The sequence below is a fragment of the Diadema antillarum genome, unplaced genomic scaffold, assembly GCF_040938485.1.
Source record: "Diadema antillarum isolate AM-2024a unplaced genomic scaffold, OU_Dant_1.0 scf00000038, whole genome shotgun sequence".
Lineage (NCBI taxonomy): Eukaryota > Metazoa > Echinodermata > Echinoidea > Diadematoida > Diadematidae > Diadema > Diadema antillarum.
In genome coordinates, this window is record NW_027270927.1 from 2025545 (window position 1) to 2158868 (window position 133324).

A 133324-nucleotide genomic window follows, 5' to 3' on the forward strand; every position below is an offset into this window, starting at 1 on the left:
ATACATGTAGTTTGTCGGAAGAAAGCTAGGGTTCTTCATGTCACTAAGCAACAAAGTCATCATCATCATCATCACCATCATCATCATCAGCATCATCATCACCATCACCATCACTGTCATAATTGTCATCATCGTCATCATCATCATCTTTGTTGTCATCATCGTCATCATCATCATCTTTGTTGTCATCATCATCGTTGTGTCTTCAGGAAGGCTGCTTCATAGGGAAGGCCCAAAATGTGCAAAAGGCGCTTTGTTTCCATGTTTTTATACATGTAGTCTTTAGAATGACAAGGGTACAAAAATATGATGACTATACAATGTAATTCTCTGGCAGGTACAGGAGTATAATAAGCTGCAATTGAAATTTCGTGCATCTACTACAGATAACAACCTCGTCTTTTCCAAAGGCGGCTTGCAATGGACTCGCATACTAATGCACGGCGGGCGGTGGACTTGCGCGCACACAACGACCGGATGAGAGAGAGTTACTCTCGCAGGCTCGCCGGTCGCGTGCTGTGTGTGTATGTGCTGAAATTAAAGGGAGCTGCCTTTGCAAAAGGCTAATAACAACCAAGTGTGGGTAACACTGCAACTCCATTGGTAGACCTTGACATATTGTAATGCTAATGCAGTCACCTCTGCATATCTAAAGACTATTAAATACATACTATGCTGTTTTATAATCAATTGGCCTAGTCTGAATTTCCAGTAAAAGTCTCAACAATTGGATTCTCAGAATTAGTTATCAAGACTGACAAGATTTCATTATCATGGACAAAGACCATGAAGGAAACAGAGATAGTTTTACCCCCAAAAAAGGTCATCCCATACTTGCTAAACTTTGTTGTATCAACATTTGTTGTACAATGTGTATAATGTATTGGAGTTGCAACTGATTGACAAATTGCCCTACATCGACGTAAATAAGCACTGAATTAATCAGTGTTTTAGTAGTAGCCATGATAAAAAATCATGGGCGTACATACTCGAGCAGGATTCGAACCCACGACCTCCTGATCACCGTATTGGAGTTTTGGAGTATTGTATTGGAGTTCTTCTGTACAGCTGTACATAATTATTTTATCAGCCACAACATTTTGGTGGCAGACTTGGGGCCAGTTAAATCGGCATGTGACACAGATCGCGATATAAACTGATGTCTGTATGAATGTGTGTGTGTGTGTAGGTATGTACATAATATGTATACAAGTGTAGATATGTGTTTGAATTGCATATATGCAGTTGTTTTGTGTACTGAAAGACTGCACATATCTGCTCAGAATTGATGGTGGTACTTATTCTTGTAAAGAGACTGTTTCGAAGGGGATAAAACAAGCACATCATAGTATCTTGCTCACACAAGCCACATCAAAAGCAGCTCTGATATCATACACGAGATTAAAGACAAGGCAGAACAAGCACACAGCTAAAAACGTTCATCTTCATTTCATGTAAAATACTTTATTACACCAAATGTGCTATTGCCAATGACATCAACACTACCACTTCTAAAACATCATTTAAATAGGCTAACAAAAAGCATTTTTAAAGCAAAAGGTTGTTCATCTTAATTTCATCTTCATAACAATAGTCATTCAACAGTGTAATACTTCTTTTTTTCTCCTTTTACAGTAAAACCATCAAAACATCCAAGAATGTGGTGCCATCAGTATTTGTCATGATCAGGGTGTACCTTCATAATAACATCAAAAAATGGTGAAGCATTGACAAGAGACTAGTGATACTATTTACACAATGAAAAAAAAAAAAAAAAAAAAAAAAAAAGAATTTCAAAAAAGTTCTGACATTTTGCAGGCTGGCAAATTCAAGGATCTCCAGCATGTGTATCAAAGTTTTATGTACATGGAAAAAGCTTGATGTATCTAGAAGAGAAAAGATGAGTCTACAAGTATGGCCTGCTGTCGAAGTGGTGTAAAAATTATGACTTCTAAAGTTTGCTTTAATTTGCTCTCGACACTTTTGACCAAGAATGATTTCACCACACAAGCTGGCATTAGAGGTAACACAAGCTTATTACAATATTCATTGAAAACAAACAAACAACTTGGTTGGCAGAGAATGCAAAAAGGGTCCGGCTGGACAGTGTTTGATCAATGCACAGATTTACAAGAGAAAAACCAAATAAAACCACTGAGAATGTCTGTGTAAGTTTTCACATTTGGGACCACATCTGACTTTTGAGTTCCAAGAAAATGCATTTTATCACACATAAATTTTCATCAAATGCTTTAATAGGAATTAAAAAAAAAAAGATTGGGCAGGATTATGGTGGTGAAATTCTGAGAAGCATGAATGATGTGGGGGTAAAAGATTACTCGAACATGCGCTTTTCTAGATGAGCACAAGTGACAGTACCTATTACGTTTCTGGTCCACCACAATGCACAGAACAACATTTGATTTTGAAAATACAGCAGTGAACTATGTGTATGCAATGGGAGATTTATGCCACATACTTTTGAGGACAAACCTGGAAAGTCTGTACCCCTATCCCATGAACAAACAAATATAAACATAAAATCTATTGAAACCAGAAAACTTCTGTAGGTCACACCTAATCCCACCAACAGCTTGTGCTGTATAAAAGTAGTGCAGAACATGGAAGTCCTGATCCATCTCTGCGATGAAGAAAGGCTTCCAGTTTCTTGGCTGAATTCCCTTTTACATAAAATACGAAAAACCCAGAGTCTACCTGTACACTGTTCCAGTCGTAGCTGGCTGGTGGATATGACGACCTTCCATTCGTGCTTGGAGTGACCAGACCCTTTAATACCTAGATATGTATCGTGCTAGTCAGATGACAAAAAAATCTATGCACACACCTTCATACCCGATGTGTGAAAATGTTTATGTATCATCTGACATGGATAATTCTTGTTTTGCACTTAGGATTGGAAACAGCACAAAACATGAGGAATGGAAATTAAGAAGAAAAAAAAAATGACAGGATTTTATTTTCCTATGAAATCTTTATCAATTACCAACACATTTCATGGAGAGTGATCATAATCACATATATAAAACTGAGATGAATACATGCCCTTATTAGGTTTGCAAAACCACCAGTTACACAAATATTCAAATAAGAAAATGATTAATGAAATTCTCAATTCTAATAACACTTCGAATCTTCTTTACAAGCCAGCGCAGCAAAAAAGTGGGTGGGCTTTTCCCAGTTTGTAATCACCACACCTTACTTCTACAAAATAAGCCTAGATTTCTACCTGGCTTTTTTTCATGCGAGTCTCTCACAACGGGAAAGAAATGTTGAGCTTTTGAGGATAGATTAGATGGTTGCTTTGGACACATTCACTCAGAACAGAAAGCAGGAATGGCTCGATTGGTGCCAAAGAAATCAGATGTCTCCGAGAAGAGACAAAGGGCTACCAACATTCACAGATCAAAGTTTAGGAGGCTCCCAAGGAGCCAGCAGGAGAAAACAACAACAACAACTTATGTGTCACATGCATCTCAAGAGGCCAAATCTCAAATCAGGGACGTTCTATCTCTAGTCGGGTCAGTAAGATAGACCAAATTATTCAAGGAGTTTCCTACAGAATCAGGAACACTTTGAGGTTTGGGGGATGGGGGAGGGTGATTTAAAACAGATGAGGCACATTTTCTCTCAAAGCCAATGGTGCTGCCTGAATGTACAAAGTATACTAAACTATATATACATACTGTATACGCTGCTATTTTTGCATACATTATTATTTTTTTTTCAGATGAGGTCATAGACATTTTCGCAAGATGTTTTTTTCACGAATTGACGCCGACCTTTACGTTCATGTTCTATTAACAAAGTGTATGAGGACATTTCCGTGTGCTGTTAAATTCGCGATCCAACTACGATTCACAAAAAATGAAACCCTCGCTACAATAACAGCTTTATATACAGTACTTTATTCTTGCTTCTAGGGTTGGGAAATAGTGATGAAGTACCATGACTCAATATGCCTTGCTCTGCACAAGGATGGACAAAAGTAAAAAGAAGGAAAGTTTGCCTCGTCATGTCTCACCAAAACCACGTTCATTATATCCACACATCTTCAACAAGAAAAAAGTCAGCTTTAGTCTGGGATGATCACGGAAACATAGAAGGAATCAAAATTACTTGAAGCAATGCCTACATGTAATATTCTAAAAATGTTGCACGATTATAAAACCATGGAAATTGTGAGTCTTGCCTAATTCATCGCACACATGCTGCTGCCTTGCTGTTTGCAAATAAATCATTGTCAGAAATTTCATATTTTCAAATGGTTATCCTGCTAATGAATGGGCCACCAATAGGACAGCCAATTGGTAATATTTTTAAACAAATAAAAAGCTGTAAAGTTAAAAAAATCACACCCTTGCCACTCACAAACGAAGTCCAGCTACATTTGCTGGACTCACAAGGTAAAATATATACAACTGGACTTTTTCTTTTATGGTAACAATGCATTACCGTATGTAGGCACAAGGTCCCAACAAAGAAAGCCACCCTCAAACCATATCTCAACGATAACAATTGCTGCCAAAAAAAAGAACAATTTCACAAATATTGAAACTTTACCATATCATCATTTTGTGCGTGTGTGTGCGTGCGCAAAGTCTTGAGCGACTCTGTCGCAATGTTTGTGCCTAAATTTTTGAAGTATGCACAATCCGCAATTTTGTCAAAATGGGACAGTTAGGAGTATGAACGCACGCAACAAATGCTATCAAAATAGATTCGCATTTATATCACTTTACCGGAGCTTTAATTAAATTTTCCTTTCACCTCTGCATGCTTCACTTAGGCTCAGCTATGATTGGTTTTGACCACACGGCACATTTTGGGGACTACTCAGGAAAGTCTCATCCCGGCTTATTTTGCCTCATTGAAGCATAAAAGCCACCATAGGGAAACACTCTAATTGCATGCTGCAGGGAGAGTCTGTAAGAGGGGTAATTGACCACGGACTTAAAAAAAAATTGCTTACTTCAGATCCTTACAGTAAGTTCATAAATGAACATTCAACTGGAGCCAGCATTCCTTATATCAACAGCTGTGGATGCATTACCTGACTACGATGAAGCTTCTGTGATACAACACAATAAATTTGGCAGGTGCTTGGAGTTGACTTGTCTATTTAAACGTTGAGGACAAGCTACAACATACCAACCTAACCTTTAAATATTCCAAGATGCATTTCTATTTGGATGTGTTGTCAAAAACAAAGAGAGAGGAAAAGAAAAAGGGGGGAAAAATCCAAAATGTGTTAGACGACTGTGCAAACTATCCACACCAACAGTATAGTGTTAAGAGACACAACAAAGAAGCAATGTCTGGCAAATTTTTACACTTCATTTGAAGCCAGTACAAGCTTTCTCTTGCCAGATGTTTTAGTTCCACAACAGAAACACACACAGTATACCTGTACACCAAAGATCATACAGCAGCATGTGCCACGCACCTGCCGAAAAAACAAATTCTCCCTTAAGCTGTTACAAGTGAAGATGTTCTTCATAATTTCTACAAAAACTGTAGGCATCCAAACTGCGCAAGTCATCAGATAAACTGAAATTATGATCCAAAAATATGTTTATTATACAGACATATATCATACGTGTGATGAATTTACTGAATAAAGTCTTCGTTCTCGACTCATGATAAATCTGGTTCAATTCAATACATTTGTGATAAGATTCGCTACCCTCAAAGAAAACATTCTCAAGTAGTAGAGCTGATTCTCGCGGCAGATTTTAGATAAGACCTTTTGAAGCAGCCATTCTTAATGTGATAGAGTGAACATAGATATATCACGCGGACATAGAATGATCTCTTTTGGTAAAACGAGCGGTGTTTGAAGAACCCTACTCCTCCCTAGAGACGACCTTAATCTGCCGTCTGCTCAATGCCGTTGTGATCGTGGTCTCCCTTGTCTCCGGGGGAGCGGGAGCGGGAGCGGGAACGGTTGTAGCGGGGGCTCCTCGAGCGGGAACGGTCCCGGGAATGGTCCCGGTCCCGGGAGTGGGAGCGGGAGTGGGAACGTGAGCGGCTCCTGTGAATCAAACAGATTTGGAGGACCATGTCAATCATCTTGTTCTAATCTCTGCTACGAACCACGGATTATAATAAAACTGTGGTAGGCGTTAAACATTGGCTTGTTTTATCCGAAAATATCACACGAGCCTATATTAATGCAACTGCGACGGCAACATCAGACCTTCCCAACCTTACTGACTGACAAATATGCACGATTTGGCTAAAAATAAAGAAAGAAAGAGCAGTTCCCATTGCAGTGTACTGTAAAATTATCAAGACAATTAGGGAACTCCTATTGAAACAAGAGCAGGGAATGGTCGAAATTCGAAACGGTTGGGAGGTCTGGAAACTAGAACTTGAAGAACTTGGATTTTGAAATAACTATTGGTTGCTTTTCAGGAAGTAATGTACCTTTCAGCACCTGAAACTGAGTATCACTGCAACATTTATTAAAGGGACATTCCAGACAATTTTCATAATTTCACATCATGTAGTATATAAATTGACAACCCCATGTATAGATTTGTGGAATTTATTGTGGTCCTTGAGCAGAGAAACAATACTTTGAAAAACCTTAAACAAATTACACTGAACAAGGATGATGACATATGAGGTTCACATATTTCAGAAATGTAGCAGTGTAATTTCATTACAATACCGCTTGCTTGCCAGTTCACCTGTGCATAATCTACGCATGCCTTCTTCTTTTGTTCTGCTTCCTTGAGCCCCAACTCATGCATTCTTATGGTGACTCTGCCCTGTCATCATCCTAGTTCATTGCAATTTGTTCTAAATTGTGAAAATATTCTTATTCTTCATCCCAATTATCACAAATTCTGAAACTCTGTCCTCAGTATAACTAATTTATAGTTGTTCAAATGTAAAAATCTGAAAATCATCCGGAGGTCTCCTTTAAAACCCTTCTTCAGGATGTGTGTGTGTGTGTGTGCATGTCAGATTTGGTTAGAAACTGAAATTAGTGGCATGTTGATGTGAAGGTAATAATCCTTGAAGTATATAAATAAAAATCACACATTAACGTTCTTGTTCACAAAGATTTGACGTTTATGACGTGTGAATTATTTCATTCTTGTTGTCAAAGTGACCATTGGTATGTTGACAAGAATATATGTGACCCGCTACAACAAAAGGATCCTGAAGTTGCTGACGGGCGAGCCAAGTATGGCCCAGAAAAATGCTATTTTCAGGCCTTTCCTTTGATCATTTAGCTTCGAAATTTCGGCAGATGATAGAAGATACATTAGACTACAAAATTATGTTAAAAACAGAAATCCGAACGTTTTGACAGATTCTGGTGATCTGACTTCAAACTTGATTTTCTCGGCTCACCCGTCAGCGACTTTAGGACCCTTTTGTTGTAATGGGTCAAATATATTATCAAAACTGTGTTTGATGCAGCGTGTGAAAATGTGTGTCTTGGCTTGGTTCATATCATCTCTGTATCACTTTTCTCTGCCATTTAAATCTAACAAATGGATGATCACATTTGTCTAACCACATGCAAAATTGTTTGATAACGACTGCTTCCTTTTATTGCCTAAAAATGAATATAGTACTGCTGGAGACACCAAGGCCCATAATTTTAACTACACTGTAGAAACTTCAGAAATTTGGCAGAGTACATTTGTTTTGACCAAAAATAAAAGAAAAAGAAGAGGAGAAATGAGGCTAGTAGTCATGTGGTGGATTTGATGCTGTGGAAGGATCCTAAAGTGACCATACAAAGCAGAGTGTCATGATGTCACAATTGAGTCATTGTTGGCATTTTGAGCATTATTTCTTTTCTTGACTGACGATGGACTTTGAAGTGATGATACACACCTGTACCGTCGGGGAGCTGGTGATCGACGACGAGGCGACCTGCTACGGGATCGATAGCGCTTCGGTGACCTGGGAAGGGTGGAAACAAGTACAGAGGGCAAAATAAGAACAGAGGGCAACAAACTATTCACGGCAAAGAGAGCGGACCTTTCAACACCTTTCATATCGATTGAAATTTCCAGTTAATACAACAGTGAATGAATAACTACCAGTAATGCATAAATTGAGGAGTAAAATAAAAGTGCAATGGCAAATGCTATACTCATGATGACATGAAGAAATGCCACTAGAAAGACTTCAGTATTAAAATGCATGTCAGCTAAAAATATTGTTTTGTCCATGAGGAAAGAATGGGTATGGGCAACCCTGCAAAAAGAAGACTACAGGTTCATAAAGTGAGACCACTTCAGTTCCAAGTTGCTGATTGATACGGCAACGAAGAAATCAACCACGTTCATGTGAACACTCCCTCCTCAAATACTAGTATACCCTGTTTTAAAATTGCCATGTGTGAAGCGGGTTGTGAAAATGCCTTTGTAGACATACCTGCTTCTACTTCGGCTATAGCTGTACCTACAGAAGTGAAATGAGAACAGAGGGAAAAATGTTAATGTTGCGGATCTCAACATTCTACCAAAAGTTCTCTACATGCCCATGAATGTGTGTATGCAGCGACAAAACACAGAACGTCTGTTGAGCACGCACACAGTCAAATTGAGTGGGCATTATAATCAGGTGTAACTCAAGTTGGACAAAGTCCTAGACTCATGCATGCCACAAGTACTGTACGGACAACCGTGGGGTTTCCTATACTGTATACGCCGTTATTTTCGCGAGGGTTTTATTTTCGCGAATTTCGCGAGCTTCAAGCTGATCGCGAAATTAAAGACACGCGAAAATATTACCCCGTCATACCTTATGTGCAAATTGATGACAAAATGCATCCAACGCTGGCTGGACCAGAACGCGACTGTTACATCGGCCAGTACGTACACATACTATATAGAAGTACGTACGCTACGGTGCGACCGATTGTGGAAGTGCAGTACGATGCTACATGTGCATTAAAATCTCCGTGCTGCGTTACCCTACGCGAACGAACACCGGCTCGACGTGGTTGGGTACATGGGTGAGGCCTAGGGATGCATGTAGCCCAACCAGAAAATATCGGCTAGCGCGATACTTGTGTACAGCGACAGGGCCGTGTATATAGGATGCATGTAAAACTTTCGCTAGCGCTTGCGCAGCTCTGAAACTTTGTCGTCTATTTCTGCATTGCAACATTTGGTAGGTACTAGCTGAGTACTTGTGAATGCCGTAATTGTTTCATTTTATAAATCTTCTACTGTGTCTTTCCTATTTTCATGTTTGGGAGTCACAATGCAAATGGGAAAACATTACGAGTACGTTGGCAAGTGTTTGAACGTGTTTCTCGGGCTTGGCAGTAGAGCCTACTATCAATCGCGAATTTAACAACACGCGAAAATGCCACTGATACATGTGCCATGATTCGCGAGAATATCTGTACGCGAAAATATTGGCGTATACAGTATTTTGGAGGCTGACTACAGGTGAATACTTTGATGATTAAATCATCAATATTTAGATTACAGACATGCACAATAGCCTCTATTTAAAGTATGATGTATCAAATGTGTAGGCGCACGACAGAGTATACAAAATGTACGTTGTAGTAAACTGTGTAAAATCAGACACGAAAATACAGTGGTAGCACGATCTTTCCTTATTGCACATGAAAGATGATTTGCACAAATAATCTTTTTGCCAATCAAGCAGTTATCCTGAGCAATTAATTCCAATTATTATTAAAGTTAAAGACATTTACAAGCCAAGTCCCCATTGTGGTTATATTGAAGTGAACATTAACATTATCACCACTGTCTTTATTAAATAACAAGGATTATAATAATTACTCAACACATTGTCAAATATTTCATAAATCAGTCACCTTTTTGTGACTTTAAAGAAACATTTTCGACATAATAATCAACTGACTATTAAAAGTAAGTTTGCAGTTTTTTGTTACAAAGTTTACTAGCAAGCAAGCAACTTGGCTATACTTTCTGTCCAGAAAAAGAGAAAAGAAACAACATCAAACAACCAACATTCATTGCATGAACTGCAAAAAACTGCAAAACTGTATCATCGTTTTTATTAAAAAAACTGTGTACTAGACATTATTGAACAAGCACTGTCTGCTATTAAAAAGCAACCTTTCTGCCTTTGGAAGCTGGGAGAAGAAAGGAGCCAACAGGTGTTGGGCTGGGATGAGAGAGTTGCTTAAAGCCGATTGGTTGGGGCTTGTTGATTCTGAGAGCTGATTGGCTGGGGACTGGCTGATAGTGAATGCTGATTGGCTGAGACAGATGGTGGTGTAGATTCCCCCAAGGGGATGGTTGGGGCGCTGGAGAAGCCTGAAGGCTGAGTCAAGCTGTTGAGACTTTGAGCTCGACTAGATTGGGGGGAGGGTGAGTTGACTTTTGGGGATGGATTTTTGTCTGTTGTAGAAGTTGTTGTTGGTGGTGGAGGTGTTGGTGTAGGGAGCAAGAGCCTCCATCAAAGACTTTAGAAGGCAGAGAGGCTAGGTTGTGTTGGTTGTGAGCCAGAGGACCCAGAGCTCTGATTGGGCGGATGGGATCATGTGATCGGTGGTGAAGAATCGTGGTGATGGTGTAGGTTGATGATGGTGGTGAGTAGGCTTTTGCAAAGTCTCCTGAAACAATGGCAGCAGAAACACTGTGATCAAGACGGTAAACTTTACGACACACTCCTCCCTCCTCCGTGCTTTCACATCACTTTCCACATATAAAAACAAATTATGATCATACACTGTTTTCACTCTCACATATACACACTGAAAAACAAAGACCTCTTTCCTCATTGTTCTCACAAATATTGTCATCTATAGAATCAATGCGAGAACATCTAAAAGTTGCATCAAAAGCCCCAAAACGCAGATGACCAACTTAAAACAATTCAGACCTTTCTCAGTGTAAAGAGTGTCTTAATTGGTTTGAGGTTAATTGTGAAAACATTTGCACATTGAACTGCATGGCTTTACATCAGAGTGCTGTCAATCTTATTCATGGGACAATTTAATTGCATTTTAGAGTAAAAAGCTCATCAGTATTGGAAATTCAACTGAATTTGGTGTTAAACTTTTTATCTCAATACAAGAATATTTTACCTCCGCTACGAAGACTGTACAACGTGTAGCATTGAAAGCTGAAAATTCCGGAGGTAAATATCTTGTATTGAGATTTAAAAAAAAACACCAATTAACACCAATTAACACCATTTTCAGTTGAATAATTGCATTTGGTAATAATAAATTAGAAAAAATGACATCTAATGAGAATGAAATCCAATGTAATATCCTGCTTTCCACAAGCTTGGGACAGGGAGAAAAAATGAAATATTGATTTATAACAACACAGAGCAAACAAAAGGTGTTATAATAAAGTTAATCATTTTCCCACTGGCTTGTTAAACAAATAAAACCAATCACATAAAAAAAAACCAATCATACCATGTCTGTAACAATCTAGCCCTACATCACCTTCACTCACAGTCATCATGGCTAGTCTACTACTACAACTTTACGTGATACTGTACGTGATATCTTTTGTCTTATTTTCATGAAACTTCTTGGAACCATTCTACTTGTCTGATTTCAATCTATTCAATGAAAGTTGACTTTAATGCCCCATCATATCACTTCAAATCTGGGCAATATTTAGCAAGCCGTGCTGCCATACGGGTATCAAATCCTTACAGCATTCTGTACTGAGAGCGGGGAACATGTATATTACATCCTGGCGGAAAGATATTACATCTAATAACTTGTATGTATTCAACAGCTGTTCGCAGCTTAATTTTTCACTTATTAACAGGCTTATGGATATTTGAGTAGGTGCTGTAGGGTACAGTACAAGCAGTGTACGTGTAGGTGTTATGATAGGGTAGATTTCAGGAAATTAATATCTGTTACGGAAATATAAGCTCTGTTATGTAGCTCTATGGGCACCATACAGGATAACAGCCAGGTTTGTTTTCACAGGAAAACATTGAGGTACAATGTACATCCTATGTACATCATTTTAAAACTGTCATGCTGCATAGACATGAAACATGGGACAAAAGTCCAGGGCATATTGAGGCCTTCTTGAAAAAAGAAACATCCAAACCTGGTGACAAACCTTTGTATCTCAAATGTTGGTACAAATCACTTTTTTTTCTTTTTTCTTTTTTTTTTTTGGGGGGGGGGGGGGGGAGGGATTTAATTATCAGATAATCAGTCAAGTGATGTCCTGTCTAAATCCTAGCTAAATTTGTATCTTTCATGTACTCCCAAATGAAGCCATCAGGGCATGTCGGAGGAAATGTGATCCCATTTGTTATAATGCCAGGGCTGCCATGTCTTTTTGGCTCTCCTGAACAAGTCATTTTTTAGATATGACGTTTTGCCGCTTCAACAGCAGTTTATCAATGCACACTTGTGAATACAAAGGCAAGGTACAATTTTACTAGTACAAAGTACAAAGTTCTACGTGTACATGTCTATATATGCTGTGTATAATGACATTGTCCCACCGATGCATCGCGGTGGGCCTCACCATACGCGCATAATAAGCGAGGTCATGATATTTTGATTGATTGTCAGACATATTGGATTCTTGGCGCTCTACCACGGCTGAGTCAGATCAATTTAGGGAACTAATAATCACGCAGGAAGAGGTTCATCAATATGACAAAGGAGAGAACCTCCAATATTTTATCATACAGCATCTACATTGTACACTGCATGCACAAAGAAATCACTGTGATAGTCACTAAAGGGATTGTATAGTTTTGGTTCAGACCTACATTGTAAATTCTATGTTTCTAGGATTGTTTTGGTAAGATACATGTAATACAATTGTATGAAACCTCTTCGAATATGAAATATGAAAAACAATTCATTTCAAGAGGGATTTGACATTACATTGATTTGATGAAAATTGGTTTTGTAATGGCTGAGATATCCAAAACAGAGCAATCCTTATAAAAAAGGGGGGACCCACCGCTTATTACGATTGCTTTGTTTTACTGTTTTTGGATGTCTCAGCCATTCCAAAACCGATTTTCATCTAATAAACTTTAAATTTGTCTCAGAATGGTATGTTCTGTATAATTTCATAAGTGGTTTCTTGGTATCTCACAAAAAGTTAACTTTATGCATAATTCTCATCTCCACCAACACTACATTGTATACCATCCCTTTAAAGTACATGAATGAAGTGTACATTCATGTGCCTAATCAAATTGTTGGCACAGAGTGACATGCCAGAATGTATTGCATGTATGCCCTAATAAAGTGACAATTCAAATTTATTTTTGCCACAAATAATGATGGCAATAGATGATATCAATCCCTATTTTCATTCTGTAAAATACCCCAGGACAGACAATATAAAGTATTAAAAAAAGAAATAATTTCTACTGCAAAACATGCACATACACAATAGCCCCAACCCAAAAACATAAAAACAAAACTTGTAAGACTGGATTTCCCCTTTAATAGATTTTAATCCAAATATCTCCTTCCTATTGTGGCAGGATCTCCCTTTCTGAACACCAAATGCACTCATATTTCCTTTCACTGCTGAGCCAGGGCTGTAAAAAACACTGCGTTGTTCAAATAATAGATTTCGTCACAGACTCAACCTGGCTCCACTAAAATTCAATTTCTATAATCACTTGTGTGATCAAGATTCCAGTTCAGCTCTGCAGTGAGTAACTTGCATGACACTATAAAAAGAAGAACAAGCCGTGGAATATGTTCCTTCTGCAAGTTACAATGCCATTTCTTTCCCTTTAAAAAAAAAAAAATTGTTGACCTTTACATTGTACATGTGAGAGTGTCAGGATGTTTTTTGTTGTTTGCTTTTTTTTTTTTTTTTTTTTGGGGGGGGGGGGGGGGGGGGGGCAACAGCAATTAAAAAACAAAGAATCTTTTTTCAAGGACAATCTTCTACATGACTAGGCCTGCATGTTGTATACAGCACACTCAATCCAGCACAGGCTTACAACCACACTAAAGATGCAGTCTACATGTACATGTAGCATGACATTCAAAGATTATTTTGACCTTCAAAGTTCATGGCATTGACAAGCTTATTTCAATTTTTTCCACTGTACAAGCTTCTTTTGATTGATTTCCAATGTGAGCATTTGTATTCAACTGCATACAACATTTGTACCCCACAGTGGGCATGCCTACATGTACCTACAGTGCAGTTCTGTAGGTCCACCAGGTTTTACACAAGTTTTGATAAAGAAAAATTTGATTTGCTACAATGTATCATGATTCTGCATCGTTGTGGGTGGTGAGAGAGTCTGGTAACAGCTGACAATGGGCAGCATGCCACTGCCCAATGCACTGCATGTACAAACAAAAACCAAATTGGCCAGACTCTTTCGGATATAGGCCTACACCACTGGTTTTGGTCAAAAACCCTAATTGGGAAGTTTGCAGAAAATTTGATAATATTCTAAGGTCACATTTTTCTTTTATGAGGTCACAACTATTTGATCAAGCTTCACTATAGATCATATTTAGGAGTAGCGATCCCAGACCAATTTCACATTTTAACATGACAAACTCTCATCTTCTTAATTTCTCTCCTTTAGGCACTTAATAGGAACTGAAGTATCGGTTTCCTATACATGATGGTCTGACACTTGAAACACAGCCAGCATTTTCAATCTGAAAAATGGAGTGCAATACTGTACAGGTACATCTACTACAGTACAACACAGCTTTACTGTACAGCCTCAGTAAAGACATAAGTTCCAGTCGGGTAAAATGTACTGCATCTGCTAGATACACTGTATGAGGAGTTCTTCGTGAAAAAAAAAAAAAAAAAAAAAAAAAAAACAAGTACAGTTAGATACACATACAATGTACAGTGTACACAGAAGTACATACATGTAAACACACCAGAGTATTTTCGCACGACTAATTTTTTGCGCTTGGCCGGGCAAGAAGAGTTTCGCATGTTTTTGATTCCGCGCAATCAAGACATCACGCACAGGAACATATGGCAAGCAAAAATATTCGCGTGCTTTTATTTTCGCACTAGTTTCTGATTGCGCGAAATCCGCGAAAATTTCAACACCGTGAAAATTTCCACTTTTACAGTACATGATAAATGTAAATGGATGCAAATTTGTGTACTGTAATCTAAATCATGGATCAGCATATCAAGTTGTTCACAGCCCCCACACAAACCCAGGCCCATCATCAGTTGGTAGCCAAAGCATTCTATCCATGTAAATTTACACATGCACACATGAGTGTCAGCTACATTGTTTGTATGACTGTAACACACGAAACTGGGGGGTAGGGGGATCCGGTATAACCAAAGAAAGGAATACGAAGGTGTCATCACTTTGGGCCCCCTACTTGTTTTAACCCGAAAGGTACATTGTGAGCTGAAGAAACACGGAAGTGGAAGGAGAGAGATATTAAAAAGCTGGAAACCTTTTTTTTTTCTACCTTGTTTAAAATAGCTCATGAAACCCGGATGTGCTACCCCCCCCCCCCCCCCACTTTTGAAAACACTCCGCCAGCCCCGTAACATACACATGATGGTACAGTATGTAACACACACACATTATACACACACATTGTACAACTGTCCAGTACAGCTTGTATATGTGCAGAGACTCCAACTCTCCTGCTTTCGACGGGAGATCTCCCGCCGGAAGCCCATTTTTGTAAAATCTCCCGTTCTCCCGTTTGAGATTTAATTTGTCCCGCTCTGGCTGTGTGTCTCCTGTTGGAAAGGATTTGCTCCTTTAATATTGCCATCATGTGTATGTTGAAAAATAAGCCTCAGATAGCATGAGAGAGCATCTAAAATCCCTAGAGCTGAACCCCGGCCGCGAGGAACTTCGCGCTTCGGGCACATCAACTTGGAGTCTCCCGTTTGCTAGGGGTTTCAGGCGGGAGAATCTCCAGATCAGAAGGTGCTTGAGGGTGGAGTCTCTGTATGTGTATAAACTCATCATTCTCTTTTTAGCTCTCTCTCCTCTCTTTTTTCTTTCACTTCTGTCAAGGATCTTTCTTTGCTCAATTCATGGCACACTGCAAAATTGCAAATGCAATAAGAATAGAACAAGAAGATGCCCTGGTATCCATGTGTTGACAGTATGTACATGTACATCACCTCACGTCACATCTTTTTCTAGACATTACTGCAGGGTCCTGACCCATCTCCTCCCCCTCCCCCCCCCCCCTTAAAAAACAGACAGGAATAATACTAGAAAAATAGATTGAAGACACACTTAATGGTGCATAGTCCCGGTGGGTGAGAGGGCACTGTTGGATGATACTGCCAATCACCGCTAGCATTGATGCAAAGATTGCCGAAGTTGAGTTGCTCACCAAGAGTTAAGCGCGCAGGTGTTTGCTAGGTAACATCGCCTTTGTTGTCTTCTCTGCGCGCCACGCAGTCTTTAGTAATGCCAGGAAGCGTGCGTATGTGCTTCTTAGTACTTTGACATCACAAAAGAAGTTTGCTAAAGCTGCCATCCCCCTCAGCCGAATCATGAGCAGAACTGTGATCGGACCACTGACTACAGTGAATCGGACTTCTTCGGACTCGGGGAAATAGGCCAAAGCGTATTATTAGCGCTAAAGAGGAGTCGATAGCGTAGGTCTCTATACAACAGGAAACTTGCGCCATGTGCCCGCGTACGCATTTGACTAAACCACCGGGACCATGTGCCTTTAACATACACGACACTGTAGTAACATCCTTCAAATCTTGTCTTACAGTGCAGAATTTCAGGATTTTTACAACAACAGTTTATGATATCAAACACAGATCATGTAAAAAAGCATACTGTGTGCCTCAAACATTCCAACGCATAGTACAGCACGTTCAACCATGTATTAGAGCATTTTATGTCTTTCTAAAAAATGCATAATCTATACATTTTTAATGTTCTCTTTAATCATCATTAGTCATTTGTATTGAAAGTTGGGCTGGGGATAATCAAAATTAAGTACAAGACTGAAAATGAAAAGGGATACTAACACCTTCTCTTGTCTGGCTCGAATATTACAAATATCAGGCAATTTCACAACATTATTTCAATATCATAAATTCTTTAGATTATTATTTTTTTTTGGGGGGGGAGGGGGTCCTACATGTAGCTGATTTTTCAAACATAAAATTACTCAAATAAAATTTAAAAAATAATCTAAATTTATATGTAGGTCCTATAAAACTCAAAACAATTTGATCCTTGCAAAACAAACTCGCTTTTCATTGATACACTGTAGCTCTAATTGAATACAGTATATCCGTATTTACCCAGACATACGGTAGGTATGCTGCAAATGATCCCTTCCAAGCAAGATTTTTATTATAATGATGGTGACTCTCTTATAAATAAAGACACGTTTTGAATCATTATTTAGGAGTATCAATGTGATAAAGCTGAAAGCCTGTCAATGGCTGCATATGGTAGTCAAGTTTGCTAGACAAAACAGTCACTGTGTTTCATAACTCCCTGGCCCCATTTCACAAAAGATGTTAGGATAGCAACTCTTGCTAGAATGGCAACTTCCCGTTATTGGCGTAGTAACAGCCATTCAGGAAGCTGGATTATTGTCTTTTTTTTTAATCATTATCATTATTATCGTTGTTACCATAGCTCAGCACAAGTTTCCATCATAGCAACTCTGCATGAAATGGGGCCCTGGTGTGTCATAACTACTTCTTGAGAGTCTGGCACAGCATATTTTTAGCATCAATCTCCTTTCATGATCCTACTTTATGTTTAAACACTGAATTGCAATAATTCTGATTGCTACAGTGGCAGCAAAAAGAGTGTTTATAGTGCTCATATCAACGGCTTTTTGCCACGGAGAGGCAATATATTCTTGGATGGCTCAGTGTTGATCTTTTTTTTTAATATATTACACAAATGACCAAAGGAGTAATCAAGAGGTAGCAACGTTATCAGTCTAGTGTGGAAGACTGTGGGGAAACAATGTTTGATTCGTTCCATACCTCGATCGTCCGTATCTTCCACCGCTGTATCGCGGCGCGACGATCGCGATCTCGTTCACAGTCCACGGCTCGGCCGTCTGGACTTTCCCGCTGGACATCTCTACTCGGACACGCCGGCCGCAAAGATACCTGAAGGAAAGCATTTGACTCTCAAAGTTTACTTTGGCACATACAATGTACAATCATATATAACCTTATACTGACATAACAAAAATGGGGTGAATGCTTTGTCCTGCGGTACAAATACAATGAGGTGGGTCTCAGGACCTTCAAACTTTATTGTATGCCATACTTTAAAACATGCACAAGATCCTATACCTCATCTCTTGAGTACAATGTACAACCATGTAGTGTAACTTGGAAATGCTTTATAAAGGATTCTTGGTGGGGTATACTTGTATACAATGGAGTTGAGGCCAAGTTACAGATGTATTAAACATTGTTCTTCTTTTTAATGCTACATGTACAAGTTGTACATGTACAGTACTAGCATAAAATTATAAAACGAAGACAGTTACTTTGTATTTGTGTAATGGCACATGGATTATGACTTTATCCACCTTCAGGAATATCATCAGTCTGAATGTCGTGTTCTCTAGAGTCAGTACTTATCTATGAACAGAACAGATACTGTATGTCCCACTATGAAGCAAGCACAAGTAATATGCTGCCACACTGCAAGATGATCCATAATGGCCCTTTGAGAGGGCTAGAACAGCACCTAAAATTGCTCAATTTCCGAGTACATGTGTAGGTCAAATGGCATATCAAAGAGCAATGCACTATAAAAGAACGCTGCAGACCACAATTTGGAATGCGATCCAAAAGCATTCACTGGCCTGTTGCCAATTTAACGATTACTAAGATGCATAATTGCCCCTTCCGCTAAGCCAGGCCGACTCTTGTACATGATAAAACATAATTTGGTATTTCCTAATTGCCGTCATACATTGTACATTGTATGTCTGTAGTTCTGCGGTATAACAAGTCATTGTACACATGCAGTAGCCATGGCAAATGATGACAAACACAACATAAACTTGTTACTGTTTTGAGGTCTCACAGGGAGAAATCTGCTTAAATCTAATGTTTTTCTGTTTCGGTAATTTCTTGAAAGATCAGATTACTTCACATGCTTCTAAAAATGGATTACGACTGAACAATGCCTCTGGCGGCACCTCGTGGCTGAGGTATAAAAATGCCCAAGCAGCTAAATGTCGATCCAGTGAAATTGCCAAGGCATCTTTTTGAATATCTACAAGATGAATATAATTATGTTCCATAACAAACCATATCCTAAATGCAGAGACTCCAACTCTCCCGTTTTCGACGGGAGATCTCCTGCCAAAAAACCCATTTTTGCAAGATCTCCCGTTCTCCCGTTTGAGATTTAATTTCTCCCGCCCTGGCTCTTTGTCTCCCGTTGGAAAGGATTTCTTATATATTTCTATCAAATGTTGAAAAAATAAGCCTTAGATAGCACCAGAGAGCATCTAGGACCCTGGGAATTTCCCGCTTCGCACACATCAACTTTGAGTCTCCCGTTTGCTAGGGGTTTCAGGCGGGAGAATCTCCAGATCAGAAGGTACAGTCTGTACTTTGGGTTGGAGTCTCTGTAAATGGAATTTCTATGCTTGACTTTACTTTTTAAACTTCTTAAAGTTTACAGGGCTCGACACTAACTTTTTTTTTCCTCTGGTGGCCATTAAAATCTTTGAATTTTAAATTTTGAAGGCCTGAAATGAAGGAAAATTATCTTTTTTAAAAAATAATTTTGAATATTAGCTGCCCAATCAGGCCACCAAATGATAGCCTTTTTTTTTTCAGTTTGGAGGCCTGACATCAGATTTTAGTTGCCCTGTGGTCAATAAAGGAGAAGAAAGGCTGGGTGCAAATATTTTTAGGAAATATCAAAACATGTACAGAAGGACATGTACACCTCATTTGCATATAAAAGATGTATCAAAAGCTGTCGAAATTGGTCAAACACAAAAAAAATAATCACATCAATGGGTCCACATTGATAAAAATACAATTTTGCATTATTTGTACGCGCCAGATCTCAATTTCTGTACAGTAAAGGCAAAAAACAAAAACAAAAACAAACACACACACACACACACACACAAACAAACAAACACAAAAATGTTTCACTGTGAACCTCTGCAGACAGAATTCAAGATGAACGCCCACTGTGAAATTGTATACAGTGGACTCAGAAGTCCTGGGGACCTTTATTTCGTTATATCAAAATTTTGTGTAATCAAACAAATCAACAATTAAAAAAAAAATACAGCTGGTAATGCTACGGCCTAAATTTTGATTTCGTTGTAACTGGAATTTCGTTATAACCGGGTTTGTTACAACGGGAGTGCACTGTACTGACACCGATTGTACCAAAAAAGAAGAAAGAGAGAGAGAGAGAGAGACAGAGACGAGAATTAGTCTCCTCCATATAAATTCTTTGTTACTCACTTTCCATCGAGTCCTCTGACCGAATCATGTGCATCGCGGCTATCGACAAACTCCACAAAGGCGAAGCCCGGCGGGTTCCGCGCTATCCAGACGTTGCTGATCTGGCCGTAGTAGCTGAACGCCCTCTCAATCTCGTGTTTGGCAGCGCCGCTTCCCAGGTCGCCGACGTAGACCTTGCAGTCGAGGGGGCCATGATCTCGATAGTGGGAGGACATCTTGCCCTTTTCGCCCCGGGTACCAAAGTTGTATCCGTCCAGTTTTCGGATGAAATGAGACACACGCCTCCTTACGATTCTGTGAAGCTGTTGGCGACACAACAAGAACTAGTGACATGAATGGCTGTCTCAGAATCTTTTATCGATAATGAGGGAAAAGTCTCCTGTGTATTTTGCTGTAACATGAAGAAGTGCCTGTGGGGCCAACTAATAATTTTGGCAGTAGTCCAGGAATAGAGGACCTTTTTTTTTTTTTTTTTTTGTCTAGACTTCCTGTACACCCCCTTCAACAAACTATTTGTACATGTACTACAATTTGTACAACATCTCTGGCACATGTAGTGGCAATTCAAAAAAAAAAAAAAGTACACACACACACACACACACACAAACATGCTGGTAATACAACTCTAACTTGGCACGTATGTAGTTTCAATCATAACTGTATCAAACCAATACAATTTACAATATGAAGTCATACACTAGGACAATGCCAAAAATGACATGACATTGACATTTCTAATTAAACATCATTTATTAGCAAATACCTACTGTAATCTACAACACATTCAAAACACCGACAAAGTTATTCATATCAAATACTTAATTGAAATCTAGTAGTCAATCACATATCAAAAGGGAAAAAAATGTTTTTTTCTATTTTTTTTTAACCTGATTTTGTATGAAGATCTTTTTTAAAGAAGGAGGGAGTTGTTTTTAATGTGTGTGTTCATATCGGATACGGGTAAACAATTTTAGACAACATTAGATTAGAGTAACTGTAGAATTGTATCCCAAAATCCAACTGTGCACTACATATTGTGTAGTCACATTTTCTTCTGGATCTGGATCAGAACGCTGCCGGACCAGGGCCAGGGCCCTGTTTTATGAAGAGATAAAATTGATTATGTAGTTGACTTCAACTATAAGTCTACATACATGGCAGCCTGCGTGGTAACGAAATGTAAAATTGATGTTATCTTTTGATAAAACGGGGCCCAGGAGGTACATGTATAGTGCAGCGGGGAGAGAGCGCACGAGACTAATAAGTTGTAGGGAAGGTGTTTTTTGTGTGTGTTTTGTTTTGTTTTGTTTTTTACTGCTGGAGATGGGCTGTCAATTACTCATGCTGGGAGGTTCTTGTCATTTTTTGTGCTTGGCTGGGTATTGAAGATAAAGTTCACATGTTTTATTGATTCCATGGAATCAAAACATGAACTTCTGTTCTGAACGTACGTGTAGCAAGCAAAAGTATTCCCATGCTCTTACTTTAAAATGGGTTCAAGAATGTAGCCAATATTTACACTAGCAGTGTGCACTCAATCAGTTGTTACAAGTGCGTCGCCCGCTACTACATACGCGCTGTCAATCCTGTAAACAACTTCTTGTTCGGGCTGCCAGCCGGCCTTTCTTGTGCATAACATGTGGCGTACGTACAGACTGTATACTCTACGTACTTACTAGTATACACTGTATGTGCGGGATTTCCGAGTGCGACATGCGTACATGTTTGGGACGAACATCTCCCGACATCTTGACTTTTGAGCGAGTGCTACAATTTGTACATGTAGCTGACTGGTATTGACCCACGAAGGTACATGAAAAATGCTGTTAGTTTTCGACCCATTTTACAAATCAAATAAAACACCTTAAGCTCGTGACGTTTAATAGTGGAGATGCAGCTCACTCTCGGGTATTTACAATGTAGTGCAACATGCACGAGGCGAAGCTGAGTGCATGTTTCACAATTGTAAATACCCTCGAGTGCGCTACATCTCCACTAACGCACTCTCACCTGTGTATTATTTGTATATTATCGCACTGGTTTCTGGTTCCGCAAAATGCGCAAAAATTTCAACACCATGAAAATTGTCACTTGCACTTGCAGCACACCAAAGCCATCACTTCAAATTGCAAAAGAATCTACAATTTGTACACTGCACTTTGCTTTGCGCGAAGTTTGTGGTCACTAAATCTACTCACCTTGCAATTGCGAAAAGAAACAAAAAAAGTAAATTTATGATAAAGATGCTGAATGGTTAATTTCATCAGGGGGTGTTTCATCAATTTCCAACAGTCAGTCTCTGACAATTTCAGTAAAATCCTTGGTTTTGATTGGATGAGATGCTCTTGTCACCGACTGTTTCTATGCTTTAAATTTCATCACAAGTGTGCCAATAGTATGGTACAACTTTATTTTCGCACTGGTTTCTGGTTCCGCTAAATGTGAATAAAATTTCAACTGCATGAAAATTTTCACTTTTATACAAAATCTGTAACGGTAGTATTCAATGGTAAACCCAGGCCATAGATCCATACACTTGTACCTTCAATTGCAAAAGAAGCTACATGTACATGTACTACATTGTACATGTGTACACTGCACTTGGGCATCATCGCGAAATAGGTCCACACTCCATTCATTGCCGTTCATATCATCATAGCTGGGGACTTCTTTCATTCAACCTCCATACCATGGACTTTGCACTAGTGCTAGTGGAGACGCACATGCAGAACGAGAGGAGACCGATATCACGATTTGGCCGCACTTCACTTGGCTTTGCTGTCACTAATGTAAATTTTTATATCTACTCACCTCGCAATTGCAAAAAGAGCAAAAAAGTAAATTTATGATTAAGATGCTGAACAGCTAATTTCATCAGAAGTGTGCCAAAGCAATGGTACAACTTTACAGTAGGTCAAGGATGACCCCCCTCCCCCCCCCCCCCAGAAAGATTTCTGAGTCTCTTTCTGAAGTGAAAGCAACGAACGAGAACCTAAAAATTCAAACAAATGAAGCAGATCAGTGACTAAAGTCTGGAGTGCAAGCTGTTGAAAGCAAGGTGAATATCCAAGCTTTTTTTTTATCTTTTTTTACAGAGAAATCAATTTTATTCTTTTAATCTAGAACCTATTCTACCTGGACAGACAAGAAGATGGCAGTAGCACTGCAGCAGCAGCAGCAGCGCCGCGTTCGACGTGCATGCAGACTGTGTATGTACAGTGTATGAAGCACGTCACACATTCTCACACACACAGCGACCTTCACGACTGGCTATCTCGTACCACGCAGACACACACGCCATATATCAACGACTGAATGCTGCCTCGATCACTCAACACAAATGCGCAAGTTATTTCAAATTACGTGCATCTAAACAGATATCAGATACACAAAGTGATGTAAATAGCTCTAGATATTGATATCGCTATATCAATCACTCGAAGGCTTGGAGGAATATTGATAAAAACGTCTGAACTTACATTGTTTCTGGGACTTCGTGCCAATCTTTAGGCAACGGACGCTCGATTGATCGATCGATCGGCGGATAAAGAAAAATGCCCCGCAAGGACGCCCTCTCCGACTATACGGTCGTGTGTTATGGCATGCATGCTGCAGCTGCCAGTGGTAGGGTGTTCAAAAAAGGGTTCCCTCAAAAAAGTAGTAGAAGAAGAAGGAAAAAAAAAAAGGAACCGAACTTTATGTTTCAGTTGAATGGTTATGAAGAGTAGACTTATTAGTGTAAATCCAGAAAAAAAAAAAGAATCAGATACTGTAGTAGAAAATTCAACAAAATAGGACATGCGTCATAAACATCTTCACGGAACAGTGAAAATGATTTCAAAATCAGAAATCAGTGAGCATGGTGAGGTGCTATACTGAAGATTTCCTTGCAAAAACCGATAAGTCCAGTTTTGAAGATTTTGAAGTACGGTCTCTGTCATAAAGTACAATATAATACCTTTTAAATGATATTTTGGTCACTACATGTAAAGGTACATTTTTGAATTTATGGTCAAAAGAAGCAAAACATGTTTTATTATTCTCTTTATTTTTCTTGACCTTTAATCGCAAATATCTCCATTTTGCAAATATTATGGACTTATCGGTTTTTGCCAACAAACTCTTCATTTGTAAGATTCCATTCTGGTAAACCATGAAATCAGACGGTTATGTTCAGTAGGGTTAATAAATCTTTATCTGCATCAATGAAAAAATCAGAATGTAGTCATATGACGCGATGATAGTGATAATCGCCTCATTTAGTTTCCACAGATATAAGGGCTTTTTACACTTGTAAATTTTTGCTTAGCCCCGGACCAACGGTGGGGCTAAGGGGGGGGGGGGGGGGGGCCCTTAGCCCCACCGTTGGTACGGGACTATCCTTAGCCCACTTTCTGTTTACACTCGTTTTTGCCAAAGTGGGCTAGCCCCACCGATAGTACGGTACGATCTGGCCCTGCAAAATAGCAGGGGTTAGCACCGCAATTGCGGTGCCAAGCAAGTGAGTGTAAACAGAACGAAAAAATAATCCTGGGCTAAGCGACGGAGACGAAGTCCGACCCTCACTGACCAATCAGAAACGAGGTAATCAAGTGCTGCCGGTGCGTGCGTGTACGTGTACAGTACACAGCGTAATTATGAATATTCATGTGGTTTGGAAAGTCTGGGGCTAAGAAATACGAGAGTAAAAAGGTCAGTTTTCTCCTTAGCCCCGGACAAGAGATAGTACGGGACTAATTGGCGAGTGTAAAAAGCTGAAAAAAAATTGGTACGGGACTAACGATAGCAGGCCCGTAGCCAGGATTTTTCAAGGGGGGGGGGGGGTGCGGTCACTAAAAAAACGGACCTTCGGTACCAATACCAATGATGACACACACACACACACACACACACACACACACACACACACAATTTTATATACTATATATATTCTTTGGACGACCGAACTACAAAAGTTGTATAAGAATTTGCGCGCGAAGCGCGCCGCAAATTGTGAATTTTGACTGTTTTAATGACGTTTTAAAGTCTCGAGGAAATTTGGTCTGTTGCATGCAATCGCGTTACGGTATTTCATCTAGGAAATAGTAAAAACTCATTTTGCCAGGAAGTTGCAAAGTTTAATTGTGTTCGAGACTCTGCGCGCGTAGCGCGCCGCAAAATTGAGAATAGTGATTTTCCTGGTGTTGTTTTAACTTTTATTCTTTCTACTGTATACCCGCGTTAGCAGACCTGAAGCCAGGATTTTTAAAGGAAGGGGGGATTGCGTTAATTAAAAACGGTCCTTTGATACTGTCCCGGGAGGGGTAGCGACAATTAAAAGGTGGACACCATGCTCATATATGGACTTTCAAAATGGCCCCTAAACGAGTAATGATCATATGATTTTTCGGGCCTTAAAAACAAGTATTCCTTAAATGTTTCCTGCACCCTAAAGAAGTACTTCATCATGATTGAACAATATACCATTTTCCCAAATTTCGGCCTTTTTGATACCCTTTGATTAAATACGCTCGTACATCACACTTTCCATCTAATCCGTGAGAAAAAACGACCCCTATTACGCGTTTTCTTTAGCGAGTATAGTCACGGTGTCCACCTTTCAGTTGGAGTTTTCCATCCCATTGGATGCTGTTTGGAAGATGAAACATTCACTTTACTATACAGTATATCAGCCGTTGGTATGCGAGTTTGTCAAAAACGAAAATAAATAAGAAAATTGTTAAAACAAAATGAATTGTAAATGTGAACCATTCATATTTTGCCTCCTTGTGGTAGGATATTTCCAGCATTTCCGAACTTTCAAATAATCATTTTAGATTTAATAATATTAAAGGTAGTAGATCCGATTCGCAAACATCTCCAATATCAGTCAAATGTCATATTAACCATCATGCTAAGAAGGTTTTCTTTGTGAAATTTGGAGGTCAGTGAAATTCAAAATTAAACATCCGTTAGCCATTGGAAGAAGTTGAGTGCAAATTCAGACCTCAGGCTTAGTGCTCAGATGTTTTCCTATTTGATTTGATCTGTCTTACTGTGCACACTAAGATACATACTGGAATGGTTATTTCTTATTTATTAAATTATAGTAGCATATTTGGTTACTAGCTGTCTCTAGGCATTTTCGAATTTGGGCTGCAAAGAGATCCACTACCTTTAAGTTAGAAGAGAGATAAGTAAATAATGATAAAATAAACAAACAAAAAAGAATGAGTTTCTTTTGTAATACTATCTGACAAACTTTTTACTTTACCATTTTACTTCATAGCTCAGCACTTTCCATTCTCTCTCATACCCTCTTAGCCATTACATTTAAATGAAATACAACTAAAATGAGTTTGCGTGCCTGCATAATACTCTTTGGCAATTATAAGTGAGAATGTTCTTAGGTTTTGGCTCACTTTAAAATGAGAACCAATAGAACTGTCACAACATGAGAAAATGTATAAGTAATAATCAACAGTACATTTCCGAATTTGGCCTGCAAAGAAATCCGCTACCTGTAAGTTAGAAAAGAGATTAGTAAATAATGATAAAATAAACAACAAAAAAGAATGAGTTTCTACCGCCGTATCCAGAACAGAGCCTGAAACGGTGCAGGCTCAAGAAATCGTTTGTACTAATTAAATATGCTCAAATTCGTCAAATTTGGACTGTTCGCCATAGACAATTCTACTCATAAGGTACTTTTCTGATCTAATTTGCGTCACTGCTACAAATGTTACAATAAAGATATATACACATAAATAATCCCTAAAGTGTCCACTTTCAGAATCCGGGCGCCCCAAGTTTGCTTCTTAAACAGTTTAAAAGTTATGGCAGATTTTGTGGAAAAATGCGTCAATTTTTGACCCGTTTTACGTGTTGTAGCGTTCGCGCGGAAGCGCGGCTTCGCAGATGACCGAAAGTTTTCAATATGTAATAGCTCGCACAAATTGTATAACGTTTGTGTTTGTGTGCATGGGGACGATCCGATGGTTCATACAACAAAAGCGTTTCGTACAATTATTTTTAACATTGTTAAACGTACTCTTCCACATTTACGTAGCATATAATGTGTCTTTATATTTATTTGGATTGTTATCTTGAGAATTGCTAAAAACTGTTATTATGAAAAAGTGGAATTATTATGAAAAAGTGGAAAAGTGGAATTTGGGGGGGGGTGCGTACGCACCCGACGCACCCCCCCCCCCCCCCCCCCCCCCCCCCCCTGGCTACGGGCCTGGATAGTCCTGGGTCAGAGAAAGTCCGGGGGTTAAGAAACACAAGTGTAAAAAGCCCTATAGTCGGGACTGCACGCATATTACTGAAAACATGTAAAATGATTGATCAATTGACTTTATTCATTTTATCGTCTCGAAGTCAGCATGGGAGTCCTCCATTCGCTCTATGTTCTCCGCCGGAGTTCTGGCATGTTCCTTTCGTTGAGCACCGTTCTTAATCCGTATAGCTTATGATTGAACCGCGCGCGTGAAATATTCTGTATAAAACTCGTGGATTATCAAGAGCGCACAACGCACACGTCCTCACAGATCGATTTCCATTTGTAATGAAATTCAAACCCCTTATCCCAGGCCTGTATGCATCTCTGATTATTTGACGGGTTTGTTCGCAAAAACCGATAAGTCCCTATTTGCCAAATGGAGATATTTGCGATTGAAGGTCAAGAAAAATAAAGAGAATAACAAAAGAATTTTTGCTTCTTTTGACCATAACTTTAAAAATGTACCTTTTATTATAGTGACTAATATATAATTTAAAAGGTATTATTTTGTACTTTACGACAGAGACCGTACTTCAAAATCTTCAAAAATGGACTTATCGGTTTTTGCAAACAAACTCTTCATTTTTTTCTACCCCTTTATTACTGCCAACTTGAACACAGAGCAAACTTTTATTTCATTTTCACTGCAAATGCCCCACCGCCAATATGTTGGATGTTCTTATACTCTTTTCAAGTTTTGGTAACCGTGCTGAGAAGCCGGTAGACATTTGAGTAGGTTTTATAACTAAGTATGGGGAAGGAAAAACGAGGTGATTCCCATATGTCAGGCCTATACAGAGCATGAAATTTATGTCGGGTACAATGACATTGTCGTCATGATGCATCTCTGCATGCAGCTTAAGGGATAGTACAGTATATATTGGTGGAGATGAAAATTTGGCTTTGCTTATTTTCATTTGAGTTTTTGAAGAGATTGTTAAGTTTTCTACTCAGGACTGGTAGGCCTATACCTCCTCGTATTGGACCCTTTTTACAGAGAAACGATGAATTATCATAAATCAGCGGTGAATCCGGCCAGCGGAATTTCCATGCTTTTTTTTTTCTTTCATTTCACTAGCCACTCCTGGGTTTCATCAGCTGACAAGAAAAAAAAAAATAAGGTTTCAGCACAGTTTTCTGGTGCCATCTTTACTTTATTTTCTTGGCCTGATTTGATCTCATTTCAGTTGCTATTAGTTCCTTTGATTTTAGTGTTTTACATCTGTTTGTAGCTTCATCAATATTCATTATCCGTTCTCTTATGTAATTTCTGAGGGCCCCATAATGTACAAGCTTTACTTTTCAGTCGGACCCTCCATTTCCATTCCCATCATCTTATTTACTTCGTATACTATGCATTGAAATCTATGATGTTATACTTAAAAAAAACCGCAAACAGAAAGAAACTGAACAGAAATGAGGAGCATTGAGAATTACCGTAAGGGTTCAACGAATTTCTTGGACAAACACTGTACTAAGTTTTTCTGTAGCTCAGTCGGCAGAGCACCAGGCTAGCAATCAGGAGATCTTGGGTTCGAATCCCGGTGGAATCCCACTTTCTTTGCTCATTTTTCCACTAATGTGAAAAATACAGTTATGTTTTTCTTCATTAATTTTGTTACTCACAATCATATGTATTTTGTTAAATTTACGTTTTTGCAATGATTAGGAATAGTGATAGCTAGTTCTACTTATACATTGTACTGCATTGTAGGGTATATAACTTTTCTCTGTTTAATTCAATATTTCTATATAAATACAACGACTTGAGAGTAGGGAAAATGTGCCGAAATGCCTCACTATTGGTGCCGAGTTTGCTATGGTGGAGTCTGAATGTCTGGGGGTTGACTTGTTTGGTCCCTACAATTCAATCGAAAGAAACGCGCGCAATGCTAGCTGCATATGTATATGCGCGCGAATTTTCGTTTCAGAAAATGGTCGCCGTTGTAGTAGAAGTGGCAAAGATAAAATACAGACTGGCAGCGGAACTGTGACTAAAAAGGTACTTTCTCAACACAAATTTATCTTGAATCTTGCTGTATCAGATGTGAGTGTTATTCTTAAGTATTTTAGGGCATACTCGTGAAATAGGCCCCACCACTGCGTATCCGTACAAATACTACGGCGGCTCGCCTGTTTATACTCGTGAATTCAGCCCCACCGTGTGGCGTTCATCGGTAGATAAGCACGGCGGTGGGGCTTTCTTCCACAGTATGATACTCGTGAATACGGCCCCACCAAACGGGGTTTACGCGAGATGCATACGGCGGTGGGGCCGATTTCCACAGCATAGCATCGCACGGGTGCACGCGCACTGCGGTGGGGCCTATTTCACGATTTTGCCTATTTTAGAATAAATTCAGTATCTTTTAAGGCGTTTTAGTAGTGGCAAATGTCTTCGAATTTGATATTGCGAATTAACGTCGTTGGTCGTTGCACAGCACACAACACACAGTTCGAGTTCGTTGGTAGATGAAGTGTACGATACCCACCCGGAACTTTCGGCGTGCGGGTGCGGGTACGGTAGCCATACTACTGGGTGCACTGCCCGCGATCTAACACGCTAGAACAGGTAACGTTAGACCTGCTGTAACCGCAGCAGCGACCCCATACGGACAAATACGTACCGTAAAGGGGTCGCACAGCAAGGCCTATCCTGTCACGGAAGCACCTGATATGGCTTAGCATTTACGTGACCAGAGACCAAAATACAGGGTTTTATACTGAAATTAGTAGCCTTACTCTTAGATAAGATACTTACAATCACAGCAGGCGAAGTCGATTTACAATATGATCTGTTTTGAGAGCCCTGTGAAAGAGTTTATCCGAGGGTTTTAAAGTCCTACCGCATTTCGTATTGTGGTACGACTTACACAGCGCATGCGCGAATATGGATAAAACGTAGCACATACTATAATACGCAATGTATGCGTGTGGAAAATAACCCGGACGGCTCGCTGAGATCTGAAATGAATATTCATGAGATGTAACAAAAAAGAACGCATGCTGGGCGCTGATTTACTATCGGGCCTACCGGCACTTATTAATTTCGTTTTTAAAGCACATTTTGAATGTGTGGTTCATTATTTATTTGCAATAAAGGAAGTGCACACATAATGAACATCTGGAGATATGACGGATTAAGAAAATAACAGGTGATTTTCATGATAGAGGGTATGTTTGTTTCTTTGTTTGTTTCTTTATTTGTTTGTTTTTTAACAGTCTGCAGGGGCAATGTCCCAGATGTCTCATCTATAAATCAAGTTTCCTTTCACACTGTAAACTGTTGTACATTCACAATGGGCTCCACTCACAAGCTCTGCTTCTTGGGGACTCATATTCATTTTTGCTTCATGTTTATTATCTGCTGTGATTTGATTTGAATACACTTCTGTTACATACATGTCTTGTCTATTTTCAATGTTTCAGGATTGTTTGATTATTTATTAAAGAGACCTTTCTTTTTTCAAAGAATTCCACCGTATGGGAATCCTTTCCTGTCTTTTTCTTTCGGGCATGTCACTTGCTGTTTGATTGTGTGTGTGTGTCTGCACGCATGTGTGTTTAATGATTATTTGTGTGTAACAAGTTGGATGAACTGGAAGCTAAATTTCTATGTACTGTGATATACAGATCAATAAAGTTGACTCTGAGTAGTCCTTCATTTTCTTCATTCATTCATTCATTCATTCATAGCAATGGGACAAGAAGTGTCTTCCGAAATTTTTATATCAGAATGTCATTATTTCCTTTTTTTTAAAATCTGATTTTATCATTTTTGCAGTGTTCTCCTGGATTTTTTTTTTCATTCTCATGAAATATAGATAAAGTTTTAGACTGGCTTTCATCTTAAAGGTATGATGGATTGGTTAATGAAAAACTAGAAAGTAACCCTTTCAGATCCATCCATATGGTCATGGGGATTGTATTCCACTGCTCCCTACGTCATTTTCAAAACATTTAGTGTCTTTTTTTTTGCACTATTATCGACACTATATCTAATAACACTATACACTCAATTATAGCTTCATATTGATATTGTTATTTATACATACGAGTGTGTGATACACCTTTTATGTATTGGTGATGGTAATGTACAAGCATATTCATACACTTATTCTCTTCCTTCTCATTCGCATTAGGAATAAAATAAGCACTAAATTATTATGTCATGTCCCTAGTACTCATTCTCATGATCGTGATACTATATACCTGGGGAGGGAAGGTGACAATAATGCAAGCCTTTCTATTCGTGTTCAATCAATAATCATTTTTCCTTATCTCATAACCATGCTTGCTTTAATTGATCGATATTTTAATATTATTAATATGTCATCAGAACCTGCCTTGCTTGATAAATTATATAAGATTATGATAGTGATATAATGATTATCATTATCATGATTTGAAATATCTAATCATAACTAGTACCCTGTATGGCTTCAGTTTGCTACTTTCACTGTACTTATTGATGCCATTGCATACTCACTTTATCCAAGATTTGGTGATGGAAACCAAAACAAACGCTCTTGCCAAACCCAGTTGGCAATATCATTAAGGTGTCCTTCTGTTTCACTGTGCTTTCCATTATTTCTACCTGCTCCTCTTTAAACTTAATTCCAGCCTCCTCCTCTAATTCCTTGATAGCATCTTTGAACTCCATGATGATGATACTGATAGCTATGAATGGTCCGAGAACTACGAGCAACATTGTACATATGTACATATATGGCAGATGACGTAAACATGAATATTCATTTGCGCATGCCCAGATCAATTTACTTACGTGATATTTTCAAAATGGCGAGCGGCAGTGTCGATAGTGTCGAGTGGGGTTCCAGCAAAGATGATGGCGATTTCTCTTGTTTTCGGAGGTAATGGTGAGTAATACATAGTCGGCTAAAATATTCAACATTATGGTATTACAACATGTGGCTTTTTGTTGCGAATCCATGTGTCGTTTTGAACGGTGAGTTTGTGACAGAATTGTACGCGTCGCAGTACTTCCTAAAAATCGCATGGGATGCTTCGGGGCGCTGTTACTGTGTTACAGCGCCCCGCGACGGGGTTAGACCTGCTGTACCTGTCTACGTGCAGATTCAAGTAGATTCAAATTCAAATAGATCTAGACCACACATTTAAGACGTCTATTCCATTCAGATCAGATCAGTGGCTCAAACGGGTTTGTATGACTATGATGTGCACAATTTTGTAATTTTGATAAATGTCCTTTTTTCTTTCTTTCTTTGATATCCAGACCAGCCAAGAACGCGCAAGATGGAAGCGGAGAGGTTCTCCAGCTTGCTCCAACCCATTCGGGATCTAACCAAGAACTGGGAGGTTGATATTGCCTCACATCTTGTGGATTATATGTCTGAGGTGAGGCATTCTACCCCTCCCCCCCCCCCCATTTCTCTTCCTATTTGCATTAATTAGAAATGAAGATTGATCACATTTTCACTCAATATATTAATGCATTATCATCATTGACATCAATATAAACTGAAACAATTGATTTGGATCATGGGCCAAGTCCCCATCATTTTGCAAACTGTTGAATACTGAAGAAAACTTCACAACTCTTGATGTCTTCTTTCCATATAGAGTTTGCTATAAAAATCCCCTGACGTAGGATTCAGATGCATGTAACGTAAAATTACACATTCAGGTATCCCTGATCACACTTTGGGATTGATCTCCCAAATTTTGACAGATGAATGATCCTGCCAGCCCTGCCTTGCAGCATATCACTTTCTCTGTCAAAATATACAGGAACATACAGCTGTATATCTAAACTAGAGAAGCACTCTGAGAGCGCAGACCTCTGCCAAGCATGCAGCTCATTTCAATCACTGATTTTGTTCTTCCTCAAGCGTATTACGCACGTCACCTGAGACACGCTGAAGTCGCTGTCTTTGAAGTTGTTGTTGTTGTTTATCAAGTGTCTTGATTGTTTTTAGATCATGTTGTTGCCAAATGTTTACCTCCACGCAATAATCCTTATTACTTTAAAATCTTGTTCTTCAAAATAATCCCCTTAGTCGAACAAAAAAGCTGCAACTATAATTTTTAGATCTCTTTAAGATAATGAAAATACCACTATGGAAATGAATGATGTTTCTAGGTGTACCAAGTATGCTTAGCTCTCTTTTGTATCGTCATGTAGGGTAGCCATTTTGTTTTGTTTCCATTTTCATAATGCGTCTTCCTATCTTGTTAACTCTACTATCTTTGGTTAAAAGCATTGTAAGTCTTGACCTTTGGCTTCTTTTATGTTCCTTCCCCGTCAGATGGAGAGTATCGTCATCAGCTTTGATGGTGGCAACACCACGATGAACTTTGCGGAAGCCGCCCTCCTCATTCAGGGCTCGGCCTGTGTCTACAGTAAGAAGGTGGAGTACCTCTATGCCCTGGTTTACCAGACCTTAGATCTTCTTGCCAGCAACAAGTAAGTAGAGTCTCCTACTCTTGCTCTCATCTGAAGATACGACAGTCAAACCTGTCTGTGGCAGCCACCCGAGGGAGACGAAAAAAGCGGCCCTGTCTGTAGCGGCCAGCTGTCTACAGCGGCTGGAGACAGCTCTAGGCATTACATGGCTTTTGGGGAGAATTGTGTGTAGTGCTTGCATTTTTGTAGGTGGTCACTATAGACTGTGGTCGCTAAAGACAGGTTTGACTGTACGTCTTCATCTGTTTTCATAACTGTAAATACAGACATTTTTGCGGTGCTTTAATGTTTGCATATTTCGCGCTACTATTGTCTAACATGACTTCTAATTAAACCCAAGAAAATATCTTGACAATCTTCTCTGCATATTGTGAATGGATTGACAATTGCGCAGCGCGAATCCAACAACCTGCGAATACGTTTTTTGAACCGCTCAGCACGAAAATTTAATCACACGAAAATATAGATGTTTACAGTATTTTAGCCATTTCCAACCCCCCTCCTACTCCTGCTTTCCATCCCCTCTGTGCTCTCATCATATTTTACTTCTTGTTTCTCTCTTTCTCCTTCATGTCCTCCTCCATTTCCTTCATCTTCTCCATTTCCTGTCTCGTCTTGTTATACCCCCGCCAAACGAAGTTTGAAGGGGGTACTGTAAAATGAGAAATTTTCGCGTGCATTTTAATTTCGCGAATTTCGCGAGCGCCAAAATTCGCGAAACTAAAATGTACGCGAAAGTTTTTGTCTGCACTACATGCATTGAACGCCAGTGGCAATTCGCGAAAATTTCATGCCGCGAAAAAGGCTGTCAGCTCCAATTGGCGAAAATTTCATGCCACGAATATATCATGTTTTACAGTATATAGGAATCAGCGGACGGTTGGGCGGTCGGGCGGTCGGTCGGGCGGTTGGTCGGGCGGTCGGTCGGTCGGGCGGTCGGTCCGTTGCAAATCTTGCGTCGCGAACTTCTTCCTCAGTTTTCAACCGATTCCCATAAAACTTGGCACAGATGTGTGCCTTGGGTTGTAGATGTGCAAGACGTATTTTTTGACAGTACCCAAAAGTACGTTGCCATGGTAACAGCATATTATGGGCAAAAATGGATACAAATCTTGCATCGCGAACTCTTCCCACAGTTTTTGATCAATTTTTATGAAATTAGGTACAGATGTTCATCTGAATATGTTAATGTGCAAGACACATATTTCCGCAGTGGCAAAAAGTGCGTTGCCATGGTAACGGCATGTTATTGGTAAAATATAGGGCAAAATGCTTCATGGCAAAACTGCTTCATCAGTGTTCTTCCAATTCTCATGGAATTCATATTGAATGTTTGTCTTAGGATATAGGTCAGCATGACACATTTCTTGACAGTGACAAAAAGTATGTTGCCATGGTAACAGCTCACATATTATGAGCCAAAATGATGGAAAATTTTGTGTTGCAAACTACTTCCTCAGTTTTTGCCCAATTTCCATGAAACTTGGTACAGATGTGTGCCTTTGGTTGTAGATGTGCAAGACGCATTTTTTGACAGTACCCGAAAGTACGTTGCCATGGTAACGGCATATTAATGGCAGAAGATCAAGGAAAGATCTTGCGGATTTAACTACTTCCTCAGTTTTTTGACCAAAGCTTATGAAATGTGGCACACACCTTGATCTTGGTGGGAAGATGTGGAAGACATATTTTTCGGACGTGTCGGAAGCTGCATTGCCATGGTAACGGCATATAAATGGCAGAAGATCAAGGAAAGATCTTGCGGATTGAACTACTTCCTCTGTATTCGACTGAAGCTCATGAAATGTGGCGCACACATTGGTCTTGGTAGGAAGATGTGCAAGACATATTTTTTGGACGTGTCGGAAGCTGCGTTGCCATGGTAACGGCATATTAATGGCGGAAGATCAAGGAAAGATCTTGTGGATTGAACTACTTCCTCAGTTTTTGACAAAAGCTTATGAAATGTGGCACACACAATAGTCTTGGTGGGAAGATGTGCAAGACATATTTTTCGGACGTGTCGGAAGCTGCATTGCCATGGTAACGGCATTTAAATGGCAGAAGATCAAGGAAAGATCATTCCTTGGGTAAGACTGTCGTCACGGGGCGGGGGTATTAATCACCTTCAGTGATATTTCTAGTTTCATTTCATTTCTACTTTCACCTCTTCATCTCATCTTCTCTCCTCTTCTGTATGTCGCCTTTCCCCCTCCTCCTCCTTCACCTCTTACTCCCTTATCATCATCATCTTTTACTCTTTTTCACCTCAGTTCAATCCATTTTATACTTCTGGGTCAATCCATGTCAAATCATCCAGTGCTTGTCACCCGACCCCCTCCGATTTTCTTTAAAATCGCACCAAATGTTCCCCAAAGTGTCTGACGGAAAATCCCAAAATATTTTGCCCGAAGGTCAATTGGTTGCTAAGATACAGCCTCACATAGCAACCAATGCACGTTCCAAAATACTAGTTAAAAGAAAATTATGCTTTTTTGATTGATTGTGGTAGCATAGATATTTATGTAAAAGTGTTCATTATCTGGAAATTGAGAGAACTTTATAGTCTTTGCAAGAAAAAGTGACTGTGACGCGAAATTGACTTTTCGTTAACGTGCACGAGGTCACCGAAAATGGTGTTAAATGTTAATTTTGAAAATTTCAATGCATATTTAGAGGCTAATATCTTCCACATTTCATCACCTCAGGTTCTAAGATATTATGCTGTTGAAGGCTTTGACTTGCTCAGTAATTTTGAAAAAAATCTGCGGATTTGTGCTCTCCGTCTTTACGGAGAGTGCCCTCAAAGTTGACAAAAATGTAAAATGAGTCAAATTCAAGGTCACGGATCACCCTTCGTCCCACCTAGGAATGGCATCAATTTTTGTGTATTGATAGACATTTACCTATATTATCTTGGGTTACCAAAGAAATTTTGCTACCGAAATGTTAAATGGTAAATTTACCCCACTGAAAATGGTCGTAAACGGCCAAATTTCCATGTAATATCACATATTGGGTTTAGAGGACATTTCAAATGTCCATGCTTTCAAGATGAAAAGTCGTAGCCCTGTGATATTTGCTGTAGGGGTAGTCTGTAATACATATTTTAGTAATATATACCACAAAACACTTTTATTACATAATAATGACCTTGAAATTTAATCCAAAATTTGATAAAAACAATAAGTCGCTCTATTTTCCTCATTGCACTGCATGTAATATGTGTTTTGAATGACTTTTCACAAAGCAATATTTCAAGAATTATGAAAGATGACAGCCTACCATATTAAGGTTCTAAACTATTTGTGCTCTTCTTTCAGATTTAGTGTCAATTTGATCATGAATGTTATATCCTTGACCTTGAAGTGCTTCTAAAAATAGCTGTAAATTTGTTAACTACAAATTACACGCACAACAGGTGTTTTATGGCATAACATACTAGTAATTCTTTCACAAACACAAAAGCTTTTTATAGTGTAAATGTTATATACTGGAATTAATCTATACGTGCTTGCAAAATATGTTACAATTAATTACTTTGTTGTGACAATGACCCTCAATTTCAATCACAAAATGGGACAGTAATATTCAGAGATTTCGTGTGCATTTAGTATGGAAAACAGTGCTTTGTGGTAAAAGTCATAAAAACTTTGCCATTTTTACTATCTATCACTTTGATTGATTAATTCTATTCAAATTAAGGTAGAAAAAGTGGGCTGTGACAATTTCAAATTTAAAAAAAAAATGCTGTAGAAAAGTAAAAAAAAACAAAGAAATACATAACAAATTTACCAAAAACAAGAAAATATATAGGAATGGAAATGATGTTTGAATTGTCATAAGTTACAGAACAAATTCCCCCAAAAAGACGACTCTCAGTGCTTTTAATTTGCTTTTCACAGGCTAGAATAAGAATCTTATGTGTTGGGCGCAATGTCCATAATATCAACTATTATTATGTACCGGTACTTACAGTGTAATACAGGTCTTTATGGGCAGGAATAGACATTTCTCCTGATTTTGAAGGTCATAAATTCAGGGTCATTGTTAGAACAAAGTAATTAATCGAACATATCTTGCAAGAACCTATAGATTTATTCCAGTATATAACATTTACACCATAAAAACTTTTGTGTTTGTGAAAGAATCACTAGTATGTTATACCATAAAACACCTGTTGTGCGTGTAATTTGTAGTTAACAAATTTACAGCTTTTTTTTAGAAGCACTTCAAGGTCAAGGGTATAACATTCATGATCAAATTGACACTAAATCTAAAAGAAGAGGACAAATAGTTTAGAACCTTAATATGGTAGGCTGTCATCTTTCATAATTCTTGAAATATTGCTCTGTGAAAAGTCATTCAAAAAACATATTACATGCAGTGCAATGAGGAAAATAGAGCGACTTATTGTTTTTATCAAATTTTGGATTAAATTTCAAGGTCATAATTATGTAATAAAAGTGTTTTGTGGTATATATTACTAAAATATGTATTACAGACTACCCCTACAGCAAATATCACAGGGCTACGGCTTTCCATCTTGAAACCATTGACATTTGAAATGTCCTCTAAACCCAATATGTGATCTTACATGGAAATTTGGCTGTTTACGACCATTTTCAGTGGGGTAAATTTACCATTTAACATTTCGGTAGCAAAATTTCTTTGTTACCCAAGATAATATAGGTAAATGTCTATCAATACACAAAAATTGATGCTTTTCCTAGGTGGGACGAAGGGTGATCCGTGACCTTGAATTTGACACATTTTTCATTTTTGTCAACTTTGAGAGCACTCTCCGTAAAAATGGAGAGCACGAATCCGCTGATTTTTTTCAAAATTACTGAGCAAGTCAAAGCCTTCAACAGCATAATATCTTAGAACCTGAGGTGATGAAATGTGGAAGATATTAGCCGCTAAATATGCATTGAAATTTTCAAAATTAACATTTAACACCATTTTCGGTGACCTCGTGCACGTTAACAAAAAGTCATTTTCGCATCACAGTCACTTTTTTCTTGCAAAGACTAAAAAGTTCTCTCAATTTCCAGATAATGAACACTTTTGCATAAATATCTATGCTACCACAATCAATCAAAAATGCATAATTTTCTTTTAACTAATATTTTGGAATGCGCATTGGTTGCTACAATATATGTGAGGCTGTATCTTAGCAACCAATTGACCTTGGGGCAAAATATTTTGGGATTTTCCGTCAGACACTTTGGGGAACATTTGGTGCGATTTTAAAGAAAATCGAAGGGGGTCAGGTGACAACTTTTCTGAAAATTGGATGATTTGACGTGGATTGACCCTTCTCCCTTTAATCAGAATTGTTCTCTCCATTTCTGTTTATATACTTTTAATGATACGATTTGTAAGGTGTTTGTTGACTGCTTTGTCAAATCTAAAGTTTTCTATTAAGATGTTCCCCTATTTCAATGAGTGCACATATGCAGTAGAGCCAGTGATGTATCTTGAAAGATGTACGATACTGTAAAACGAGGAATTTTCGCGTGCATTTTAATTTCGCGAATTTCGCGAGCGCCAAAATTCGCGAAATCAAAATGCACGCGAAAGCTTTTGTCTACACTACATGCATTGAATGCCAGTAGCAATTCGTGAAAATTTCATGCCACGAAAAAGGCTGTCGGCTCCAATTCGCGAAAATTTCATGCTGCGAATATATGCATGTTTTACAGTAGTCATAGTGTATCGTTTGATGATATTATCTGAATTCTTCTCTGCATTTCTGTTCTTATATTTCCTTTTTACGATAGAGTTTGTTTGGTGTTTCTCCACTGCTTCGTTCAAATCTAAAGTTTACTGCAGGTGTCTGTTAAGATGTTCCCCTATTTCAATGAGTGGGACTGTGCAGTAGACCTGTCATATCTTTCATATCTTACAAGATGTATCATTGGATTAAAAAACCTCACTCAGATTTTTTCCTTCTGCTTTTCACTGTCAAACAGGAAGATGCAGCAGGCCTGCTCGGTTGACGCCGAAGGAAGAGACCATGATGCATCACAAGCTTACAAGAAAAATGAGATTGAGGTAAGGGGAAAGAAAGATGTGTGGACTGTCATGTCTACCGTATGCCGAACCTAGCATTTTTTTTTTTTTTTTTCATATTGGGACTTGTACAACAATTTTGAATGTGGTTGAATTTTTGATTGAGAATCACAAAGTTTCACTTCTCGAGAGTAAAAATTAGTAATTTTCCACCTTAGATTATGCAACTTACTGTACTTGTTTTAAAAGGGAAGCAATATGTTCGTGAGTGGTTAACTTTGGAATATCCCAGGGAAATGTATCTGTCCAGACGCCCAAGCCGACCAGACAGATGCCGGGCGGGCCATGCGATCCGCTTCGACTTCCGTACAGCTGCGACAGGGTCTACTGTTTTTGAGTGTTAACTGTGTGTTAATGTAATTCTTGAATCTTGGGACATGTCCTCATCAGATCTCTTGGAAGCTATCGTATTCCATATAAATGTATCTTTGTAACTGACAGATCTGATCAGAATGGAATAGACGTCTAAATGTGTTGTCTAGATCTGTTTGAATTTGAATTTACTTGAATTTGCACGTAGACAGATCTTCCTGTCTATATGCAACACAGAAGGTAGTTTGTGTAGCAGTGGTGTCAAATATGCGTAGCAGAGTGCGATGCCATTCCAGGAAACATGACAATCATTCCCTGTATCAGGTGGCTAGCAGAATTCACAGAAATAAAAAGCATTCCATTGTATACCAAACGTACCTCATTTTAACATTGTGTAATCCGTATGACCACTAACAATATTTGCTTGATGCTGCACCCAAATGTCCATCTTATCAACAGTTTCTCTCCCTGGATGACCTGCCTGTTGCCAAGAACATTGACCTCAGGGAGGAGAATGACCACAACCACAATCTTACCGGTCATCTCCTGGCCCAGACGCCGCTCTCCTTGCTGAAAGTTGAGGGCGCCGACCGCGGAATACCCCTGACAAAGTAAGTCGAGCACAGATATGCACAGCATGCAGTCACACTGATTCATACTCCAGCTCCATGCATGTACTGTACAGGCGAGCTGTTTCTTTTCATCCCTACTGTACTGGAAGTGATGTATATCTGTGTGATCATGAGAATGTTGTCAGTTATAAAGGGGGATTAACTATTAAAGTGGGAATGCAAAAGCTTGCTAAGTTCAAGCCAGGTGCCTGGGGGCTTAAAGGGTAAATCAACCCATTGAAGATGCCTCAAATATGTGACCTGCTATAATAACAGGATCCGAAAGTTGAGGGAGGTTGATTTTCTGAAAATGACATCGACATTATTCCCTTACTCTTCTGCTTTTATTTCATCGTATATATAACAGGACTCATAAAAGTACTCGGCTGCGAAGATATTAATGATTTTATAAAACCATGTTGAGTGGTCTAGGAAATCAGCGATTCAAGAAAACAGCCTTCAAAGTTTTCTTTCCAACTCAGTCACGGGGAGGTAAGACAGTTTTCACCTCTCGACAATAGAAGGTTGGCGCTCATAGCAACGTTTAATTCTGTTTTAAAAAAAATTGGTGGAGATGACAGGGATATGATTGATTTGTATCCTTTACATGTCTATGCAGCCGTAAGGGGGAGACGATTGGCTTCAAGGGTGACTTCCGCATCAACAGTTCCATGTTTCACTCATCGAGGGCGCTGCTCATCGACCCGTCTCACCTGTCCCTGCTGGAGGAGTCGTTGATGCGTCACCCAACCTCCACTCCAGCCAACCTCCTCCTCCAGAAAGGTGAGTCGGCCAGTTGACCCACCAAATCATGGAGGAATATTTTCTACATAAATTAAATGAATTATTAATTAATCAAATCATTGAATTGGCAACTCTGAAATTCTCTCCATACCTTGAAGATGAATATAAGGAACTGGTAAAATCCACAAAAATGTTCCTTATAGAAAAGGAAATATGTGACCCTGCACCTCAAAACAAACAAAAAGTCGCCAGACATGAATTTTTAGTTAAGACCATATTCTGAAAGAGCAGACTTTAAGCTTTAAAATGATGTATAACTCAAATCAAATGGACTCTCCTAACCTATCTTAATATTGGAAAGAAAGCACAAACTCAGGAAAAGTGTGAACTGAGAAAAGAGGCTCTGAAGTACAGTGTCTATTCAAGCGCTTAATCCTTACCAAACCGTGCTGGCTGTGTGATGAATGGGACAAAAAACAGGAAGTAAACCACCAGAGTAACAACTATGAAGGGATTATCAGATTAAACTGAAATTAGGCATGCCTCATTAACACATTCTGTCCATACTCAATGCCAACTTTCAAAGCAGTAGCACTATCCCTTCAAAAGTTATTATAGAGTTGAAAGTGAAGAGTGTGGACAAGGTTTTTCAGAAATGAAAAAGGGATTCTAAAGACACACCTAATCACACTATTCTACCAAAAATGTTTGAGATAAACTGCTAAAAAAACACACTTTCCTGCCCGTTTTATGATACCAAATTTTAGCATAATGTAAAAGAAGACCCGCTCTTTCAGGAAATATGAAAAAGTCAAGTTCGGCTAGGTTGACCCATTTCACTTATTTTCAGTCCTCACGCAAAATCAGTGTGTGCGACTTTATGTTCGTTTTGAGGTGCACGGTCACATATACAAACATTTTCCTCTTAGACAGCCAAAGTCTTTTTTATCAAAGCGAATTGCCAATTTAAGAATCACTTATAGATTTAGCTGTCACTATGCTTTTAAAAATTCTTTAGTAAAACAGAAACAGTTTTATATAAACAACAGAGACTCAAGTGAAGGGTGTATATTATTTTGCCTGAAAGCAAGTAATTAATGGCCATCCCAAAATTTCATGTTTTTCCCAGGTGCACAAGACCCACCCGATGATAATCTGATCCCAGATATTCCAGATGATGTGCACAACAGTCCCCCAAGACATGATGTCAGTGGTAAGTCACAGACACTGAGGAGTATGCTGTAATGACAATTACAAAATGGGCTTTAGAATCTCTGCAATCTGATTGGTCAATTGTCATGCATTGATTTTTACTGATCCATACTGAGCCATGCGTCCGGTAAAATCCGAACACATAGCCATGCGTAACGTAAAATCAGAACGCATGACTTGAGTCTTATACAGTGTAGTAGGTATACCGGATGCATGATGGGGAAAATGATTGTATTTCACGAATTTACGCGCCCATTTTATAACACATATGATGCACAGGTCTATTTCGTGGATGAGTGAGAATTGGATGCTCTTGTTTAACTTTTGAACAGTCTAAAACCCACTGGCTGTGTTCGTGGGTATAAACAGTTCCAAAGTATAAAACTTGTGCATTCAATACTCACTGATCCATTCTGTCCTCTGCATCATTTGTATAATATCCAGTTTAAAAAGGTCGTAACTAATGAACCCATTCATTCCTGCGGTAGTTTTATAGATTATTATTCTCTTGCAGGCAATGACATTGAAATGGATGTTCCCCTGGATGAAACGTTTGAGGAGCAGCAGCCGATGAAGGTAATGAGTTCTGTTCATCATTTGCAGCAAATGTAGCCAAGAAGATTAAGGGGAAAGGTTGAAAGGGATGAAAGTCAAACTGGCCTTGTGCTTCAGATCTCTGTGGATTACAGAGATGTCAACTGTAACTTTTTTGTTCAATATTATTAACCATATTTTTCCCCAAAAAATACTGCAGGTCTCATGGAAATTGCTGTTTTTCCAGAATTATTATTATTATACCTTTTTGTTGCAGGAAAGTTAAAAATGCTGTTTTCTGCCAAAATTTTATTTTTTTTTCTCAAGTCTATACACATTTTGCTTTTTCCATGTATCAAAATCACCTGAAAATTTTGGTTTCTGATTTTTTCAACAAACCTCTGCAGGGTGTCTCTAAAAAAAGTAAACCCAACTTCAACGGCAAATTTTCAGAAAACTATAAAATATTTACACATTATTTTTTCATGGTTACATAGTCCAATAAGTCCTCTGTCCAATGATACCACGTAGGTTATGTAACTCTCATGCATGACTGAGCATGATTCAACTTAGTGAATGGGTGTGAAATCATCACTGTGGCAAGTTCCGTGATCAGCATACTTTCTCACATTGTACCAGATGGCTCTTTGTGTTGGAGGCTGCCTGTCGGGGAACTGCACCCGAAAAGCCTCTTGAACTTCCATGCAACTTCTTGTTTCCTGGTATCGAGTTGCCAGGAATACTCTCTGCTCAATTGTCAACTGTACCATGTTTGGAAAGCATGTGAAGTGTGCCTGTGTCAGGAACAACCTTTGCTGACAAAAATTTAACTTCAAATATGCCCTGAATGCATGACAATAGCAAGAAATAACTTGCCACAGTGATGATTTCACACCCATTCACTAAGTTGAATCATGCTCAGTCATGCATGAGAGTTACATAACCTATGTGGTATCATTAGATAGAAGACTTATTGAACTATCTAACCATGAAAAAATAATGTGCTAATATTTTATAGTTTTCTGAAAATTTGCTGTTGAAGTTGGGTTTACTTTTTTTAGAGACACACTGTATAGGATCATCCCTGAGTGCTGTGTATGATGGTAGCATCCTGGGGATTTACTTTTTATGCCTCCGCCACGAAGTGGTGCCGGAGGCATTATGTTTTCGGGTTGTCCGTCCGTCCGTCCGTCCGTCCTTCCGTCCGTCCATCTTTCCGTCCGTCCGTAATGAATTTTGTGGACAAGGTAACTATCAAAACCTGTTGGGGTATCCTAATGAAACTTGGCATGTATGTGTATTAGGGGGTGAAGTTTTGCCTATCAACTTTTGGGTGCACGTGCTCAAGGTCAAAGGTCAAAAGGTCAAGGTCAAATACATAAAATTTCACTATTTCCACCATATCTATGCAATGCCTCAAGATATTTTCTTGAAACTTAGTGTATACATGTATTACCCAATTTAGATTCTTTGGTGAAAGTTTGGGTCGTGAGGTCAAAGGTCAAAAGGTCGAGTAAAAGTATTAAAACTTCTTTTTTTTCTCTGTAAATTGGAAAATTGTTCAAGGTATCTTCATGGAACATAGTATATACATGTACTGACTGGCAGTGATTATCTAGAGAATGTAGGGTTCATGGGGTCAAAGGTCAGGGGTCAAAGGTCAAGTGCAACACTTCAAAATTTTACTATTTCCCTCATGTTCATGCAATGCCAGCAGGATTATTTTTTTTTTACACTTGGTGTATGCATGTGTAACCTAATAGAAATTCTCTGGAGAGTTTTTTTTTCTTTTTCTTTTTTTTTGCCTCAAAGGTCAAAGGGTCAAAGATCAAGTGAAAGTGCTGAACTAACTTTTTCCTCCATATCTCGGAAGTGGCTCAATTTATCGTGAACCTTACTGCATATTTATGCATGTTCTACCTGAAAGTGATTATCTTATGAATTTTAGGGTCAAAGGCCAGATGACCATGGTAACAATTTACTATTTAGTACAGAAATTGCACTTTTTCTCCATACCGGTACCATGAAAATTACTCGATGCATAAATGTATGAATGGGTCAAAGTCAAGTTACAGTCCTTAAATCCCCAAATACATGCTCTCCTATTCATCCAATGAAACCAAGGTCAAGGAAGGTGAACATTCCACACATTTGTGACAAACTTGTCATTTCAATATTTTGCCAGTTTTGTGAAAATGTAATCACACATTGTCCACATGTACTATCTAGACCTATTAGGAGAATCATGCATTATGGCGGAGGCATACCAGTCGCCATAGCGACATTTCTAGTTTTTTTTACCTTGAGCACTTTATTCTCTTATAGATTTAAAGAAACAGTGCAATTATGAAATTACCATGTTGGGGGCGGAAGTGCAATTATGGCCAATCTCCCCATCTCAATCGCTTGAGCTTGACAATTTGAACACAAGTACCCCTTCCTTGCTCTTATCAAAAATGACTCCCTCCACCAAAAAGAAGAAGAAAAAGAAGAAGAAGAAACAAATTAAAACAAAGACTTAACAGCAAGAATCAAAACATGATTTTCACATGCAGATTCACCACCCAGTTGGCAGCCCCAGAGTATTTTGTATGCTGTTTGATAGAAAGTTGGCTGTCATGGCTTATGATATTCAAACTGCACTCTGTTCTCTCTCTCTCTTTTTTTTATGTAAAGACATCATGGGTAGATAAACATTGTTATTATCCTTGTTATCTCATACAAACAGTGCTGTATCTGGTCAATGCTATATTAATCACATCTTTCTATGCACAAACTCTTCTCACAAATTTTTACTCCACAAATTTTCAGACTGAAGAACGTCGGGAGCTGAGACCGCGACTGGGCGTTCCCGCCAAACCTCCAAAGAAGTTTGTTGACCCCTGGGAGCCCCTGGACCCACATGACGCCAAGGGACCTGCTCCCAAGCCGTATAAGAAAGGTGAGATGAGGGCGGGGCACAACAAGTCTGTAATGTGCTTGCCTGCCCAGGGCAAGCTATTCTTGAAGTTGAACAAATAGCCATCAACATTTTCTCTTATTTCCTTTTATTCTGACAACTAAAAAGACTACAGGTTAGAAATTTAAATTTCACAAGGGCTTGCTTTATCATTTGAGAAATCCCTGAATTATCCAACACTTTTGCAATGATAAATTTGAATAATTTGTTACCTGCTAAAACGACAAAACAATAACCCCACACAAAACAGCAACATAACTACTCTTTCTCTGGAGAGTGTGACCAATTCGAATTGTGACAATTACTGTAGTAAAGGATAAATGATACATTGCTATGAGCATGCCATCTAGAGGGTACAGTTGAATATTTAGTTATTATAAGGCAACAAGCAAGCCCTAAATGGATTATTCATTGTTACAAATAAAGAGCTGTAATGGTGTGTAAAATGCCCCCGATGTGATGTGAAATGTACCTCCAACAGGCAAGTGCTTCAAGCTGCCTCCATCGTTGGAGAAGAATGCTGGGAAGGGTCGCAAGCGGAAGAAGCAGCCCGTCCCGCAGAAAGCCGACCTGACGCCTCTCATCCAGTTTATCAACAAAGCATGTGAGTTTTGTTTCTCAATTCGAATGAGATCATCGTCAGTAACCCTTTTCTGAACTCTCAATGATTTAAACAATTTTTAAGCAAGACTTTCTTTAAAGGGATCGTATAGTCTTGGTTGAGACCTAATTTCAGGTTTCTAACATTTTTTGGTGAGATGATAGGAAACCTCTTATGAAGTATGAAAGAGCATGTACTTCTATGAGGAATTCAACATTTATTTGATGAAAATTGGTTTTGAAATGGCTGAGGTATCCAAAAAAAGAGCAATTCTAATATAGTGTGGGACCCACACTTTATTATGATCGCTTTGTTTTACTTTGCTTTTGGATGTTTCAGTCATTCCAAACCCGATTTTCATAAATAAACTTTGAATTCCTCTTAAATTGGGATGCTCTGTACTATAACATAAGTTTTTTTCTTGGTATCTCACAAAAAGTTAAAAGCCCAATTCTCATCTCCACCAATACAGTACCATCCCTTTAAAGTAGTGTAATTGATTCAGATCTAAATACTTAAAAAAACAATCTGTCCCTGTGACATACCTCCGTGAATTCTGCTTTATGTATTTATTTCACACTCTTGACTTTCTTGCGACGTATTGACAAATTGCTCTTCATCAGCGTAAATAAGCACTTGGCTTCCACCCAGAACCCACTGCACTGGCTGATTGTGTGGAAGCACGATAGTCTAGTGGATATGACGCCTGTCAAGCAAGGAGATCATGGGTTCAAGTACCATACAAATATGAATTCCTGTGATTTTTATCGTGACTATTATTCTGAACAGTGAATAATTGGTGCTTTTTATGTTGATTCAGAGCAATTTGTCAATTAGTTGCAATAAACACAACTCGATGCAGAAATTATTAATTTGAATAGACATGGCTTATTGCTAAGTCCAGGCAAGCCATCACCCAAGCATTAGCAACCTCGTCAAAGAAAAATATCAGACTAATTTGTTTCCCTGTTAATAATCCTCTGTGATGTAATTGTAATATTATTGATGGAGACTTCCTGTAATGGAAGAAAAATTTGAGTAAAGAAAATGATTCGCTGGTATAACACTTGCAACCTTTCACACCACGAATGCCTCAAGTGGAGAGTGTGTTTCTTTCTATTGACAGACTTCTCGCATACCTCCAAGTTGCCTAGCAACCCGCTGAAGCTTCCCTACCACCCAGAGTTTGAGCACATGTATTACAATGAGTACAAGAGGCAGCTGGATGTGAGCAGACGAGAAAAGAAACAGCTGGTAAGTTTGCTTCTTTTTGTTTGATTTGTTCTTCCACCTGAGAAGATGGAATATGAGCCCATATTTCAACTGCATAGTTGGTTTTCGATAGGGTCCAGGGCCCCATTTCATAAAAGGTTGATACGATGTCAGCTCTTGCTGGAATGGCAATTGTCATGGTAACGACAAGAATCCAGCTTCCTGATTGGCTGTTACAACTGGAAGTTGCCATTCCAGCAAGAGTTGCCATCCTAACATCTTTTATGAAATGGGGCCCAGTTGGATGTACAGTTGAACCTCTCGTATCCGGACAAGTCGGGACCGGGGCTCATCCGGATAAGGGATTTGGCCGGATATGGGAGACTCAATGCTTTATACATGTACATATACATACACATGTACTGATGTAGCCCATTGTAGTACCACATGTAGTAATGTGTATACTGCAGCCTTTTCATTGTTACACTCAGTAACAGACCTCAAAATAGAGGTTCGTGTTTGCAAGAATGCAATCATTTTCTGTTATAAATTCTTGGGATGATTTATCTAAATAATTATTAAGAATTGTATCAAGTATATGTAATTCATGTATGTTTGTGTAGGAGAACTCAAGGAGTTGGGAATCTTCCTTCCTCCCGTAATTATTAAAAAAAAAAAAGAAAATCACGGCGAGATTGCGTCCGTATAATAGAGAGATCCGGATGAAGGGAGGCCGGATATTAGAGGTTCAACTGTATATACCAAGGGCGATGCACATCACCGGTTTATGCACCTTGCTCTTTACTCTGAATGAATGAAATGGGATGTTTTACGTGCATGAGTTGTGACTCTCTCACATACAGACCTCTATTCTATGTCTTATCCAAGGGACAGATTGTTTTACCTCTTACTAGAGGAGACAACAGGATTTCAAACAACATGGCTAAGCTAGACTCAAGAATCGAACCCAGGTTCTGCGAATCTGAAGCCAGACACACTTCCGCCCGAGCCATTTTTTGTTTTGATATTAATCCTTCCTCAATAAAAAAGGCACTCCCTTTGTGCAGAACAATTACATCAAACCTACTTTGATGAACTTTTAGGCTGATCTACGTGTAGGTACACTGAGTTTGCAGCACTGCATGGACTATGGTTTCATCTTAATCCAGCCTTTCCCTAAAATGTATTCACCAGAGCAATAATAAAAAAAAAAAAAGATTAGCTGTTGGATGTCAGTATTTGTGATGAGGAGTTTCTCGTAAAACTTAATTGATTCTCAGTTTGAATTACTTATGGCTGAAATATTTCCATAGGAGAAAAGTTGGCAATAAAATGTAAAATGGGAAGAGCATAAAAGCAGTTCAGTTCTGTCATTTCTCAGGCTCAGCTATCAATATAACAGAATGTGATCTGGCGCCCTCATTTGTTTTGACAACTGCCATTCCATATGATGGCAAAATACGAAAAAAAAAGAAAGAAACAAGGCATTTGAGCTGTTGGCTTGGTGACTTCAATGTAGCCATTAATTATGCACACCTCCTTGTGCAACCGGTCCCAGGTATGACTACAAACAAGATCTCGATGGTAGATAGCTTATCCAGTCTGGTCAACCAGACTAAATGCAAAACGTGAAGAGAGACTTGTTTCACAGCTCATACAAGTCACTCTTCCAACTCTGAACGGGATCTGGGTAACAAGTGTACGATAACATGCTTACAGTGGCACAAGATGGCTACTGTAAAAGTGGATATTTTCGCGCGACTAATTTTTCGTGCTTGGCCATGTAAGAAGAGTTTCGCGTGTTTTTAAGTCCATGGAATCGAGACAGCAACAACTGGAACATATGGCATGCAAAAATATTTGTGTGCTTTTGTTTTTGCGCTAGCTTGCGGTTGCGCGAAATGTGCAAAAATTTTAGCACCGCGAAAATTTCCACTTTCACAGTACTGCCTCCCCACGGAAGAAAGCAGTAACTGCATATCCGCTGAGCCGAGATAAATGCGATTTTGTGTTTTTTGCAGATTCTTTAAAAACACAGAAACATTCGAAAATGATTTTGTGGTATGATGATGCACCATACCTAGTTGTCTAACAAAACCTAGGAAAAACTTGTGTTTCCGTTATTTTCTAAATGTTATTTAGGAAAATGTAGTTACTGCGGTGACTCACCCTTGATTCTGGGTAGTTTCCCCACGGAAAAAAGCAGTAACTGCACTCGGTCTACAGATGGCCAGGAGTCTGCTGTTTTCCCCATGGAAAAAAGCAGTAACTGCACATGTCACATGCCCATAGTGAGGAATTGTTACCACCACCAGCTTATAAAGTTCTTCTACTTTCTGGTTAGTCTAGATCTATCAGATCTAGGACCTATTGTTAGACCTACATGTAGACTCAGTCTTGTTGCTTCTACTCTATCTAGGAATAAATGGTATTTTGTGTAACACAACAGTAAGGTAATTGAAGTGAATGGTCGGGTACGCGGTAGACCTAGCGTTAGATGATCTAGACTAGACCTCTAGTGTATTAATACTAGGTCTAGTGCTCATCTCCATTCAAAATTTCTACTCATATTTTCAGCTCACCTTGATTTTCTGGTTCCTCTGCAATTCATGATAGATTTGCAGGCATGCCTGGACTGCAGAAAATTTTCAGTCACTGTGTGACTGCATGGTTGGCACTGTCACTCAGACTATACTGTACTGAGTGCAAGTGTGATGACTAGACTGTGATGTGATGAATTCTGCAGTTACTGCTGCAGTGTGACATGTTGTAGGCGTGCTGCAAAATTTATGCGCGCATGCAATACGCGTATTCTGCACTCTGAGTGCGCTCAGTATGTTAGCTTTGCTAGTCTCCTGAAAGAAACTTTTTTTCTACAACTTGTCATAATGATTCCCTGCGGGCAGAGTCAAGTTACTGGTGAAACAATCTTTTTATATCTACTCCCCTAAATTAATGAAGAAACTGCTGTTTATGTTGTTTTAGAAAATTGATAGAATTTGAAAAAAAAAGTATTAGGAAAAAAATGTACAGGCAGGACTACAGAGTCTGAATTATTAGACTATCATTGTTAGTTACTGCTTTCTTCCGTAGGTTTTGTTGGTTACTGCTTTCTTCCGTGGGGAAACTTGAAAAGTTGAATCGACTGGATGCAATTACTGCTTTTTGCAAAAGTGAAAAATTGCATTTTTGGTCAATCTTATTTTTTTTTTCAAAACTGACTTATTCACATTTAAGAGCATTGGGTAAACTATTAATTTTTCCAAAAAAGTACAAATTCATAAAAATGTCAGTTACTGCTTTTTTTCGTGGGGGGCAGAGTATCCTTAAAGGCACATGGTCCCGGTGGTTTAGTCAAATGCGTACGCGGGCGCACGGCGCAAGTTTCCTATAGAAACCTACGCTATCGACTCCTCTGTATAGCGCTTACGCTGTGACCCATTTCCCCAAGTCCGAAGAAGTCCGATCCACTCTAGTCAGTGGTCCGATCACAGTTCGGCTCATGATTCGGCTGAGGGGGATATGACGGCTTTAGCAAACTTCTTTTGTGATGTCATAATAAGAAGCACATATGCACGCACCCTGGCATTACTACAGACTGCGTGATGCGCAGAGAAGACAACAAAGGCAACGTTACTTAGCAATACCTATGCGCTTTACTCTTGATGACAGCTCAACTTCGGCAATCTTTGTATCAATGCTAGCGGTGATCAGCAGTATCATCAACAGCACCCTCTACACTACCGGGACTATGCACCTTTAAGTGATTGCGACCAGTAAAACTCAACACACGTCTCTCGTCCAAGGAGATTACAGAGATTTCTGAACCCATTATGTAAAGAAGAATGATTCGAAATTATAACTCTTCATTGATGATGTGATGCTGTTGTTGCTTTCTTCTCTCCAGGCGCAGCAAGGTAGGTTTGAGGAGCTGGCCCGGAAAGAGAAGGAGGATGAGGAGGCTGCAGCGCTGGAGGACGCGGAAGGCATTGCCGACGACTTCGGCCTCGGGGACGGAATCGGGGGCGACTTCGACGATGATGTAGGCTACGATCCCATGGATGGAGGGCCCATTGCTGAAGGTATGTGAGTTAGTGAAGGTTTGGATATATGCCATAAAGAGTTTGGGAGTATGATAGTTAGATGAGGAGTGGATATGCTATTAAAGAATAGTTTGCAAGTATGTGAGTTAGGAGAGGGGTAGATAATCCTAAGAAGAGTTCGTAACAGCATGCAGCAACAAATGATTGATTGTGAAGAAAAAAAGGAAGAAAAGAGCTATGAAAAATGTTTTAACCCTAATCAGGCTGGGGGGGGGGCAGAATCCGCCCCCCCCCCCCCCGACGTTTCGCGCAATATCTTCGCAACGCGTTAAACTCCCGCCGCGTTGTTTCATGACTTTTTTCTTTCAAGTATCGCGCAACTTTTGAGACCCAAATTGTTGCGCCCGCGCGTACCGTTTTGACGCGATGCCCGTTCGAAAAAAAATTTGTCAACCCCAAAATTGCTCCAAAACGTGATTTTGTGTACAAATCCAATGCAAATTGTGTTTTTTCAATTAATTCACATAAAATTTCTTATCTTCACTTAGAATGGCCGAAATTAATTTATTTTAGCATAATTATGCTTCGAAAAATGTCTGTGACAAATTTTGGCCAAAAAACAAACAAAAACAAAAGCTCAAAAAACAAGGAAATACATAAGAAATTCAAAAAACAATAAAATACATAAATTAATTTCGATACAGATTTTTTTTTATCCTATGTCTCAGAAGAATGATACAAGAAACATTTTTAAAAAGAAATTAGCTTATGTGTTGTTTGAAGGTTCTCGAACCACCTATCGCTGGTTCGAGAAGACGCCCTCACCGACACAAGTCATCCACACCACCGGCGTCCACCCCAACCACTAACCCGGACTCCAATCTCCGGCCACGACCTACTAACAGCCAAGTTAGCTCTCACAGATATACTCCGCCATCAACACACTCCGAGAACAATAGAACGCATCAACGACCGCAACACTCCACCAACAGCCGACGCTCAGCTCGCCTGCGAGCCCGCCTCAACCGACCACTTCCTTCTAGGTCCGCATTCTCCATATATAGCCCGCCTCTTCTCCGATCACGCTTCACTTCTGACGAAGGACAGTCAATCTGCCCGAAACGTCAAGTTCCTCGGTTCTCCTAGTTATTCTTATAACTAGATTTCTTGCGCTACTTTCACTAGCACCTTTACTCAGTGTTTCATTTCTCTTTCCTCTCTCTCTCTCTTACACTTTTGTCTGTTTCTACTCTACTTATCTTTTCTTTTCTTTTCTGTTCTCTTCTCTTCTTTCTTCTTTTTGCTTTATTTCTTCCTTCCATACAACCCAACGGTCCTTTTCAGGACCACTACTTAATTTACACATTTCTCCACAGGTTATTTCTCTTGTCTTCTCTCCTCAGGTTTACACTTTAACCTCATTTTGATTTCTTATTATTTTTGCTTTTCTCCCACAGGAACCTTTTCAGGACTTAACTGTCATCAATTTTCCTTTCCATTTTTTTTTTTCTCCCTCTCAGCAGCATTTCATTCTAGGATCCATACTAGCTCCCTCTGATTTAACCACATATTCTCATCTCTCCTCTACTTACCCTTCCTTCGAGGGATTATTCGTCCTTTCTCCATTGATTCCGCATTCCATAGTCACACTGTTCGCCGACTTCGTTTTTCTTCTCTTGGTTTGATGAATCTTTACTGCTCTCTCCTATCTCCATGATTCTCCAACATTCAACTCCTTCCTCTTCCTCTTCCCTTCTATTTCATCTTTCCCCTTCTAACGATGTCCGAACATCCTACTTGATTCTCACACTATTCTTCCTTACCACTCTCTGTGTTCCTTTCTCTACCGTCTCCACTAGTGCAACTTCAACCTCTAGCCCATTACTGTCTCCCACTCTTCACTTTCTGCCCTCCTCACAACCCCCATATGTCGCTTCCCTCTTCGTTTCTCCTCTTTCTAGGCTCTTCTGCCAAACAGCGATCCGATTAAGGACTACATACACATGGTGTCACCGCAAATCTTTCTTCCTCGAAATTAGCTTAATTGGAGCATTAATAAGTGATTTAGAGCCCAAAACTAATTGTATGCATAAATTACAATAATTAATTAATATAAAATATAAGAATAATTTTTCGGAGAAAGCAACCATACATTTTGATAGAATACATCGCGGGCGTTGCGTGTGCCGATTTTCGGCGCGATCGCACATTCCATAGGCGAGATCTGAAGGGGGGCGGAATCCCCCCCCCCCCCAGATATAGCATAGCCAAAAAAAGCCCAGCCTGATTAGGGTGAATGCAAATGAAATTACAAAGAAGATATGCCTTGAGGTACTACTCACAACCCACCACACACTACATGATGAGAACGGTCGCATACCTGGAGAGGCGAGCTGGGTGATACGACCAGTCGCATGGCCCAACATTGCACACAATATGATCAGACTACACAGCTGGGCTTACAACCTTTCTGGCTTCACCACACTATACTCTAGTGTAGTGTGATTGGCTGCAAGTCCATGACCGGTCGTGAAAGTTTGACCTGTCAAATCTCTACAACTGAGGGGTGTTTCATAAAGCTGTTCGTAAAGTTACGAATGACTTACGAGCGACTGGTAATCAGTTCTTGTAAGCACTGAATTATGGAAATTTTAAGTATAGCACATCAAAGCTGATCACCAGTCGCACGTTTCGCGCAATATCTTCGCAACGCGATAAGCTCCCGCCGCGTTGTTTCATGACTTTTTTCTTTCAAGTATCGCGCAACTTTTGAGACCCAAATTGTTGCGCCCGCGCGTACCGTTTTGACGCGATGCCCGTTCGAAAAAAAATTTGTCAACCCCAAAATTGCTCCAAAACGTGATTTTGTGTACAAATCCAATGCAAATTGTGTTTTTTCAATTAATTCACATAAAAATTCTTATCTTCACTTAGAATGGCCGAAATTAATTTATTTTAGCATAATTATGCTTCGAAAAATGTCTGTGACAAATTTTGGCCAAAAAACAAACAAAAACAAAAGCTCAAAAAACAAGGAAATACATAAGAAATTAAAAAAACAATAAAATACATAAATTAATTTCGATACAGATTTTTTTTTATCCTATGTCTCAGAAGAATGATACAAGAAACATTTTTAAAAAGAAATTAGCTTAATTGGAGCATTAATAAGTGATTTAGAGCCCAAAACTAATTGTATGCATAAATTACAATAATTAATTAATATAAAATATAAGAATAATTTTTCGGAGAAAGCAACCATACATTTTGATAGAATACATCGCGGGCGTTGCGTGTGCCGATTTTCGGCGCGATCGCACATTCCATAGGCGAGATCTGAAGGGGGGCGGAATCCCCCCCCCCCCCCCCCCCCCAGATATAGCATAGCCAAAAAAGCCCAGCCTGATTAGGGTGAATGCAAATGAAATTACAAAGAAGATATGCCTTGAGGTACTACTCACAACCCACCACACACTACATGATGAGAACGGTCGCATACCTGGAGAGGCGAGCTGGGTGATACGACCAGTCGCATGGCCCAACATTGCACACAATATGATCAGACTACACAGCTGGGCTTACAACCTTTCTGGCTTCACCACACTATAATCTAGTGTAGTGTGATTGGCTGCAAGTCCATGACCGGTCGTGAAAGTTTGACCTGTCAAATCTCTACAACTGAGGGGTGTTTCATAAAGCTGTTCGTAAAGTTACGAATGACTTACGAGCGACTGGTAATCAGTTCTTGTAAGCACTGAATTATGGAAATTTTAAGTATAGCACATCAAAGCTGATCACCAGTCGCACGTAAGTCGTTTGTAACTTTACAAACAGCTTTATGAAACAGCCCCCCCCCCCCCCCCCCCCCCCCACCCCCCCCCCCCACCCCCCCCCCCCCCCCCCCCCCCCCCCCCCCCCCCCCCCCGGGTCTTCAGGTCGTATGATTAGTGAATTGTGGCAAAGTTGTGTAGTGTTTGGTGGCCTTTAGGGAATTTTAGAAGATCTAGTGTGGCTTAGTGGATAGGACTATAGATCTTTAATTGCAGCAGTATCGTTGCGAATGTGTCAATATTTTGCATACTGTTGGAAAGGCCATTCTTTTTCCAATAGAATAACACCAAGCTCTTTAATTGCAGTTAATGCGTTACGATTTTAGGCCCATTTTTGTCAACCCTTGCAACCTAACGACAATGACACCGTCCGCCCCCACATTCCGCACATTGCGAACGCTACTGGTTCTACGGTAAGCCAAATTCTCACTGGTTTCGGTATCTCTGAGAGTGCAAAATGATCACATTTTGAAAATTGCAAGGGTTGACAAAAATGGTCCTAAAACCATAATGCATTAACCAAAATTAAAGAACTTGGTGTTTTTCTTTTGGAAAAAGAATGGCCTTTCCAATAGTATACAAAATAATGACATATTACAAACAATATTGCTAAAATTAAAAATCTTAGGTGTTCCGTTCTTTTTGGGCCACCCTGTATAGCAAGCAAATTCCAAAAGTAACATGAGTTTTGACCCATTCCCAGAACTATGTTTTGCCTTCATATTTTCAAGTGACAAAAACTTTTGATCTTTTCAGACCGATTTCTTGGTGGTAGTCAAGATGAAGTCGTGACCAGTTACGAGGAGTTGGTCAGAAAACATGTGGTAAGGGTCTTTTTTTATCACCTTTTATGTCATGCACTTCTACAGGAAAGGTGGTAGTCAGTTTGAAAAGAAGGAATAAAACTTTCCTAGCACAACAGTAAAAATTTGATCCAAACTGGTTGAAAAATAAGGAACTTATGACAGAAGTTTTGCTAATAAACAGTTCTTGAACAGTCAATATGAATATACAAATGGTGAAGTGATGATATTCCCTCACAACTTTCCATTTTACAGTTAAACTTGCCTAAGTCGACCTTGCATAAAGTCAAATAATTGCCTCTTAAAGTCGAAGGTCTTTTCAATCAATTTTAATCCCTCATAAGTCAAATTTTCTCTAAGTCAAGGCTAGTTCTTCAGTCCAAATAGATTGGACTTTGGCGAGGTTGGCTGTAGTTTGTACATAAAAGTGTGAAATTTCCAGTTTTTCATCCATACGCAATTAAGCTCCAATCTCAAATCCTGACAGATCAATTTGATCGAATTTTCACTGTTGCACTCTTTTTGATTTTAATCGTTCCTATTAGACTGACGTATAACTGGACTGAAATTCCCCTTTAATAGCTTAAAGATGCTCTCAGCATCAAATGTGATTGTTGCATCTTGTTTTGAGACATACATATGATAGTATTATGTTACCTGACTGATATTTTTATAACAGGAAATATATCTTGTATCATTTATCTGTTGCTTTCTGTGGTAACAAGGCAGATGTCTGACCGTGTTAGTGGTATCTGTGGTATAGATGTCATGTAGAAGACAGGATCAAATGATTGCTAGCTGGTTGTGAAACTAATAAATCAACAAGAGACAATGGAAATTAAATCGTCGGCCCTTGTTCGCATTTAGTTCTGGAATATCATACTTCACTCAAGTCGATCTCATTAATTCTGTTGTATGGCCATGCTTAGGGCTGTATACTCTTCCCAAGTTGTTTAATTTTGTCGGCATTAAGTCATTCCTCTGCCTGCCCCTCCAAAAAACAAAAGAAACTATGGTAAGGTTAGATTGACCAGCCACTTGGGCACAAGACTGCGGTCTCAGACAAGGGTCAATCGTATACCGTAGCTTAGGGACAAGGAGGCATGTTTGATGTATGTTTTGAGCAGTTTGAGGACATCTCTGCTAATTGGGGATGCAAGCCTGCAGCATTTATGTGCCAATCACTAAACATTGCTTGGTTAAAGAGATAGTATAGTTTTGGTTAAGATGTGGCTTTGGGTTGCCAGCATTTTTGAGAGAGATAATAAAGAAAGATTTTTATGAAATATATTTATATTGTAAATTAAAAATATGAAAGAGCATAATTTTCAATCTATTTCAAAACCGATTTTCATAAAATAAAATTTTAATTCCTCTTAAAATTGTGTGCCCTTTGACATTTCATGATGTGGTTTCCAAGTAGCTTGCAAAAAATTTAAAGCTGAATCCTCATCTCAACCAATACTATGCCATCCCTTTAAGGTTGAATTACAAACTGTTTCCCCTCCACATTAGCCTTTGTAAGAGCCTTAGATCAAAACAGTGAATCAAAATCCCAAATTTTTGTCGCATCCAAATTTTGAAAATTTCACATATTTTTTTTTGTAAGGATCTGCAAAAAATACCTTACTTTCAAATTCATCACATTCTTCTGTCGAGTTTTTATTGCAACAGATTGACAAATTGCCCTATATCAAGTTTACGTCGATGTGGGGCAATTTGTCAATCAGTCTCAATAAATGTTCTTTGTTGAAGAAAAGATCAGTGTGGCACTTTGACAATCTTTAAGTGAGGTGCAGGCTACTGTAAGAATGGAAATTTGCGCATTAGGAATTTCGCGCTTGGTCGGGTAAGATAAATTTCACATTTTTTTGTTTCCATTGAGTAAAAACATATGAATACATACTGTACAGCAAGCAAAACAGTTTGCTTGCTTATATTTTGCTGCTAGTTTTGTATCTTGCAACGTATGCAAAAAAGTCCACTATTTTTGACTAATCATTCCTCACATCACAGGAGGCATACCTGGCCAGTGCATCAGAGTACGCCCAGATGACAGAGTTGTCCAAGCGTGTCCAGCAATGGGAGGACCGGATAGCACCCATACTCACCAGAGAGGTATCAGAAACGTCTCACAAATGTCTGGCATCAATTTTCATACTTTTTTGTTATACCCCCGCCAAACGAAGTTTGAAGGGGGTATATAGGAATCAGCGGGCGGTCGGGCGGTCGGGCGGTCGGGCGGTCGGGCGGTCGGTCCGTTGCAAATCTTGCGTCGCGAACTACTTCCTCAGTTTTCAACCGATTCCCATAAAACTTGGCACAGATGTGTGCCTTGGGTTGTAGATGCAGGGATCTCGCCAGCGTATATCACCCTTGTCGGCCCCGACAAGCGTGCGGTTTGAAGAAGCAATTGCCGACAAGGGTAAAACTTGCCGACAAGGGTAACACCACGCGTGAACTTGCCGACAAGGGTACCTTGCTTGACGAGCTAAGTTCGGACCAATTTCTCGCCTTTTTCAGTCTTTATTATCTGGCTAGAAAAGAAGCTAGATGATGAAAGCAGTAGCAGTTTACATACTTATACAAGCGCAAAAAATTTACCCACGCAGTCACCGCACCGATCACAACAACGCGGCTCAACAGAGCGACGTACTAGCTGATACCAGGGAGGTCTCACCTCCCTGCTGATACACACCACATCACACACTTCCTCACTCACATGCGCTCTGATTTGGGATCCACACACACATGCACAAGCACCCAGCCGGCCACTTACAGCCTCCTGCATGTACAACGGTACAGTGTATTGTGAGAGCATGGGTAGGGTCCATGGTGAGAGGGAGAGAGAGGACGGAAAGAGAGGGTCGGAGGCCGAATTGAAGGAGGCTGAGGAAGGCTGACAGGTGCTCGCTTGTTGTCACGCTTGTTGTCGGGTTACGCAAAAACAAACGATATGAAATGCATGCCCCCTCCGCCAAAGGTTGTATTTTTTTTTTTTTGGCTGCTTTGGTTTGTTTGTTAGCTTGTCTGCCTGTCTGTCTCTCTATTCGCAAAATAAGTCAAAATTTGGGAACAGATTAGGATGAAATTTTCAGGAACAGTTGGTTGGTAAAATGGTGCAAGGAACAGATGATTAGATTTTGATAGTGAGCAGGATTTATATATACCACCGAAATTCACAGCCAGGATCCAGGATCTTTAGACTTTGTTTCGTATATTTGAAAGGATTCGTATCAATTCTTTAGGAAGCTGGCCATCGGCAATGACGCAAAATTAGATGCGTTCAAAGCATTGCCGCAGAGAGAAAATTAACTCCATTTTTCGTTAAAAAAAAGAAAAGAAAAAAGAACGTGCGATGGAGTAAGCAAATGCAAATTGTTATTTAGGTTTTGGTAGTTTCAGTGGGTTTTTTTTTTTTAAATCTAAAAAGCCATGCGTTCCATTTTAGCCTTTTCAATATCTATGGATTTGTAAACGTCATTCGTGAATATTCCATTTTCCTTCTCCGGGCCGAAATGTATAGTAATTCTGTCATGATGGTCTTTCAAGTTCAACGTATACGTAATGCTCCACGTGCTTCTGGCTTGGTTTGTAAAAAGGTGGGTTAGGGGGCCTTCACGGGCAGAAAATAAATGATGATCATTCATCAATGTTCCCAGTTGGTTTACATGCTATGTACACGCTGTTTACGACCACTGAAGCAAGGTGGCAGTACGCGCGACATTCTTTATCTGACACCGCTTTCGTGGAAATTTCATGGAAATTTCCACAAGCCATGATATCAAGTTTCCCCACTGCTTGAGGTCGTGCTTTTTTTTATTCTTCATTACGAACACCAATTTGTTCAACTTGAAAAGTGTAGATAATTTGCTTTGAGGACGTGTTTCTTTTTTTTTTTTCATTGCAGCATCGGTAACATTTTGTTTTGTTCATCGTCCCTGCATGGCAGGGGTTCATGGGAGGAGAACGATAGGAATGACTGGGGAGAAAATAAACTGAAAGAAGGAAGCATCTTTTGAGCGAGCTGTCTTTGTTTTTCTCTACACCAGCATCAGTTATCGCCACCAAGATTCTTTTTTTTTCGTTACTCCGACAGATTAATGATAAAATGATGCTAGATTCTTTATTCTGAAGGTTCGTTAATCCAAAAATGATTAAGAAAAAATGTCCGCTCATTTCACGACGAAATCAGTTTTGTTATTTCGAACGTTCTGCCAGTGAAATTTCGGAATAAAACGACGGCACAAAACAGCATGTTTTCGTACTCTAAGGGTCAGCTATTCCGACAGAAGTAGTAATGATGAAATAATAAATTGTAGATTCTTTATTCTGAAGGTTCGTTAACCGAAAATGGAATAAAGAAAAATGTCCGTAAATTTCAAAACGAAATCAGTGCGTCATTTCGAACGTTTTGCCAGTGAAATTTTGGAATAAAACGACTGCCCCAAAACAGTTGCAGTTTTCTTACTCTGAGGGTTCGTTACTCCGACAGATTAATGATAAAATGATGCTAGATTCTTTATTCTGAAGGTTCGTTAATCCAAAAAATGATTAAGAAAAAATGTCCATTCATTTCACGACGAAATCAGTTTTGTTATTTCGAACGTTCTGCCAGTGAAATTTCGGAATAAAACGACGGCACAAAACAGCGTGTTTTCGTACTCTAAGGGTCAGTTATTCCGACAGAAGTAGTAATGATGAAATAATAAATTGTAGATTCTTTATTCTGAAGGTTCGTTAACCGAAAATTGAATAAAGAAAAATGTCCGTAAATTTCAAAACGAAATCAGTGCGTCATTTCAAACGTTTTGCCAGTGAAATTTTGGAATAAAACGACTGCCCCAAAACAGTTGCAGTTTTCTTACTCTGAGGGTTCGTTACTCCGACAGATTAATGATAAAATGATGCTAGATTCTTTATTCTGAAGGTTCTTTAATCCAAAAAATGATTAAGAAAAAATGTCCATTCATTTCACAACGAAATCAGTTTTGTTATTTCGAACGTTTCTGTCAGTGAAATTTCGGAATAAAACGACGGCACAAAACAGCGTGTTTTCGTACTCTATAAGGGTCAGTTATTCCGACAGAAGTAGTAATGATGAAATAATAATAGATTCTTTTTTCTGAAGGTTCGTTAACCGAAAATTGAATAAAGAAAAATGTCCGTAAATTTCAAAACGAAATCAGTGCGTCATTTCGAACGTTTTGCCGGTGAAATTTGGAATAAAACTGCCCAAAAAAACAGTTTGCACTTTTCTTACTCTTAGGGTTCGTTACTCCGACAGATTAATGAAAAAATAATGCTATATTCCTTATTCTGAAGGTTCGTCAATCCAAAAATGATTTTAAAAAATGTCCGTTCATTTTACAACGAAATCAGTTTTGTTATTTCGAACGTTTCCGTCAGTGAAATTTCAGAATAAAACGACGGCCCCAAAACGGTTACAGTTTTCTTTTACTCTGAAGGTTCGTTACTGCGAAAGAATAACGATATAATACTTTAGATTCTTAATTCTGAACGATCGTTAATCGGAAAACGATAAAGAAGAAATGAAAACGGTTACAGTTTTCTTACCCTCAGGGTTCGTTACTCCGAAAGAATAATGGCAAAATAATACTCTACATGCTTAATTCTGAATGATCGTTAATAGAAAAATTATAAAGGAGAAAATATTCGTTTATATCCAAACGAAATCAGTTTTGTTATTTCGAATGTTTTGCCAGTATAATTTCGGAATACAAAAACGGCCCCAAAAGGGTGTTTTCTTATTCTGAAGGTTTGTTATTCTGAAGCAATAACGATGATAGATGATAGATTCCTTTCTGAAGGTTCGTTGATCGGAAAATAATAAAGAAAAAATGCTTGTTCATCTTCGAACGAAATCAGTTTTATTTTGAACATTCATCTGTAGTACCGACCTTTGGTGTTGTTGTTGTTTTCGATTACAAACCTTCGAAGTACTCAGTAATGAATCGTTTCATTTTATGATTAAACAAACCTTCGGAATAATGACCATCATTACATTTTTGTATGATATCTCTTTGATGTCATGGCCAAACAACCGCAGTATACCCAGAAAGGAAAGTGCAACGATGTCCCGAAAGTTCTCGATCGCTTCTCGCGCATCTGCATGCAATAGGCCTACCACGTGGTCGAGCAGACGGCGAGAAAGCAACACGGCGCGCGTTGTTGCGATGCAGAGGCGGCTAATTATTGCAACAGTGAAACAGGAAAGGCCTAAAAGAAATCGGAACCTCCACCATCGGCAACTACTTCTCTTTCATTTATTATTTAGAAACTGCCGCTAACAAAAGGTATGGAGTTTCTGCATTGTTTCTGTGAGAATATGCCCCTCACAACGTTCATTACATCTCCGTGAAAATGTCGCATTTAGTGGCATTTCAGCGGCGATTTATCTGTGTTGTATTGAGCATTAGCGAAGGCTTCCGCGCTTCCCGTACCCACCCCCAGAACAGCGCGCATAAATGCCGACAAGCGTGAAGAAATTCCTGGCGAGAACCCTGGGATGTGCAAGACGTATTTTTTGACAGTACCCAAAAGTACGTTGCCATGGTAACGGCATATTATGGGCAAAAATGGGTACAAATCTTGCGTCGCGAACTCCTCCCACAGTTTTTGATCAATTTTTATGAAATTAGGTACAGATGTTCATCTGAATATGTTAATGTGCAAGACACATATTTCCGCAGTGGCAAAAAGTGCGTTGCCATGGTAACGGCATGTTATTGGTAAAATAAAGGGCAAAATGCTTCATGGCAAAACTGCTTCATCAGTGTTCTTCCGATTCTCATGGAATTCATATTGAATGTTTGTCTTAGGATATAGGTCAGCATGACACATTTCTTGACAGTGACAAAAAGTATGTTGCCATGGTAACAGCTCACATATTATGAGCCAAAATGATGGAAAATTTTGTGTTGCAAACTACTTCCTCAGTTTTTGCCCAATTTCCATGAAACTTGGTACAGATGTGTGCCTTTGGTTGTAGATGTGCAAGACGCATTTTTTGACAGTACCCGAAAGTACGTTGCCATGGTAACGGCATATTAATGGCAGAAGATCAAGGAAAGATCTTGCGGATTGAACGACTTCCTCAGTTTTTTGACTAAAGCTTATGAAATGTGGCACACACCTTGATCTTGGTGGGAAGATGTGGAAGACATATTTTTCGGACGTGTCGGAAGCTGCGTTGCCATGGTAATGGCATATAAATGGCAGAAGATCAAGGAAAGATCTTGCGGATTGAACTACTTCCTCTGTATTCGACTGAAGCTCATGAAATGTGGCACACACATTGGTCTTGGTGGGAAGATGTGCAAGACATATTTTTTGGACGTGTCGGAAGCTGCGTTGCCATGGTAACGGCATATTAATGGCGGAAGATCAAGGAAAGATCTTGTGGATTGAACTACTTCCTCAGTTTTTGACAAAAGCTTATGAAATGTGGCACACACAATAGTCTTGGTGGGAAGATGTGCAAGACATATTTTTTGGACGTGTCGGAAGCTGCGTTGCCATGGTAACGGCATTTAAATGGCAGAAGATCAAGGAAAGATCATTCCTTGGGTAAGACTGTCGTCACGGGGCGGGGGTATTAATCACCTTCAGTGATATTTCTAGTTTTGTTGGTAATAATGCTCTGTTTGTGACATTCACAGAGAAAAGTGTTAACGTGTGTTCTTTGAAAAAAAAAATGCAATGAGTTTTATGGCTTGCTGAAATTCAAAGGTTCTGAAGTTGTCTAATTTTGAGGTAAAATAATTCTTGAATCCGCAAATTTTCATGAAGTTTACATAATGAAGGGCACGGCACACTGCAGCACAGAAGATATTCAAACAGGGCACAAAAGGGGACATAGAAAAATGTCATATTTGTCGTTATTTCTGAAAGATTAAGAAACAGTTCCATTTTAAAGGCACTTGTTGATGTTGTGCAAGTTTATATCCAAGATACAAATTTTATTTTGGTTTAATAGGCTCTTGTTATGCTACTTATAGAAGTGTGTAGGTATATGCAGGGCTCGACACTAACGGTGGCCCGGTGGCCCGGGGCCACCAAAAATGAAAGTCGGACCACCAAATTTCCAAAAAGGGCAAATTTGGTGGCCCGCCTCGGGCCACCAAAATTTTTTGAAAAGTATGTCAATAAATTCGTAACTTTTTGCGCCGGAAATTAGCAGTTAAATTTGTTTAAAGGATGGATGAAAAGGACTGAATGAGTGCCTGAGAGTGAGTGTTGCAAGTTTGTTGAAGTTTATTTATGAGTAGATAATTATGTCCAACTTCTAATTCTTACTATGATAAAACTTAAATATTTGACTCATTTAAAAAAAAAAGACTTTTAATGTTTTTTATTGTTGTTTTTTTCGGGACACCAAATTTTTCTCTCGGGCCACCAAAAATTTGAAATTTAGGATTTTGGTGGCCCCATCAGACCACGAAAACAAAAAAGTTAGTGTCGAGCCATGGTATATGGGATACATATATTTGTGTTGTAGTGGTATATTGAAATGCTCATCACTTCTGCCAATGACCTGTTACAACTGTTTGTGTGAAATATAGAATCTGGGGGGTGTTTCATAAAGCTGTTCTTAAAGTTACAAACGACTTAAGAATGACTGGTGATCAGTTCTTGTGTTGAATTATTGAATTTCTGATATTTAACCCTAACTAGGCCGGGGGGGCCTCCGAGGCCCCCCCCTCGACGTTCCGCGCGATGCATCGCTAACGCGAAAAGCTATCGCCACGACGTTTCATGACTTTTTTCTTTTGAGTCTCCCGCATCTTTTGACACCAAATTTGCGATACCCGGGTGTGCGGTTCCAAAGTTGCGCATAAATATGTACGTGCATGTCAGACCAAAAATTGCTCAAAAACGTGAATTTGTGTACAATTTCAATGCAAAATGAGCTTACAGGCAAATTTCATAAAAGCATGATTATTTGGGGGTTCATTGATTAAAATCAATTAATAGCATATTTTCTTGTTCAGAACAATGTCGCGGACAAGTTTCATCGAAAAAACAATGAAAACAAAAAGTCGAAAAAACAAAGAAATACATAAGAAATTCAAAAAACAATAAAATACTTAAGAAATTTTTTCTGATGCCGCAATTTTTTTCTCTTATATTTGCTCAGGACACTAAAAAGAATATTTACACAAAAAATGTGCCCATTTTGAGCTTTACTTAGTGATTTATACCAAATTGTCTGATTTCATGCATCGTTATGCAGAAATTATCATAATTTAGCATTGATGATAATTTTTTTAAAATTTAACTTCGTGGTACAGTAGATTACGTCATAGGCAATATGTGTGCCAATTTTCGTCGCGATCGCGCGGTCGACGGTCGAGACCCCCCCCCCCCCCCCCCCCCCCCCCCCCCCCGGCTCTATGATCTACCTAAATACCCCGGCCTAGTTAGGGTTAAGTATAGCACTTCAGAACTGATCACCAGTCATTCTTAAGTTGTTCGTAACATTTAAAACAGCTTTATGAAACACCTCCAACCTCAAATTCAATTTCACTGCAGCCAGACCAGCCTACTACTATCCCCATTATGGCCTTCAAACTTCAGGTACTTCTTCTGACCTATTGACCTCTCCCACCTTCTTGACCCTTCTGACCTTTGACCTCTCCCACCCTTTTGACCCTTCTGGGCCCCGTCTTATAAAGCCTTCAAATCAATCACAAGTCCCCAAATCAATCGCAACTTGCATTGCAGCTCTCACAAAACTTGTGATTGATTTCTATCACAAGTCTTTATAAGACAGACTCTTGACCCTTTTGACTGTATTGACTCTTCTGATACCCTTCTTACCTTTAATTTTGACCCTTGTGTCAAATCTGACCCTTCTCACCCCCTCAACCCTTCTGATCTTCTTGATCCATCTCACCCTCTTAATCCTTTGACCCTTTTGACCCATCTGAACCTACCCTCTTGACCCTTCTACAATCTTTTTGACTCAACTGACCACTGCTCTCTCCTTGGTATCCATTGCACATTGTTTTTAATGTTCATATTACAAAGTATACTGTTAAAATAAGAAATAAAAATGTTTTGAGATTGCAGCCACCTAGTAATTATGAACAGTCATGGATGTGCAGTAGATTGTAAGGAACTTAGAAAATCAAGATCTTGCAATCAAGATATAGAGGTTTTTTTCACTCTCCCAAACTATGTCCCTGGACTTCGTAGGAAAAGTTTGCCTTCTTCGACATCAATGAGTATGGTGGCTTTGTGCTCGACAAACTGAGCCAGCTGGAGAAGAAGCAGGGAAAGACGAAGCCCAAGGAGCAGCTGACGCCCTTTGCTCGCGTGGTGGAAGACAAACAGATCCATGAAGTCAGCCGGTACTTCCTGGCGACCCTGCAACTGGTGAGTATGGTAGCTGTATAGTCACAACATTCGGCAATGTGTATCTTTGTTCAGCAAAGAACCTTGCCTTTCCTATCACCGTGTTGTCATAGGGAATATGCTGTTACCTCATCCATATACAGGGAATCACGTTATCACGAGGATCATACGGTCCGCCCAATTTACCTCGTCATATCCGGTCCAACTTCTGTGAGAGAGCATGGTATGTGAAACCAAATTTAGCTTCCAAATACAGGGGAGTCCCAGTGTCCCAATTGCCAGTTTACTCTTTATGCCATAGATTTTAGCGAGTCATTTAAAAAAAAAAAAACAATTCAGGGTTTCCCAACAATTTCTAAAATATGTACTACTGCTATCACACCTCCTTCTTTCATGTACTGTATAGCATTACATGTATGCGTACAAGTCACATTTATGTTTGGGTCAGTGTTAATATTTTTGTATGTTGTTGACTTCTACCCAATTAACACATTTCTTTCGATAAATTCATTTACTGGTGTAATAACCTTTAACATTTGCACTGCTTCCTCTGTCACCTCTACAGGCCAACAATTACAACGTGGAGGTGACAAGCAAAGGAACAGGGGACGTCGGAATGGACACCATGTCACTCAAACTTCTCAGCATGAAACAGCACCACGAAAACATGGCTGAGTATAGAGCGCCCTCTGTTGAGAACAAGGCTCATTGAAGCTCTCCTTGTGAGCCGGAAGTGACGTTCTGGTTTATACTAGCCTCCTACGTGTGGTCTTGGTAAAATATAAAAACTCAAAGTGACAGCTGGAGGCAACAGCGCCCTCTAGTGACGGACAGAGTTTATTGCCTAGAACTTTCGATGCTCATTGAATTGAAAGTCTCGTCGTTGATTAGAAATGTGACTTTGTGGATCCAGCTCCTTGCATATGTGACCCGCTACAACAAAATGATCCTAAAGTCGGGCGAGGTCGATTATTTGAAAATTGCATGACACAATTCCCTAATCTTTCTGCTTTAAAATGATATATAACACGTCTCATAAAAATATCGGCTGCGGAGATATCAATGTTTAAAAGAGAGCATGTCAAGACGTCTGGGAAATCACTGTTTCGAGAAAAGCGCCCTAAAAGTTCTCCTTGCGACGCAATTACAATCAAGAGACACGCAAGTCAGTATTCACCTCCGGACAATAGAAGTTAAGCCCTAGCAACCCCCGAAATGCTCATTCAAACACAGCGTCGGCGGTTTCCTCACCGACCAATCAGTGACCAGGATGTCAGGAGAAGCGGCTAGGCATAGCGCAACCCGCCCGCACGCACCAGTCGACTGGGCAGTGTGCGAGCTTCACGCTTCGGTTAGCGGCAAGCAGCAAACTGACCAATGGGATCACTCTTATCGTTGTTAGGGGCGGAGCCTATGTGTGGTGCTCAATCCAAATGTTTGAACCAGTTTCTGCTTCGTTGAAACGCCAAAAAACATGGCCCAGAAAAACGCTATTTTTTGGTCTTTCCTTTCATCATTTTGCTTCAAAATTTCGAAAGATGATAGAAGACATGTCAGACTCTAATAATATGTCAAATTCAGAAAATCGTAAGTTTTGACCAATTTTGATGCTCTAACTTCAAACTCGATTTTCACGGCTTCGACCGTGCGCGACTTTAGGACCATTTTGTTGTAGCGGGTCACATATTATCGTGACCAGTTTTATATCAAATTTGCTCAGGGTTATGCAACGTCAAAGAAAGAAGCAATGTGCACAGAGTCCCCAGGGCAAAACAAAATCCACTGAAATGCTGGTCGTAAATGTGGGAACCAATATACTTGTGCCAGCTCATGGAATTATTCTTAGGCAGTTCACCGCACATTGCAATCTATTGCAGTTTCAGTGTTAAATTCCTATGATGCCCCACTAACTTTAAGGTATTACTTTGACCTGGTTAGCAGAAAACAGCTGTTGCAAAACAACGCATAGTGACGTTGATGCATATTAATGTTTTTGTTGGAAAGAGAAGGAATACCTTTCATGCAGACGATTCAAAGCCTATCCGATTACCCTATAAAGAGAGTTCAGCTGTATTTTGGTGCCCACATGTTTATTCCAGGACTCTTGTTATTGCTTTACCCTCAATCAATTGCATTCAGAGACTCCAACTCTCCCGCTTTCGACGGGAGATCTCCCGCCGAAAGCCCACTTTTGCAACATCTCCCGTTCTCCCGCTTGAAATGTAATTTCTCCCACCCTGGCTCTGTGTCTCCCGTTTGAAATGATTTCTTACTTTTTGTCTTCGTATGTTGAAAAACAAGCCTTAGATAGCACGAGAGAGCATCAAAAACCGTAATTATTAGAGCTTCCAGGGCCCAAGTGGGCCCTGGACCCCGGCCACAAGGAACTTTGCGCTTGTGATATGCGCTCTTCGCACATCAAGTTGGAGTCTCCTGTCTGCTAGGGGTTTCAGGTGGGAGAATCTCCGGATCAGAATGTGCTTGGGGTTGGAGTCTCTGTGCTTTCTGCAGGGAAGGTTACACATATCTCAACAGAAACAGTGAAATGAAGTTGTAGTGCAGGGAATAATTTTCCGGGTATCGCATCGCAATAAGCTATGCATTTTTCCACCACTGCTACACAAACTAACTTTTGTGTAGCAGTTTTCTTCCATAGAAGTGTACAGGATATCATTGAAGATATTTTTCATCAGCTGAAATTGCTAATCAAATTTGAGTTTGAAAATTATTCCCTGTAGTGGCATTTAAATCATCTACCACAAACTTGATTTTTAAGATGTCTTTGTGGATGAACCAGTGGGAGAGGTGTCCGTTCATGACATCACTACATGACTTTTATTTGCACATGCTGTTGCGACCAGTGTTGCTTCTCTGAAGATACATAACATGTTCAAATTTCACAAGTGTCTTATTTTGTGTTGAAACTTCCACAATTCTGTTCATAGCAGTCCACCAGATATTAAAGGCACCTTGATATTGGTGGGGAAAATGTATTTAAAGTCTTTAAAAATCACCAAAGGAGGTCACCTATGCACTAAGGTAGGGCTCCACACTAACTTTTATTTTTGGTGGCCCAAAGGCAAATATCCGACCTTTTTTGGTGGCCCGATCAGGCCACCAAATTCTTCATTTCTGAAATTTTGGTAGCCCGACGTGCGTTTTTGGTGGCCCTGGGCCACCGGGCCACCGCTAGTGTCGAGCCCTGACTATGGGAAGTGTTATTGATTGTATCTATGTGGTCTTCCAACCTTGTACATAGATGTATAATAGAGAACTATCACCAACGTTTTTTTTTTCTTTCTTTTTTACATTGTAAATATTGCATACAATGTGCATTTGGGATGTGCTGTGGTTAAGTTGTAATTGTCCGAGTCGGCCTTTTGTATCTCTCATAGAGTGGAAGCAAAAGGGAAGCCTGAAGTTAACCCGTTGAGTCCCGAGTATACTCGGGCAAGCGTCTATGGGAAATGCATGTTGAGCAAAATTAAATCGTCCTCAACGGGTTAAAGATATGAACAGTCTTAACAGTGTCTAGGGATGGACTTGCTTGTGATCATTTGTATTCTGGAATGAGTAATCCTGATATTTATGCCATTCACGATGCAGCAGCCTTGCTTCAGACGAATCCAAAGGAATTGTAGGAAATCATTCACCTGCAACAATTATTTACTCACGCAATAGAATCAACACACTTTCATATTCATCCAGTGGTAAAATCTTTTGGCTTGTGCGAGGTCGACTTAAGTGAGGTTGACTGTATTGGAGAGGAGATATTCCAGAGTATCAAGAGGGTTTTAAAGTGTTCCCATGGCATTTCAGTAGCAAGTGGCAAAATGGGTGCTGACATTTCTGGACAGTTTTGTAACTCCCACTGAAACCGAAACATGTATTCCGTATAGTAAATTATCATAATTACATGTAGGGATATTTCTGTATATGAATGTAGACTGTACATTCAAAATATAATGTATATACCAGAAATGACAGTGCAGGAATGGCGAGTTATAACGAGGCTGCTTATAACGAGGCTCCTCTTTTAACAAGGTGACTTTGTATGGCCAACCCAATTTCCCATTATTGTATTTAGTTGGTCTCTTATGATATGTTTACAATGAGGAAAAATCGGTCATCCCCTCACCATCATAATACAGTACTCACTGCTTAATTGGAAGGGGTTGGAGACAAGTTTTTTTCCCTGTTTAAGCGGTGCTCCCGCTTAAGCGGTGGAAATAACGTGAAAAATTTGTTACCTCAAGTTTTGTGCCATTTAAGCGGGGGTTCAAGCTAAAGCGGTTCCCGAATAACGGGTGAGCACTGTAAGAGGGTTCCCTGTGTTGCAGTTTGATCTACCAAGACATGTATCATGGATGCAGAATTGCTGCTGGGAAATTCCTTTCTAGAGAGAGTGAAGATGCCAAGAAGACAGATCAGTGAAATTTTCTGAAGGTTGCAAAGAAAGTTCTGGACATACTATCACGTACTATAAAAGTGAAAATTTTCGCGGTGTTGAAATATTCGCGCATTTCGCGCAACCAGAAACTAGCGCGAAAATAAAACCCCGCGAATATATTTGCTTGCCATATGTTCCTGTGTGTGTGATGTCTTGCTTCCGCGGAATTAAAAACACGCGAAACTCTTCTGACCCGGCCAAGCGCGAAAAATTAGTCGCGCGAAAATATCCACTTTTACAGTAATGCCAGCAGCTTAATTATCTCTTATAGTGTTAGAAGTATGACAGTTATGAGTGAGCGGTCTGTATAATTTTGTTTTGTGACTCAATTGTAGCCTGCTCAAAAGTGCATTTAAATCTGTATGTGCAGGTACTGTACAAACAAACAAACTGACATAGTGCTAAAACTGACAGAATGATGAATTTTAAGGAGAGATCAATAAAACATGGAATTCATTCTGATTATGGCATCCTTTTTCCACCCATGAAATCTTCCCTTTACTAGAATCTGCTTCAATGCATACGCAGATGATGGGCTTTCTATGATGTCCACAAGTTGTGCTATAAATGTGACACGCAGTTCAGCAGGCCAGCAATTAAGCTTCACTTGTGTGAGGACTGTAACTCACAATTACTTTAATGTCCATCACAGTTACATAATTCTGTTATGTTCTGCTTCACTAAGTAGAAAAAATCGTAGTGCATGCATCATACTCTTACAAGGATGTATGTCAGATGTATTTATTGTGAAATACACGTGTTGCCGATTGATGGATGAAAATTACAAAAAAATAAAAGTTATAACAGCATATAACAATGTCTAGTGAAAAATCCTAAAATCTGTGTACAAGTTGTATTCCTTTTCAATATCTGTGTCACTCATTTGCTGCCTTCTGTAATGTCATATGATATATCCTGTTTCACAGCTCACCTCCTGTGCATTTTAACCACCTGCACACACACACACACACACACACACACGCACACTTTTTGTTTTATGATATTCTTTATTTGAGTTTCATTCAATGTCAAAACCATATTAACAATAAAATTAATACATCCACCAACAAAAAAAAGCAGCTGTATTCTTCTGTATTCTTCTGTATTCTTCACACACACATACACACACACACACACACACACACACACACACACACATTCTTTTCCGGGTCACATGACTAGTCTGTGTATGTCAGATATCTGCATTAGTAGGTTGGATTACCTCCCCCAAGTAGGTGAAACCTGTGGCTGGCTGTGGTTATTTTGGTTTCAGTATGTTTGTATGTCTGTCTGTCTGTCTGTTTGTCTGTTTGTCTGTTTGTGTACAAGATAACTTGAGAGCAGATAACAATTTTTTACAAAATTTGCAAGTTGTGTATAGGAGAGGTAAGAAAAAAACTGATGAAATTTGGGGGTCATGAGGTCAAAGGTCATATTTTGTATAATGGTAATAAAAGACATTTGTAAAATAAGCTTACCAATAACTCAACAAAGGATGATTGAACTGTTAAAAAACTTGCATGTTTTGTTCATAATGAAGTGAAAAAAAAATGATTAAATTTTAGGCCGGGTCATGAGGTCAAAGGTCAAATGCCATTGGGATCATAAGGACATATTGAAAACAATCTTCTACCAATAACGTGATGATGGGTGGCGAATCTAGGAGGCACACTGGGCGCCCCCCTTAATTTTTCTGAAAATAAAAGAAATAAATAAATATAAAAAATAAGAAAAAAATAAATATTTTGCTTGTCAGCTAAATAAACAGGATGTGACACCAGAAATATTTTTCTAGTCTTAAGACTTTTAAGAGTGACAATCAGTTTTATTATCCTGTAGTCATCATGAGCTGAAATCTAGATGCATTGATTTGTTAAAGTATCCAGAGGATTTGTATTTAACAAGAAGAAGCAAAATATAGCAAAGCAAAAATAGACTAATTAGAGCTGTGGTTATATCCCCCCCCCCCTAAAAAAAAAAAAATAAAAAATAAAAAAAAAATGGGGGGGGGGGGTGGAAGTTAAGTTGCCCTCATGGCCTTTTTTTTTATGTTACAGTTCTTTGATTCAAACTAGTACACTTATAGGACCACTGTAATCACACAGTTATATAACGAGGATTTTTTTTAATCTATATTCGCAACGAGAGTACACGATTCTATTAAGAGGGCGTCTTGCCCTATATTTCAAACTTTCTTATTCCCATGGTTTGTTATTCCGAAGGTTCGTTAGTCCAAAAATGAATTGAGATTCGTTTTGCGGAAGGTTCGTTATTTTGAAAATGAGCAAAAACAAACAAACAAACAAACAAACAAACAAACAAACAAGTTTTGTTATTTCGAAGGTTCATCCGATAAGGTGACAATTTCAGAGAAAGTCGATCGCAATGAGACAGGTACAAAGTCATATTGCGAGGCTTACTCTGAAATTGCCACCTTTTCCCACATCCCCGGTATGGCAGTCGCTGATTAGCTTAACCTATTTTCCTTTTTTTTTGTGTGTGTAATCTCTTGTGACAGAATTCATTCATTATCACATGTTCGAAAATTAGCGGTTTGTTTGTTTGTTTGTTTGTTGTTTTCTTGGTCGTGTTTAGTCATGTGACTGGTGTACTTCTGAATCATTTGGAGAAAAGGAAAGGACAAAAAATAATGCAGCCATGTCACTGCTAACCCCTCAATTGCTGTGAGATAAAATTCACTTGGGGCAACAATGCTTTTTAGGTAAGATGCTAGATGCAGTTTGGTAACGTGGTCTTTGTATTGTGGGCCTATACAGTTCGTTATTCCGATGGTTTGTTAATCCGAAAATGAATTAAGATTTGTTTTTCGGAAGGTTCGTTATTTTGAAAATGAGCACGCACACACACACACACACACACAAGTTTTGTTATTCCAAAGGTTCATTAATTTGAAAACAAGATAAGGTTCGTCATTCCGAAAGTTCGTTACAATGCGCACTTTTTTCAGATTTACGAATCATCGGTAAAAAAACCCAAAACAAACAAAAACAAAAGCAAAAAAAAAAAAAAAAAAACCTACGGTAAAAACGAACATCACCCGGGATATTATCCTGAGGCCCTATCTTGCAGTATGCAGAATACACATATCTGAGTGCAATAAGATGTCTATAATGATCAATGACAAACAATGTTGAAATCAGCAGAGTCATATTGGGTGCCTTTAATCAATAGGCCTGTACATTTATAACGATCCTAGACATTTGTGTTTCATACCAGCGGTTCGCCCAATGATCAGCTTTGCCCTAAATGAGATCTTTCCTCAATAAAGGGTAGAATAAGTGAGTGCCGAAATATTGTTTGAACACATAAGTGAATCTTCCATGAAAAAAATAACAATTCATGCAAAATCTACCTACAGTATTTCTAAAGAATTAGGTGCAATCCATTTGCAGTCATCGTTGGATTAGAAGGCTGCCACATCAATAGAACGAAAAAAGTATAAATAAAATATAAAGAGAATGTCATAATATTTCATAACATAATAAAAGAACATTTAACTTACCTTTTTTTTTTCGAAGGTGGCGGGGGTATATTACCATAAACATGTCATTATAAATAATTTGTATTTTTAATTAAAGAAAAAATAAACAATGCGAAATTTTCTGTATAATTGATATATTTTCGTAACACATAATTCGTAACTTTGGAATGGCGTCTCCAAATATCCTCGAAAACTTTATTGTGTTCTGCTAATGATATTTTTGCGTTCACTTAATTCACATATTATAGTATAGGCCTATAGAGGATATATTCCCCCTTTAAGGCAGATGAGTATTATGGACATCAATAATAGTTATTATTAATGGTAGTCATCGGCACAGCTGATGTCATATCTATGTAACGAGAGAGTATAATTATAAAAACGAAAGTCATTTTTTTTTTTTTGGAGGGGGGAGGAAGAAGGGGATGAAGGGGGTGAGCTTACAAGTTCTTCAAGCAAAAAATGAACAAAGTCGTTGCAAATCCTCGGGAATAATATATATTATATCTTCGTCTCCATCAAGGAGCTGTTTTGATTAAAAGAGGTCTGTGACACTGAGTCTGTCATACGTATAGGCCTGCTACAGCTGTATTACTAATCTTAAAACGCGACATCGCAAGGACAAAACGTGATATTGTAACTTCCACGCATCTTCCTTGATATCACCAACAGGTTCAGGCTATACAGATTATGTACTTGAATGCGCATTCATCAAAAGCATTCAGTTTTGTATAAGTTTTGAGAGCAATTAAGTTTGTCTGATAAACTAATAAGAAGAATTGATATGCACAAATGAAAACACACACACACACACACATATATATATATATACACACACACAAAGCAAAACTTACTACATTAGCCGTTCACACAAAAACAACTAACTTAAGATACGGGGATACGGCTCGATCCAATAAGGCAATACATAAGGCGAGAGTCGTCTTTCTTGAGCTATTCACTGTGGCAGCACAAGTATCAAATGTTTTCAACATGCTTAGGTAAAGTTCTTCATCATTCTGCCACTTCTTGGAAGTTATACAGCTAGCTTTGGAGAGCAAGGCATAGGCCACGAGCTACGGTCTGTCAATAAATCCTAAACCGCAGTCAATATTCAGATTCAGATAATTATTTTTGTTGGCACATACATAGGGATATCCACCCCATCTACATACATACATACATACATACATACATACATACATACATACCTACGTAGATAACCACACATATAAATAAATACGATTTTCACTATAGACATAATAATACAAGCATATAATTTGCTCTTTTATGCGAGTTTCCATGACTGATTATTGATAGAGGAAAATTACTTTCTTGATACAGTACCCAGCCCAACATCAACTCCTACATTTTTTTTATTGAATCTATCTTCTTCCTCATGTAGGATGTATTTAGGTTTTGCCGTGAAAAGAGAAATGTATCCTGTAATCGATGTATCCATATCAGAACGAAGCAAAACAAGGGGACATGCTTACGCTGATGCGATTTTCCGTATTTTATTAAAGTGGTGTTTCTGTTTATCCTAGTCCCGAACAAACAATTACGACTGTGAAGATGCAATATGGTGTCGATTTTTAATGACCTCGGTTTGAACTGTGTGGCTCATAAATGTAGGGCCTATATTATATATTATGTGAAAAGATCGACTTTCGCTCCTGGAACCCCCTTGGCTACTCACAGTGACAGTGATGTGCTCTTACAACATCGAATTCTGGAGTAGGGGAATCCCCCAAACACTTTCGAGATGCTTTGCGCTCACGCACACACTACACACACGCGACGATGCACACGATACAACCATACCATGGAGTGCACGCACCACGCACCTACCGTGCGTAATGACCATGCCAATGCATACTAAGTACTGCACACCTAGCCTGGAACCAGGAAGAAACACGAACACCGTCCGATCCCACCACCCCGCACCGTCCGTATAGAATACTTTTGAGCTGAGCTACTCAAACAGCGGCGCTGGTAATACAACCCGAACGAAACCAAAACCTTGAATGTGAATAGGAGTCATTTAGGGTAAGTCTGCACCCTTTTGTACAGTGTAGATTCTAGATACCACATATCAATCACAAGTCATTACCAGGATCTATCTGCACCGCTCTATCATCAAACGTCATGTCTTGAGTTAGAATAGAAATCCTAGGCTATGATGCTGTAGAAACTCTACCCGGACCCGGTCACATGATTTGACTTTTTTCTCGAGTTCCGCTTTTCCTCTCTCGATGTGACGGGCTTTTCAACTCCTCCAAACAACGACCTGACATCGGTAAATTCTTACCCGGTTGGACACGTTTTTGATATGAAAAACTGAGCCTGAGTATCTAATATAGACCCTTATTTTGATTTCAAGATCCAGCAGGATGAAGACAACAATATGTCTGGTCGCACTGTTCGTCTTATTACCGATTCTGGTGGGAGCATATCCGAGTTCTGCTGACTGCCCAAGCGGAGGTAAGAAAATTTTTACATGTTTTATAATGATTTGGTCAAAACAAGGCTATCCTGGGTTTTAGGGGCTCAAATCTGAGTCGTGCAACAACAACAACAAAAAGTCAGCTGTCTTTAATGAGTGATCGTGAATGCATAGTGACAGTGGAGACTGATTATAGCTAGGCCATGGCATGGGTATCCACTAATCCAGGGTTGCAGATTATATGGCGACTTTCTATTATTGAATTAAATATTTTACATTTGTATTTGTATTGGAACTCCGGTCTCAATGGATGCATGGATGGGGATGGATGGTGATATTGGTAATAATGATCAATCCCCTTTTTGGTCATGCATCTTGGATAATTACTGTCCAGCGCCCCAATGCAGGGGACAACCAGACAGGGGGATATTGATGGCACATAGCAGAGATCAGTCACTGAGTCAGAGAGAGAGGGGCAGAGAGAAATTAGAAATTAATGGACAGAAAGATCCGTCTGTTCGGAGGAATCAGTTATTTTTGTGTGACGTTATCGCTCTCCCTCATAAGGGATTCAGACGCAGTCTCAGTGGAACATATCCTTGAGGACCAGATACAGACTGATCTTTTGTCATTTGGTCAAAGAAGTTGATTGCTTTGCACATGAAATTGAATCATCTTAGAATGCTGTGGAGAACTGCTATTTGAAAAGTAGGCCTAGATCTCCATCTTTGTTTAATAATACACATACATTTATTCTGTGACCGCTGGTAACAGTTTATGCACTCCACTCTCAATACTCCTTGCTCTCTGATTGTGAATGTAATGCCAATGCAATGGTCCTTGGTACGAAAGGAAGAGAATAATATCTTATTTGCAGTGATTGGGATGTAAATTTGAATATCTTGAAGAAGATGCACAAGATATCACCAGTTGGACCGTTCGGACTGGATGCAGTGTAGAGATTTTCGCAATGGAATATCAATGGATACTAGCTAGTTGTACTAGAGGTATGTAGGTGACCGGCAAAGTGCAAATGCCTGGTGAAATGCTGAGATGTGATTGACGCTGCTGCATTGCAATTCACAAAGAGTGCTTTCCAGCCCAGCTCTCTCTTCATCTATAGCCACGATTCTCTTTGTAAATCTACAACTTACAAGAGTTGCCCTAGGATGACAAATCATTCCGCTCTGTTTTGTACAGCTTCCAGTCTGTCTATCAGTATCATGATCTAAGTGCTGGTGACCCCAAACTGCTGAACAGACAACTCCAGACTTCTGTGTAGGAATCTATGTCCCAACTGTTAAACAGACATTTTTGGGGCTGACACAATAGTTCAACAATAGAGTTCCTTAGTCCTGTTTCTAGTCCTAGGTACATGTATGATAACTAGGGATAAAGTTAAGACTGACTGGGGGATATATAAGGTTCGATCACACTGCTCAATTAGTATCAATTTTCATATTTCTCGCATATTCTAGAAGGTACAATCTGTACTACACTTGCCTGTTTTAGAAGGCAAGGGGTATTAAAGGGATGGTACAGTATTGGTGGAGATGAAAATTTGTCTTTTAACTTTTTGCGAGATACCAAGAAAACACTTTTGATATAGTACAGAGCATACCATTTAAAGAGGAATTCAAAGTTTATTTGATGAAAATCGGGTTTGGAATGACTGAAACATCCAAAAACAAAGTAAAACAAAGCGATCGTAATAAAGTGTGGGTCCCACACTTTATCAGAATCGCTCTTTTTTGGATATCTCAGCCATTTCAAAACCAATTTTCATCAAATAAACGTTGAATTCCTCATAGAATTACACGCTCTTTCATATTTCATAAGAGGTTTCTCATTATCTCACCAAAAAAATGTTAGAAACCTGAAATTAGGTCTCAACCGAAGCTATACAATCCCTTTAATGTTACTACTAACATTTATGTCAGTAACTAGTTGAAGGAATGTGTACTTTTTTTCTCAAAACATTAAGTTTTGTTGCATTTTCTTCATATTTTGCATACATCATTCTAAGCATGTGGCATCATAACATGTAGTCCTCAGCTCATCCAGCAGTGACTGCGCAGAAAGGTTAACCCGTTGAGGACGGACTGATTTTGCTACAACACGCATTTCCCAAAGACACCTGCCCAAGTATTTCACGACTCGTCTTCAACGGGTCAAAAATTCATAACTTTTGAATGGATTGTCCAGTTTCCCTCAAAATTTCACTGATGTATGTAATTTGCTGCAGTCACCCAATCCAACTAAATGCTTATTAAGGTGAACTTGTCCTTTTACCAGCTTGCCCAGTTTTTGTGAATATCAAAATTTGTTTGTGTCTTGCGATGTCCACCCAGACTACATTGTGGTCATGCCCAATGTATCGATGGAGCACAATGTGTCGACGGTTGCTCCGAACTTCACCTGCATTAACTTCACGTTGCCCGGAGGAGGGGGGATTCGCAAGAGCAAGGCGAACTACTCGTCCGTGCTGATGCAGTACCATGTGTGGGACTCCAATGTCACCGCATCCCTGGAGAAGTTCATGCAGAAAAGTTGGGTGGCGCAAGGTGACCACGTGGGCGTCGTGCGGCTACTGAGCAATACGGACAAGAACTTCATGGGATACGTAGGGTTAACACCCTTGGAGAACAAGACGGAGACTGCGACGGATGCCTTGATAATGTACACACCTCTGAATTACACAGGTTCGTTTGATTCCATTATCCTCATTCATCTCTCTGGTACATTTAAAGGGCACTTGATGTATCTCCTGGGTGATGCTAGGAGAATAGTAATGATCAAAGTATATTGCTATCAAATAGTATCTCAGCAACAGATCAGAAAAAGTGTAGTTTTCATTATTTTAATTGTATCATGTTAGAACATGAAGATCTGTGTAATTCTTTCTATATATTCATTATACTAATAGTGACATGATATATTGTGACATACCAGAAAAACACATTTTACAGAGTACACATCTGGCAGAAGCATTGCATTAAATTAACTCAAAATGTTGAAATTTCTTATTAGTATTGTTTACAATAGGGAGCACTTGAGTGATTTAAAGATGTTAGAGTTATCACAGTTTGATGCATATGTGTAGGTAAGTTGTTGTATATACAACAACTTACCTACATAACAAAATGTCCTACCATTTAAAAATTTCACAATAAAGCCTAAAATATTTAAGCAGATGTCATTATTTTTCTCAATAGACCATTTAACTGTAGGCAGTTTGATAGAAATAGTTTTATTTTTTGTTGTTGTTCACATTTTGTAAATTTAACAATTTCTTAACATTGATTGTACTGATAATAGTTTTATATCAATTTTGTTGTTTCTATCCCTGACATACATTTTGTAACTACTATAAAACACAATATTTTCGTGGCATGAAATTTTCGCTAATTGGACCCCACGGCCTTTTTGCGGCATGAAATTTTCATGAGTTGCCTGTAACATTCAATGCTTATAGCGTCGACAAGAACTTTCGCGTGCATTTTAATTTCGCGAATCTCGGCTCTCGCGACATTTGTGAAATTAAAATGCCCACAAACATTCCTCATTTTACAGTATTTTGAAGCACTAAAGCTGGGTTTTTGTTTCATCTGCAAAATAATGGTAAATAATGCCTTTTAAATTATAGATCCATTGGGTGGGGAAATGTCCCCTTTAGTTCAATCCAGTTATATTCAATTTAATTCAATTCACTTTATTGATAATCATAAAATAGAAATAGTGTAAAATGTGTCGGGGAGTTCACAAAGAAAGGAGACAAATGATCCCCTTTGTAGAGTTGGATACATAAGAATATAACATGCAAATGCAGATTCAGAGTTACATTCAGAGTACTTAATGACAGTTACAGATTACATAGACAAATAAAATGAAATGAAAGACATAAAAATATGCTAAGTGTACTACATTACACAAATCAAACAGATGGACAGAACAAAACTAACAAGGATGGACTGATACAATCCAATAGACTTTTAAGAGATATTTTTTATATCTAGACTTAAAAACACTTTGAGTGGATACATTCTTAAAAATTGAATCTAAATCATTCCAGAACTTAGTACCTTTATATAAGATAGAAGTTAAAACTGGACTATACTCATTGTATCTTTTCTTTGCCTGCAGTGCCAGTTCCAGGGGCTTGCAACCAAGAGTTCCAGCCAGAAACCGATCCCAACCTCCATGTGGTGTACCAGCCGGACTCCGTGCTGTTCAACGTTACCTTCTCCGAGGCCAACGTCGGATTCAGGCCGGGCGATCAGCCTGCGTGCGAGGGAAACGCCCCAAAGCACGACCAGCTGCGGTACGACTTCTACATCCGCTACCTACCGTGGGGCAGGTATTCGCGGGATTCCCTCTTCAGCGAACTGCAGAAAATGATGACCTCTCGGAGTATCAGAGAGCACGGAAGGAAAGTAAGTTGACCTTGACTGCATTGCCTCTGTGTCAGGCCCTACCTTTGACTGGAATTCACTGGCGTGAAAAACTACTTGAGCTGAGGTCATTATATTACAATTTACAGATCAACGAAAAAATTTTGATACGCAAGGCAGATATCTAGAAGATTGCATTCATTGGAATGTGATTTAGTTGTCTCAGTGCCATGACATTTGCTCCTGTGACTATTGCTCCCATTAAATATCTGTGTAATGCCAAGCTGAACATAAATTCTACCCACAAACATAACCCTAACCCTAGTCATCACATCATACTACACCCTATCTTGCATGATGCGAGGATTAACAAAAAAATCCTGCATGATGTTTGGTGACAGTAATCTAAATCTGCTAAAGGGATGAATGCAACATTTGGTACACTAACTTTTATCTCTGGTAACCCGTTCGGGCCACTGATATCTACATTTGTGTAAGATTCAAATTTTGCTTGTACCCCCCCCCCCCCCCCCCCCAAGAAAAAACAGAAAAAAAATGAATTGGCCCAAAATTAAGGGTGAGGAGCACAATCAATTCTTAGGCTTAGTTGCACAATTGGGCCACCAAAAGATAATACTTTTGGAAATTTGGTTGCCCGATATAAATTGTTTAGTAGCCCTGGGCCATTGGGCATTAGCTATTTAAAGATAGAGCCCTGCATACAGGCAACAAAGCTTTCCTCTTCCCGTCTCCCCTGCAGATTCACACGTTTGGCAAGCACGACAAGCCTGAACTGTGGCTGTCAACGTTCAACGGCCGCGGCGTGATCCTCAACATCGTCGTCTGGGACTCGATTAGCATGGCGGAGTCCGCCTACGTGCCGACCGTGACTTACGCTTGCAGGGACAAGATGGGCAGCTTGTGCGAAGGGAGAAGTAAGCAAAAATGTTCAACTCTACACACTGTCAAAACTGTCAGGGGTTGAAGTTCTTATAGATCACTTACATCATCATTTCAACATCACTTTTATCATGTAAAACAAGGAATGTTCGCGTGCATCTTAATTTTGCGAAATTCGTGAGCGCCAAGATTCGCACAATTTCTTGTCTACACATTATGCATTGAACACCAGTGGCAATTCACAAAATTTCATGCCACAAAAAAGGCCGTCAGCTCCAATCCGCAAAAATTTCGTGCCGCGAATAAATCATGTTTTACAGTAGTTTTACCATTATTTTATCATGAATTTATCACGATTTTTATCATTATTTCACCACCAATGTATGATTTTGCCATGATTTTATTATTATTTTCCTGTGTCCTATGTATTGTCATCAGCACTGTCTTCATTACAGACTCCTTTGGTGGTGTCATTGTCATCCTTTCGATCATAAATCTCACCAGCTCCGTCATCTTTGCCATTGCTATCATTAAGTCCAGTGTAATCATCACATTATCATTAACGACAATTGCTGCCATTACTCGTGAACTCTGAGATATCAATAACACTAGATGTACAGGCTTGGTTTCATTATCTTTGATAGAGGGAAAGTTTTTCCATAGATATAAAGTGATGTAGTGAATGTTGAAAGGTATGAAAGGGAAATACTCTACATATTTGAGGCATATTTATTATCTAAGCTCTCTGTTCAACAGTTACAGGTGTTGTTTAATTTGATTTGTCACCCTTACTTTGGGAAAAGTGCCATGGTAGGGTTTGGACCATTGATTTTCTTGTGCATCTACTAGACCACAATGCCTCCACATGTTCATGAGAAAATTAGAAATAAACTTTGACACTGAAATAGTAACATTGAAGTCAATATAAAGATATAATGCAGCAACTTTAAATTCAGTGTTTATTAATTGTCCGTTCACTTCCATGCCAATTTTGTCACCTTCGACCTTTGACCTTTTGCAGTTGATCCTCTTCAGGCAGTGTTGTTTGCGCTCGGGATGATCGCTGGCGCTGCCGTTTGCTTTGTTGGCCATCGTTACTTCCTAGCAGGTACTGTTACAAGAAAAAAATTAATTGTTTGGTCGCTTGTCCACATGACTGAACTCTGGGCATTCCAATGTCTTTTCTTCTGGCCCTTCCTACATGTATAATGCTCTGGGCCCTTTGTATAGTCACAGTCACCTTTGAAAATTACGGTAGATGAGTTAAGTATCAGTGAATTACATGTTTGATATAGAATTTATGAAATTTACATCTTTGATTTAGCAATGTTGTAACTTGAAGTCATCTTCAGAGTCTGTTTGCTGTGGATATTCAATATCAATCACAATTTTAATACACAATGTCAAATTTGAAGATCTTCCATAGCACATCTGTTGGTTCATACAGAATTGAATGATCACATATCTTTAGTATTGTATATCGTTACTTAGCAAAAAATTTGAGGTTCACATTTTATAGTCTCGTTTATAATCAACAAGATCTGATAGAAACACCGTAATTATATCAAGTTTTAGCAGCACTGCCGCTCGTTTTAATCATGTGTTCTGAAGAATCATTTCCCTATTTTACAGCCCTCTGAGTTCAAATTCATTTTTGTCATTTCTGTCTCTTCACAGAGGTGTTCTTCTTTGGTTTCCTGCCGTTCACGCTGTTTTCATTCATGATTCTTGCGGCAAACACTTCGCTGTCACAACCAGGTGAGTTCTGTGTTGCGACCAGGAACAAACGGATGCTGGTAAAAAAACATTTGCTCCCTAAATATCTTTTAGATTGGAGATTATCTTATCCCTTTGCAGAGACTCCAACCCAAAGCACCTTCTGATCTGGAGATTCTCCCGCCTGAAAGCCCTAGCAAACAGGAGACTCCAAGTTGATGTGTGCGAAAAGCGAAATTCCTAGGGTTCTAGATGCTCTCTGGTGCTAAGGCTTATTTTTTTTCAACATACGATAGCAATAAGTAAGAAATCCTTTCCAACGGGAGACACAGAGCCAGGGCGGGAGAAATTAAGTCTCAAACGGGAGAACGGGAGACTTTGCCAAAATGGGTTTTCGGCGGGAGATCTCCCATCGAAAACGGGAGAGTTGGAGTCTCTGCCTTTGAGGACTAGTCCCATGTGTACTTGGCCAGATGTCTTTTGCCTCAGTCCAACAAACAGGACGGCCGTAGTAACACAATGGGGGGGGGGGGGGGGGGTTAGGTTATCTCTATGCATTGATTTCTATTCAGACATTCCTGCCATTAGACGAAGAAAGTACTCTGGTGTGCGTGCCAATCAAGGAATGAAGCACATAAACCCTCTGCCTACCACATTAATAGCCTGTTCATTGTTTATGTGTTTAATTTAGTGCACATTCAACTCATCGGCACACATTGGGTTAAGGATTAAAGCTCTGTCCATAAGGTATCACTATTCTAATGCATAATGTAGTAACCTTTTAGTTTGCATGCGCAGCAGGATAATTACCCCCTGAGGACAATTACCCCCCCCCCCCCCCCCCTCCTCGCTACAATATAAATACTGGTTAGTGATAGTGTTAGAGTAAAGATTAGGGTTAGGGTTACGTTGAGGGTTGGAATTTAGGTCAGGATTAGGTTTAGGATTAGCTTCATGCTTAGGGTTAGGGTCAGGGGAAGCGTCTGGGCTAATTGTCCTTAGAACCTCTGAATGACACAGTTTACAAAAAGTGTACTGTAAAAGTGGATATTTTCGCGCGACTAATTTTTCGTGCTTCGCCGGTAAAGAAGAGTTTTGCGTGTTTTTAATTCCGCGGAATCAAGACATCACGCACAGGAGCATATGGCAAGCAAAAATATTTGCGTGCTTTTATTTTCGCGCTAGTTTCTGGTTGCGCGAAATGCGCGAAAATTTTAACACTGCGAAAATTTCCACTTTTACAGTAATGGGTACTCTGATGTGATCCTTTCTCTCACTGCAGTGATGCTGGTCCTGGCCCTGGTCTTCGGTGTGCCCGGAGGATGCATCTGGATGGCAATCTGGTGGCGCTTTGGCTATGTGCTTCCCGTCATGATGTGGATTTCCTTCACGTTGGGGTTCCTCTTCTCCGCCATCATCTTCTTCACTCCTTTCGGTGAGTTTCTCCGCTTTTCCTCGCCGTCACTTTTCTTTTTTACTGCCCTGACACCATTTTTTTCTCTCTGTCTCCAACGTTATTTCACTTCAAAATAGTGTGATCATACAAACCTAGTACCTTTGCGGATCTTGCATCTTCAATTTTTTGTTGTTGTTCTTCTTCTTCCTTTTTCTTCTCCTTTTTTCTTCTACTTCTTCTTCTTGGATGTATTCTCTTTTATCTTTCACTTCAGTATGTCTCCATCATCTTTAACAAAGAAAATAATTGGCACTTTTATATTGATAATATGCAATTGTAAGCAGTGAGCAGTCACTGATAACAACCTTGCCTGGTTGTTTCTTTATATTTGTATAAGTTTTTGATGTATTTTACTTTTCTGTTGCTTTTCTTTCTCTTCTTCTTCTTCTTCTTCTTCTTCTACTTCTTTTCTTCTTTTTATTTTTCTTCTTTTTCTCCTCTTCTTTTGCTTCTTTTGTGTGTTTTTTCTTCCTTCTTTCATTCTTGCAAGCTGTTGATATGATGGTTACAGTGCCATGCTATGAAGGGATCATCTTTTCATAGTTTGGCATACATACACATCAACTTTATAAAGAGATCATACAGTTTTGGTTGAGACCAAACCTCATGTTTCTTACAATTTTAGGTGAGATAATGAGAAACCTCTTTTGCAATCTGAAAGAGCATGTAATTCCAAGAGTGATTCAATGTTTATTTGATGAAAATTGGTTTCGAAAATGGCTGACATATCCAAAACAGAGCAACCCCAATATAAGGTGAGTCCCACCTTTTATTAAGATCGCTTTTTGTTATTTTTTTTTTTTTTTTGATGTCTCTGCCATTCCAAACCCGATTTTCATCTAATAACCTTTGAATTGCTCTTAGAATGATATGCTCTGTGTTATTTCACAAGTGGTTTCTGGGTATCTTGCAAAAAGTTAAAAGCCCAATCCTCATCTCCACAAATACTATACCATCTCTTTGATATTGACCCCGCATCTGCTATTCCCAGTTCTTTTGAATTTTGCAATGTTTCATACAGCCTTGTACAAAGACTATCAGTGCTGAAGATAAATTGTGTATTTATATTAGATATGCATTGCTAAGTGCAGACATAGTACTGGTATGCAGTTGGTAGCCTAGTTTAGGATTGTTTCACTTTCAAACCAGCAGGAAAACTTCTTAAGTGTTATGTATCTGTAAACCATGTACAGTCACTACTTTCAGACCTGTTAATTTATCTGTCTGTCTGTCTATCTGCCTACCTATCTACGTATCTATCTATCTATCTATCTATCTATCTATCTATCTATCTACCTATCTATCTATCTATCTATCTACCTATCTATCTACCAATCTATAATTTGATGATAAAGATCTACCCTGATGTATCTTTTTAATCATCTGTTTATCCATCCATATGTCTTTCTATCTATTTATCTATCTATCTATCTATCTATCTATCTATCTATCTATCTATCTATCTATTTATCTATCTATCTATCTATCTATTCATCTATTTATCTATCTATCTATCTATCTATCTATTTATCTATCTATTCATCTATCTATTTATCTATCTATCTATCTATTTATCTATCTATTCATCTATTTATCTATCTATCTATCTATCTACAAATTTGTATGTATCTATCTATTTTATTTATCTATCTATCTATCTATCTATTTATCTATCTATTCATCTATCTATTTATCTATCTATTCATCTATCTATCTATCTATTTATCTATCTATTTATCTATCTATTCATCTATCTATCTATCTATTTATCTATCTATCTATCTATCTATCTATCTATCTATTCATCTAATGATCTATCTAATTATTTATCTCTCTTTCTTTCTATCCATCAATCTATATATCTGTTTATTTATCTATCTATCTATCAATCTATCTTGTGATGATCTACGTTTCTGTCCGTCTCATTTATTGATTCATCCCTCTATCTTCTTATCTGTTTACAACCTGTCACATGACAATCTTCATTAAAGACATAGCCCGCGCCCGTAATTATTTCACATCACTTGAACTGTTTCTTATTGTTTCTTTTTTCTCTCTTTTTTCCTTTCATAACAGGAAATCTCTCTGTGTGGTATAACTCGCTGGCCTACGGCATGGCATACATGTGTGGAGTCATGATCATTCCTGTCATATTCATCGTCTTCACTAAATTTGTGAGTTTATGCCAGAGTGCAAAATACTCTTGTAAGGTTTTCGCTTGCAATGCATTCCACTACCAATGTATTTTAGGCGAAATTTTTGTATGGCTTGTCCAAAAATTGGAAATTTCTAAGTTTATGCGGGCATGCTAAATATTCTGATTTTTTTTTTTTTTGACAAAATTTTTATATTACTTGTCAAGGAATTAGAAATTTGTGAGTTTATGTGAATGTGCCAAATGCTCTTTAAAGATTTTTTTTTAAATTTTAAATTGCAATGTGTGTTTTTAATGCTCTCAATGTTTTTGACAAAATGTTTGTGTTGCTTGTCTAAGAAGAAGAATGCATGATCAGTCAAAGTTGATGTGTCAAATTGTAGATAAAATACTTAAGAAGTGGACATTTTTTTATGGGTAATATCATGTGCTAGGGTAGGTAAAATGAAGGACACATGTAGCGTGTCTTTTGATCCTGCAACTTCAAAGAGATAAAGTGTTACATATTATGATAAAAAATATTGCATCCTTCCATTTTCATGGTATATAGTTCATGTTGTGCAAAAAGTGAGGTTATTTTGTGAGGATTTGGCTACAGTTCAATTTCCTTGTCTTCCATTGTTCTGTTGTGACTCTAATGGAATGACTTGATCTAGACTTTGACCCTCATTGCTGCGGTGCAGCTTGTGGAACGTTTCCCATCCCACCAGTCTTAATATAGCTCTACATCCGCTCACTAACGTCACTCGCATAATTTGGAATTGGTGGGGAATGTAAGCTTTTGACAAGGACATTTATATTTGTTGTGTATAGGGAATGTAAGCTATTTACAAGGACATTGTAGTGTATAGGGAGTGTTTGCTATTGACAAGGACTAATAATTGTAGTGTATATTTAGGAATGTATGCTATTTACAAGGACATTGTAGTGTATATTGAATGTACGCTATTGATAAGGACAAGTATTTGTAGTGTATAGGGAATGTATGCTATAGACAAGGATATGTTAGTTGATAGGGAATGTACACTGTTGACATGTCCATGTATGTACATTTGCAAAGTGAATGTTCGCTATTGACAAAGACATGGTATAGGGCGTGTATTTCACTGACAGGAACATAGAGACAATGTAAATGTTCAGATTATCCTATTACAAGGATACTTCTCACATGGCATTTTTTTTTCTTCATGTGTTATAATCATTCTGTATGGATCAGATTGCAGCATATTTCCTGGTTAGCATTTTGTTTTCACTCTCTGCTTTACATTTTTATTACCTTGTTAAAAATACACTCACAAGGAAAGGAAAAATGTTTTCTTTTCCCCTGAATAGACAGGAGTTGACAATTGTTTCTAAATATATCTAATCTTTTCATTTGAATGAATGTAATTTTTTGAAATGTGAATCTGTACTCTCTTAAACTCATTTGATGTTAGTATGAGTAGGCTTGCATGAATCTTTCACTAATTTCAGAAGCCTTTGCCCAAAAGTCATTTCATGGGAGCCTGGTAAAATTGCGAAACAAAATTGATTTTCTGATTGTATACTTGCCAGATTCTCTGGAATCCAATGAAATACTCAGTAATCTAAAATTGTCCCACCTTGAAATATTCACACAATAAAAACAAAACAAAACAAAACAAAAAACTTGACGCGAGTGAGATAAAAGTTTGTAGAGAAAAGACTTCATTCACAATAAGACAATCTAAAACACCAAAGCAAAATGCTGAATTTGCCTCATTGGTATACTACCACTATATGTGACCTTGCACCACAAAACCAACAAAAAATCGCCAGACATGGATTTTCAGTTAAGGGCAGATTCTGAAAGAGCAGACTCTAAGCTTTAAAATGATGTATAACTCAATACAAATGGACTCCCCTAACCTACCTAAATACTGGAAAGAAAGCGAACACTCTGGAAAAGTGTGAACTGAGAAAAGAGGCCCTGAAATACACAGTCTATTCAAGCGCTTAATCTTTACCAAGCTGTGCTGGCTGTGCCATGAAAGGGACAAAACACAGGATGTAAACCAGTGGAGCAACAACAATGAAGGGATTATCAGATTAAGCTGAAATTGAGCATGTTTTAGTAGTACATTCTGCCCATGGTTAATGCTAACTTTCAAAGCAGTAGCATTATCCTTTCAAAAGTTATTAGACTTGAAAGTGAAGAGTGTGCAAAGGATTTCAAGACATGAAACGCAGCCTCTTAGACAAGCCTGATCATTCTACTCTTCCCCCAAAAAGGGTTGTAGAAAAACTGCTAAAAACACATTTTCCCATTTACGTTATGATACCAAACTGAAGAATAACGTAGGAGAAGGACAGCTCTTTCGGAAAATATGAAAATCTCGAGATTGACTTGGTTCAACCATTTTAGCTTTTTGAGTCCTCACTTAAAATCAAGGGGTGCGACTTGTTGTTTGTTTTGTGGTGCACGGTCACATGTTTGAGTAGACTTTCAAAATTCTGACAAGAGGTAGTAAAGATGGCAAGCTATTTGTTGTTGTTGTTGTTTTTTGTCTTGAAGCCAATCACTTTACTTTGGTGCATTCACATGCCATGTTTGGGAGTGAGATTTATTTTGCGATCCCAATCGCACTCCTATCGTGGGAACACACCTTTCACCGTTTTCCCACCTCCTTTGTCTTTAACCCGTTGAGGACAAGTCCCGAGTATGCTCGGACAGGCGTCTGTGAGAAATGCATGTTGCAGCAAAATTAGTCCGTTCTCAACATGTTAAGATTTTATTCTTTGGCTTGATCAGGGCAGTGTGGTTATGGGTCATGTTTGAATATGAGATTGTCTCCCCACTTTGAAAAGGAAGAATGCTGGCTCGTCTGCCAGAAATTGTTGGAGATGAAGGAAGTACATCTAAAAATACAGGAAGCTTGTGTGATTTTGTTCTTTTTGCCTCCTTTTTTTTTTGCATTCGTGAGCGTTCTACTTTCAATTTGCTTGCGCTATACAATGTAGTATGACTATCCTTACATTACCAAAGAGATGATGTGTTATACCATGCATGCATGAGATTTGTAGGTAGACAGTCGGCTGCTTCCATTTCCTGGTGAAAGTGAAATTAGTCGAACCTTTTTAGATTGGAAACTGGACTCCCTCTTGAGGCTGGTGTATGGGCGTAATTGCCCATTAAACGATGTGATAGGCGATATTCATAGACGGCTCGGACACAGATGCTCAAAAAAAGAAAAAAAAAGAAGGGGGAGATCCCAACAGGGAAAGTAGCACTCTTAGTAATCCACTCAGCATGTGACTCTCGCCATTTGCTGCATTAAAGGGAAAGTATCCTTGGGAAACTATTCATACAAAAATACAAATATAACTTGTATTTATGAGCAAAGGTTGGCCTAACTCGTAAAATATTTCGTAATCCACGGGGCATTCCACAAAAGGCATGCACATCATAATCTTGTGAACAGCCCAGTTCAAAGAAGAATACCGAGCAGTTGAACCTTTTTCAGCCAACCTCCTAGATATTCTGCCCGTAGGATCCATTCCATAATCCATTTCAGTGCATTCTGCTGATGGACAATTCTATCCTTTCTATTTAACAGGCCTGTGTTTTTTAGTGTACCACAGGTTAGGCGGATGAATGAAAAGTGATTTATTAAACTGAAAATCTATAAGATCTACTAATCAGTTCCCTATTTATATGGGTTTCATGTCTAATAGACTTTAATGGGATTTTGTCCCAAGGAATTGGAGGGGGGTGGTGGGGAAAAGTAATAAGAAATGATGGTGGGGATGAAGAGAGAAAAATATTCACTTCTTTCAGACTGCTACAAAATCTACATCCCCAGGGAAACTAGAACATACTGAAAGGCATACAATGCTCAGAGAAATTAAAAGTTTATTTGATGAACATTGGTTTTGAAATGGCCCAAATATCCAAAAACATAGAGGTCCTAAAAGAAGGTGGGACCCACCTTTTATTAGGACCACTTTGTTTTACTTTGTTTTTGGTTATCTCTGCATTTTCAAAACCAATCTTAATAAAGTAAACTTTGAATTCTTCTTAGAATTGTATTCTCTTTCATATTTCATATTAAAAGTGGTGTTTAATTATCACAAAAAGTTAAATACTCAATCCCCCATCTCATCCAAAACTATATCTCTTTAAACGTACCGAAACTCAGAAGGAAGAAGAAGGAGGAATTCAAAGTAAACTTTGAATTCCTCTTAGAATTGTATACTCTTTTATATTTCTTGAGTGGTGTTTAATTATCACAAAAAGTTAGATACTCAATCCCCCATCTCATCCAAAACTATACCATCTCTTTAAAACGTACCGAAACTCAGAAGGAAAATTTATCCACCCACTTTGGAAATCTGTGTCAAACTGCTCCCTCTTAATGTACTTGATAAGAGTCATCACTTCTGAAGATGATGCAATGTTGTTTATTAAATGGTACTGCAGTATTTGCTTCAGCAATGCGTTTGGTTGAAATATCTTAGGTGCGTGGTACTCTTTCCTATCAGAGTCTCTGATATTGTGTAAATATGAAGCGATGAAAACCAAAATGAATATAAAATAAACACCTAATGCCTTCAAATTATTCAAAGGAGAATGAAACCCAAAGGAACGTGGGGATTGAGTGAATGTGGCAATATTAGTAAAAGACATTTTAGTAAAAGTTTGACTGCGGGACAGTATTTTCCAAAGTTTACTTTTTATGGTTTTGGTGCTACCAGTGCTGGATGATACGACTCCAATAATTTGTGGTGTAATGCATGGACAAAGGTATAAAGAAAATATAAAGGGAACTCCACAAAAATTCATTTTTCATGAAACTTACCTATTCTATCAACTTGATACTGACATATGGTAAGGGTAGAAATTATTCCCCCTGCTTTCTGAAAGTGGTGAGCCAAGTGCTCTTTCATTATGGTAGAAAAGTTTATTTTTGTGGAATTTTCTTTATATTGATCTTGAATATCATTTGTATCCCTGTCATACCATCATCCATTTGTGCATGAGTGCAAAGAAAATCTTATGTTTTGTCCTTTTCATAATTTTTTCCCCCTATTTTTTCTGATTGCAGCTAAGTATGCTGGCTTGTGCTGTGTGGGGCGGGTACCTCATCGTAGCTGCGCTGAGCTACTACTCGGGTGGAGTGCTCCAGTACATTCTTCTTAACATCATCCACAGATCGTTCATTCCGCACTACAGTGAAGCCTACATCGTGGTTCCTGTCAACCCACTTGGTTAGTGATATCTGAAAGTCGTGATAGTAACAAGAGTTTAAAGGTGCAACTTATTTCTGGTATGCCTGCAGAATTGTCAAATTTTGCTCCAAAATATACACATATGCCTAAGATATATGTGGAATAATGCTGTAATAACAAGATATTAATTGGGTAACGATGAAAATGCGAAATATTAACTAAAAAGGTATGCTGGAGTTGCACTTACCCGATCGGGGTCAGGCTAACTCGGACTCAGGGCAACTCGGCCTCGCTTTGACGGCGGGGCCGAGTTGTCCCTCTGGATTTTACGGCATTGTACTATGGGAGTGTTTCTCGTTCTGTCTGGTTGCAGTTATAGGCTGAGTTGATACAATGCACGCCTCAAAGAACCTCTTTGGCATGCATATAAAATAATGTGCACCTATGTATAAGATATGGGGATAACGAACTGCGTGTAATTTGTCTGAAATAGGGCCGAGTTGTCCCTGAGACCAAGTTAGCCTAGATACTTCTGGAATAAAAGTCGGTTTTACTGACTCTTATTTTTTATCTCAAAATACTCCAAAACAACTCATCATCCCGGCAAATTGTGTCAGCCAGGTAAGTTTTGTGGTAGACTCTTTCGATATATTGCAAGAAAATATGTAATGGTGCAAGACGGGTTCTCAAACCCTTACCAGAACTATGTTTTCACTTTAAAACCGATCATATGGAAACTGATGTCACAAAAAAGGACCAGGTATCCCAAGACAAGTTATCCCAAGACAGGTTATCAATATCATCTATTTGTAACTATTCACACCATGAAGAATTGCAAGTCATAAACTGAATGATATCCTTTTACGCCCAGAGCACCCATCTTTGGCAAGCCAAAATTAGTTTGTCGTGCTACAGACCCAAAACTCTGCATAGCTGTAAATTGATTTGTTCTCAGTAACACGTTAAAATGAAGTGTACTTTTCCATGAAAACTTCAGATTTATGAAATTTTATTTCATGGTGTATACTGTGACCGGGGTAATAATAATCTGTAAAGCACATTGAAATTCTTAAGTCTGAAATGAGCTATATAAAAACTAGCTATTATTACTATCATTTTCTTGATAGCATTCTATTCATAAGGTAAAGGGGATGCTGATGTCAAAAGTATGCATTTTTTCATGTCAAGGCCAGAAAGGTGTAAGGTAAACTCTAATCTCTTTTCTTTTACCCTCCTTATTGTAGACATTGCCCTAATCGTCGTGTGGTTTATCCTGATTGTGGCGGGTGTCGCAGTCCAGCACCGCATCACCAGAGGGCGCCGTAACTTCCCCATCTGCCCCTACAAGGAGCGCAAGTATCTCCGCAACCATCGGCACACGCTCAGGGACCAGATTCGCTACGAGAGCAGCACGCCGCAGCCCTCGCGCCACCAGATGGCCGACCCCTCGGAGACCACCATGTCACACGCAGGCACAAGCGCAGATGCAGACGACACAAGTCCACTAGTCGTGAACGACTGAGACATCAGTCCAATTTTCCGTGCATCGGTAAAATGAATGGTCCGTTGTGTTTGTCAAACCAAAGATCCTACACACAACATAAGATGGTCAAGTCTCCGTCGAAAAGTGAAACGCTGCCGCTTGGAATTGTGGGATTTTTAAGGAGTGTGCTAACTAGCGTTGAGTGGGGAAAGTTTCCAGGTGAGCTGTGCTTTCCCAATATGTTTGTGTAGGACCAAGACAGGCTAAGACAAGAAAGAAGGAATTTTCTGTAAAGAATCATTAGTAAACCTAAGAATTGGTGGAGTGCTTTAAACTGCATCAATAGCTACACCAAACCAGCAGCAGATTTATCATTATTTCGATTTCCAAAAGACTGTGGCAGCGAGTTTTCGTCTCACCTCCCTGGTCACAGCGAGCGGTAGAGTCGCACACAGCTCGCTCAGCTCCGCTCGCAGGTCGCTACACTCGCAGTGACTGTGCAAGTCCACAAATTTTTGCGAGCTGCCTTTGCAAACGGCTAAAGCCTGTTCGATCTATACCTGCTCAACGCTAGCGGGCGGCAGCCACTTCCGTTTCACCAGCGGCCGCGTAAAATCGGGAGAGTTGATCATCTTATGGAGTGTAGGATCTTTGGTCAAACATCGCACCCAAACAGGATCTACCCGACACTGTGTTTTGCTACGACTAACATGTCCATTGCAAAACGTGACCAGTCAGAACCTGTTTGCCACCCCACCTTGATCTTTGATACTTTAAAATTTTATATTGCCTGCTGGCATAAGTGTTCAATCATCTCCCATCTATAACTGTGCTTTATATTTACCGGTGTTATGTACATTAGAATGAGTCAAAATATGATTTTAACAGACTGATTAACTAATGTAGCCAAATTTATGAGTGTTTTTGTCCCCTAGTCCTCGTTCTAGGGTGTTAACAACCAATTTCCGTATACATGTTTCTGATGAATACATTTCAGTGCTTGGAATCCTCCCTGCTTACATTGGTTGTTGCTGTAGTCGGGCATACGTCATGCAAGTTCTGGGTTTGTCAGGAACAATATCAATTTTAAAGATATGTGTTAAATTTGAATGTGTTTGATAGTAAATCGGTCTATTGTGTCGCAGTACAATGTAGTTTGGGTTATTTGATTCCTGGATTGCTTGTGCAACTTAGTTGTAACTTTTATGGCCCCTTGCTTTTTTATACTGAGTCGAGTTCTGGGGGCATTTTATAGAGCATTTTGTCAGATGTTTCTTCTGACAAACTGTTTTAAGCTACCGGAAAGCTTGCATCTGATTGGCTTAGAGCAAATTTGTTTAAAAAAAAAGAAAGAATGTGACAAAGTGCTTCATGAAATGTCCCCTAAAGGTACGCGACAATTCTTAAACTCAATGTCAAATTCACAAAACATCATACGACTCGTGAAATTTGCAAAAATAAAAGTCCTGTGATATATACATACAGCTTGTACAGTATGATTGACCTTTTCATGGGTTGTGATCCATACTGCTCTGGAGTGTCAAAGCATTTAGCTATTGCTGTGTTTCACATTCATGTCATTGCTTGAGATAAATTGTAGCTTTAGCATAGAAAAAAAAAAAACTCCATATAAACTGAGTTTGAAGAAAATAGTAATTGATGCTGTTCTTAGATTATTTGGTGCTATCTGTACAATACAGGTATTAATCATTTCAGGAACACAAGCTTAAGCCGTTGAGGAAAAGTCCTGAGTATACTCGGGCAGGTGTGTATGGGAAATATGTGTTGTAGCAAAATCAGTCCGTCCTCAACGGGTTAAAATCCTGTGAGCTTTGTATGTAATCATATTGCCGACAGGGCGCCTAAAGCGTCAAGTTTGTCATGCAGATGTGTAATTGCTTTAAGAAAAAAGAAAAAATGCTTGGATTCTTGAAGTCAAAGGCATTTAATCTAGACACCTTTGATAGACCACTTTAAAGGGATGGTACAGTATTGGTGGAGATAAGAATTGGGCTTTTAACTTTTTGTGAGATACCAAGAAAACACTTGATATAGTACAGAACATACCATTTTATGAGGAATTCAAAGTTTATTTGATGAAAATTGGGTTTGGAATGACTGAAACATCCAAAAACAAAGTAAAACAAAGCGATCGTAATAAAGTGTGGGTCCCACACTTTATTAGAATCGCTCTTTTTTGGATATCTCAGCCATTTCAAAACCAATTTTCATCCAATAGACGTTGAATTCCTCATAGAATTACATGCTCTTTGATATTTCATAAGAAGTTTCTCATTATCTCACCAAAAAATGTTTGAAACATGAAATTAGGTCTCAACCAAAACTATACGATCCCTTTAAGCTGAGTTGACACCATGTTCATGGTGGCCACAGCAGCCCCATTTGCCAGAAACATTTGCGCCGCGGGTAGATGAGACATCTGCATTTTTCCCCTTTGCATTCTAGTCTTGTTCGATCCAGTCCTGGCCCTGGTAAACATTTAGCTATCAGACACTGTTCTCATAGCGTCTGGTCAGGCTGGACTACCAATACTTTCAGTAGCGTCCAGCAGCGGACAGCCTCCTGGTTTTGTTGCAGGCTATTACATGCCGCCCTGTTTTGTTGCGTTCACTCCGTTTTATCGCTGCATACAAGATTCCTCATAAGCATCGGGACTGCCATTGCAAATTTTTTGACAGTTCAAAAATCTGACAAGGCTTCCGCGGCAATCACGGTTAGTCGCGTTTGCCTATCACATCTCACTGCGTTGTTTCAAGTCCATCCCGTTTTGTCCACGGTAGCCTGAAACGGGGCTGCCGTGGCTGCCGAGAACATGGTGTTACCGAAACTTCACACATCTTGCCATACAGTAGGTTGACTGTAAATTTATTACATTCCTATAAATTCATATAACAGCAACTCCAGGCCTTGCCAAATTCACCCCTTAATCCTTTGCTTTAAGTAGCAACAAAGACGGAATTCCATATGCGGAAGTAGAATTAGTGGAAGCAAGTGAAATTAAGTTTCCCTCACTGGGCAGTCCAGCCTTGGCCATTCTTGTATTAAAAAAGGATACTCATTACTGTATGTGGCAGTTTTTGTAGTATTCCAGCATTATTACTCTTTCCTTTGTACATTTGTACATAGCTATGCATGGTCGGTAGTATGGTTGTGTGCTCAAACTATATTATTACATTGGAAAGTGAACTACTCGTAGTTTTGTGTTTTCTAACTGGGGCTTATAGGTATAACTAAAAGAGCACCAAATGGTAGCACTTATGACATATTTTACCTAGTCTTAGACATCACAGACTCCAGTTTAGGGAAAATTATATTTAAAGGGAGACATGAACAAGGACAGCCATATTAGGCAAAATTATGATATCGTGTGTCCTTGTGGTAGTATGCAAACTCTATGTATACTGACTGATATGTTGCACATCGCAAAAAGCGCACATATACACGTAGTCTTCGCACAATGAGTTACCACTGAAAAATAAAAAGTACAACTATTTTACATGTAGTGGCATTTGTCAAATCTTGAATGGGTATACTCTGGTCGTAGGGTAAGATATGCTCGTACTAATGCTGTGCAATTAAAAGAAGATTACTGGTATATACTGCAACATTCAACATATAATTATTATACTGCGCACAAGTCGGGCAGGCTTACCTTTCTGACACATGTCTTCCACTATAATATTTGCTCTCACAAATGTGTATGTTGATTATGCTACACAGTAAACAGAAAAAAAAGAAAATTACACTAGATGGGCTAGTGTTAGTTGAACAAAGGAATAAGTTTAGTACATTATGATTATGTGACTGCTTTGTTTAAACATCCAGCTTGCCACCAAAGGCTCCTTTCAGTTATTCTGTGTCAGATTTTGTCTCTGATGTGCGCGCAGAGACATTTGCATGTGTATTTCGAAGTAAGTGCCTAACGTGGATGAAGATGGCGTGTTTGATGACTGCAAGACGCAATGGTAGCAATCTGGCAGAGATGACATTTGTGGATCTTTTACAGACCCCGTGCAAAGAATATCTCGTAGCCAGCTCCACATAGCAGTGCAGAGGTTCATTGTATGACATTTTTTGAGTAAATCTATTTCTTTTGAGATAATCTAATTCGATGCACTATCTTGGAAGCGACATGAAGGGTGCTGCAAATTAAATGTTTGTGTGTGTGTACTATTAAATGTCAGTCTTGTGCATCTCATGTGAATGATGTGAGAAAATCATTCTGTGATGTAGTCCTACTTATGCAGATTTGCGGATTTGTATTTTCCGAATTTCATTGGTGTTGTTTGATAAACTATGACTTTGTTATTGGTTTGCCTTATTTCTTTGTTCATTTCATTATTTTATTTCCAATAAAATGCAATTACTGTACAATTGTAGTATATTTGCATAATCATAGTTATATCAATCAATGTCACATTATGTATAATTAAGGAAAATACTTAGAACAGAAATACACTGGGCTTACATGTAATATGTCTGTATATGAATTTACGTGTACAATTTTTATGTGTGTGTGAAGAAGAGCAAATATTTTCTCCATATGTTCCCACACTTCACATCAACTCCCCTTCACTTGCAAGTATAGCAGAAATGTTTGAAATAATAAATATTATGGTCAACTATGCATAGTTTGAATCTATCGAATAAGCTTAGACTTTATGAGATTGTAGCATTTGACTTAAGTACGCAATTGGAACTCTTATTATAGATTGAGAATTTATATCTGCTAGGGTGATATCTCAACACGAGTTAACGTCCAACTTGCTAAGTATCTTATCGTTAGCATTATACATGTATACATTTCTTGGAAGATTGGAATGATAGAGCAAATGTTTAAGCACTGCACCATTATTGCCATTTTATTTTGATTTCTTTTTTTGTATGCGTGAACTTTTTATAAGTTATCCCTACAAATGTTCATTTGACTTTCATTAAGTGAGCCACATAACAATATTTATGATTTTACTGAAATAACATGGCTTATGGTACATGTTAACGTTCTAGTAGTGAAGATCTATTTTTGTGAAATGTATTTTGTACTGGATGAAAAGACTAACTTTAATTTAATAAATCCTTGGAAAAATGAAACTCTGTAGCTCGAATCTTTGTGTGTATGTTTGGCTGTTAAAACTAACATCTGAACAAGGGCACACAAAGGAAACATCAAAACACAGGAGATATTGCTTTGAAGGACCATATAATTTCCACCTATACAGATATAATCATATTGGGGCTCATACCACACAATTTTACAAACCATTCACAAGCACTACACCTTCTTCAATCAAATGAGAAATTATTGATTCTCCATACACTGTAGTCATGGATTATGGCGAAAAAAGAAGAAATAAATACCAAGTGAAAATATCCAATGCATGTTCAAGCAGGTTTTAAAACACAGTCAGTTCAAACAGAGAAAACTGTAGATGTTTCAGTAGAATAAGATAAGATATAACGCTGTTGAAGTGGCAAAATCTATCTGAAAAATGTTGATTGTTCAGGAGAGTGAAGAGACATAGCAGCTAAAGCACTAACAAATGGGAATGCCTTTCCTTTGACATGCTGTGATGGATTCAGTTTGGGGGAAAGACAACTACGATTTGGACAAGAAATCACTTGTCTGATCATCTCACATAATCTAACAGAGTGATTTTCACCAAAATTTGAGCCACAAGGTCTTGTCACCCATGCAATAATGAGTCTCAAAACACATACTAGTAAAGACTACAAATGCAAATTGAATGAGGTGCTGATATCATGACCACCCATTCTCAATCTTGCTTAAAAATCTGCACTGAATTGGCCATTTCGGGATGAATTCAACAGACGAAAGTTTATCATTCACATCAAATTGTTTCTAGAGTTGTAATTATCTAGCCATGGCCACTTTGTATACTGTAGAGGTCAAGGTTGCTAAAGAAGTGACAAAAAGGATTGTTAAATTCTAATTCCAGTGGAAACTCAGTATAACAAGATCCTTGTGACTAAGAAAATTTGTTCTTTATATCAGATATCAGTGGCAGATCCAGGATGGAGTGCACCAGGTGCGCTCCCCCCCCCTTTATTTTTTGTTAGACCAAAGAAATAAAAAGAAAAAAATGGGGGGTGCATGCACCCCCCTCCCTTTAATTTTGTAAAGGCACCTGCTCTTTACGAAATTCCTGGATCCACCCATGGAGATTTTGTTATATCAGTAAACAATGCAAAACGAAAGGAAATAAATTCATTGGGACCGGAGAAATAAGTTTGTTTGTCAGATCTCTTTTTATCAAGATTCCACTGTATGTACAAATGGGGCGAGTTTGTGAGGCAATGACATCATCAGTCTGTCTAATTTGCATATTTGATGGGAACCAATGTCACTATTTTGTGAAAAGATGCTGCACACAGAATTCCATCTCATCATTTTCTCTGACATAATGAAAAGTCGATTGTTCTGTCGGTATAACTTGACCTTTATATGAACATGGATTTGAGTAGAGTGGAGTTTCCCTACAATGAAAAAAAATCAAGCTCAGAAACGCTTCATCACAAACCATGAGATACATTTACTAAAGATGAATTTTGTCTGTACCAAGTGTAGGATAAATACATGTATCCTCTTTTGCTGCATTTATTCATAAGCCCCGTTTGACCTTACTGTGACGTCGCAACAACATCAGGAGAACTAAAATTCCTTGCCTCGGGGAATAAAACCGCAGGAGAGAGCGAGGGGTACCGTTTTAACACACACACTGAAACCTCTGGGTAGGTCTGGCTATTTAGAAGGATGGCATGAATTCTACTTCTTTCTCTTTGCTACAAATCTTTATGACTTACTTTTACTGAAAATATAGGGTAGATACTGTGTAGATACACTGGTTGACTTTCACAAATTAAATCTTATATTCAAGTGACAAAATCTGTAGCTCTCCCAATTTTTTTAATCATGATCTTCACTGACAATATTTACGACAGACATACAATGTAGCAGTGTCATTTACAGTGTATATGTACCAAATGTAGTATGAATTCAGTTTATATGGATTCTGAAATGAGGGCCATCAACTTCCTGTTGATAATTTCTGAGCTTACTGCTTTGTGTATACAAATGTACACCACACAAAGAACAAGTTGGGTACAGACACAAATTTAACTGTAGGGGGAGAGTGGTTATGAAGCCCTACACATGCCACTCATTAATCCACACTGTTTTCAGTATCCTCAGTCCTGCACAATACCATATACATGTCCCAAAAAAAAATTACAACAGGACCCTCCGCAGTGATACGGTGTAACTTCAAAAATAGTGTATCAATCCAAATACAATTTCAGGGAATGAAACTACAACTCATTGCCCACATCTTACACAAAACCCCATCTGATTTGCTTCAGTGGTCAAAGAGAAATGAGGAGTTTTGTAGAGCACGTCAGGAATCCCTTCCCTCCAAGTTCTGCCAATAGACCAGTTCATAATTCCACTTTGCGCATGAGCAGAGAAAGGTCATTTGTACCAACAGGCATTTTGGTTTATTAATTCACTGACATAAGTATCTGTGATGTGATGATTATTCATGTGATCCTTTTCTAAATAGTGCTTGCCAGCACATCCACCTGATAGCAAGCCTGGTATTTGGCTATATCAAAAGAAAAAGGTTGTTATTGCATTCCATACGAAACAATGAATTAGATGCCTGCTAAAGTGTCAACTGACGGACTATTCCGGTCATCTGGTCTAAACACAAGTTCATGCTTTGTTTGAACACGAATTCCATAAATTGGTATGTCGGGCAAGCTTGTGCATTATTATTCCGCTTTAAAACGAGTGAAGTGCCTAACCAACTGAGAAAAAAGAAGGGTCATTTGCACCAAGGCGTACATGAGCTAATTACGAACTGGCTTATTGTGTTCACACATAAATATGCAGTTTCAAGACCAAGTGCTAAACTTGGATCATCAGACGCATCACATGCTTTACTATAATCCACATTTCTCTGTGACTACTTAACCAAACTGAATGGGGATTTCTGCAAAATAGAGCTAAGATGTGGTATTTTAAGACTCTGAAGTAGCAATTAGACAGTTTAATCGTATTGGGAGTTATCAATGTGAAAATCCCATTATTATTTATTTATTTATTTTTTTTTTTTACATACTGTACAGGCAGACGCCACTATAATAAGTCACTCCGGACAGTGCAAATTTCCTTCTCAAGTGAAATCTTGTTAAAACAGACACTCAGAGGTTGCTACATAGGTATACGCTATGTACATTTCAAAGCAAGGTACTGTAAACTATGACTGTTTAATTAAAAAAAAATTGTCTCGTATCATGGAATCTTAGGAGATTTGTTTCCAAACTTATCCCACTATATCTAGTGAGTGGTATCATTGATATGTGTGTTCACAAATCTGTGAGGGAAAAAAGCTCACAATGATAAAAAATCTTGTTATTTGCTCAAATAAGGTTCACCTTTACTATGCATTCACCTGACTGTGTTTTCTTTCTGACACACAAAAACATCATATCTCAAAACCACAGAGCTGCACTGATTGTGAAGTACTGATAAATGGCAATTTGCTATCAAGTCTGGATATAAAGGAAGTGAACTTCCTTTGCTTTCTGGATGGATGTCTAAACACCTATTAAAATACACCTCTATGCCTAATCTACATGTACCACCATTTTTATCAGAATCAATTCTTCTTTCTCTGAAATGCCTTTCACACAATAATGATTCCTGGATTTTACTATGGAACTGGTATCTTACCTGGAACAAATTCAACGTTATCCCTTGCTTCACAGTTTAAAGATAATAAAGAAATATGTGACACATACCATTCCACTACATGTATATTTACTTTCTTTCTGATACCAATTACAAATCAATGATGCAGCAGAGATATATCTCATTATGTTACTTTGAATACTATAGGTCACACACTATTCTAATTTTAGTCCACTAAATTAACATGAAAACAAATATATCAATGCCCATCACTTGTGCAATTCATATACATTGTATATGCTTTTTAGCTACAACCTGCTGTGTACTAACCATACATTACTGACTCCAAAGTTTAAGATATTCAACCCAAACCATCTCAGACATCCTAGAGCTAGTCCAAATTTCTTCACGAAGACAAAATATATTTAATGTGTGACTGCAGATTCAAATATAAATAACTGAACACAGGGGTAAAACATGAGTTTGTTTAATAATTTGTATTCTTATATAAGAGTGTGCTCTACCTGTGCTCTGTAGATAGCCCCAGCTAAAAGAAACTTGTGACAGATATACACATAATGCCACACCATGAAAACGATTCCAAAGAGCGGTCCTTTGCCAGCATGGAAGTTCTCCTTGGATACTTTTGGCTAGTCTTGTGATGATGTGATACATCATGGAGTAGATCTGCACTGCGGTCCCTCAAGAGTTCAACGCAGCTCAAATCTTTGTAGAGTCAGTTTTTTAGCGACACCGCCCCGTCGTCATTTTAAGGGAACGCCGTTCTTGTCCATTTGCAGGACGGAGGTGTCTCTCTCACTCTCGCTCTCGCTACTCGTTTCTTTCTCCGTGTCCCTGCTCCGCTCCCGGTCCCCCGCGTCGACGCTGCCCTCGCTGCTGTAGCACGGCAAGTGCCGGGCCTGCGTCTGGCGCGAGATCTGCAGGAGCTCCCGCAGGCCGCGGTTCTCCATCTGCAGCCGGGCGATGGCCTCGTCGATCTCGTTGTTGGAGTGCTCGTCGATGTCGATGGCCCGCTGCATGACGGCGGCCATCTCCAGCACCTTCTCGATGGAGGAGACGGAGGATTCCTGCAAAAGAATGAAACTCAAATTGATGAGGAGAACGTTCATCGTGAGGATGACGATACAGCCAGGGAACTCTCGCTATTAACAATTCAATTGGGACTGGCAAAATTTCCTCATTATATCAGAGAGGGTAGCATATTTCCTCATTATTTTGGATTTCTATTTATACGAGGGATGAAAAAAAAAAAGAATATAAAAGAAATGGGACCTGCAAAGTTACCTTATTTCAGGTATTTCACCATATCTGACCTCATTATGATGAGATTCACTGTAGTAAGAGTGATACATCGTATTAGTGATAATAGAGATATTGATGATGTCACTGTAATAGAGACAATGGTATGATGTCAGTAATGATGATGTCTATGACAATTTTACAGGTAACGATTTAGTGATGATGGTCGCAAAGACAGCAATATAATTCTGCTAAAAATTTGACAGCACAGCCTATTTGCCACTATCTGAGCCATATCACTGCCCTGTACTATTTGTAGTTAATGAAGACAATGAAGAAAGATCCAAAACAGAGAGTTCAAAAGCACTACCACCCTCCTTGGGAAAACTCAGTGAGAGTTGGTGAAATCAATCTGAAGTCCTATCATCTTTGGAAGCAAAGCTACATTTAATAGCAAGACAAAAGGGAATCAACCTGTTCCCTTCTCAATTCTCTGAGTGCCTTTTAATGCCCCAAAACAAGATTCTTTTTGCCTGTTGACAGAGAGGCAGACAGGTTGGTAATCCAGCTGTGTGAAGGCAGTCAAGCGGTTCATTGTGTCCCCCTTTCCATGGTCAACTACATGTGCCAGTGAACAATGGAAATATCAATCGGGTTCGAGGTACGAATAGAGCGTGCGCTGATGAGCTCACAGAATCTTTTGTTCTACACAAAACCAGGTACCTGAATGAGGTGACTAGGGTCAGCGAACCCAGATATCTAACTGATTTCAGCCTTGATCGCTATGTACATGTTTGTACGAGTTTACAGCAGAAAAACTACAAATCAGGAAAAAGGCACATAATACTGTGAAATACGCATTTTTCAAACAGAAGGAGAACAAATGCTGATAGAATAAACTCTGATCTTTTTATCAAACCCACTTTTCTCTGTATTTTAATACAAAGAAATATGAATTTAGGCCACCAGAGCAGGCACTCTTGTCTTCATTTTAGGAACCTGGTACAGCTGTATACCAGGTTCTCATATATCAGATGCTCCCACCAGGTTCCCGTAGGGAACGGGTTAAAAAACACTTTGCTCCAGCAGTGACTATTACTAGTATTGAAATTCTGGGTAACATACATTATGCATCATCATAAAAGATATATTCATAGTTGGGTGAATGATTTTCCGGTGTTTGGCACGTCTGAATCTGGTAGATATTAAGCTTTCCATTGTGAATTGATATAATTTGCCCTACTTCCATACATGGAAAATATGTTTCTTAAAAGGATTGAAAGTTTGAAAACTATGAAAATTAGGTTACACGGCCCAAGTCAACTTAAAGCGCATTTTTCTTTCTTTCATGATCTCTGACTTTACACGTGTATTCAGCAGGATGATGCACCATTTATTTGGAATACAAAGTGCTTCCATACCACAGCCTGTGCCTAAATAGTGCATGGTTGCTTGTTCAGTAGCTTACAGTACAAACATTCATTGGCTCTCCACCTAGAAAAAGATCTATATCCCGAAAGTGGAATACAGCTCTCCTCCAACTCACTGCCAACTCATGTACATATAACAGAATTGCAATCTGGAACAAATCTCACCTGTTCTAGCTCCGACTGCTTCTGGTTGGCAGTCATGTTGTCTCGGTCGGAGCGGTTGGCCACGACGAGTCGCGAGACCTGGTCCCGGTAGCTGGTCATGATGAGGTCCAGCGCCGACTGGTGTTCCTTCAGGGCCACCATCAGTTCCTGGTTCTCCCGCTGCAGTTCCCGGATCTGCCGGTTCTCTTGCTGGATCCCGAGGATCAGGGCGGAGCGGGGACGGTGGTGGGCGATGTTGTTCATCTCCTCGATCTCCTCCTGGTACTGTGAGGAGAATAAAATTACCAGCAATAATACTTCACTTTACTTTACTTTTCTGGAACAATGGTGTAGGACAGAGCATGTTCACTGATCAGGGATGGGTTATTTTCTGCTGCTTGCCCTCTCGTAAATATGTGCAGCCTGCACTGTTCTCATTCCAATAAAGTTATATCTCTTAGTGATATCATCCTAAAATTACGAAATATATGCATGGCTGGGACGGGTGTAAGCTGCTTGAGACCAAGGACCTCAGGTAATTAGTCATACTGTGAAAGTGGTTTCTTTTGCGGTGGTTTTATTTTCGCGCTTTTCGCGCTTTGAGGTTGAACCGCGAATTTAACATCACGCGAAAATGTTTTGAATTCGTCGCTTTTTACAACGCTATCATTACCGACCGCGAATTTAAACACACGCAAAAGAGTCGGCACCGATGGAAACCGCGAAAGTTTCTGTACGCGAAAGAAACCACCTTTACAGTAGTCAAATGCAACATTCTTCCAGTGCTCATCAGGCTTATTCTTAAAGAAGTTCACAGTTCTGCACACAGAGATCGCATCTTCTCGAAGAAAATGCCACATATGTATATCAACCACTATGTTAGCAGAAAAGTAATTCCTCGCATCCAATCTAGCATATCATTTTCCAAGCTTCATTGAGTGACTACAAATTCTCCCACCACTGTTACGACACAACATGTCAAACTTTGTGTGATATTGACGGTGCAAGTGATTCGTACACATCAATCATGCCACCTTTTTTTTTTGTCTGTAACTGGCAGATGGCAAGGGTACAGGGGGTAGGTGATGTAGACATCTAGAACAGGACAAATGTCTAATTCAATTCCTGGAATCATTTTAGTGGCCCTTCTTTCGAGCCTCCTTTGCTCTCCTAGCTTGAAGGGCAACCATACACCCTGATGACAATAACAAAACAAAAAAACAATTGCAGGGTTTTTATCTGTCTCAGGTGACTGACCTCTGCCACAGGGACCTGCCATTATGTCTGATCTACGCTGCCCACAAGGGTACATTTGAAAACCATGAAAGGCATCCATCAGTGAATTATGTGCATCGAAATGTTGACTTCGAAGTTTGCAGTTCCACATGATACAAACTTGCAACAAGAAAGCTTAAAGGCATCATTTGCCATTTGCAGATGAAACAAAAACCCAGCTTTAGTGCTTCAAAATAGTTCTAAAATGTGAGTTAGGGATAGAAACAACCAATGTAAAAATTTGAATCAGTGTAATCGATGTTACATGTAGGTATTGTAAAGCATACAAAATGTGAACAATAGTCATAATAAAAATGTTTTGAGAATAAACCCTCTACAGTTATGGTTTCTTGAGAAAGATAGTGATATCTCCTTATATTTTAGGCTTTGCCTTTCCTGCACATTTCTTGATGGTAGGATGCTTTATGATACACCTGACCTGCACATAAAGCATCAAATGTGAAATCTCTAACATTTTTTTAATCTCTGTCCCCAATGGTAAACAGTATCTTTAAAGTATCTTTTTTTTTTTTTTTTTTTTACAAATCAATTTTCTTTGAAAAGCTATACTGAACTCCTCTTCCAATAAAGCATTGTGAAACTATCAGAATGAAAACTGCAAACCTTTGCTTCATTTTAGCATGCTACACCATCAAGGAAATATCTCATGCACAAATGTGGAGGCGAGTCTCATACAACAACGGCTCAAAGATGAAATGTTTGCAACCACATAACAAAACATTCCTGATCACATTAAAAACACATGGGATTAGGACAATTTGGAGAGTATGAGCAAGATTCCAAGTTTGGCCACCATTTTTTTTTTCTTTCTGCTCACCTCTTTCATGACAGCGATCTTTTTGTTCAGAGTGGTGGTCTCCTGAATAAGCACATCAGCGGCACTGTCATGTTCCTTGAGTCTGTCCACGAGACGTCTAGCATCGCACAAGACTTGATCTATCGACAGGGTCATCTTACTTTTGGAGCGGGGTCCAAGTTCTGAAAAAAAAGAAGAAAAAAAGGAGAATTGACGCACAAGTGTCACACTGCCATCTGGCAACATCTGTCCGTATTCAAAGCATTACTGACAGTAGATCTACATTAGTTCCATAATTCCACATACACTGTAGTTTGAAAGCTTGGTTCAGCTCTTCAACAGATGTTCCCTGGACCAGTCTAGCAAACCCTGTTCAACGTACAAATTATAATTTATCACTATCAGTTTCACTCAGTACCGGTATAGCATCACATTGTCATGAACCTTACCATTAAAAGGGTCTGCCTTTGTCAGTGTTTGTCAGCAGAACATCATGCTGAAGCAAAGACTTAATTTTGAAGTTTTTATCATAGCTTTTTTTTTTTTACTTTTAGTTACGGCTCTCCTTTGGTCCTTGCTTGGCATAAGGAGGAGATTCTGTAAAGCCACATGTACACTCTTGTAGTCTCCTCAGAATATAACCCCGTTAAGGGGCGCTGTAACAAGTATTGGCAGTAACAGTATGTGTTGGGGTCGCTGTTGCGGTTACTCGGAATAGAGCGTAGCCCTAGAGGTCTACAGATCTATCCCTGATGACTAATTAACTGCGAACAGCCCGAACGCGAAGTATATGACTATAACTGTGTGAAGGAGCGCCCCGGGTTACTGACGACAAGAGGTGTCAAGATACAGACCGATCTTTCAGTGATCTTTCTTTAGGCGAGCCTATTGATTGTAAATGTTAGTGTACATGTACATGTACATCCGAATGGGGCGCCAGACAACTCGCCCTCGAGACAAGTCGCCCCGAAGACAGTTCGCCCTCGTTTTTCGAGGGCGAAATGTCTTGGGTCCGAGGGCGAGTTGTCTTAAGTGGCGAAGGAATATACCCCGAATGATTGATTTAATCTCAGACAAAATAAAAGCTGCTTCAAAATAATTTTGCATTTATCTGCCTTAAAAGTTAAATATCAGAATGCACACAGTTTTGATTTTCTCCGCTTAAAATCATTTTTAAAATGAAAATTATGGGTATAAGTTAACAGGAACACAATGCAGCCTAGAATGCATGCCGCACCAGCGGGAGAAAAAGAGGTGAGGGCGAGATCGTATCTTCTTCTTTTGCTGAATAAATGAAGACAGTGAAATATTAATCGAATTCAACCCTGTACTATCTATCATCATTAATCAATAATACAAACCTGAATCATAAATGAAGTCTAAGAGGTGCATTCAAAGTCGAAAAATTTACTGCAGTTTGCTGAGAAGAATCAGGGGGCGAGCACAAATTGGGCATGGACGATTCGGCAATTCTAGCGATCTCAGGGCTGGGAAAATGCGATAACAAAATGCCATAATTTTCATTTTAAAAATGATTTTAATCAGAGAAAATAGAAACTGTGTGCAATCTGAAATTTAATTTAGGCAGATATATGCAAAATCATTTTTAAGCAGCTTTTATTTTGTCTGAAATTAAATCAAACATTCGGGGTATATTCCTTCGCCACTTGAGACAACTTGCCCTTGGACCCAAGACAACTCGCCCTTGAAAATCGAGGGTGAGCTGTCTCCGGGGCGACCTGTCTCGAGGACGAGTTGTCCTGGATCCATTTACAAATACAATACCTCCTTGGGGCTACTGCTACTGCTATGTTGCAAGTGCCCCATCAACAGAATACATGTATGCACTTATTTGATTTAACATGTTAGATGTGCTTCGACTCTGCTACATCATTCAGGGGTATGCAGCACTTGTCATGACATAGTTCATGAACGAGTAAATTGTGATTATAAAATTAGATATCTACTACAGACTACAGTATGAGTAAGAAGTCCAGTAAATTTATATAGCCCGACCAGACGCCACAGCGACTGGGCTGTGTAAAGTTTAGACAGGTAGTTAGTGAATTTATCTACCGGTGAATCCAGATCTAACTGTTACTTAGTGTTAGCTCAGATGATAGATCATGAAAGTTCTGAAACCCTAACATTTGGTTAGCCTAGGCCCGGCCCTAGTCTAGTTCACGACAGTCAATATTGAATAACAGCAGCCTTGCAGTCACAACCGTCATAACTGCGCATTTACTTACTCTTACAGACGGAACAGTACAGTGGATTTATAAATAGATTTAAATTTCTTTGATTACCCTATTTAAAGAGAAAGATGATCAAACCTTCTCGACGTGTACCGGCGTAATTTACAAGTGTTTACAACCACTTCTGACAACCGAGCGAACCGCTCTGGCGCTGCGCTGCTAGCGCTGTCGCTTAGTCAGTGTCGCAGGGGCTGACCACTGATTTATAGAATTCTAATGGTTTTCAGCAACCTATTACGTCGAACGACCACGTTACGGTTAGATTTATAGAGTCAATAATTATAGAGTCAAAGTCTCGATAAGGATTCACGGCAGAAAAATCTCAACTCACGTGGTACAAAGTACTTCGAGCTAAGCTTAAGCGGAAGACCCGTCGCTGTCTCAGCTTCGAGAACGAATTCGCAGTGTAGTAATCGGTGCAATGCAATAATCTCGCCGGCTGGCTGTGTACACGTCTATTGGATTCACAGCGTGTCATTGATATGTGTTTAGCGACTCATAACGGAAGCGCATTTCTGTATGCCAATACACGCATATCTCCCTACAAAATGTAGAGGAACAAGACAGGGTTTATAGCTTGAATATGTAGGACTCCCTCTGCGACCAAATCGCAGCGAACTGATGCCCTGATTGTATCCACCGAACTAATATTTTAGTTCAGTGGTTGTATCCAACTCTTAGTCTGGGTGCCAGAGGCTGAACCTTGTTTTACCGTCCACCCAATGTTTTTTGATGGTTTTGCCCTATTTCGGGGGTGCTGAATCCGAATCCGGATGATGCAACTCTTGCATCCTTGAGGGTTTTGAGATATTCAAGATGGCTGCCAAGATGGCCGCCCAAACCGGAAATTCCCACGTATTTCCTTCTAAATGGTGAGATATTGAAAACAAGTCACGGTTTTACCCTATTTCGAGGGTGCTGAATCCGAATCCGGATGATGCAATTCTTGCATCCTTGAGGGTTTTGAGATATTCAAGATGGCTGCCAAAATGGCCGCCAAAACCGAAAATTCCCACGTATTTCTTTCTAAGTGGTGTGAAATTGAAAAAAAATTGATGATTCTCCCTATTTGGAAGGTGCTGAATCCGAATCTGGATGATGCAACTCTTGCATCCATGGAGTTTTTGAGATATTCAAGATGGCCGCCAAAATGGCCGACAATTAAGACCGGAAATTCCCATGTATTTCCTTCTAAATGTTGAGAAATTAAAAACAATTGATGGTTTTACCCTATTTCGAGGGTGCTGAATCCGAATCTGGATGATGCAACTCTTGCATCCATGAAGTTTTAGAGATATTCAAGATGGCCGCCAAAATGGCCGCCAATTAAAACCGGAAATTCCCACGTATTTCCTTAAGGTGAGATGTTGAAAACAATTGATGGTTTTGCCCTATTTCGAGGGTGCTGAATCCGAATCTGGATGATGCAAATCTTGCATCCATGAAGTTTTAAAGATATTCAAGATGGCCGCCAAAATGGCCACCAAAACCGAAATTTCCCACGTATTTCCTTCTAAATGGTGAGAAATTGAAAACAATTGATTTTTTTAACCCTATTTCGAGGGTGCTGAATCAGAATCTAATGGTGCAACTCCTGCATTGTTGAAGATTTTGAGATAGTCAATATGGCCGTTAAAATGGCCGCCCAAAACGGAAGTTCCCATGTATTTCTTTCTAAATGGTGACAATTTGAAAGCAATTGGTGGTTTTTATCTTATTTTGAGTGTGCTGAATCCGAAGCTCAGGATACAACTCTTGCATCCTTATTAAGGGTTTTGAGATGATAAAGATGGTCGCCAAAAATGACCGCGAAAAACGGAAATTCATATGTAGACCCCCTACTTCCTTCTAAATTGTGTAAAATACAAAACAGTTGGTGGTTTTACACTATTTTGAGTTTGCTGAATTTGAAGCTCCAGTATACAGCTCTTACTTCCTCGAGGGTTTTGAGATAATAAAGATGGCCGCCAGAATGGCCCCTAAATGGCCGTCAAAAACGAAAATTTCCATGGGAGCCCTATATTACCTTCTAAATGGTGTGAAATTGAAAACAAGTGGCGGTTTCACTCTATTTCGAGGGTGCTGAATCCGAACCTGGTTGATGTAACTTTCGTGTTCTTTTTTAAGGGTTTTGAGATGTCCAAGATGACCGCCAAAATAACTGTCAAAATTTGTAAATTTTAGGCCCTATTCAGCACCCTCGAAACTTGGTTGTTGAAATTCGTCCATTCTTTAGGGTTTTTAGACGTCCAAGATGACAGCCAAAATAAGTGGCAGAAATTCCAATGTCAATATATTTTTTCTTAATGGTAAAATTTTTAAAATAAATTGATGGTCTTACCCTATTTCGAGGGTGCTGAAGGTCTTTGAAGGTTTTCGGACATCTATAAATATCCTGTATGAACGGAAACTCCTTAACCCTATTAAGCCCAAGCTATTTTGACCCCTCGCAGGCCCAAGGGGGGGCACATTGTGCCCCCCCTATATAACTTTTTTATTATTTGATGTATCATCGTCATATTTGGCACGTGGGTAGAGTAACTCATACTCTACATGATCGTACATTTGAATTTTCACAAGGTTACCCATGGAGGGCGCTATTTACCAAAATATAAAGAAATACATAGGAAATATGCTAAAAACATGATTTTTCTGTATAATTTCTTTATCCCCATTACATATGTCTTATTATAGACCAATCATTTTCATATTTGCCACAAATGATAAGCAAGTAGAATTTTATTATTTGTTATGGTTGAAATTTCTCAAGGTCACCACATGGGGGCGCTATTCATATCAACATAATGATACATTATGAGACCTGAGATGAAATGTTTGGGATGGGTATATATATAGTTATGACATTTCATATTTGCATAATACTGGAATTTTGAGATTGGAAATTGATAATATGATCAAGTAATGATATTAGAGGCATAACTAGGGTGAAGGAATCAAAATAACTCAAAATATAAGGGCAATCTTCAGAAAATATTATTGTTTTCAATTATCTCTATTATATCTATTGTTTTATGCCTTTGTCACATAAAAACAAAGGAAATAATAAGAAAAACTTTCCAGGACCATAATCACTTCGAATTTTGCTCCTTCAACAAATTTCAGCCAAGAAACACCCATTTCATAAACTGTAATGCTGTTAAATGAAATGGAAACACAAAAAAGATGCAAAATCTGACTGACATGGTTGTCAGTTTATGGTTGCCATGGCAACCAGCAACATCAAATATAGCTAAATTATATATCAAAATGTTTGCAATAAGATTTTAGGAAAAGTCACCAAATTTGGTTGAAATCGAATTAAGGGCGAAGGAGTGGCGAACGAAAATCTGGTAGGGGGGGCACAATGTGCCCCCCCCCCCCCTTGGGCTTTATAGGGTTAACATGTTCTTATACTGAAATGGTGAAGTATTGTGCTCCAACGCGAAGCGGGAGATTAAACCCATGCAGGGTGAAAAGCAATAATTCGTATTCTTGAATTCAACTCAGTTGAGCGAACTTGTCAAATCAGACAAAATTTATTGAAAGTCAAAATGACAGTCACAATGGTATTGTAATATACTGAGATATTCCGATATGTCTCAAACGGAACTTTAACACGTACTGGAACAAAGAAGAAGTGATATTGACATCATACTGAAACGTACAAACGCAAAGAAAGATACGATTGAAAATGTCTTTATGCATAATTGTTATGAAATAATGCTTGTGGTCTCCAATAATATGGCTCCATAGATGTAAAGTTAATCCTTTTCGGCTATCAATAGAGTAAAATTAAATTATGGCATGTTGGTATTTGGTGTTCATGGGCGTCACCAGGGGGGGGGGGGGGGGGTGCGTTGGGTGCGAACGCACCCCCCTTCAGATCCTTTAAAAAAAAAAAAATTATTTTGCACCAGGGACCAAAAAAAGAAATAAAAAATTCGTGGGCAAAAACAATTCGCACCCCTGGTTCTGGCAGCAATGATTTTATACATATCTACTAGTATTCTATTTTATCGACCGCACTGTACATCCGTACGATATACGGAGCAGGGTTTGCTCTAAAGTGCAGATTTTGGACATCCTTCCCCCACTTGGTCACTTCGACGCCACCAGGCTGGTCATACCTCCCCCAATCATGGACATAAACCGACACCCTTGACTACCAGTGGCGGATCCAGGGGGGGGGGGGGCGCATCGGGCGTCCCCCCCCCCCTCCTCTTAATTTCCAAAGCGAAAAAATATAGCTTCAAGCGGCAGTTTTTGGACTGTAAAATGTCAAAATTTTCAAGCTTGCTCGCTCCGCTCGCTCGCATTTAGTCGTAATGCCATTCTCCTGAAGTTGCTGCCAGTAATTGCCGGCAGTTGCGCCCGGTGCGCGCCCCCCCCCCCCCCTTAATTTCCAAAGCGAAAAATATACCTACAAACGGCAGTTTGGGGACTGTAAATGTCACAATTTTCAAGCTCGCTCGCTCCGCTCGCTCGCATTTAAATTCTCTTGATATTGCTGCCAGTAATTGCCCACAGTTGCGCCCGGTGCGTCCCCCTTAATTTCGAAAGCAAAAAACAGATATAGCTTCAAACGGCAGTTTTGGGACTGTAAAATGTCAAAATTTTCAAGCTCGCTCGCATTTAATCTTTATGCAATTCTTTTGATGTTACTGCCAGTAATTGTCAGCAGTTGCGCCCGGTGCGCCCCCCCCCCTTAATTTCCAAAGCGAAAAAATATAGCTACAAACGGCAGTTTTTTACTGTAAAATGTCAAAATTTTCAAGCTCGCTCTCTTCGTTCGCATTGAATCGTTATACAGTTCACCTGATGTTGCTGCCAGTAATTGCCAGCAGTTGCGCCCGGCAGTTTTTGGACTGTAAAATGTAAAATTTTCAAGCTCGCTCTCTTCGCTCGCTCGCATTTAATCGTTATGCAATTCACCTGATGTTGCTGCCAGTAATTGCCAGCAGTTCCGCCCGGTGCCGCCCCCCCCCCCTTAATTTCCAAAGCGAAAAATATGGCTATTTAAAGAACGGCAGTTTTTGGACTGTAAAATGTAAAATTTTCGAGCTCGCTCGTTCCGCTCGCAGGCATGTAATCGTTATGCTCTCCTGATATTGCTGCCAGTAATTGCCAGCAGTTGCGCCCGATGTGCCCCCCCCTTAAATTCCAAAGCGAAAAAGTATAGCTACGAACGGCAGTTTTTTTTTACTGTAAAATGTCAAAATTTTCAAGCTCGCTCGCTCCGCTCGCTCGCATTTAATTGTTATGCAATTCTCCTGATGTTGCTGCCAGTAATTGCCGGCAGTTGCGCAAAATATGGCTCCAAATGGCAGTTTTGGAACTGTAAAATGTCACAATTTTCGAGCTCGCTCTCTTCGCTCGCTCGCATTTAATTGTTATGCCATTCACCCGATGTTGCTGCCTGTAATTACCAGCAGTTGCGCCCGGTGCGCGCCCCCCCCCCCCCCTAATTTCCAAATAAAAAAAAAAAATATGGCTACAAACGGCAGTTTTTGGACTGTAAAATGTCAAAATTTTCAAGCTCGCTCGCATGTAGTCGTTATGCCATTCTCCTGATATTGCTGCCAGCAATTTGTCGTTTCACACCGTCATTCCATAATCCATTTTTAGGGGGACACCCTCCCACAACCTCCCCCCTTGCTCGTTCCGCTTGCTCGGGCTCGGTCGCGTTCATGACATCAGTGTAAGAATTATTACTAGAAGTCTATTTAGATTATACCATTTATAGGCAAATTGTTCAGTAACAATTTACTTCAAAAAGTACTGATACCTTAAACAAGTGGGACTGTTTCAAGTCGATAAAACACGCAAAAAACTTGCATCAAATTGCACTATTTACAACATCAAAATGCAAAAAGTGCTCACCGTGGGAGGGGGACACTCCCTTCCACATCCTCCCCCTCTCTCACTCCTCTCGCTCTTGCTTGGCCGCGTTCATGATATTCAGTGTAAATATTAAAACAGGAAGTTTATTTGGATGATACTATTTTAGAGGCAAATTGTTCAATAATAATCTTCATCAAAATATAGTGCTACCTCAAACAAGTGGGACTGTTTCAAGTCGATAAAACAAGCAAAACATGCATCAAATTGCACCATTTAAAACATCAATATGCAATTTCAGGTCTAACCGTAGGAGGGGGTTGGCCCCCTCCCACACCCTTCCCCCTCGCTCGCTCCGCTTGCTCGGGCTCGGTCGCGTTCATGACATCAGTGTAAGAATCAATGCAAGAAGTTTATTGAACTGATATAATTTATAGGCACATTGTTCAACAACAATTTCCATCAAAATGTACTGCTACCTTAAACAAGTGGGACTGTTTCAAGTCGATGAAAACACGCAAAAAGCCTGCATCAAATTGTACCATTTACTCTCTAAAAAAAAAATCGAGTGAAAATATTCACTCTTAAAGGAGTGAATTAAAAAAAGAGTGAATTTCGAGTGAAATTGGAGTGAATTGTGAGTGAAAATGCTCATATTCACTCGTTTTAGAGTGACGTCAGGGATCACTCCAAAATCTTCGAGTGATCCTTGAGGTCACTCCAAAATGATTTTTTTTGGAGATTCTCACCGTGGGAGGAGGGGGGGGGGGACAACATGCACTTCCACACCCTCCCCCCCCCCCTTGCTCGCTCCCTCGCATACTAACACCCCCCCCCCCCCCCAAGATGAAATCCTAGATACGCCGGTGCCCTATCCCTGCTTGGCTTCCCTAAAAAAACCCGTAAAAATCTAGGGATTGAGAGCTTCCTATGTTCCAAATGTTTGTCAAAAAAAATCTCGTTACATTTAGTGTCAAAACGCACCCCCCTTGAAAAAAAGCTGGTGACGCCCCTGGTGTTGAACTTGTCTTGTATTCTGACGAGTCTCGCCTCGTATTCTTGTGAAACTTGTCGCATATTCTGATTAGGTCATTGGAAATGGTTGCATCCATGACCACTATAGTAGATATCAATAAGGGTAATTTCGAAAGCACTCTGCGCGATTATGATATTCGTAAGTACTGGATTATCAACTATTACCTTCCATGTTGTCGTTTGATTTTTATTTAGTTTTTTTTTTTCCAAGGTGCGTTACCTGTGATTTGTCCGTCCCCTCGTGTGTGTTTGTAATAGATTATATATACATATATACATACATAATGTTACATCATATTGAAGAAAAAATTGAAGCATAACAATAAAAATGTCCCACTCGTGTCTTCAACAATGTCATCAAGACCACCAATATAAACCAAATAACCAATTTGAGTGTTCATGGATAAAGAGATTGAAACTGCTCATGGATTAAGGCAGGTAATGTTGGGTAATTTCAGTACACTTCTCTACATCACTATCAAAATATGATTTAGATGAACATGTCTTGTCCATTAATTGTTAGTGTTCAAAACTTATCCATTATATGTAGAGGAAACATGTGTAATCTTGCAATTATTCAACCGCATCTGTAGTCTTGAAGGGTTAATTATTGCTGGCACACTAAGCCTTGTATCGTACCAACTCAAAGATATCCAGTTTAGCTGGTTTCACTGTATATACAGCAAGTTCAAACTGTGCCATTGACGAAAACCAATTATTGTTATCAATTTCTCACCATTTATAAGAAGGAAATACATTGAAGTTTCCGTTTCGGCGGCCATTTTGGCGACCATTTTGACTATCTCGAGGTTATTCATCCAGATTCGGATTCAGCACCCTCGAAATAGAGTAAAACCATCTACTATTTTCTATTTCTCACCATTTAAAAGCTAATACATAGATATTTCCGGTTTTGATTGGCGGCCATTTTAGCGGCCATTTTGGCGGCCATCTTGAATATCTCAATACCCTCAGGGATGCAAGGTTTGCATCATCCAGACTCGGATTTAACACCATAGAAATAGGGTAGATCACATCAATTGTTTTCAATTTCTCACCATTCAGAAGAAAATACATGGGAATTTCCGGTTTTAATTGGCGGCCATTTTGACAGCCATTTTGGCGGCCGTCTTGAATATCTCAAAAACTTCATGGTTGCATGAGTTGCATCATCCAGATTTGGATTCAGCATCCTCCAAATAGGGAGAATCATCAATTATTTCCAATTTCACACCATTTAGAAGGAAATACGTGGGAATTTTCGGTTTTGGTGGCCATTTTGGCGGCCATCTTGAATATCTCAATATCCTCAAGGATGCAAGAGTTGCATCATCCAGATTCGGATTCAGCACCCTCGAAATAGGGTAAAACCATCAATTGTTTTCAATATCTCACCTTTTAGAAGGAAATACGTGGGAATTTCCGGTTTTGGCGGCCATTTTGGCGGCCATCTTGAATATCTCAAAATCCTCAGGGATGCAAGAGTTGCATCATCCAGATTCGGATTCGGCACCCTCGAAATAGGGTAAATCCATCAATTGTTTTCAATATCTCACCATTTAGAAGGAAATACGTGGGAATTTCCGGTTTTGGCGGCCATTTTGGGGGCCATCTTGAATATCTCAAAACCCTCAAGGATGCAAGAGTTGCATCATCCAGATTCGGATTCAGCACCCCCGAAATAGGGCAAAACCATCAAAAAACATCGGGTGGACGGTAAAACAAGGTTAGGCCCAAAAAGTGGTTTTGGCACCCAGACTATCTCGGGACTTTTTCTCCCCCGTTTCCAGGTGAATAAGATCGCATATTTATTGCTAGAATCAGGGGCGGATCCAGGAATTCCGTAAAAAAAAAAAAAAGGGGGGGGGGGAGGCGCAAAAAACATTTCTGGTGCCTCTTCCGCAAAAAATTGAAAGGGCGCCCGTGTCGTTTCTCCTGCCACTTCCGGGTTTCATCGGCTGCATAAGCAGCAGCAGCAACAACGACAACAACAACAAAGAAAGGACCCTACAATCGAAAATACTGTACTATAAAAGGGAGGGCGCAAGCGCCCCTTTCATTTTTTAGTTGTAATTAAAATTGCATAATCATGATCAAGCAATTTTGATTATAGGCCCTAAGTGAAAGATGAATATGGTATTCTAATTATAACTAAAAGATAGGTGTAAATACAAAATGTAGTAACTGTTGTTCTTTTTTTCATCTTCACAATTACACCATTGTTAATCATCATGTCGTCGTATATAGACAACATCTAACTCAGTCCTTGTTCGAAAGTGTTATCGTTTGTTCGTTTGTTTGTTTGTTTTTTGTTTATTTGTTTATTTGTTTGTTTGTTTGTTTTTGTATACTTATGAAACATATCTTGGATACTCAGACTCAGAGGTACATATACCCAAGGAGGGTTTAACACCGATTGAACTCTGCTATGTGTGTGTGACCGTGTGTGGGGGGGGGGGGGGGGGGGCTGAACGTCGAGTTGTGGGAAGCTGTTATAATGATGTTCCCGCAAAAAGTAGGTCATATTAGGGCCCTATACAATAGGCCTATATCTCAGCTCAAGTTATTTCACTTCGGAGCAATATCAAAAATTTTAATGACTTTTCAAATCTTTCTAAGACAAAGTGAAGACTTGAGGTTCAAAACCACTAAATATGTACAATTTAGTGAAATACTTGTCGCAATAGTTTTACCAAAGAAAAAATAAAGCAACGACCGATTGTCATAAGTTTCGGGTAATAGTTACCGTTAGTACATTGTTAACTAGAACTGCCGAGAATTTGAACATCCAGTTATGATTCTTTCGGAAGTTATGCATTCATAAAGATGGTAAACCCGCCAAAAACAGCATGTCGCAAATTAATAGTTTTGCCGATATGTAACTATTATGCAAATGAAAGCATGATCTTTTTTCATTAAAACTTGTTCTAAGGCACTTTAAGCCATTTGCCTACTCGTTAGAATGAAAAGAAATATAATTGAAAACTATTCAGTTGAATTATTTTACAAGTCAAAATTGTCGCAAAGGCCTGTGAAACATACGTTACCATGATTTCAAGTTTTCCTTTAAAACATTCCCTGGGGTTGAAATTGTAAATTATCTGTCCTAAAAACTTAGAAAATGTCTCGTCCAATGCTGTAAACAATAGTTGTGCCACCTGGTTATCTGCTGCAGAGAAAAAGCTTCAAGCACTAACATGTTTCAGACCGTATGGTTAAGAAATGAAACATACGTTACCACCGCTATGGAAAATTAAAAATGAAAATAATACCAGGAAGATACCAAACATAGGCATACGGTACCCCAATCTCTCCACTGAGTTTTCAATTATGAGCCATTACTAATCGCTTGAAAAAGTCACATCGAAGGTCAGATTTAACTTACGTTACTGAAACATACGTTACCCCCGAAAAAATAATCTTAATTAGATTCACTAACATTGCAACCATTCATCGATAACAAGTGCTATCTAGAACCATCTTACTCCATAGTTGCTTAGAAACAGTCCTTGCGACAAAATGGCGCATCACGTTGACGACTCACAGGGAATGGACTGCACGAGATCTTTCTCAGTATCTGAGCGAACGGTATATACATTTTCAAAGTCATGTTTAGCGTAATTACATTCAAATATTGGTACACTTTTACTATAAGCGAGTACTTTGATGTTTGTTTTGTCGAGGAGAATAACAAGTTTACATCTCACTCAGATATTTATACAACATTAAGGTACCTAAACATAGGGTCAATGTTGTAACGTAGGTTTCACGTCAAGTAACGTAGGTTTCAATTTTACATCTGCATGTACACTGTCGTACTTTTCACCAAAACTTTATGCTAAAAAAGACTAATATCCATAAATAAACAGATGAAAAACATATTTAACTTTTAGGCTTGAACTAACCATTCTTTTTGGCGATAAGCATTGTCAATGAGGCCCTGAATACCCTGGTAACGTAGGTTTCAATCACTCTATCAAAATCAATCCAATATGTATGTTAATGATATATGAATGATGAAAATAATGGTTTTCATTTTAATTATCATATCATTTACTTCAAAGTTATAGTGATTGTAGTCTACCAAATTCATTATGTGACACTTCATTCCCTGAAATTAGAGGTAACGTAGGTTACGTAATTATGTAAGAATATCTTATTACTGATTTGCAGTATGGATTTTCTTATTTCTCTGTAAAGGGAATCTTATCATTACTCCTTGGGTTCCAAGAGGTCAAAATGGGAAAATCAAGAGCCAAGATTCAGGCCGATTACTGAAGAAGGAAAAGGGAAAAGATTGGAGAAGAAGCCTTCCTTACTCTCTGAAAAAATTTAATGAAAATATTCACTCTTCATGGAGTGAATACAAAAAAAGAGTGAATTTAGAGTAAAACTGGAATGAATTTTGAGTGAAAAAAAGTTCATTTTCACTCATTTTGGGGTGAGCTCAGGGATCACTTGAAGATTTAGGAGTGGTCCCTGAGGTCACTCTAAAAGAGTGACAATGCACATTTTTACTCTAAATTCACTCTTTTTTTTATTCACCCCGTTAAGAGTGAATACTTTCACTTGATTTTTTTTTAGAGAGTAAATCCGAGAAACAACGTGTAAAAAAGTATTACGTTCCTGTGGAAAATCTTAAGAGTTGGGAAAAACAAAAGCGCAGATAAAAAAATGAAAGAGTTAAAAAGCACAGAGCCTTCGGCAAGAAAATAAAAGAAGACTTAAACCGATCTCAGCAAAGGGAAGGTGATAATGTCGACTTGATTGACAAGGATTGACAAGGAAATTGATTCACAAATTAAAAAATTTACTAATGATGTATACTTATGTATGCTTTACAATGAAAGGTACTGGATAAACGTGTTGGCTTGTATAGATATCAAATTGAAAGGATGAAATGTATGTAAATTTCCTTGTTTATGCACCAAAAATCATTCATAAAAATTTCTACCCGATCTAAACTCTTCCGAAATATTAATTTAAAATATGATGTTTAACCAAGAAAATAGAAGAAAGCGTCATACTAACGCTCTTATACCAAATTTTATATAATTTCACTCTAATTTCAACTCGCCACTTTTGCATTATTCTCTCCTACACTGGCTTACCCACTATGCCTTTTATTGAAAGTTGCCTTTTGCAGAAAAATACCAGATTGTGAGTTTACAGTTGTCTTTTACAATGATGTAATATACATTGAAGACATTTTATATGTCACCGAAATTTTATTCTATGTAATGGAAATAGAAGAATTGCAATTTGTTCTTCTGACATTTCTATGCCTTTTCCATTGCCTCTTCCCCCCCCAAAAAAAAACAAACAAACAAGGGGCATCCAAATTATAAAAGGTGCGCCTTTTTGTGTTTATCATTGTTGTCTTTATAGACTAGTGTGTCATAGGTCAGTTATACTCTCAATCTAGAGCCGTGAGAAAGCTGTCTATTTACGTGACCACTCTTAAATTGTTCATAATTCTGTATTTTTGTGACTATTACCAAAACCATGCATTATTGTTGCTTAAAACTTACCATGGCACATTATTGAATAATGTGCCAAGAAATCTGTACGTTTTAAGCAACACTAGTGCATGGTTTTAATCATGCATTATTAATCATAAAGCAGTGCTGGTGTTTGCATTTTAAACTTCATGGGCTCGCTGTGATTTATTTCACATTGTTCACTCTTACGCCTGATATACCTTATTGATGTAAACTTTGATATGCGAAACAGTTAAGTGCTGACCAGCTTGTGCACTCACACTGTGCAATGTTGTTTCGCGATGCATCATTCCTTTTTAATGCACTTTCCAATACATCTCCACTTTCGAGTGATAAATATTTCAATCTGGAAACATTTGAAACATACGTTACAATTGTTTAAAGTACACACTGATACATTTTAGGGGTTCTTGACAATGTCTTTAGTGACTCTTATATAAATGCATTCCTTTGGTTTTAAACAGGGCACTTCAACAGGTAATTTTGCAGTGAAACTCATAATATTCAGACAAAATAAACTCTTGAAATTTAAATATCTTATTCCAATTTTTCATATTAGGCCAAATGTATGGTACATTATACTATAAGGACGATAACATCAGACGGCAATTAGATAAATCTGGTTCCAGAAGTACTGAAGGTCTTGCAACGCTGGTACTCTTGATATTTATTAGAACTCTTCAAATGTATCTTCTTTTTTAGTGTTTAATATATTTATGTAACATACGTGACTCATATGCGTAACAAACGTTACCAAGGTTTAAACAGTCACATTTTCATTTGTCACATGGTTACTGAGATTGTTTGAGAATATGTGTAGGACAAATCCATCTAAACTCATTTGGCAGTTTACTGCAAGTTCTATGTGTACGAATAAAAAAAATATAGGAAACAATCTAACTTTACATAGTTAACAACCTCCATCATATCTATCAATATCTTAATTCACGGTTACAGTAACTCATCAAATGAATGAAAAATATAGCAGGCACATTGAAATAAGAATGGTCATATCTTCGAAACTATCCACCAATAGAAGGATAGTTGCATTGTCCATCCCTAAACAGAATGAATATGGTCAAAGAAAAATAGGCGCAGTAACGTAATTTACAGTGGTGAAATTTTCATGTTCAGCTTCAAATTTCTGAACATAAAAAGTTTGCAACATTTGTTGCTCATTTTTGTTTAAGTTGAAATTCAGTGTATCCTCTAACAATTTTTCGTTGTCGGAATGTTTTTGAGAAAACTTTATTTTTTCAAAATTTCAAAACCTGAATTGTACATTTTTAATGGTTTTGGCCCTTGAAGAGTTTGTTCGCAAAAACCGATAAATCCATTTTTGAAGATTTTGAAAGGTACTACATATAAAGAATTAGTTATTTTGGATAGGCGATCCGACTACCAAAAAAACCCACAACAATAACTGGTTCCTTATTTTGTCATTAAGTGGTCGAGAAGTTTAATATGCTCGTGGACGCTGCCTAGTACGTGTAGCACACGTCTTTGTTTGTTAAATAAGTTTATGTTAGGTATTGTATACGAGCCCATGGCCTTGTGTACCATCCGCAACGATGCTGATTCTGTGTCATCTGTGTTCATGTTCGTTTCCTTGTTTTGTCTGTGTTTCATGTTTCTCTGCACGCATTTCGGTTTCCTTTCTTCTTTTAGGTCTGCATATCCCCACGTAGCTGCTGAGTTAGGACCAGGCGGGAGGCCAGTTATTAATTCCCGAATGTTTTATATTCTAACCCATGGCTGACACAATAAATTTTGCTTTTAATTCCTTGAATAATGATGAATTCTATAACACAGTAAGGCACTCTGAATCTGATCATGCAAATATGATCTCCAGTTTATATGAAGATTACATATCCGATAAATACAATACCTCAGCACAAGAATTTGAATATAACTTTGACTCAAATGATCCAGTCCAGAGTCCATCGTGTGTTTATTTGACCGAAAATCAGTATAAAAATCGGATCACGAATACAGTTGATGAAACATTTTTGTTAGCTCACTTTAACATACGCAGTATCAATAAAAATTTTGATAAGTTGCGCTTACTCTTAGAAAACCCAGATCATAAATCTTGCTCCATCATAGGGCTAACAGAAACATGGTTGAACTCTAATATCAGTCATTTATTTTCTTTACCCGGATTCGAATTTGTATTTAGAAATAGAAATGAGAGAGTTGGTGGAGGAGTTGGTTTGTACATCTCGAAAAAATTTAAATATATTATACATGAGGAGATTAGTGTTATGAGCGATGTACTCGAATCCCTTTTTATTGAATTGATAAATCCACATGGAAAAAACATTATGATTGGTGTAATTTACAGGCCCCCTCGGTCGAATTTGAATGATTTTTTGACAGTTTTGCAGGATTTAGTACAAAATTCCATGATATCTATTAAAGATACATTTCTGATGGGCGATTTTAATATCGATCTCATGAAATGTAACTCCCAAAACAGTTCAAAAGAATTTATAGAAACATTAATGTCTGCTTCGTTTTTACCATTAATTTCCAAGCCTACCCGTGTCACCAGCCAATCGGCTACCCTCATAGATAACATTTTTTGTAATGTTCTTCCACTTCCTGAGTCTGGTATCGTCCTCTCAGACATCACTGACCATTTTCCTATATTTGCTCAGGTTCCAATTAAACTGAATAAACAAAATAATTATCATAAGCGTCGTAAGATTACTGCAGATAATCTTACAAGTCTCCAAAACAGTTTAAAAGAACTCGATTGGTCTTCTGTATACAACACTACCGATGTCAATTTGTCTTATGATTATTTCATATCTACTCTTACCTCCGAAATCGATAACCATATTCCCCTGCGTAACATAAAAAATAGATATAAGCAAATTCCAAGACTCCCGTGGATAACCCAGTCTATATTACGATCTATAAATAGGAAAAATAATTTGTTTTATAAATATAGATGTAATCCCACTGAAAAAAATAAGAAAAAATATGTTTCATACAAAAACACACTCATCAAATTATTGCGTACGCAGAAGAAATTTTTTATGTTAATCAGATAAGCAAATATAAAAATGACATTAAAAACACATGGAAAACATTAAAGAATGCTATGAATACACCTAACAATTCATCTAATATTTCTGAAGTTCGGTGGGGCAATGCCTCCAGCAACACTCCCGCTGGCATGGCTGAAATTTTTAATGACTTCTTTTCTTCAATTGGAAAAAATCTTTCTCAAAATATTCCTCTTTCTAGTAAATCTTTTAGTGATTTTTTAGATACACCTAACTCTAAAACTATATTTTTTGACCCAACATATAAAGAAGAAATAATAAAGATTGTTGCCAATTTGAAAGAAGGTAAAAGTCCTGGCCACGACGGAATTGACAACTATTTGATAAAAAACATAATTCCTCAAATAGTGGATCCCTTAGTACATATTATCAACTCATCGCTTGCAACTGGCCATGTGCCAAATAGCATGAAAATTGCGAAAGTAATTCCTATTTATAAGAAAGGGGAGAAGGATGATGTCAATAACTATAGACCCATATCTTTATTATCTTCTATTTCTAAGATTCTTGAAAGAATAGTCTACACCAGGACAGTACGTTTTCTTAAAACCTGCGACATATTTTCAAACTTTCAATTTGGATTCAGGGAAAATCACAGCACAACACACGCACTACTTGCCCTCATCGACAAAGTCACACACGCACTCGACACACTTTCACACACAATAGGTATCTTCTTGGACTTCTCCAAGGCCTTTGACACGATTAACCACGGAATACTTCTCGCCAAACTGTCTCATTATGGAATACGTGGAAAGGCCTTGGAGTGGTTCACGAGTTACCTATCAGAAAGATCCCAATTTGTACATGTCAACGGCTTTGACTCTCAAAGTAAAACAATTGCATGTGGTGTTCCACAAGGGAGTTTATTAGGCCCATTGTTATTTATTATTTATATTAATGATTTTCATAGATCCTCGGAGAAACTATCATTCATATTATTCGCGGATGACTCTAATCTTTTTTTTCCCACCCTGACCCAAATATCTTAATAAGAACAGTCAATGAAGAATTGATAAAGATCATACAATGGATATACGCAAACAAATTGTCATTAAATATTCAAAAAACAAAAGTTATGCTTTTTAGTAATTCTTTAGATAGCCTCCCAGGCAATATAACATTTGATACTACTCCCTTAGAAGAAGTTTCTTCTTTTAAATTTCTTGGTGTTTGCGTTGATAACAAGCTTTCATGGAGGAATCATATTGATAACATATGTAAAATTATTTCACGTAACATTGGCGTAATGAATAGATTAAAATATTATCTTCCTTCATCTGCATTATTAACTCTTTATTCTAGTTTGATACTCCCTTATTTAAACTACGGGATTCTTGCTTGGGGTAATACATATCAGATGTTACTTGATAAACTTCTTTTATTGCAAAAGAAAGCGCTTAGAATTGTTTTTAATTTACATACCCGAGAACATACAGATGCTTTGTTTTCTGACCATAAAATATTAAAAGTAAATGATTTGTATGTGTTTCAACTTGGTCAGTTTATGTTTAATTACAGCAGTACCTTTTTACCTAAAATATTCCACGATTTATTTCATCGAAACAGTCATGTTCATAACTATCCCACGCGACGATCCGACGAATTCCATCTTCCGTTAATGAGAACCGCACATGCCCAAAATACATTTCTTTATACTGGACCCAGACTTTGGAATAATTTAGATAATAGTTTAAAAGATTCCCCCAAATTTGTCACATTTAAATATAAACTCAGAAAACATTTACTTTCTACTTATAATCTTAGATAATTTAAATTGCTATAATTTATGCTTGAGCTTTCACCTGTCCTGATGTCGCAGCACTTGGCGTGTTCTGTGTGCAGACCTCTCTTCTTTCTTCTCTCCTTTTCCTTTCCTGTCTATTGTTCTTCGTAGACTTGTATTGTTACCGTCTTCTCTCCTCTCGGTACTGTCTCGCGTCCAACAGTGTATATGCGTGTGGGTAATTGAATGTGTGTACGAATGTATTGTCCTTGTCTTATTTTCCCGGTACATGTGGTTCAATGAACAGTGTCCGGGCACTATAGCATTGGTATTCTATATTTTTTTCCCGACCTGTGTATCTCAAAATAACTACATGTATATTGTTATAGAATAGTATATCATTCACTCATTATTTATCTAGCGATCCACGTCCGACAAGCTTTGCTTTTTAGTGGATCACTATTTTCCATGATCGAATTTATTTTCCGCTCGCCCACGTAGTATTTGTACAGTGTTCCTCTTTATTATTGTTCATATAGTTGTTCTATAATTTGTCTCGTATATTACATGAATCTTTTGCAAGCGTTTGAACAATATCAGTTAATGACATGTATACATTGTACTATGTTTTTGATTTTCGTTGATTGGAAATAAACTATGATTGATTGAAAAAAAAAAGGTACGTTTTGAAGTAGTGGTCAAAAGACGCACAAATTTTCTTATTATTCTCTTTATTTTTCTTGACCTTTAATCGCAAATATCTCCATTTGGCAAATATGAACTTATTGGTTTTTGCGAACAAACTCTTCACTTGTTAATTTTTTTTTAAATAGTAGGCCTATATAGTCCTACATACGATGCTGTGTTTTGTCATGAAGGAAAAAAAAAGGAGAAATTTTCACAATTATCGCAGCTAGAGGTCGGACCAGAAAAAAAACAACTTGCTCAATGACAATGTAGACAAAGGAATACTTTAGTATTCGACTTTCATACTGTTCTATGTAGGTCCTCAGTCTGTCAGACTGGTTGAGAAAAGACAAGATGTCAAGTATATCTATTATCTTGCGACTAAGTATAATTATTTCTAGACCTCTGTCACAAAAAGATGTTTAGAGCCTGAGATTACAAAAAAAAAAAGAAAGAAAAGAAAGGTAGGCCCATACGCGATGTGATTAGGGCAGGCAGGTTCCTTATATTGATCGCAGTATTGATCCAGGACCAGATATCGGTTAATATTTGTTTTACCTAACAGGAACAAGTTTCAACGTAGGTTAGAGTAGGGTGAAGTGGGACAAAATTGTGATTTTATGAATTTCCTCCTATAACTTTTCTAATATTCAAGAATGGGGCACTCGTGTCTCGGACCCAAACTGCTGATACTAGGCCACAATCGACCCATGCTGGGTTGTTACGTCATATTCGTACAAGTCTCATATTTGTGTTATTATTGATTAAGATGTTATTATTGATTAAAAAAACAACAACCCGAACTTCTGAATGAGGTGAATTGGGCCACCCGCTGGGAGAATCTTGGTTGGGGTAAAGTGGGACAAACAGTAACTTCATACACTAGACAATATTACAAGCATGTGTGTATTTGTGTGTGTGTGTGTGTGTGTGTGTGTGTGTGTGTGTGTGTGCGTGTGCAATGTGCGTGTATGTGTGAGTATGTGAATATTTGCTCATGAAGAGTTTTATTGCAAAGGAGGCGTGAAGTTCTAGGCCCATTATATCAATTATGGTCCATCAGAGAAAATTACAAATTTATAATGCACTGACATCAAAAAAAAAAGAAGGAAAATCTGTCATAATTTATTATTTTTATCATAAATTTGATTAAGGGAGCAGTGGGACACTGATGTCCCAGCTTACCCCAGCATCCTAAAAATTTTAAAATGGCGGCTAGCGTCACAAATTGTGCACATTATATTTTTTGCACAATCTTTTAATGCAAATTATTGGAACTCATAAAGCATACATACAGCGTGCTAAGTGCCTGCTAAAGCTATACGATAAATTCAGAAAGCACTTCACACTGAATGCAAAAAAAAGCACCTACAAAAAGTGTCATAAAAATAACTGAAAATCAATTTAACTTTCCAGCAGAGTTGTTGCAGAGCTGTTATCATGTGATTGTACTCTGATGCCAAATGCCTGAAAAATAGGGGATAAGATCTGAGAGCTGATCACTTTTTGAGATGTATATAGGTGTCCCAGTCCATACTCTCCCCTAGCCTATTATTATTGCATCATGTTCATATAAGGACAAGTTAAGGGGCAATAGCTATAGGTGCCATCATATACAACTCAGTATAATGCTCCGATTACGACTTCCATTTATCATTTTAACCCCAGTACTGCCCGCAGACATTGCGGAAGGGTTCCGACTTTCCTGATGGCACTTTGCTCCGGATTCCCACGCATGCACGGCCGGCACCACGTTTTTGAAAGTGGGGGGTATACTTTATATTTTGATTTCTTGTGCCACTTACGGGATTAAAAAACAGTAGGGTGTTGGGGGGCAAAGTGGAGGTGACAACCTGTGTATGCCTATGTATTGCACAAAAATGTGTGTGTGTGTGTGTGTGGGGGGGGGGGGGGGGTTAGCCCCTCCCCCTCCACCCCGCCCCCCTCCCCGGTTCGCCGGCCCTGCCACGCCCATCTCACCTCTTAGTAAGTTTGTTAGTTTGCAAAGATATAAAAATTCTTGCAGGGAGATGCTCTTTGTCATTTCGATTTCCATGGTTCATGCTGATGCGATTCACTTGAAACTTGAAGAGTTTGTTCGCAAAAACTGATAAGTCCATATTTGCCAAATGGAGATATTTGCGATTAAAGGTCAAGAAAAATAAAGAATTTTGACCATAATTTCAAAAATGTACCTTTATATGTAGTGACCAGTATGTCATTTAAAAGGTATTATTTTGTACTTTATGACAGAGACGGTACTTCAAAATCTTCGAAAATGGACTTATCGGTTTTTGCGAACAAACTCTTCACTTGTTTTCTGTTGCTTGACACTAATAGTATTAAATTGTAGTCTGTGCGCAGGTTAAAGGAATTCTTCTATTTACCAATAATTCTTCTTAATATATTCTTGTATTTATTATACCTATTTAACTTATCCATTCGTGCAATCCATTTATTCATCCATTCATCCATTCATTCATTCATTCATTCATTCATTCATCCATTCATTCATGAATTCATTTATTCATTTATTCATTATTTCTTTCATTCATCATTTATTTTGTTCGTTTATTCTTATAATCATCAATTAATTCATTCGTATCATTCATTTTCATCTCCTTTTGTAAGTTTCGGCTCCAGTAACATTTGTGTAGGGCCTGGCTATAGCATTTGTCTTTCACTGACACATTTTACTAACTACAGTTGAACCTCTCGTATCCGGACAAGTCGGGACCGGGGCTCATCCGGATAAGGGATTTGGCCGGATACGGGAGACTCAATGTTTTATACATGTACATATACATACACATGTACTGATGTAGCCCATTGTAGTACCACATGTAATAATGTGTATACTGCAACCTTTTCATTGTTACATTTGGGGATGTTTGGGGATGTTAAAATGTCTGCGGGAAAGCAATATGGAAGGAAATTTGATGTAATGTATATTAATCATGTTGGAAGTAATATGTAATTCATGTGTGTTTGTGTAGGAGTTCTCAAGGAGTTGGGAATCCCCCTTTCCTCCCGTAATTATAAAAAAAAAAAAAAAAAAAAAAATCACGGCGAGATTGCGTCCGTATAATAGAGAGATCTGGATAAAGGGAGGCCAGATAATAGAGGTTCAACTGTACTAGTATCGTACTTCTTTTGTAGATTTTTTTTTCTTTAAGTTATTTCGCATGACGTCATACCACCAAATGCGTTGCCTGATCGAAATATTTTGCTGGAACGCACTAATATGGACGGCAAGATTCTATAGTATGAGGATGAGATCTGCTGATGAAATAATCCCACAGGGTTGAAGAAGAGAGGAAGGAGATCTCCAAAACTGTGGATTATTAAGTACTACTATACAAAATGTGAGCGATCAACTTCCTGAACTTGTATTATATGTAAAACTTTGCGTAGCCGAGCACAAGCAATGTACAGTACAATAGTTATTTACCCTTTTGTTTATATTCAGCACACAGTGACGTGCCGAAGTACCGACGACGACGGTCCTACACACACGTACGTTACACATGCAATGCACACAATGTCGTACACACACTTGTACACGTAGCTCGCATTCACATAACATCGTCGTGATTGAGCTGTGAGGTACGTATTCTCCGTGCGTTTTTAATGTAATATGACCTATACTTTTCTTCCAATTGTGGTGGGTATTTTAGTTAATCATCTGGCTACTACATCACAGCCAACGCATTGGGTAAGGTGTGTCCACCATTCACCAGATGCTTTAATTCCAGTGTACAGTATGGTGGCAGCGAAAGTTGTGCAGTAGGCAGGCAATAAAGCTTAGTCCCACTCGTAGACATCTGTGTACGTTGGATTTTAGTTTGTTTACATGGTGAACTGGCGCGGCCGGCTGCCGCGAGCTCACAAGTCATGACGCTGACGTTATCCTAGCTAGGGAGAGGGCGGGGAATTCATTACTTTCTTGTATCTTTTGATCTTGCGTAACTTTGACTTTGGTATCTTGTTTGTCAGATGATCACCCCAATAATATATGAATATATTTGAATCCTTCGATATAAGTTTTAAAGTCTTTAAAGAATCTACTTTTGAAGGACAGGACTGATGAATTTAAATTGAATTTCATTAGGGTCTAGGAATCTTGTCATCAAAATTGAGATTGTACACATGAGTCTGTAATTGAAAATAAGTTTCATTACAAGTTTGTTTAGTATGAAATTTGTTCGACCGTACGGCTGTAGCTAGCGGGTGACAAAATGATTACGTCATGTGTGTGCACGAAGTGGCGGCGCGGCGGAGGTTAAAGAGCGGCGGCGTAATGGCAATTTTGTGGTTAAAATTGTCAAATTTATTGTGGAAGGATAGAGGTCTACTGGTACTCTACGTCTGTACATCTAACAACGAGTCAGCAAAG

General features: G+C 38.8%; 5 protein-coding genes across 6 annotated transcripts; 2 read left to right on the forward strand and 3 right to left on the reverse strand.

The window, feature by feature from the left end:
* Window positions 1-1767: 1767 nt before the first annotated feature.
* Window positions 1768-18008, reverse strand: LOC139710445 (uncharacterized). Of its 2 annotated transcripts, XR_011709459.1 has the most exons (4): window positions 17967-18008; window positions 8425-8451; window positions 7879-7947; window positions 1768-6052 (listed from the first exon to the last, which is right to left on the reverse strand). XR_011709459.1 is itself a non-coding variant. In XM_071622362.1 (3 exons), the coding sequence occupies exons 1-3, from the start codon at window positions 8505-8507 to the stop codon at window positions 5887-5889; spliced, it is 318 nt and encodes a 105-aa protein (XP_071478463.1). In that variant the 5' UTR covers window positions 8508-10654; the 3' UTR covers window positions 1768-5886. The 2 variants fall into 2 exon arrangements, 1 of the variants encoding a protein (XP_071478463.1); XM_071622362.1 differs by lacking the exon at window positions 17967-18008 and having other exon boundaries at window positions 8425-10654.
* A 5-nt stretch (window positions 18009-18013) lies between these two features.
* Window positions 18014-23973, reverse strand: LOC139709724 (serine/arginine-rich splicing factor 3-like; the record flags this gene model as incomplete). The annotated part of the gene is made up of 3 exons (XM_071621683.1): window positions 23921-23973; window positions 20442-20743; window positions 18014-18095 (listed from the first exon to the last, which is right to left on the reverse strand). Coding segments are annotated over exons 2-3 (297 nt in total), but the record flags the coding sequence as incomplete, so codon positions are not given.
* Window positions 23974-29664: 5691 nt separating this feature from the next.
* LOC139710174 (condensin-2 complex subunit H2-like) lies at window positions 29665-68184 on the forward strand. Its single transcript, XM_071622109.1, has 16 exons — window positions 29665-29752; window positions 32963-33084; window positions 33996-34153; window positions 40132-40213; window positions 41003-41154; window positions 41774-41937; window positions 43028-43111; window positions 43625-43686; window positions 46456-46585; window positions 47085-47207; window positions 48331-48458; window positions 52324-52498; window positions 57046-57113; window positions 59109-59210; window positions 67314-67493; window positions 68038-68184. Exons 2-16 carry the CDS (start codon window positions 32983-32985, stop codon window positions 68182-68184), a joined length of 1857 nt encoding a protein of 618 aa, XP_071478210.1. The 5' UTR covers window positions 29665-29752; window positions 32963-32982.
* Window positions 68185-77428: 9244 nt separating this feature from the next.
* On the forward strand, window positions 77429-98947 carry LOC139710466 (transmembrane 7 superfamily member 3-like). Its single transcript, XM_071622384.1, has 11 exons — window positions 77429-77470; window positions 77805-77905; window positions 80219-80569; window positions 82011-82300; window positions 83019-83193; window positions 84180-84266; window positions 84836-84916; window positions 86157-86309; window positions 88407-88504; window positions 93549-93711; window positions 94917-98947. Exons 2-11 carry the CDS (start codon window positions 77815-77817, stop codon window positions 95192-95194), a joined length of 1767 nt encoding a protein of 588 aa, XP_071478485.1. The 5' UTR covers window positions 77429-77470; window positions 77805-77814; the 3' UTR covers window positions 95195-98947.
* A 2324-nt stretch (window positions 98948-101271) lies between these two features.
* LOC139710185 (FGFR1 oncogene partner 2 homolog) lies at window positions 101272-111488 on the reverse strand. Its single transcript, XM_071622120.1, has 4 exons — window positions 111399-111488; window positions 108834-108994; window positions 106742-107005; window positions 101272-104974 (listed from the first exon to the last, which is right to left on the reverse strand). The coding sequence occupies exons 2-4, from the start codon at window positions 108966-108968 to the stop codon at window positions 104651-104653; spliced, it is 723 nt and encodes a 240-aa protein (XP_071478221.1). The 5' UTR covers window positions 108969-108994; window positions 111399-111488; the 3' UTR covers window positions 101272-104650.
* Window positions 111489-133324: the final 21836 nt, after the last annotated feature.

Coding starts and splice junctions, on each gene's coding strand:
- LOC139710445 (XM_071622362.1), bottom strand. CDS start 8,507: ATGTTGAGATCCGCAACATTAACATTTTTCCCTCTGTTCTCATTTCAC. Junction 7,948..8,424: donor TATAGCCGAAGTAGAAGCAG/GTATGTCTACAA, acceptor CACCCTTCCCAG/GTCACCGAAGCGCTATCGAT. Junction 6,053..7,878: donor CCAGCTCCCCGACGGTACAG/GTGTGTATCATC, acceptor TTTGATTCACAG/GAGCCGCTCACGTTCCCACT.
- LOC139710174 (XM_071622109.1), top strand. CDS start 32,983: ATGGAAGCGGAGAGGTTCTCCAGCTTGCTCCAACCCATTCGGGATCTA. Junction 34,154..40,131: donor GATCTTCTTGCCAGCAACAA/GTAAGTAGAGTC, acceptor ACTGTCAAACAG/GAAGATGCAGCAGGCCTGCT. Junction 41,155..41,773: donor CGCGGAATACCCCTGACAAA/GTAAGTCGAGCA, acceptor ATGTCTATGCAG/CCGTAAGGGGGAGACGATTG.
- LOC139710466 (XM_071622384.1), top strand. CDS start 77,815: ATGAAGACAACAATATGTCTGGTCGCACTGTTCGTCTTATTACCGATT. Junction 83,194..84,179: donor CAGCTTGTGCGAAGGGAGAA/GTAAGCAAAAAT, acceptor GACCTTTTGCAG/TTGATCCTCTTCAGGCAGTG. Junction 86,310..88,406: donor CATCTTCTTCACTCCTTTCG/GTGAGTTTCTCC, acceptor CTTTCATAACAG/GAAATCTCTCTGTGTGGTAT.
- LOC139710185 (XM_071622120.1), bottom strand. CDS start 108,968: ATGACCCTGTCGATAGATCAAGTCTTGTGCGATGCTAGACGTCTCGTG. Junction 107,006..108,833: donor AGATCGCTGTCATGAAAGAG/GTGAGCAGAAAG, acceptor TTCTCCTCACAG/TACCAGGAGGAGATCGAGGA. Junction 104,975..106,741: donor AGCAGTCGGAGCTAGAACAG/GTGAGATTTGTT, acceptor ATTCTTTTGCAG/GAATCCTCCGTCTCCTCCAT.